General features: G+C 39.8%; 3 protein-coding genes and 1 long non-coding RNA gene across 7 annotated transcripts in view; 3 read left to right on the top strand and 1 right to left on the bottom strand.

The window, feature by feature from the left end:
• The window catches only part of ZFR (zinc finger RNA binding protein), a 42,197-nt gene extending 6,945 nt beyond the window's left edge, over positions 1–35,252 (top strand). Inside the window, exons 3-20 of one of the 3 annotated variants that reach the window (XM_021380387.1) lie at positions 8,530–8,812; positions 11,156–11,300; positions 11,918–12,136; positions 13,434–13,681; positions 14,686–14,877; positions 16,647–16,935; positions 17,899–18,092; positions 18,591–18,710; positions 19,634–19,779; positions 20,152–20,314; positions 21,185–21,390; positions 21,640–21,790; positions 23,204–23,345; positions 28,284–28,381; positions 29,200–29,295; positions 32,204–32,315; positions 32,419–32,516; positions 32,869–35,252. In XM_021380387.1, the coding sequence (XP_021236062.1) occupies positions 8,530–8,812; positions 11,156–11,300; positions 11,918–12,136; positions 13,434–13,681; positions 14,686–14,877; positions 16,647–16,935; positions 17,899–18,092; positions 18,591–18,710; positions 19,634–19,779; positions 20,152–20,314; positions 21,185–21,390; positions 21,640–21,790; positions 23,204–23,345; positions 28,284–28,381; positions 29,200–29,295; positions 32,204–32,315; positions 32,419–32,516; positions 32,869–33,048 (3,082 nt within the window). In that variant the 3' untranslated portion in view covers positions 33,049–35,252. Of the gene's footprint in view, positions 1–8,529; positions 8,813–11,155; positions 11,301–11,917; positions 12,137–13,433; positions 13,682–14,685; positions 14,878–16,646; positions 16,948–17,898; positions 18,093–18,590; positions 18,711–19,633; positions 19,780–20,151; positions 20,315–21,184; positions 21,391–21,639; positions 21,791–23,203; positions 23,346–28,283; positions 28,382–29,199; positions 29,296–32,203; positions 32,316–32,418; positions 32,517–32,868 lie in introns of those variants that run through there. The other 2 variants (XM_021380386.1, XR_002433324.1) reach the window with 2 other exon arrangements.
• Positions 45,391–78,673, top strand: MTMR12 (myotubularin related protein 12). Of its 2 annotated transcripts, XM_021380525.1 has the most exons (16): positions 45,396–45,872; positions 52,581–52,635; positions 53,788–53,927; positions 55,663–55,735; positions 56,933–57,063; positions 57,675–57,768; positions 59,659–59,782; positions 60,895–60,970; positions 62,908–63,014; positions 65,109–65,233; positions 69,791–69,869; positions 71,503–71,573; positions 72,733–72,905; positions 73,590–73,757; positions 74,424–74,585; positions 75,596–78,673. In XM_021380525.1, exons 1-16 carry the CDS (start codon positions 45,813–45,815, stop codon positions 76,169–76,171), a joined length of 2,214 nt encoding a protein of 737 aa, XP_021236200.1. In that variant the 5' UTR covers positions 45,396–45,812; the 3' UTR covers positions 76,172–78,673. The 2 variants fall into 2 exon arrangements, with proteins under 2 accessions (XP_021236201.1, XP_021236200.1); XM_021380526.1 differs by lacking the exon at positions 74,424–74,585 and having other exon boundaries at positions 45,391–45,872.
• Positions 78,835–83,965, bottom strand: LOC110389684. The gene is made up of 2 exons (XR_002433336.1): positions 83,902–83,965; positions 78,835–80,492 (listed from the first exon to the last, which is right to left on the bottom strand). It is a non-coding gene; the product is annotated as an uncharacterized LOC110389684 (long non-coding RNA).
• Positions 92,918–127,094, top strand: GOLPH3 (golgi phosphoprotein 3). Its single transcript, XM_021380542.1, has 4 exons — positions 92,918–93,290; positions 114,458–114,589; positions 119,984–120,098; positions 123,186–127,094. Exons 1-4 carry the CDS (start codon positions 93,078–93,080, stop codon positions 123,608–123,610), a joined length of 885 nt encoding a protein of 294 aa, XP_021236217.1. The 5' UTR covers positions 92,918–93,077; the 3' UTR covers positions 123,611–127,094.

The following is a 144,179-nucleotide window of genomic DNA, read 5'->3' as shown; positions in this document are numbered from 1 at the left end:
ATGTGTGCCTGTGAAGGCACATGTTTTTTTCTACTAGGCAGACATTTAAGTTTTCTTATTTAATTATTAAACTTGGCCAGATTTAGCATTTTTAGTGGACATGGTTGCTTATTTGAATGAATCAAGACATGTCTTCAAGGTGAAAATCAACCTATTTGTGCTATGTTTCAAAACACAACTGTTGAAACTTAAATTATGACAAGATGAAGTTATGGATGCTAATTTATGCATTTTGATACCTTGGCTAAATACACTTCTGTAAACGCTAAAAATTATACAGCCTTGCTTTCTGTTTTGATAAAAGAGCAAGAGAATAGGTTTCAAGATGCCAAAAAAAAAACCCAACTTTTTTTGTATATTTGCAATTTCATTTTCAGTTGACATAAATACATTACCTGCAGATTTTCAATTGAAATGCATGGAGTTACAATCAGACATTCAAATCAAAGGAAAAAATTGATCATGCCTCTTAACCAGACTCTTTTAAGACCTCTCTTACCAGAGAAAAATACCCTTTGCTTCGCAATCACCCCTTGTTCATGTAATCACTTTTTGGCAGTACATACATTTGTGATGAATTATTTTCAAGGGTGAAGCACAGGAAGAGTAAAATTTCATCAGAAATCTCTGAAGAGCACCTTAAGAGCTCACTGAGAATTGCAGCCACTGCCATCAAACCAGACACTGATGCATTACTTTTGCAAAAAAGAAGGTGAAATATTCCACTTGTTTTCTGGCTTTGTTGCCTTCTTTTTTTTTTTTTTTAATGTTTTAATAAAAATTATTTTTAAAATAAAAGGTTTTTTTCCTACATACATGAACTTGTTACATATCTTGTTATGTGGCTCAAGGTAATTCCTCTGCATTGAGGTGGGGCCCAGCTAAGCCAAGAGTTTGGACACCCTTAATTCTGAACAAAGCTGAAATAGAGGCAGCATTACAATGTGTATGTTGGTTGTTAGTTTCATAATGGGTGGATTGATTCCACAAATATCCTCATGTGGAAAATAAAGTATCTTCACATTTAAATAACTTGAAGTTATTACTTGGCAAAATAGACAGTATTACATTGAAGTGTTGCCTTCTCTTGATATTGTTAATGTGCAATAAATAAAGCTTTCTACATTTTTTTTCTTTGTAACAAAGAAAGCCTCAAATCTTTGTTACTGAAAAAGGTTAGTATCTGGAAAAGGATAAAAGCAAAGTTTTCTCTAGAGAAGAACTCAGTTTTTGCAACTTAAATACTTACAATTCTGTGTCATTCTTGGGCTGATAAATCAGAGGAAATTCAGACTTCCTATCAGTATTAATCTTTAAAAGAAGCTAATAAGTGAGGGCTCTGCTATATAGATCCCAAGAGTTTTAATTCTCATCTAAGTTTATTTTTGTGGAGGCATGTTACTTGCTTGCAAACCTTTATTATGTAGCTATTTAAATTAGACAGACCTGTTGTTTTCGAACTGGACAGTAATGTTTTACTAAGTGAACACTAGTGCTTCATTAATTTTTATTGATCAGTGTATGCTTTCTAGCCAGCTTTTGACTTAAAATTTAAAGCATTCTACTAGCATATGAAAAAAGACTTTCAAAATGAAAAAAAAAAAAACACTTCAGAAGTCCATATTTATTTTTCTATTTCAAAAACACTACTATTTCCTTAGTGAAGATCTTCCCATATTCAGAAGAGGTTTTTTTAATTAATCTTAGCCAAATGTAAATGTTCAGGTAGGGATTTTGCAAGCTAAATATCTGCATAGAAACACACTTTTTTGGATATATAATAAAGCTTAATAGATTTTGCAAGGTAGAATTGGGCTGAGAAGTGTTCATAATTCTTTGCCTCTGTGTTTTGGAATTGCACCAGCCTTGTTTAACATAGAATTGTAGAATCACCAAAGTTGGAATAGACCTCCAGGATCATCCAGTCCCACCATCCACCTACGACCAATATTTCCCCACTAAACCCTGTTCCTTATTTCAACATCAAAATGTTTCTTGAACACATCTCTTGAACATTGTCATTAATGATCTGGACAGTGGGGTAAATCGGACCACTGCATAAGAAGAAACATGGCGTGAAAGAATGACTCACCAGAGAGCCATGCAGAGAGACCTGGACAGACTGGAGATGTGGGCTGACAAGAATCTCATAGAGTTCAGCGAGAAGCCCACAGTCCTGCACTTGACAGCAGCCAACTGTGTATGCTGGAGGATACCCAGATAGAGCTGCAGCGTAGAGCATGGATGTTCTGATGGACACAGAGTTGAACATGAGTCAGCAATATGTCTTTTCTGCTATGAAAGCTAATTGTATTCTTGGCTGCAGTACAGGAGAGACATGAATGTGCTGGAAAGAGTCCAAGGGAGGGCTACCAAGATGATCAAGTGAGTGGAGTGCTTCTCCCGTGAGAAGAGGCTAAGAGAGCTGGGATTGTCCAGCCTGGAGAAGAAGACAGTCGAGGGATTATAAATACCCAAGGGGAGGATGTGAAGATGATAAAGCCAAGCTCTTTTTGGTGCTCCCAGGTACTAGGTCAAGAGGCAGTGCGCACAAACTGGAACACAGGAGATTTCCTCTTAACATCAGGAAGCACTTCTGTAATGTGTGGATGGTGGAGCATTGGTACATGTGGCCCAGGAAGGTGTGGAGTCTCCTCCTTGGAGATCTTCAAAAGCTGCCTGGAGGTGGGCTTGAGACACCTGCTCTGGGTGGCCCTGCTTGAGTTGGGGTTGGCCAAGGTGGATCCAGAGGTCACTTTCAACCTTAACCATTCTGCGACTTTGAATTTGTAAATAGGAGAAACATTTTTACATGTTGAACTGTTTGAGATTACAGTTCTGAGCATATGCGATCTTACACGCTGATACCATGGAAGTAGCTGCAGCATTAGTCGTATGTCCTGCTGGTGAACTGTACAAGCAGAACACACACTTGTCTTGGGAACATTTTCTTTCCTTTGATCAAAGGAATTTAATACATCAGACAACAATGTGGGCAAGGCTAATTTCTGCAGTGGCCTCTACTCTGGGATGAATTCTGCAAGATGGCAAGCCAGTGCATCCCTTCACTGCCCAGAAAATCAGACTGACATGGTTTTGGAGATTAGTATGGAAAAAGACTCACAGTCACAGCTCACTGTGGTCATTCCTGTCTAGGCAATTTACTGTTATAATAGTATTTCATAATAGGTGGCACTTTAATATTAAAGCATTAGAAAGATCTGATTAGTATTTGCCATTGTTAACATAAATTAGTACAGATGTTCTTTGAAGTTTGAGCCAAGTATATTTGACAAAAAACGTTTTTCACATGCACTGTCATCCAATAATTGTGAGCAAAGAGCTCATTCTGTCAATCTCCAAATTCCTTTAGTAGGTTATTGAAGATGAGGGCAGGCTAGAAATATGCTGGGGTTTAAAACTTCTGAATAGAAGCAATTGTATTTGGGAGGAGGAAGCATAGAACATGGGGAAATAGTAATAGGTGTGGTAGCAGTTTAGGGCAGGTAGGGAAAGAGTAAGTTAGGTAAGATGCTGAAAATGAATTTTAATTGACTGAAATGTCTGCAGAACTTGGGGCAGAATAATTCACTGCAACATTAAAACTGTAAACTGGATATGACTGGTATAGTGAAAATACAGTGAAATAGAATCGTAGAGTCTTCTGAACTAGAAGATGAGTATTGAAGAATGTGTTCCTGGAAAAGATAAATGGAAATGAGCTTGGTGGTATAGCACTATCGGTATTATGATCATCTGAAAAATAGGTTAGCATGAATAAAATATATAACTTTTGAATTAAAATCTTTGGTAGAGGAGTTATTAGGGTAATACAGCAAGAGTACAATTTGAAGCTGCCAAGTCCTTCCCTACTAACTTAAGTCATACAGTGGTGTTTATTTTGATTTTGTTCTGATAGTAATATTATAAAGCTGCAAGAATTGTAGTATGAAGTTACCTTGAATTGAGTGATCAGAAGGTGGGTTTATTTTAAGTAGATGTTGGTCTAGAATTTCTTGGCTTTTTAAACTTAAACTTTCGGAAACTAATGAAAATAATCTTCACACTGAGGGTGCTCAGTCTCTGAAACAGATTGTTTAAAGTAGTCTTGCAATCTCCATTCTTGAAATAATGAGAATATGAGAGGACAAAGCCCTGAGAAACCTAACTTAACTTCAAAGTTAGCTGTGCTTTGGGCATAGGATTAGATCAGATCATCTCCAGAGGTTTGTCTCAACCTAAATTATTTTCTCATTTTAAGCTTTACCTAGTTAGTAAGGACAGATGGCCTGAGGAGCTTGTCATATGAGGACCTCTAAATTCAGAGATACTTATACGAACAAAAGAATTTATTTTGAGGAAAGGAAGACTTAACCTACAGAAAAACTTGGGTAATTTACCAGAACACTGAGTTTGTGTCGTCTGTGCTGCAATAATTGTTTGCGTGTTCTTAGCCCATAGAACATAGAGTAATTTTATGCCAACTGTGTTGAGTGATTTAGCTGAATTGAATTACTTTCTTTGTTGTGGTGAAGAACATGCACATGTTTTGTTACAGTAGCTCAGCTGACATATTCATCGTTACTTTAACAACTCGAACACCTGCCAAGTCTTTTGGAGTCTAATATATTGGGACTAAGTTGAAATACTCAGTGTGGCGCAGTATGGAAAATTATTATGTAAGGTAGAGATTAATAAAAGAATTACAGTAGTAAAGAAGTCAGTAGGAAAATGATTATCACATAGGAATAATTACACTGAAGTTATGCAAGGATCTTGATTGTTATTTAGTATTTATATTAGTATATTTATATTAGTATAGCATGCCATGATATATGATGCAAAGGAATTATTGTCCATTCTTAGGTGACTTCACAAGAAGCTGTTCTGAGGAAAGTAGAGTGGAACGAGAAGCACTGTCTGGAGCAGGGTGGATAGCAGTTAAAGCTTCATCTGAATTGATGAATATGGTTTTTGCCATCCATGGTCAAAAAAGATGAGTAGATAGCACTAGGATAGGTGCAAAGATGAGCTGCAGAAACTGGAGAAAGATCAGTGCAATACGGGATCTGGCAGAGAAGTGTGGGAGGATGTAGGTTGATCTCAGCAAGTGCAATGACACATTTATCACTGAACAGGGATATAAACCTTTGCTAAGTTAAAGGACAAACAGCACAAAAATCCTTTGGCAGAAATTAATTATGTAGAAGTGTCTGGTCATCTTAATGTTAAAAGGTTTTCAGTAAGAACTTCTAGAGAAGAGGAAACCTCATAGATTTGAAAAAGATTATGCCATGTACAGCAATGAGTACTTTTAAAAGGGAAGAAATAGTGAGTTCTAGAATATTTTTTCTTCTAGTCTTGCAAACTCGATCACTAGCTCTGCATGATGTTGCAGAAGCAAGGGGAACAGGTTTGCTAAAGTAAACATGGTAATAGAACTGTATTAGCCTTAGAAATCAAATGATTGGGGCTGTTAATTCTATACCATGATAAGGAATTTTGTTACAAAAATAGCAAAGAAGTACTGGGCAGAATGTTAACGCTGCTGATGGGAACAATCACCATCTCTTCACAATATTGAGTACTGAAAATTCAGGAAGTTTTAGTAATACGTATTCTGAGAATAAAAGCATTTTCTTGGATAAACTGGCTGGTAATGTTGCCTCTTGGTGTGCCGTGAGCACCTTAATGTATTTTGTAACGGTAAGTTGAGCGTGGTTTCGTGCAACTTGAAGAGTTAATGCTTTCAGTACAGGCTTCTTGCTTCTTTTCCCATTTTTTCCCTGCTTCCATATGTATACCTCATGTGTTCTGGCAGGAATACTGTTCTCTGAGCTCCAATGTTTCTGACAGTTCCAGTGTGCTAAAAAAATGAGTCCAGAAAAAAAAAAAAAATCTGATAGTTTTCTGCTGGATCAGTGCAGTAAATCTGTAGCTTCAAAAGTGGCAGAACTAACACAAAGGATGGAATATGATGTCAAGGCAGGGATTGAGGATAAAGTGGAGCAAGGCATTTCCTTGTTGACAGTGTTGGATTGTTGAGTTCAGGAGCATTACAAGTTAAAGTATAAGTGTGCCTGCTTTCTCGGTGTTGTATGTTTTTATTAGATTCGTGTGATACTGTGAATTACCTTAACTTGTTAACATTTCACACTTCTTTGCTGTTAAGTTAATAGATAACACTGCCTAATTTTATAGATTATCATTCACATTTACCATCATAAAATAGTCTTCTTGAGGTTTCTGGTGGAGTCTGATTTCTGAACCTGAACTGACAAAACAGACGCTACCTATGTATGTCAAATAAGGGGAATTGCTTCAGGCGGTGTTAGGAGCTACACCTAAGTGGGCGAGGGAGGTGATCGATCGTCCCTCTTTACTCTGCCCTCTTGAGGCCCCGGCTGGAGTACTGCGTCTCGGCCTGGCGTCCCAAACAAAGGAAATATGTTGAGCAGTTGGAGAGGGGCCAGAGGAGGGCCACGAAGGTGCTCAGAGGACTTGAACGCCTCTCCTGTGAAGAAAGGCTGAGGTAGCTGGGCTTGTTCAGTCTGGCGAAGGCTGCTGAGAGACCTCATTGCGGCTTTCCAATATTTACAGGGAGATTATAAACAAGAGGGAAAATAACTTTTTATGCAGGTAGATAGGGATAGGAGAAGGGGAAATTATTCTAAACTAGAAGAAGAGAGATTTAGGTCAGTTGTTGGGGAAGTTTTTCACTGAGAGGGCCTTGAGGCACTGGCACTGCTGGCCACAGAAGCTGTGGGTGCCCCATCCCTGGAGGTGTTCAAGGCCGGGTTGGATGGGGCCCTGGGCAGCCTGATCGGGTGCTTGATCTAGCACTTGGCAACCCTGCCTGCAGCAGGGGGGCTGGAACTTGATGATCTTTTAGGTTCCTTCCAACTCAGTCCGTTCTGTGATTCTGTTACTCAGATCTTTTCCTTTCCACTGCTAAGCTTAGAAGCTGAAAATAAAATGAAATATAATTGTGAGTACAGCTCACAACTGAGTTTAGTTTGGATGGAATGTAGTTGGTGTTTCAAGCAATGAAATGTCAAGGGCCTGTGGTGGAAAGAAGGTAAAGTCCGGAAAGGGAAATCCAGTAGTAATAAATTTTCTTCTGTGTGTTTCTGCTATAAGAATGGCTTTCTAATATGTTAATTTGTTCTGCTGTAATTAAATTACAGTTTTATTCCTTTTTAATTACTAAATGCAAGGGAGTTCTGAAAATGTCTTTAGCAAAAATTGTATCTACAGCAAAAAGGTGCTTTGTTTCTGGTAGTTATGTTTGAGAGAATATTGTAGGCTTGTGGAAAAAATATTGTGACTTCTTGTTCCTTTTCATTTTGAGAAGAACTGCGCTGCAGTTCCAATTTGCTGAGTACATTTCAAGTGAGATAGCATATTTCTGTTTTCTTTAAAGTAGGGAAAACTGTCTCTTGATAGATATGAAATAGGGTTCTCATTATCTGTTAATAGTGCTATGGAGATCTGAAATCCTGTAGTGATTCTTAAATGTAGTTGAACAACAGTGCAGGATATGTGAAAATAAAAATCAGAGTAACCACTGAATCTCCATTTTTATGTTCGAGGTAGTGTTATTTTGCGCAGTTCACTGTATTTGTTAAAAATCAAAGTAACTATTCTAAGGTTTAATTGTAATGCATAGTTACAGATTGAAATAGGACAATAGCATCATTTTCTCTTGAAATAATTAAACTTCAGAGGGCATAACTTTCTATTTGGACCAATAGTACTTACTCATTCTTTGTAAATAGCCACATATTAATGTCCTACCTGCAAATTTTAGAGAGGCAGATTAGGCTCAGCGTGTGCTTGGAAGATTGCCAGAGCTCTGGTGGCAGCCTTCTTGCTTGATCTGACTGTTCTTTGATGATAATTCATACTGTGAGGCTGCAGACTGCTATACAAGCAGGGCCAGTATTTTATAATTCTAAATTTTTGTAGGAAAATGGTATTAGAGGTATGTTTTTAAGTGTCTCTGCATTAACTTCTGGAGTTCATGGTAGTCATTAAAGCTCATAACTTTAATGTATTTTACTAGAAAAAGTCATGCAAGTGCAGGTCAATAATGAGCTGTCACAGAAAAGTAGTATTTATCTTAATTTGGCAAGTAGTTTTACTGAAGACCTAATGAAACACTTAAAATTTTGTCAGACATAGAAAGATAGCTGTTTAAGACTTACATATTATTTTGGATGAAAGACTTCTATTCTACTGATACAGAAAAGAATAACCACAGAACAAACCCATAGACCTTCTCTTAAAAAAAAGTTGTCAGCCACTCAATATTTCTCTATTCATAGAAACTTTGATATAGATTTTTTTCATGGAGGAGGAAGAGAGGTAATAGAAGCCTTTGAAATGCATTCGTAAGTAGATAGCTGTTCCTGGTTGATTTGTAGAACAGCCAAGAATTAATCAAATCCAAGATTTTGAAATGTGTAGGCATTAGCTTAGTCCGTTGAATTAATCTGATTGTTTACTTACTGTCTTTTTCCCATATAGCCAGCAGCCAGCTTCGGGTGTAGCATATTCCCATCCAACTACAGTGGCTAGCTACACTGTCCACCAGGCACCAGTTGCTGCGCACACAGTTACTGCAGCCTACGCTCCAGCAGCAGCTACAGTTGCAGTAGCCAGGCCTGCTCCAGTGGCTGTTGCAGCTGCTGCAACAGCTGCTGCGTATGGAGGCTATCCTACAGCGCACACAGCTACAGATTATGGTTATACACAGAGACAACAAGAAGCTCCACCGCCACCACCTCCTGTCACTACGCAGAATTACCAGGTGTGTTAAACAAAAAAGTAAACTTACTGCTGTTTTATGGATCTTTAAATTACATGTTAAAAGAAAGAGGCCAATTTGGATAAGAGAATTTGATGGTGTTTGTGTATTTTTTTTTCCATTAATCACAATGTGAGTACAATTCTACTTAACTCAGTAGCTAAAACTGATAGTGTGAAGTGAGTGCAGACTCTTGACTCACCTAGAGGATAATCAACAATGTTACTGCAGGACCGAAGGTTTGGACATTCACACAGTAACTAATGGACTGACGTTTACCTCCAAGAGATTTTGTGAACTGCTGCTAAGAATAATAGCCTGACTATCCTGACTAAATGTTCAAGGAGTGTGTGGTAAACTGAGACACGAGACTGACTTAGCTGAAAGAACTGTTCCAATAAAAATTTTCAGTGGCAGATAGAAATAGTGCCTTTATCAGATTCCTGGGTGCTATAGGACTTATGACACCAAACGAAAGAGGATAGAAGATTGCCCTAGGAGAGGAATCACTCTTTTTGGTGTCAGACTCACTAGCAAGATCACTTCTTACTTAACCTTGTGTGGCTAGAGGCTGTCACAAAAGGGAACTGTTTCTGTTTTCATCTTGCCATGTATTCAGTTGACATTTGTGTTGAATCCAGCACCTGTCAGCGCTTCAGTGGGTTAGTTCAGGGAAAGAATGCAACAGAAAACTAACAAGCCAAAAAGGAGTGGCCTTCTGTGAGACTGAAGGGTTAAGTTAATTTTCTTTGGATCCACACAGTTATGATGTCAGTACAAGAGGGATCACGCAAGGCTGAGAGAATAGATGTGTTAGTATATCAGACAATTTTCTGTTCTTGCACTGGCCTAAAGGTAGCATGAATTGTATTCCTCTCAGTTCAGGAATAAATAAACTTGCAGTATTAATCAGCATGCTGGAAGATTTCGGTCTGCATTCATCTATCTGGTGTCTTTCTAACATACTGACCAATTTAGAGTTTTTAGAAGGGGGTAAGAAGTTAGAGTCTTTTTTCCTATCTAGAATCACATGATGCAAGTGTATGTTACTAATATACATATACTAATATGGATATTAGTAACTCTAGCCCATTTGTTTCAGTCGAACAGTTTAGAAACAGTAAGAGGGGAGGTTGTACATGGCTACGTAGTTTCCCATAGGAAATGTGAGCTTTATTTTAATTTTTATCAGCTTTATTTCTCCATTAGTGTCTTTTAATCCATGTCTTCAGTGGATATATCTCAGCTAGTGTATTTATGCTCAAGAGTTACCTAAATCAAGGCATTGTATAGATTCTAAGTAGTATTTTGTTGTTGTTTAAAAGGTCTATGCTGTTGCTGCATGCTATCAGCTATTTTGTGCAACATTAGAACTTGTTATATATGGTAATGAATTTTAATGTACGAGTCCTTCCAGTTGCACGTACACTCGTAGTTACAAAGTCATTAAACCTGTCAGTTACTGGATGCATTCAGACAGAAAAGAGAGTTCCGTAAATTAAAGAAAAAGATTTCCTCTTTCAGCAGGTTGGATGGAAAACAAGTTTTATTTGCTATTTATCCTGGAAAAAAGAAGAAATTTTATATGTCAGTACACTTCATTTAATGTAGTTCATGCCTTACTACCTATCAGTTCTTCAGCTATTCACAATTCACTATAAATATGGTAAGGGTAGGAAGATACTTGCACATGCATGCTTACAGTGGTGTCTAGGCTCTCCTATTCTAAGTTGCTAGCCATCTTCTGAGTTCTAGATGTGTTAAATGATCTACTCACCTTGCCTTTATAGGCTAGTTGTGATTCCCTGATGGAACAGTTGATATTTCAAAAAAAATGAAGAAGGCTTTAAAATGATCACTTCAGTAGTCTAACAAACATGACCAAAGAAAGTATTCTTGATGATGGAATTTTTAAGGCCAGCATAGGATGATGTTTGTAAACTTGTGACTTCACATTATGTCAAGATACGCATTGTTTTTTCCTACATATTTTATAGGAATATGATACAGTCACTATGACAAACTAATGAAAGTAGTTGCTTTTTTAGTTACAAAAATAGTTTGTAAAGGAGAGTAATTTAAAAGCATGAGGTTAATTTTTTTATTAAATGTGGCGAGGTCTATCAGGTTTCTCTTCAGGTCTAAAGTACTTGTAAACAAATTTATTTTCTTTAATGTGTGTATCTATATACGATGCATCTGTAATTAATTTTTTTCAAAAAGATCTTCTTTAGTATAGGCTAGAAGGAAAAGTTATTGGATTTTTTTGCTCTGCTAATAACCTCTGTTTCTCCAGATGTATATTTTAAGTATAAATTCCGTGTTTTTTCCTTTTTAAATGTTTAGGATTCCTATTCTTACGTTCGATCTACTGCCCCAGCCGTAGCTTATGACAGCAAACAATATTATCAGCAGCCAACAGCAACTGCTGCAGCTGTGGCTGCTGCTGCCCAGCCTCAGCCTTCAGTAGCTGAGTCGTACTACCAGACAGGTAGGTTGCATGCTACAAACTTCTATCATTATACAGTGTAGGTACTGCACATAAATACCTTAAAAATATATATCCAAAACATACTTCTAGGCAAATTTTTTGCTGATTTGTCTTGCAAGTTTTCTGAACTAGGTCAGTATGTCAAGGGGAGGTTCAGGTGATAGTTTGGTTTGACTTCTTTGTAATTCTTCAGTTAGTTAATATATGTAGTTCTTTAATTATTAGTGTCATGACTGCTACAAAGTATAATTACTTTTTCTACATCACTAAGAAGTGATATGAAAATTTAGATGTACCTTCAGTTTAGCGTACTTCAGTAGAACTATTGAATGAGAAGGCTAGTTTGGCAGCACTGTTGTCTTTCTAATATAACCTGAGATATCATTATGCAATGGTGTGTTGCACAATTATACAGTGCATAACTATGAATGCAAAAAAAAAAAAAGAAATTTTTTTTTCAAATAGCGAGAGGTACCAACCAAAAAAGCCACCTCCACTTGTTATATTTATTCCCCAGAATATCATTAAGTATCAGTAAGTATTACTTAATATGGTTTGCACTTCATTAAACTAAAGCCTGTCTATGTTTGTACACTTATATTTTCTATCCTAATTAGCTCCGAAAGCAGGATATAGCCAAGGGGCAACTCAATATACTCAAGCCCAGCAAACACGACAAGTAACAGCTATAAAACCTGCAACCCCAAGTCCAGCAACAACTACGTTTTCTATATATCCAGTATCCTCTACTGTGCAGCCAGTAGCAGCTGCAGCTACTGTTGTTCCATCCTATACTCAAAGTGCAACGTACAGTACAACAGCGGTTACTTACTCTGGTAAGAATTTTACAAATTATGTTACTGAGATCTTTGCAGTTGTTACAGAAGGTTACAGGATTTAAATGCTCAGAATTTTAGCATTTTATGTTCAATTACGTAAGTCTACTGAGAAGAATCAACCACTTACATGAAAATATTCTGCTAATATGATCTGTCTTTAAAGAGATTTGATGCTTAAATATGCCTATTTTGTCACATGTGGAAATATACAAGATACTGACATTGCTATGTGCACAGTGTTTTGAGACTTACCATAAGATTTAGAGAAAAGATGAGGGGGAATAAGAATAAAGGAGACACATCCATGCAAATATTGACCCAGGGAAATTGGAAGGGAGCATGATGCCATGAAAAAACAGTTGCAGTGACAGGGAGGAATGATCCATTATAAATCTTGTAGATCTAGGTTGTATTGAACCGAAACAGAAGACTAATTGGTGCTTTTGAGGAAAAGCAAATGAACAGAAACAGAAAAGAAAACAAAACATCTTTCCTTCAATAAGTAGAAATCCAGAACCAGCTGGCAAACTGGTATATTATAGCTAGTTTGAACATTTTTATTTTGTTTCTTTCCTGTTTATAAAAGGGATTTTAAAAGGACTTCCTTGAAACAGAACCTGATCAGAGGATTAAAATAGTTGAACCAGTAGATGTAGAAAGTTTATGGGAAAACTGGCTCAAAGGTATGAAAGTCCAGTTTCCTTGACTTACTCAACTTCAATAGTAGCAGTCAAGGAGTGCATAAACAGTGTGTGCTGCAGAGGTTTTAGCAGGCAAGCAGCTTTGCACTAAAACAATTTAAATCTCTGAAATAGAATGTGATAACACTAGGTGTTACGTTTTTTGTATTCATTTTTTTTTCCCTTCCTCTACATCACGTCTGTCTTCCTTTTCATCTTGAATTTTGAGCTGTAAATCTGGTTCAGGAAAACTGTGTACTTCATCTGGCCTTTGATAAATATTTTATTCTTGTTACATCATAATAAGACCTGCAAGATGTACCAGGAGTTTTCACATATTCCTTAGGGATGCTGGTTGTATCCAGCAACATCACTGTGTGTTACAAAGGTGTGTGAAAAATCAAGTATGTTTCTGATGGAAGTGGTATGTTTTGTATTTGTGTATTGTGAAACATCAAGAAAAAACCCAGACTACCTAACAAGATCTCAGTATGTTGTTTATATTCTGCCCTGCTTCTTCAACGCTTATTACAAAGCATGCTTGTAATTAGTGTGTTATGTAATTGATACATGATGTACAGTGATGTAATATTTATTTTATTTTGATCTTTGAGGTACCTCTTATTCTGGGTATGAGGCTGCAGTGTATTCAGCTGCATCATCCTATTACCAGCAGCAGCAGCAGCAACAGAAACAGGCAGCGGCAGCAGCTGCTGCTGCTGCAGCAACAGCCGCTTGGACAGGGACCACCTTTACTAAAAAGGCACCATTCCAAAATAAGCAACTGAAACCAAAACAACCTCCCAAACCACCCCAGATCCACTACTGTGATGTTTGTAAGATCAGCTGTGCTGGACCACAGGTACTTGTATTATGTAATATTCTGCGATAGGTTTTAGTCAAAATTTCTTCAGCTAAAAAAACTGACTGCTTCAAAAATATTTGTTAACTTTTAAGGACCTGTTAAGGACTCTGTAATTTTACTAATGGAATAAAGAATTGAAGTGTGTGCTGTTACAGAATTACAATGAGAAGACAAAAAGGTGCATTTTCTTAGCTTGTACAAAGAAGCTTCAACTGTATTTTGGACTCAGAAGTATTGTGATCTATGAATTTGATTTGCTTTTTTAGCATAGAAAACTTCTTAGAAAATACTTTTGTCAAAACTCCTAAATCATATAAATTTTGTGAATGGTAAGCCTGAAAATTTATTCTTCATTTTATTCTATCATCCCAGTTTAGTTTCACAGTGGATACAAGTGTATAAAAAGTAGATAACAGTTAATGAAGTTTTTGTGTGTGATAGGCTGAACAGTTCTATAAGTGAATCTGCTGTTATTTCCCCTCTATCTGCTTGGTAGGTTACCAGTGTCAGTACAGGAGCTGATCTCAATTCTGCATTTCATTTTCAGCACAACTTTCTATGTTACCTTTATTTCAGTCCAGTTTTTTACTTCTTAGAATACACTGTCTTCATGCAAGTTGATGAAAAATTCAAAACTAAGATTAATTCTGTGCATGCTGGAAACTGCAACTGAGATAAATTTTTGTGATTGTATCAAGTTTTCAGTAGCAGTATCTTTTGAACAGTACTTCATTGAGGAAGTGACGAGGTGTAGGGGAGGAATTGTCAGACAGTATTACCTCTAGAAGTGGACTTCTATTGGAAGAGAAGAAATGTCTTAGTCTTACAAGTGGTCTACTTATGCCTTAGAGCTTGTCATATGAAAGAAATGCTCGGCATAACAACTATTTCTTATATAAAACATGTATTTTATGCTATGTTCTATACTATGTGTGTTCACATGAATGTTGGACAAGCAGTACAAAGGCAGCTTACCGTGTGTGTGTTATTTGTTTAAACAGACTTACAAAGAACACTTAGAAGGTCAGAAACACAAGAAGAAAGAAGCAGCATTGAAAGCATCCCAGAACACCAATAACAGTAGCACTTCTGCTCGTGGAACTCAGAATCAGTTGCGCTGTGAGCTTTGTGATGTGTCTTGTACAGGAGCAGATGCATATGCTGCCCATATCCGTGGAGCCAAGCATCAGAAAGTAAGAGTTCTGTCTTGTTCTTGTCACTTGTATATTTTCCCCCCTCGTCTTTGAGGGGAGAAAATGAGCAGAAACAATATAATTTGAATAATTTTGTTTAAAAATATTTCATTCTGCGTTCTGTTTCAAACATATCTTTAATCTCACTATTAGAAGAGCATTGTTTGGAAGAGGATGTTTTGGAAAGTGTGAAAATCATAGGATGAAGATGTTGACTAAGGTGGGGAAGACAGTGAGCGAGGACATGTCCCTCCTAACTCTTTCCAAGACTTTTTTCTGTAGTTGTCTTGGCTGTCATTCCTTGGCATTTCTTGCAAAGAAAACATACAGGAGCAAGCACAGTGCCCTGTAGTAGACTTTACAATGAGTATCTTAAAAACTTTTGATAAGTGTCTTTTCCCTACTATCCAGTTGCAGTTTGGTAGGCATTCTGGAATAAAGACTACAGGCTGCAGTGTGGACCCTTGTGACCTTTGTTTGAATTTGGCCGTACAGTAGTAGATGGAATGTTGGAGTGGGTCCAGAGGAGGCCACAGAGATTCTTGGAGAGCTGGAGCGCTTCTCCTGTGAGGAAAGGCTGATTGAGTTGGGCTTGTTCAGCCTAGAGAAAAGAGGCTCTGGGGACATCTCATTATGGCCTTTCAGTATTTAAAGGCAGCTTATAAACAGGAGGGCGACCTACTTTTTACACAGTCTGATAGTGGTAGGACAAGGAGGAATGGTTTAAAACTAAAAGAGAGGAGATTTAGATTAGATCTTAGGAGGAAATTTTTTATTCAGAGAGTGATGAGGCGCTGGGACAGGCTGTCCAGAGAATCTGTGGATGCCCCATCCCTGGAGATGTTCAAGGCTAGGATGGAGAGGGCCCTGGGCAGCCTGATCTGGTTGGTGATAACCCTGCTGTAGGAGGGGGTTTGGAGCTTTAAGGTCTGTTCCAACTAAGCTATTTTATGGTCCTATGTTTCTATTTAAAAGTTTTCTAAATACATTTTTTTTTGTTAGTACAGTTTAAATTGACTTGTCTAGTATTCTTTCTTTTATAAATACATTGAGATGTTAAATTTTTGGGTTGTCCTCAGTAATCGCCTAAGTACATGGGGCGTGGTGCATATTGTCTCCATGCATTTGGATGTAGCTTTCTCTTCCCTATAGGTAGTCACTAGCTACTACTTATTTAGGTTTTCATCTGTGTAAAACTAAAATCTCAATCTATACTTCGGTACACTGTGAAGAATCTTGTCTATTCTACTGCAAAATGTCATTTGAAGAGCTGCTTATACTTACACTATTAACTGACAATGTCTATATTCTGATAGGGAATATGATTTACTTAAAAAATAAGAACAAAAAGGAAAAGAAGTGTATGTATGCTATTGTATACATATTATCATTGTGTACATGCTATCATTGTCTGCACGTGTAGGTAAAAGCAGATTTTCTTGCTGTTTTCAAATCTTTCCTGATCTTTAGTTTTCATCTTGCGTGTTTGGTTTTTATGAACCCCTTATATTCCTTTCTCAGGTGGTGATCAGCTGTCTGTAATAGGAACAACTATTCTGTCCTTAAGCATTACTTTCAAGAATAAGGATTGTGCCTCTTTGCTTTCTATGAATTCTTAGGGGCTCTGAAATACTCTTCTCACATCCTCCTTAACTGTTTCTGCAGATCTGTATTTAAAAAAATAAATAGAAAAGAGAAAGAACATTTTCCTAATGACTCTCTTCAAATTTGCTAAGTAATTTGGCAATTCTTTCTTTTTATTCTTATAGGTAGTTAAATTGCACACGAAACTTGGCAAACCCATTCCTTCAACTGAACCAAATGTGGTTACCCAGGCTACTTCCTCAGCATCCACATCTGCTTCCAAACCAGCTGCCTCTGCTTCAAACATAGCAACTAGCAGCAGTACTGTGAACTCCTCTGTTGCGTCCTCTGCGGTGAAAATTCTTACTCCTACGGCAAACACACCACTTAACACAGCGTCCAACAACAAAACATCTTCAACTGCTGCTAATATAGCTGTAAAGAAAATATCTACACCGAAAATAAACTTTGTTGGCAAGTACAGAAGTCAGTCTTTATTTTGAAACCTAACCTATTCCATAATTTAAGATCTTACTGTAGCAACTACAAATGTACTTAGTTAACTATGCATGAATAACTCTGTTGTCTTTAAAAGAATTGCTGATAGGTGAAAATAAAAATGTGTATAAAAGTTTTGCTTCACAATTTATTATGTTTTCTGTCTTGTTGTCTCTGCCTGACCTTTCCTGGAAGCTTCTTTGTACTTCATAAGAGTGTTTTGGTTTCTTATGTAGTAGCTTCTGGAGTACTGCAGTTTATAGCCCAGCTGGTCCTAATTTCAGTTTATAGCCTGGGCTATTAAGGCACATTGGTAGTTGGTAACTGTGCAACTGGAACATCCTTGTAGTAGTGGAAATGTAGCATGGAAACTTTTGCAAAAAGCATGACAGACTTTCAGAGATGAGAAGCAGTTGTTCCAAAATAAGCCTGTCCTGCTCTTGAAGGAAAGATTCTATTCTATGCAGTTGCAACAGTGAGAGCATAGTACCTTTGCTAACACAAACACTATATGACTTTAATTACTTCTTTTTGCACCCATTTACAAAAATAATATCTGATGATGAAAAGAGGTCATTACAATATCTTTGCAAAGCTGTTCCCTTTAATTTCTGTCACTTTTTCAAATGCATGAAAATGATGACAATTGCAGTTACTTATGTACTTCTGTTACATAAGTTGCATTTATGCAATAAAGCTTTTCATGCTAAAATAAAAAGCTAGTATTAAGTGTTCAAGTAACTTAGATGTTTTAAAACATATTTATTCAGAACAAAACCCTGTTTAATTGTAATTTAAACATATTTAAGTTTTAATTAGTTTTAAAAGACTCCTAATGCTTTGCATTGATGCTTGCAAATGAAGTCTTCAGACTACATATCACTTGTAATCATATTCTCATTTGATGAAGCCTAAAAATTGAAATGTTTTGATTTCTAGGTGGCAATAAGCTTCAGACAACAGGAAGTAAACTGGAAGAAATGAAATCAGCTGAAAGTGTTAAAACAACTCCTACTGCCACGGTACAAACACAGGAAGTGAAACCAGACACAACAGCTGAACCAGTGACTCCTACAACTCTTGCTGCCTTGCAAAGTGATGTCCAGCCAGTGGGACATGACTATGTGGAGGAGGTATTAATATGACAGTTTGTGGTGGTTTTTTAGCTGTTTTGGTGAAAAATTGTTCAGCATGAAACAAAGCATTGAACTTGAAAAGGCTTGTTTATATGCTTACATTGTTGAATTGTGTGTTTTTGTTTTGAATTTAGTGAGACACTATTCATGTTGCTGGATGAGATATGGATGATGTGCATAGGATCAGAATCTGATGTCAGCTTTTCATATTTTGCAGATTTGCGGTTACTGACTTCAACTCATTTATGTTCATGCTCAGGTTTAAAGCTGTCTGTTCTTTTAAATGGAAGAACTCTTTTCATAACAAAGCATAATGATGTCTCTGACAGAACTGAAAGATCTAGTTTGTCTTATTTCAGTTATTGTTTGAGCAAACATTTTAATGTATGTTGAAATCAGACAGTATCCAATATCACTGAATTAAATTCATTTTTGCATGGGTTTTGGATTTAAAAAACAAAACCCACAAAAACACATTACAATTTTATTTTCCAGGTAAGAAATGATGAAGGAAAGGTGATCCGCTTTCACTGCAAACTTTGTGAATGTAGTTTTAATGACCCTAATGCTAAGGAGATGCATTTAAAAGGAAGGCGGCACAGACTCCAGTATAAGGTTAGTAGAAATGCTTACACTTCTATCTGAAAATCTACCAGATATCAGCTGACTAATTACATGGTCTTGCATTAAGGATTACCAAACTAAGTGTTCTGAGTAAACAGCACTTGAAAACATAGAGAAATACATTCACCTTCTAGTTGATTTTCTTGATTGTAAAGAAGTGGACTGAAAGCACATTTTGATTTTTTATTTTTTAATATTTTGAATGCTACATTTGGGAACATTTGCAACATTAAAATTTGGTACAACATATGCAAGCAACGTTAGGGTTCTTCTGTGTTGTTTACCATTAATGTCAAACTGTAAAAAAGTAGTGCTAAATAGTTTTGTTAGGGTAGACCACATAAACCTTTTCTAGAGACACATGAGAAACAAGCATAGGCCATTTTTTCAGTCATGAATGGAGAGACACTGCCATACAGTATGCATTTTGGTTATTATAAAATTACATAGGAAGAATCTGCTGTGGTTACTGGAGATGTGATGGGCCTGCACAATCTTGAAAAGAATGAAAGAGAATTACTGGAAAAATATTTTCAGTTCTTCATGAATATGTTCTTTCAGGAACAGGGTATCAGGAAGCACACAGTAGTAGGGAGGAAATGTTTTTTTTCTGGCTACATAATAGTCATCCAGCTACAGAATTAACAACAAATTATTAGGTATTATGTGAAGCATTTTTATCTTAAATTACGTGGTTCTTGATGCAAGTGAAGAAGGTATTCATGCTGTTTGTAGTATATTATTCAAAATAGTGGAAACACATTTTTCTTGAACTACTCAGTGTAGTACTAAAACTGCATTTTATTCCTCTTGATGTTACTGTACATGAGAAGTGTGTGTTTTAACAGTTTAACAGGTGATGAGAGGAAAACCAACATTTTCTTTTTTTTTTTTTTTTTTTTTTTTTTAACTAGAAAAAAGTAAACCCAGATCTACAAGTAGAAGTGAAGCCCAGTATTCGAGCAAGAAAAATTCAGGAAGAAAAGATGAGGAAACAGATGCAGAAAGAAGAATACTGGAGAAGGCGAGAAGAGGAAGAACGCTGGAGGATGGAAATGAGGTAGTGTATTTATACCAAAGAGACAAAACTGCAGTGAAATTAATTGAAAACTAGTTGGTGCCTCTAGAGTTGGTGCTTTTGAATGTTATGGGAGCTCTATACTATCTTGTTTTGAATTAAATAGTTGTTAACTCTTTAGGGTTTTTGTTTGTTAGTGTTCAGTCCTTCTGAGTAATGTAGACTTACAAGAATTACTTTGCTATAAAGAGACTGACTTTCAAACAGCCATTCATTTTTATTTACCTTCTGAAATTTCATGGCATTTGCAAATGACTGCCAGAGATGGGTTAGAGAGTACATCCAAGAATACATTACAATATTTGGAAGTACTAATAGCTATGTAAAGAGAGTGCTTTGTTTGATGCACTTCAGGCGATACGAAGAGGACATGTACTGGAGGAGAATGGAAGAAGAGCAGCATCACTGGGATGACCGACGTAGAATACCAGATGGAGGATATCCTCATGGTCCTCCAGGACCTCTTGGCCTGCTGGGAGTTAGACCAGGAATGCCTCCTCAGCCCCAAGGACCAGCTGTGAGTTTCTTAACCTGAGGGGGGAAAAAATGAAATCTTACTTACAAGGAGGCACAGTTAAGGCCTGTAAATTATGCAGTGCTGCATTGTCTCCAGTACTTCTTAGTAAAGTATTTGGATAGTGAATAAAAAATTATATGCTAATGGAACTGTGTATGTGAACCTGTCTTCCAATGTAAGTCCACTTATAGGAAGGAAGTATGCCTCAAATACAAATACTGATGCTTATGAAATACAAGTCTTTGTGGATTTGTGTATTACTTGCTATTTAAATGCATTGTAGAACATTTTTTTCTTGATCTCTAAAGATCGTTTCCAACCCAGAATATATTATGACTCTGTAATTGTGGACGAATGTATGAGTAAAAAGTGGCTGGATCATCAGCGCCAGAGGATGGTTAGAATCACCCTGGAATCATAGAATGGTTTGGGTTGGAATGGATTTTAAAGCCCATCCAGTTCCAATGCCAATTCTGTGGTCCAGGTTGCCATCCACCAGATCAGGCTGCCCAAGGCTCCATCCAGCCTGGCCTTGAATGCCTCCTGGGGAGCCTGTGCTAGTGCCTCACCTCTCTCTGAGTAAAAAAAATTCCTCCTAGTATGTAATCTAAATCTCCCCTCTTTCAGTTTAAAGCCATTCCCTCCTGTCCTATCACTATCAGACTGTGTAAAAAGTTGGTCTCCCTCCTGTTTGTCAGCTCCCTTAGTGGTGGGTCCTTCTCTGCCTTGAGAGTAGTAAACCCACTATATGTGTTAGTTGTTAAGGACATAGTTTGTGTTTTATTGCATTTAAGTGATTTGAGGTTTGAATATTCTGTGAACTTTGAAATATGCACCCATTTTGGAAATAACGCTTTTTCCTCTGTTTAGCCTCTGCGTCGCCCTGACTCCTCAGATGACCGCTATGTGATGACCAAACATGCAGCAATATATCCAACAGAGGAGGAACTTCAGGCAGTCCAAAAAATCGTTTCTATTACTGAGCGTGCTTTGAAACTTGTTTCTGACAACATGACTGACAATGAAAAAAACAAGAGCAAAGAGGGAGATGACAAAAAAGATGGCAGTAAAGACAGGTATTTCTAGTTTTTGAGAGACTCATCTTTTGTTTCTAAAAGTCATTTTATATTTTTCCTCAGGCTGTTCTCAGTGCTTCCAGGGATCCAGTTCTTGTAAGGTTTTGATATAGCAAATTTTGATAATGACTGTGGCCTCAAATGTATGTGGGTTATTCCTGTTTTATTTCATTTTTTCTATCTTCAGGGTTAGTTTTAAGTTTTTAATTTTACTTTGAATGCAGCTTTTAACTATAATTTACTTTGCAGAGCTTTGAAAGGAGTTTTACGGGTAGGCGTTTTGGCTAAAGGCTTGCTGCTCCGTGGAGACAGAAACGTCAATCTTGTTTTGTTATGTGCTGAGAAGCCTTCAAAGACATTACTCAGTCGTATTGCTGAAAGTCTTCCCAAACAACTTGCAGTAAGTAGAACTGGGATTTTTGTTTGATTTTTTTTGTAAAGATACTATTTTAAAAAAAAATCTGTTCATAGAATAAGTCATATTCTTCAAGCTGACTCCTGCATTTCATAGTTCAGGTTCAGTTTCTTTTGATTTTCTGAGTGTTCCCATCTGAATTCAGTGACCATGCTGCATGTTTTACTTTTTCTGTATTATGGGTTTATAAGTTTCTAGACGTTTACACTAGTGATGTAGTATCTATCATCATTTAATAGATTTTTTTTGATTGTCAAATAAAAATGAGCAGAGAAAGAGTTTCTGTGGCTGCAATGTTATAGGAAGCTTACTGCCTGAAGGTCAAAGTTCTGAATTAATGCCAATTTGTTCTCAGTGTGTATGCTTTGAGGTTCTACAAATAAGTTAACAAAATAAGTCTTCTAGCTTTTTAATTAGGCACCATTCTCATAAGTTATTAAAAATTACAAAGTCAGACATGCAGTTTTAGACTGTTCAATGGAATTCATATAAACCATTTGCTATATTTCCGTAATAAATGAATATAAAGTCTTTAGCTCTGTTGCTCCCTACTGAAATCAAGTCTACCCACCATCACTATAGAAGGCTTGCCATAGCATCACTGTTTCAGAACAATTCGGTAAATTGTGTGGCAGAATCAGTGGTGTGGTAGAAGCATTAGCAGGATCAGATTAATTAGGAAATGATATTGGGTCCTGCTCAAAGTAACAAAAGAAGAAGAATAAAAAATTGTACATCTTGGTCTGTCTACATGAAGAGGTCACCTCTAGTTTGTGGAAGGAGGTGACTGATGTGCCTGCAGCTTCTTGGAATAGAACTATTAAATCTAGCAGCAAGAAGCAATTTAGAATGACCATTTTGTTTCTGTAACATTTTCTCCGGGTGTTTATCTGGCCCTTTGTTCTTATCTGAGGATGCTGTGACAGCTAAGTAAAGAATCTCCCTCGCAGTACTCAGCCTGTAAGTGAGAGCTGGAAGGAGAGGAACCGCTGCAGCTTTGCGGCTGCTGTGTTTGAATGGGAGACATACCCGGTTCGCATTTCAAGTGGCTGTGAGGATTTATTTTAAATGCTGTTAAGATTCATGTTATGTAACTTACTTTGCATGTGAATTCCCTTTATGAGTAGTGCTTTTTCTTTTGCGTGTTTGTTGAGTGCTGTGTATTTTCATTAATGATTTGGCAACAGTGTGTTTGTCCATATCTATATATTTCTCTATGCTTATAGATTTTTTTTAATTGGATATACTGTGACTCCTTTGAAAACACATGTATCTGCTTTGTATAATTATTACTGCATTTCTGTCTTTCTCTTAAAAAGACGTATATTGAAGTCCATTTCCTTCTCCATATTTGCCTTAGTCGTGTGCTAACAGAAATCTCTGTTTCCCAATATTTAGGTAATAAGTCCTGAGAAATACGATATCAAGTGTGCAGTCCCAGAAGCAGCAATAATTTTAAATTCATGTGTGGAACCCAAAATGCAAGTTACTATCACACTGACATCTCCAGTCATTCGGGAGGAGAACATGAGGGAAGGAGGTTGGGAAGTTGTTAAAGATATTACATCTCTTCTACGTATTTTGATATGTTTATCTATTCTGCTTAAGATGGCATTAAGGTCCTGGAAGGTAACATGCTGGCACAACACTGATTGAAACCTTGTTTTTCGACAACCAGTCTTGGTAGACAGCAGTTGGTTAAAATAAATATTTACGTGATGCATTTATTTAATTTTTTTAAATTCTAACTTTACGTCCAACCTCAGCTTTCTGGAAAAGGTACAAACTTGACTATTTTTCCCCCTCTTGATTTTAATTATGTGAAAAATTAAGTGTTATATAGCAAGTGGCTATGAACTGGCGTTCTAGATCAGTCTTGCCTTAAGAGAAAGATTGTATCCTTTTAGAAAACCAAATCACATGCTTTTGGATTTAAACTGCATCAGTATTGCCATCACTTACACGTTCCAATTAGCATTGGCACTTAAAATGCACTTGTGTAACACTTTTGATGGTAATAGTGCTTCTGACTTTAAAAGACAGTGCAATTTTTTCCAGCTCCCTGAGGTTGCTTTTTTGGTCTGTAGTGCTTTTTGAGTACATTTTAGGCTTCTGGTATTACTATAAGTCTCATACCCAACTGGCAAACCCAGACTAGTACAGTAAGAAACAGCTTGTCATTGAGCTGAAGCGGAAGGTGGTGTTCGTAAATCAATTTATGTTTCTGAAGTCCACAGTTTCTCTGGTGCCAGCAGTGTTGCTTTAGGGTCTGTTCTGTAACACTTTCAAAGCTCCAAAAGCTTTTAAGCCAACAAGCATGATTAATGTCTGCAGTACATTGGTTCTTTTTGTCTACGGGTCAGATAAAATTGAAGTTTGTTTCCTTTTAGTCCTGTATTTTCGTAGCTGAAAGACATCATGGCAAACAGGGTTCTGGTGTTTGACCGTGAACCTGCAGATAGGAACTCTGAGGTTATTTTAATGCTTCTCATGCAGGTTGAAAAAATTGTATGTGTTTATGTATATATATGTGCTTGTGTATATACATATTTATATAAGCTACAGTTGTTTTTTTTTTATTTTATCTCATCATTACATGTCCTCTAAAATATTTGAGGTTTTTATACTGCATTAGTTATGTTCTGTAGCTGTGACTAGTGCATCATAAGCAAACTGAGTTAACAACATTATCCTGTGTAATCAGAGAAAACTCAAGATGTCTCCTCTAGTTCGGATGACTTCTAAAGAGTAGTTAAGAGTGCTTTGTACATGATTTTTAAGCTGCTCATATCGTACCTACCTATAAATGCTTTATACGTAGACTGTCACATCCAGTCAATACTACTTGGGATTTGGCACTTTTAAGTGTAACATGACTCTTGGTTTGTCTGCGTTGAATCTGACTTTGATATTGCTTAAGTTTATAAAGAATATTTTCACTTAATGGCTTTGATTATTAAGTCAGATAATCATTAAAATAAGTTAACCTTAAACACCATGTTAATGTACTATGCAAAAAGTGCAGTACTGATTTTGCCACAATACTCAATTGCAATTAAACTGCTTGTGGTCTAAAATTACATGATACAAGCTAAAAATAAATATAAAATCCCTACAATTAATCCCTCAATTTATGCCTCCAAAAGGAAACAAATTTGTATTTTTGTCTGACCCACTCTTGAGGTAAATGATCATTGTGAGTTTATTCACTGCTGAATGCAGTACTGCCTCTGGGCAAGCAAAATCGAGTTAGATTTCTCTCCAAGACACTGAGCAGTACGAAATAGATGTTCAGTAAAGTTCACTCTTCAAACAAGAGAAAATAGAAGACTGAATTGCAAATTGTTGCAGCAAGGAGGGCCTGATTATGAAGACTGCTGCTTATTTGCTGCAGAGTTATAACAGTGCGTGTTTTGTGTCCTTTTTCTTACTGCAGCTTCTCATGCTCTGTGTCTTAACAATGGTTACAAGTTTTCTTTTTTTTTAGCTCGCTTGGGGAGCTAGTTCAGGTGATAAGGAAGGCTTTACCGGAAGAACCAGTATGAGTAAAGATGAGACTGAGACTTACACATGGAGAAGAATTATGTTTGATGTGTAATAATCCTATCACATGATAAAAAAAAATATGGTGTGAAATAAAATTGTTAACCGCATAGCTACTGTTCTTTACAGTGTTCTGCGTTTGACAGTTTCCCAAATCTGACATAATCAAAGTGTTCTAACCCCTGCTGTGGAGTTTTTCCTTCAGCAAACAAAGTGTACATATTTATAAAGCATACATGTGTGCGCGTGGTTTTTTTTATCCTTAGCTAACAGCCCCGGTCCAAAGCCTTCTAGCAGAGAGACTTGATTCCTGTCAGGGGTTGCTGCCAAGACATCGGAAGGATTTTTGACCAAGGTTTTCAAAAGCTCAGTGTCACACCTGCCATACTTTACAAAGAAAGGGGGTTTGGATGCATCGTCCTAGCATCTACTGTTACTTTGTGTTTATTTTTTGTTTGTTTGTTTTGTTTTTCTTTTTGTCCTTGTCTCTCTCCTAGAATTAAGCAGTGTTCACACTAGTTTTGAAATAGTTGACTGGGTAATATGTATTTCGCATAATAATGCTACGAAATTGATATACCTGTTAACTTTTAATGAAGAAGTAGTGTGGACACAGCATGTCTAACTGAAGATTAACCCCTTATACTTAGACTAGTTATAAATATGTTACATAGGGTGAGAATTTGTGATTGAGTTTTGTAAATTAACTCAACTCTGTGCCTTAGCGTAACAGGGTGGTAGGTTGGGAGTCTGAATTTAGTTAAATAGTCGTTAAGGGGTTAATCCTATAACGTGAAACAGATGCAAAAATCCACAGATTAAACATTACAAGAGTTTCCTTATTTTTTTTCACTCAATATTCTCTCAGTGCAAGAGGCGCCTTGGCATCTTCTGACTTTCACAGTCTTTTTAAGTTTCAAGGGTATTCATATGTTTTTTACATATTGGTGGCACATTTTACATTTACATTTCCAGCACTGAGTAGGATTCTCATTTATGCACTTGCTGTGTAATACTTTTTTGTAAAATTATTTTCCAATCTGAGAGTTTTTGAGAGCTAGAAGTCAAGTAAGTGGAGTTTAAAATAATGCAGAAATTGTGCTGAATATTTGCAATGTCACCTCATGGCATATTAGTTTTAGGGGAATGTGAATAATTGAATAACTAGGCCCACCAAAACCATACTTTTGCTTTAAATTTCTCAACTTTGTTTTCCCACTCTTCTCTTCTGTAGGTTTTCTCTTAGTGTATCTCTTGTCTCTAATATCCAAGTTGTGCTCATTTCATTAGTTATCTCACCTGGCACCTCTCTTGCATAGGTTTGGGGTTTAGTTGCATTTTGTTTTGTGTTTGGTTATTTTTTGTTTTATTTTAAATACCACTTCAAATGTCTTCATTTGCTCTGTAAATGCTTTTTTAGTTCCTTCTTTCCACTTTAACATATTGTCCCTAAGTTTGAGTATTTTTGTGAGAAGATAACAATATTCTTCTCGACCTGGTTCTTATTTTGAAATCTTTTCAATTCTGTTCAGAGCACTAAGAATATCATATAAAAATGTCTAAATCTGAATGCAGTACTTCAGCTCAAACTTAACTGTAATATTGGAAATTTGTAGCACCATGCTTATTTACAGCTTCTTGCTCTCAGGAAAGTATCCTACTATTTATTCTACTTTTCTAGTAAACTAAGTGGCAGCTTCAGAGCTGTCTTTCTGCAGCATCACTAGAGGTTTCTTTGTGTTGAGTTGTTTTATTAAAATCCCTCTCTGCTTTTTTAATTTGATTCTCTGACTTTCCAAAATTTATGTCATAAACTGCCATAAACTATCTTGTTTCATATAGCCACCTCCTGTGAAATGCATGCCACTGAGAGAGGGCTTTTTGTTTCTTACTATGTTACGTTACCAGTTATGCTACCAATATTCCTTATTACTGGTCACAATAGCTAATTTTATAAATAATAATTGAATTTTTAAAGCTGATTGCTACAGCATAGCCTTACAACTGTAAGTAATCTGAAGATGCAGTTTCTCATTGTTCAGTGGTTCCTGTTTCATTGATTAAACCACTTCCAAAAATGGCATCGTGATCTGTTCCATTTAGGTAACAATGCAGTCAGCTTGTCAATTAATTATTTCCTGAATATTTAATATATGGGATCTTCTGTATTGTCTTTATCTCTCAGACATTCTGCTTTGTTTTTTAAACTGTTCCTTGCTTTGCTTTTTCCTGCTAAGTCTTAAGGAGTCCCCTTTCTTTGCATCCTAAGTTCTTTTGGAGCACGTATGTCATGGATTGAAGTATTAATTTGTCTGAATAAAAGAGGGTATTTAAAAAGCATGGAACTCTGTAATATTGAAGTGCATTTCTGGTTCCTTTAGTCAGCTTTTAAAGCAAAATCATTACGTTCTCATCTTGAGGTATAATAACAATAGTATTGCTACAAAACATCTCGGTTTTTTGAGATTTTTTTATACTTTTCTTTTGAGGTCTAGATCCCAAATAACTGGAGACAGTTAAAATATACAAGAAACTTAAGTTTGAATGTTTCTACTTGGTTAAAGTGGATTTTTGTGTTCCTTCTGTCTTGTGTTCTCTGTGCTGGTGCACTGTGTCCAACCATCCTTCCTTCCGTATTTAATTTTAGGGGATATGTATTTTTCTGGTGGCACCTTAAACAAAGAAGCACTAGGCACTGCATAATCTGCAATGCATTTGAAAGTAACCAAAAAGATGAAGTATACTATGCTCTTGATCTTCACATTGGGTTGATGTCCTAATCCTAATTGAATACCTTTTATGGAACATTTACACTTCTTCAAGGGTTTAAACTTCAAATGGCATGTGTGACATTGAAGCTACTTTAAGGAAGTGTCTTGCTCACCTGGTCAAACACCCATTCCTCACTGCATTTTGCCAATTCAATCCATTTTAGATGTAACCTCGGGTATGGTGAAAGACCCACCGGACGTCTTGGACAGGCAAAAATGCCTTGACGCTCTGGCTGCTCTACGCCACGCTAAGTGGTTCCAGGTTCGGAACATCATTTTACTTTCTTCTTGTAGCCTTATGAGAGATTAAGTTCAGTTGCAATATAAATGTTTAATTGTCTGAAAACACTCGGCGTTGTTCATGCTAATAATACGTAATATTTTTCTGGTCCCTAAATTTAAATGTAGAAGGTTGAGGATGGAGGAACTGCTTTGTGCAGTTATAGCTCATTTGACATGATTTTTTTTTTCTGGTCTTTGAGAAGGCGATGTTGAAAGTTTGACTCGCTTGGGGTGATCATATATTGTATATTTGTTAAATATTCCATAAGGCTGCAGAGTAACTTTGCTTTAAATAATGGAATATGTGTTTAAAGCTTTGTGTTTAGACTTAAGACTTTTTTTCCTATTTCTTTAAGTGCATTGAGTGTAGGGAATGAAAGGTGAGAAGCAACTGTTTGGTTTAGTGACTTTGCATTCTGGCAAAGGCACAATAAAGAAACCAAACAGGTTCCCTTGACCTTTCAGTCTCTATACCTACTTCTTAGACCTTTACTTTATCCTTTTTATTTCTAATATAGAAAGATACTGTATTGTTACAAGTGAACTTGGGTCAAAGTGTACAGGGGATCAAGAAATGTTATTCTTGTATAACCTGGGCACTCTGACTTCTACCACCTTAAATTACTAACCCTTTATAAAATACTGCTGTAAATGGCGGCTCATGGAATAAACTTGTAAAATGATTTATTTCAGTCTTGGATCTGAGCTTCCATTGAACAGTGGTGTTTTAGTCTTTCAACGAGTCCTATTTGCTGTTGGTGCTGGGATTGATTAATTTGATTTTGTATTGCTCTCAAGGCTAGAGCTAATGGTCTGCAGTCCTGTGTGATTATCATTCGTATTCTTCGTGACCTCTGTCAGCGTGTTCCTACTTGGTCTGATTTTCCAAGCTGGGTGAGTAATGTTCTTTTGAATGAGTCTTTTTAAAATATATATACAGGCACTGGAAAGGGTTACTGCTGTTAAATCTAGACCTTTGCAACCAGTAGTATTTTTTGTTGTTGTTTTTATATTTAGAGGGAATGTACATAGTCCCTCTAGAAACCTAGTTTTCTGAGGTTTAGTTATTTGAAGCTGGAATATTTTTTTCCAAAGGAATTTTCATGTTCACTTGAATTCTTTGTGGGTAGAATCCTTATAATAGATGTTAGGTGCTTCTTGTTTGTTCGTTTTAACTGTATATAAGGAAATAAACCTTTTCCGGCCACCTACTGGTGGTTGGTTAGAAATTGTCAGAACTTTATTAAAACAGATCTAGCAGTTACCTGTACCCAGGTAACTCTGCGATAACAGAAAGGCTACTTTAAAGAACAAATGAAGAGATCACAGTAGTTCCTGTGATTGTTAATACTACCCTTCTGAAAGATGAAATACAACAGTACTAGTCAGTGGATGTGTCAAAATTAGCATCTTGATCAGTGTCACTTAAAAACAGATTTCTAGGTTGAACTTGTTTACCTCTCATAGTTTCTTCAGCTGAATATTCTTGGAGAATTCCTTTTGCATTGACTATTTTGAAAGATGCTCTCCAGGAATGTAATCTGTTCTCCGATTTGTGGACCAGAAAAGTTTAGTCTGAAATAAAAACTCTGAAACATATGTATAGTATGCTGGTAAATTGATTGGTTTGTTTCACAGGCTAAATTCTGTTGCAGTGTGCTGCTTCCCAATGTAAACTCTTTGATTTTGGTAGAAAGAGAGCTAACATGATCAAGGCAGTTTCAATGGTTGGCATTATTTTAATGAAAAATGTTTTACACCTGGATTAGGCTTGCAGACAATTTTATTAAAATACTTCTGATAATAATATCGATTGCTTCTGGAAAAAATATGTAAAAGGTTATGTTTAAGTTTTTATAGTAGTATACATATATCCTGCTAGTTTCTGTGCTACATTTCTGAAAGATACGCTGTACGAATATAGCTTAAAAGAAGCTAGAAAAGTATTTAACTGGCCTCTTTATTATCACCGTGATACTGAACTGCCAAAAAATAACCCCTGGCGTACTTGTAGAAAAGCATTTTTGTAAGTATCACAACACACAGAAGGCATATGCATAAAGAACAAGGGATGTTGTTTCCTCGTTGCCACATTGTCTGTTCTGAGGCACACCCTGGAGGGAACAGAGATATGTGTCAGGTGTAGCTGTGTTCTCTTCAAGAAGGCTCCCCAGTTTGCTTCTGGCAGAGGGTGCATTGTTGGTGACATGGACCAACACTGACATGTGTAGTCAGTTATTCTTCTGGACTGTTCTCAAAGCCTTACTGACAAAAGAAACAACAGAGTGAAAAATGATGATTTTTAGACTTTTGCAATTTCTGCAAGTCACAGCTGGAATTTTATAGTTCTGGATACAGAACTTCTCCTTACATGTATGCTAGAAGCCTGTAACAAGTAAAGGACCTTTTCAAAAAGAGCTCAACTGTTTTTAATAATAGGAAATCCTCAGAAGATTAAACACAGAAATTATTAGTAGCCTCCTTATATAGCTAAAAATAAAAACGAAACTTGAAGAGTTTTGTCAGTTTCCTACAAATTATTCAAGATTATTCAAGATTAATTTCTCAGACATGCAATCTAGCCTTTCATGCACTCAGACACCAGGGCGTTGTAATTCACATTGTCCTATGATTAAGATCTGGGATTCTGAATCTGGAAGAGCTAGATTTGAATAAATGCAAAAACATTATTCTTTTTTTTTCTTTTCTGCTGTGTTTTGCTTCATGCTTGGAAACAACTGTTACTGTTGATAGAACAGTAGCTTGGTCCAGAGTAATATGGTGGGACCGTGGTAATGCCATGCTCAAGAAGTGAAAATTAATAGTTAAATCGAGCCAAAAATAGAAGGAGTGAGCATCCTTCATGAAGAATTGTAATCAACGTCGCCTATAATTACTTGCATGAATTTATTCCTAGAAAGTGAAAATAAAAGGTAACATTTGAAAAGCTGTAAACTAAGAGGAGAAAAAAAATATGTTTCTAAATGAAATTTGCAGATAAAGTGGTATTGAAACATCAATTTAATGCTGAAAAAGCTAAGGAAAGCTATTCCTTACTACTGCAAATATCTTCTACAGTTGTTTTTTTTAAAATAGTATCTAAGAAAAGCAAAAAATGGAAATAGTCTCAGAGGGAAAAGAAGTAGTATTACTACTTCTTTTTACTTAGTATTGCTAGTCTTTTAAAAGTCTGTTAATCATTAAAGATTTTTTTTTACACTTGTTGAACACCTCAGTTGTTGTTAGCTTATATCCAGGAAAAAATCTACTGTGAACTTCAGTTTTGTTAAACTGAGGAACTGGTAACCATTTAGATTAAACTTCAAAAGACCATTATGTTTTTGATTACTTGAGTTTGTGTTCTTATAGCAAAAAATCTTGTCATGTTCTGTTAATCTCATTATGTATACTGTGCATTGTTCATTCATATCATTGTCGGATTCAGATAACCCATCTTTTTTCATACATACTCAAAAAAATGTTGGACAAGCTGGCTATCTTAATATGTAGCCTGCTACTATACAAACTTATAAAAAGCTTTCAGGCTACCTGTGAAAAGAGGGATATCAAGATGGTGATGCTTGCACCAGCTTTCTTTCTTTTTTTTTTTTTTTTTTTTTCTTTTTTTTTTTTTTTTTTTTTTTTTTTTGCCTTTATAAAATAGTCTTTTTTGTTTGTTTAACCGAAATGGTTCTGTGTTCTTCAAAATTCCTATATCAAAAGCTCTGAACTGGACAGCAGTAGCATCATTCTTCTGTTTCAGTCAGTCTTCTAAATTAACGAGGTTTTATCATTATTACAGGCTATGGAGCTGCTTGTGGAAAAAGCAATCAGCAGTGCTACTGGACCACAAAGCCCTGGGGATGCACTTAGAAGAGTTTTTGAGTGCATATCTTCAGGAATCATCCTTAAAGGCAAGTTGAATTTGATATATACTTATGCTGAAGTAATATAAAAATCTCTGATCTTAGTCAAAATAAGGTAAAGATGTGCTACTAATTAGCCTAACCATTCTAGGTGGTCCTGGCCTTCTGGACCCTTGTGAAAAAGATCCTTTTGATACACTTGCTGTAATGACAGATCAGCAACGTGAGGATATTACTTCAAGTGCACAGGTAAGGTGAAGTTTGGTTAAAGTAACTAAATTTTGATGGCATTGATAGCTGTCACTATCCTCCCACTTCCTTTCAGAAATAAAGTCAACACAGTCATATGTGCATGTCACATTTGCTATACAAAGTTCACATTCCCGGCTTCAACATAACGTGTTTTAGCTGCTGGACTTGCACTGACGCCGCAAGTGTGATGTGCACATATTATTATGTTTACTTTGTTGTGGGAAGGAAGAAGGTGGATGGCAGGAGTTGCGTGTGATATTATCTTACACCGCTTCTTCATTGTTTGACAAAGTCTTCAACATTGATGTTTGTTTCTAACTGAAATATCTTCTTTCTACCCTTTTTGTAGTTTGCACTGAGACTCCTTGCATTCCGTCAAATTCACAAAGTTTTAGGAATGGATCCGCTACCACAGATGAATCAACGCTTCAACATCCATAACAATCGTAAAAGGAGAAGGGACAGTGATGGGGTTGATGGATTTGAAGCAGAAGGAAAAAAAGACAAAAAAGATTATGATAACTTTTAAAAAACTTGGTCTTTTATGCTAGGATTGAAGGTGATAAAATGTCCATTTGTTGCCTTGTTTTTACTCCATTCATAATAGTGTCTGTTTAAAACATCCAAAAACAACTCAGAAATTAGATTTGGAAGAGGACAACCTAGCTCTTCTGGGAGATTCTGAACATTTTAATGGATGTGCTGTATCAGACAAATTATGGATGGAAAGACTACAAATGGAAACTATCATAGGAAAAAAATAGTTCTGAGTTTTTTTCCCTCATAGCGTTTTCTTTAAAAGTATTGCTAACTTTAGTAACTCTTGTTATTTTTTGCCCTTTTTTTTTTATGAACAAGTGCATTGTCTTATCTTGACTGTATTTAATGCAGCATTTGTCCTTTTGTTGCTATGTGTATTTTGACATTTTATTTAGAAGGTTTTTTTTGTTTGCTCTTGACACTAGTTGTATAAGTTACCTTGTGTTTGATAGTATAAACTGTTCCCTCCCAATTAATATTTTACAAACTTTTCTTTTTTGTAAAGTGAGACTGCAGGATTATGGTTTTTTTCTAAATGTGAAGGGGTTACAACACAATTAGCCTGCCGTTTGAGTGCTCAAAGTTAAATGTTTTTGCCAATCTTGTGGCATTTGTCTTCTTAGTGTGATATAACGTTGTAATTAAGACAAATTTGTGTTAATCTAAGTAAATTTCCTGTTAGTTGTGCATTAGCAGTATAAAAGCTAATATATACAGTATGATCTTGCAACAGTTTTAAAGCAGCCGCATAACTGATTAAAGTTTTGCATGATGTTTGTTTTTAATAGAAGGGCTTTAAAAACTATTATTTTAGGTTAAATGCATAGTTCTTTGTATGATTGACTTTGTGACATAGCAAGGCCAAAAAAATAACTTTCTGACTTTCTGTTCTGAACATATAAGCAGAAGCAGGCATTTCCCATTTGGACAACATTAATCATTCTTTTCCATCAACTTTTGGCAACATGACATTAATGCCTCTCAGTCCTTAAAAAATAAATGTTTGTCATATTGGTGCCTGTGAGGTTATTCCTTATAGCTGCTCCTGTATAAAATTTCTGTGATTTTTTTTCAATAATTCAAATTTTAGAAGTGAAGTATTACTAAGTGAAGGTTATCAAAGAAAAAACCCAGAAAATTATTTGGTGTGGCCATATTGTATGCTTATGTCTCTTTCAAAAAGCTAAAATATAGCAGTGGTGTTAAGTTACATCATACCATTGGTGTATGCTCTGGTACACAGGTGTGATTTGTTGTCACAGCACTACAGTGGAAATACGCAAATAAAAACTAAGATTTATTAAATGACTAAAATTCATTACACGCTGGAAACTGAAGTTTCACTTACTCTATTCAATGTTTATTACACTTTGTTTGCAAACCCATAAAACACACAGATTAACACAGACTAACATTCCAGTAACTACTTTATCAATGGCTGATGAGTGTATCAGATGTCACAAAGATAATTTGTCATTTCTGATACTATTCATTAAGAAAGTCTTCTGTTGCAGTTTGTGGTTGAATTTATCTTTGACCTTTTTAATTAAATAAATTGTAGAGTTGGACGGTACTTCTCTTCTGCAACACTCACTGCTGACAGGATGAGTCTGTGGAATACAAATAAAATAACTTAGAAAATAGAGAGAATCTTAAAGAAAAAATGTAATACAGTGTTCTTAAAGCATCAGAGTGTGATTTTAAGCGGACTATATATGAGTGTTAGTAAATAAGGAAAGCTTTCTTATGGTAGGAAATGTTTCTTAAATAATTTCAGTATCAGATAAACAATAACTAGCATGTGCTTTAAAAAAAGATTAGGCTTGTTTCTGTAGTCCAGCGTTGAGGTGTAGCTTCCAAGCATGTGCTTGTTCTTGATCCTTTTTTTATTTTTTGAATGGGGATATCTTGCTGCTATGGTGTCTAGGTAGCCATCACTATTTATTTTGAAAGCTACAGGTGCTATTCATGTGGCAAGTTCAACTAAATACCAAAGTTTGTTTCCACATAAAGCTAAAAACTTGTCTCCTCAGACATGTGACCCTAAACATCAAGATTAATAAGGTCAAAGATGTATTTTGGATTTCCTGTGTTTTTGTTCTGCTGGCTTTTCTTTTTTGACTAGTTTCTGAGTCTTCTGAAATATTGTATACTTAAAGTGATTCCACATTAAATATGAAGCTGTGACGATGATTTTTATGTTGTGTGGTGAAGAGTCAATTGCAGTTCGTTGCTGTTTTTCCTGCCCTTTTTACTAGGCTTGTTTTAACTAGTTCACCCCTGACTCTGGCAAAGCTAAGAAGAATGGAAAAGCAAGGTTTTAGAAAGTACGGAGTTTTTACTTTAAATACTAAATTGTTTGCTTGGGAAGACAAATCTAAGACCAAGTGATCATGTTACAAACAAATGATTATTTTAAAGTGTTTTGATAGTGCTACCTGTTTACAAAGAAGCAGAATTTGCTTTTTTATTCATCAGTAATGTGTTAAATCTCAAAATGCTCTACACCATGATCATAATATACAAATGAGAAATGAACACAAGAAAAATCCCCCTCCTTAGTGCTTACCTTTGAGGAACAGTTTGTGAGAATGAAAGCTCTGGTTTTGAAACTTCATATTCAGACATTGACTTGTCTGCCTAGTTTTCATGTATGTCCTGTCCACATATAAGCACACCAGCATTAGGATCCTACTGAGCAGCATGGTTTCACATAGTTTGTTTATGGAGGCGTTGCTAGAAATGAAAGTCTGTTGGATGCAGTCCATCAGCTTCTCGCCCTCTTGTGAAATTCTGTATGAGCTGCTAGTCTTAGAAAACTATTAACGTGGTGTGTTGATTTGCTTCTATTTTGAGACTTCTTCCACTACTCACAAGTGGTTTACTAGTACTTAAAATTATTGTACCTAGCAACATTGAGATTTGAATCAACTTTAAATATTCCTACTACGATGTTATGCATATTTGATGTTCTTGTAGTCTGTTGGATATCAGCTGATGATTAGTCTATTAAGTATTCACATAATGCCAAATTCATTTCCTTAATAAACAGTGAGGACTTATTTGGACTGCACAAATGCATTTTACTAGCATGGCACCAATAAGGGCATAGGGTAGGGGAAATTCAGATGATAATTTTCTTTAACCACTTGCATTATAGCTTATTGTCAGTGGTTTAACGGGCGTTCGGCCCGGTTCCGTGACGAAGGGGATGGGGGACCCACGAGCCCACGCCCCAGGAAAGGGGAAAAGGGGAAAAGGGTAAGGAGATGGCCCTGAGAGCAAAGAACAGAGGCAACAATCTGAGGAGAAACAAACTAATTTACTAAATAAGATATCGGAATGCAAAACAACACACTATAATACAATATAATTACAATTTAAGCTGATAAATCCAATACAGAGAGAGAATGTCCCAAAATCAAGGTAGGCCTTACTCTACTACCGACGATAAGACGGCTGGAGAGCGAGGTGCTGCCAAGACGAGAGACGGCGGGAAAAGGGGCAAGGTCTCGTGATCTGCAAGTTTTTATACTGTGAGCTTTCGTCTTTTCCCTCTGGCTGGAAAATGGTAACAGAGGAGCAAAGTACCCTGGGGAATGTAGTAGTCCTTCTCTTCTGAGAACCAGGTACATTCACTACATGATGTTATGATGTGGAATACCAATAACCGAAAATCATAAAACCATGACACTTATCAAGGACAATGACTGACTTATTTCAGGGTAGTTTAAAGCCTGACAACTTTCATAGGCACAGCCTAGCTTAAATACTTTCAAATATATTCTGTATCAATCCAATTTCAAGTTCATATTCTAAATCCAGAGATACATGGAAGGTATCGAGAAACGTTCCCTACATTTGAACATCTAAGTTTCAGAATGGAATAGCTGACCAAGAGAAAGTACCTCGTTTGTACTGCAGTAAAAGATTACTTGATCATCAAAAAGGAGACAAAAAGTCTCATTCTTACATGAGTCACAAACCTTTCTCTTCATATAAACCTTTTTTTCTCTCCTCTTCTGCATTCTGCATCATGTTTACATCAATCGGATGCATGTACAAGCATAAGAATAGGACATTCCATCCAGAATATGTGAGATACATTTATCACAGACTTAACTTCAGGCGTATATTTAGATTTATCAGCAACTTGCTGGTTATACAAGTGAACAGTTTGCTACTAAAACAGTAAGATGAGCTGTATTGCTACCAGTGCAAGTTAGAACAATATAGGAGTGATTAGGGTGCCTGAACACATGGGTTTAATGCCATTTTATTTGCTTCTAGAGTATGTGGTGCTCCAAAAGGGGACGGATTCCACAGAGCTGTGGGACCATATCTGCCAGCCCTACAAGGATACCGCAGTATGCCCGATGACATCTAAAATGGCATTGCTAAGGAACTACCATCTATTTATATACAGGAGAGAAAGCTGTTGGTATTTTATCTCTTTGGAATTTGTGCCAGTGGGGTCTGCTAATTTAGTCACATGAAACTATAGCTACCAAGAAGAAAGCACTGCAATGTTAGCAATCTGTGCTTGTTGTAGCAGGAGGGGAAGCTCAAATACCTGTGATAATTAAATGGCATTCCAGTTCCTCCTGGTAATGTTGATAAGTTTATTTAGTGCCTGTTTTGTGATTTACACCTGTCCAAGGTGTTGAGAATTAGTAGGAATTGTGGTCCACAGCTCCTCACAGGGAGCGGAGGGCAGCGCTGGGCTCTGCTCTCTGTGACAGTGACAGGGCCGGAGGGAATGGCATGGAGCTGTGCCGGGGGAGGGCCGGGGGTTAGGGAAAGGCTCTGCCCCAGAGGGCGGTGGGCATGGAACAGGCTGCCCAGGGCAGCGGGCATGGCCCTGAGCTGAATTCGAGGAGCATTTTGAGGCTGCTTTCAGACCTAGGGTTTGGATTTTGGGTGGTCTTGCGTGAAGTCAGGGGTTGGACTCAATGGTCTTTGTTGATCTCTTCCAACTTGGGATATTCTGTGGTTCTGTGAATAATCAGCATAACATTTTTCTCTTCCAAACAATATTAGTAACTGTTTTAATCTACAGTGGCTAACTTAGTTGGTTTATGTCCTTACTGCTGTGTAAGAAATCTGCTCTGCCTGCACACAAAGGACTAATCATTTCTGGTAATTTCCTAAATACATTTATCAATGCTATAAATATTTAACTCATTCAGTTGTACACATGAATTTCTCCATTTCTCATATTGAGGAGTGAGCTTTCTCTTGCCGTACATATCACACCCAGCAATTTTCTTCCATGCCCAAATGTGTTGTTTCTGATAATGTGTTCTGTTTCAAGTTCATTATGATTTTGGTGCCATTTTGCAGAACTGAGGACATAAACAAGTTGGCAGAAAAACATTTTAGCAGGATAACCTCAGTAGTTGCATTTTCCCCATGAAAATAAGTAGACTTTGATTGAATTTTATGAACTTGAGAAGAAAGAAGAAAGGAAAGATAAACTGAGAAAAACAGTATCAGAAAGAATAGAACTGGTTGAATGAGTCTAACTGGAGAAATAAAGTGAGGAAGGCTCTTTGATAGAGATCTACAAATCAAAGTTAAATTAAAAAAACAGAAGAAAATATATGTCAAGTAGTAAAACAGCCAACTGGGAAAAACAAACAGTGCTGGAGCAATAAGAGAAGAGCTCTGTTTCATGCAGAGAGCAGAGCCATTGTAGTGTGTGATTTGCCATCCATGCAACAGTTGCAGGGCTCCACTGAAACAGAAGAAAACGGAAGCACTAGCTGGTTTAGCAGGTCAAGTCTGAAATGGGTTAGGCTAGCCAAGCTGAGGTGCCAACAGGGAAGTGTTAAGAGAAATGTCATTGTGCATGTGCTGGAGGGATGGGGAAGATGGAGAGAAGGAACTGACCTTTAGTGCCTCTGTCTCACTTGCCAAGTAAATCTGTGTATCTGGCATTTGTGCCTTGCTGTTACCTTTGAATGAATAGTGACTCTGTGTGCAACATGTAGCATAATTGGAGATCAAAATGCTGCACAAAGAGAATAATGTGTCGTTTTATGCAGGAGATCACCTAGATTAGCTGGGATGGTACTGGAAAGGTGTGCATGTGCTCTGAGCAGCAGAGAGCGCTCCGTCATCACCATCAGCTGCTGTTAGGAAAGGCTGAGGTAATTCTCACATCACTGTGATGAGTACAAAGCAAGAACTGTGGTGTTCCAGCTGTTGCTGTCTATTGCCAAAGGCACACTTAAGAATAAATAAATAGAACACAACTCTACTTATGCAGCAAAGTTGCCACTGCAGCAAAACCCAGTATAAAATCAGTGCTGGCACATATCTTGAGAGCAGTGGTTAGAAGCACAAGCATGATAATCTTACGAGTAAATCAGAAGTAAATACCTTCTGGAGTGAAAAAGTGAAACATTCTGGGGAGCAGGAATAGGGAAAGGTAGAAGAGAGATTCAGTGTGTTCAGAGATGCTGGGGGCTGCAGAGAAGAAATGAGCTAAAGAATTTTTCTCAGGTAAAAATTGGTGCTGACGAATGCAGACTAGGAAAGAGGCTATAGAGGAAGACTTGAGAAAATGTGCGTCGGAAGAGTCTGTCTTGCAAATCATTGGGAACAGAAGGAGAGACATTTCAGATGTAATTCCTGAATGAGGAGACAGCCTATTTTGGCATTCTTGCATCCATTTCTTAAGAAATGTCTTGCAGCTGTTCTGTCTGCCTCTCGTGCTGTCAGGGGTGATTTCAGGGTAATGGATTCAGGATAAGTGTTCCTCACATGGCAGTGGTAACTCATACACAGGGATTCTGGATGCTTTAACTAATGTCCCCAGCATGTTCTTCAGTGTATCTAAAGGCATAAGACATGCCAGTTTACAAGATGCACAACCAATTCAGAGCTCGCATTACAGGACATGCCAGTGCAAAAGTGTTTTCCAAGGAGCAGTGAAGCAAAGTGAAAGAAAACCAACATAGATGCCAAGGGCTTGGAACAACATCCCAGGAAATTTCCACCAACCCTCTGCTGTTTTATACATTCTTGAGGAACAGTCCCTCCACAAATGTCATGCACACATCAGGAAGGAACAGAAGATTTAAAATAACTGATTTCCCTGGAAAAATGTTCTGGAATTCTGGAAGCACAGGTGAGTGCTGGAGTTCCCAGGACAGACAGACTGATTTTCAAACACCCAACTGACATTCAGGTGAACCCAGTGCAGGCATCACCATGAATACGTTTTAAGTCTACAAAGTGTGGTCAAAAAACTTTTTCCACATGCTTAGAAAACCACAGCAATTCTAGTGAACATTGTTTTAGCAAATGGCAGACAATTACTAATACAGAATACATGGAATACAGATCTCTTTTACAAGATCTGCTGCTTTTACAAGCAGCAAATATTCGTTTGCCTTATTAAAATAAAAGTTTGCCTTGTTCAGACAAAAGTCTTTTTGGATTCAGGGACAAAAATGGGAAGCTAGAGCCAGCCTCTAGACTCCCATTTGTGTTTTACCACTAGCCTCTACTGAAGACCACATAGCTTTTCTTAATGGGTGAGTGTATGCCTATTTCTTAAGTTATCCAGGCCAGCAACTGAATGGAAACTGAGGATGGCAAAAGAAGTAATGAGCTGGATGGCTTCTGTCAATACCTAAGGTACATGATTAGTGTGAGTCATATGTGCATTTTGCATAAGCAGACAGTACGACAAGGGCTTGGTATGCAAATTGAAACAAATGTTTAAGTCATGTGCTAGATACATTTTTCACTGCTAAAGGAGATAACAGACGACATGGGATATTGCTAGCAAAAGCTTGGTCTGCTCATGCTTCACAAAGAGAAGAGGCTGCTGCCTAGAGCCAACACAAGTTGCCCCACTGGTACACTGCCTGCCCTGCCCCGTCTGACTCACATGCTGGGTGGTTCTCTCTGGCTCCTTCCAGAGCAGGACCACTCATTCAGCAGGAAGAGTCCAACAAGGAACAGCTATTACCTAGATGGACCACATTCTCAGCTAGTGATGGATAGCTAGAAATCTTCCCCAGGGACTTTTTGTCCATTCTGGAAAAGGAATCTGGGCTGCCTGGTAATTCCAGCAAGGACTCCTTGGCAGCTTTCTCTACCACCTAGCTCAGGGACAGATATCCTAACTGGAAGATGAATGTGTCCTTACATGAGATTCTTTCCAAAGCAGAAGAATCAGTTCAAGCAATATGTACATTTATCTTTCTTGTTTTCTGAGAGCTCATGCTGCATTTGACTGCAGGTTGAGAAGAACTGAGGCTGGGAGGCAAGCCCTGATATCACTCTGCCTCACTCTGAGCTCTGGCAGGGGCTGATGAGGACAGGCTTTGGCTCAGCCTTCAGGTACGAGCGAGGAGAAGTCCTCAGCCTGAGGTAACTTGGACTCAGAGCCTTTGGAGAATCGACAAAGAGGTATACAACACAACAAAGACTGTGCGCCCGTGCATAAATAACTGTCTGCTGTCGAAAGGGCTGAAAAAAGGTGGGGAACTTCCCTAGCTCCTGTGTTCTTTTTTATTTCTGATGTTTGTGCTTCCTCGGGTGATTAGAGTTACTTCCTCTTCTTCCACTTAAAGCAGAGAAAAGAAGAATGGTGGTTTTGCTATTAGTTGTGACGTGCTTACTTCCCTCAATTTTCACAGCTTTCATTGCTATACTACATTTTCCATTCCCAGCTTTAAAATATGTATTTCCCTAGTACCTCTCTATCACTGAACTAAATGCCCTTCTCCACTGTGTGTTCTTAGCAGCTAATGCCTCCATCCTGCTCTTCTTCATCTTGTCTCTAACAAAGTCTTGCAGTCATGTTTCGGCAGGTAATTGGTGGGATGCCCTCATGGCATCTCTCTCCTGCTCTTCGATATCTGGGTTACCTCTTGACCAGGTCTTAAAAACCCGAGTTTCCTCACTAGCTCTGGGAGATTTTTGTAAAACAAAGACATTCAGTAATTAGAGGATGGGTACAAAATTGCCACTGAATGCATCACTAGGACTGGAGGAACTACTGTTTGCTGTCTGAGCCATGATGATGGACAGCCACCTGGGACCTCCTGGGCAGTATCATTCAAGAAGTAAAATGTGTCTCTTCAACCACCTTCAGAGAGGCACTGGGCATGTCCTTTTACAGGAGGGGGCCGGATGTGTAGCAGGAGAGCTCTGCCGAGCAAAGCTGGTACAGGGCTGTGCTGCCTTTATCAGGGAAGACTGTTTTCCTTGTCTGCATAACGTTGCCCCTTGGACATGTGCACACAACCCTCCCCAAAGAAACTGGGTTCTCCCAACAAAATGTTACTTAAAAATTAAGGTACACAATGCGGCCAGTGAGGAAAGTGCAACAAAGGTAAAACACAAAGAACTTATGTAAGACAGCTTTACACAATCTCTGCCTATATACTTAGCACATTAGAGTAAAAACAAATGTTTATGCTCTGAGCTCTAAATGTTGCCTTGAAGTTCACTGTGAAGGTGCCAGCTTGTGAAGGAAGAAATTTGAACCAAGTTTGGAAACAAAGGACAGCTGAGGGCACCGGTGGATGAAGGCATCAGTGTGAATCCAGCACCAAAAGCACTGTCTTTTTCTTCTGCTTCTTGTTTTTATAGGATTGTCTCAACGTTGATAAAGCTAAGACTTTTAATAGGAAGTTTTCTTAACCTGTTTACAGCAGAGATAGTTTACTGGTTGTTTATGGGCAGACTGATTTGCTGACCCTTACCTATAAGACATCAGTACACTTCTCGTTTCCAATTTTTAGTTCTGATTGTTTCCAGTAATCTGACATCAAATATAGTCTCAAGTCCTCCACATTTCTTGCACACTCAGAAATGTGGTCTTATACTGTTTGATATAGCGATCCCTGAGTTATTTATTTGAGCAATACAAATAGGAAGTGTCAGATCCACCAAGCCTGGCTGATCTCTGGGCACACAAAGTAAATCCAGCACTTCTGGGACACCTACCTCCAATGCACGCATGGCCAACTGCAATGCTCTGGGGAGTGTCAGCCTAATTATTCTGCAGAAATCTCCAGATTTCTACACCTATGGACTGTTCTTCTGGTAATGCTCAGACGAGAGTAAAGCAAGAAAAATCTTCCAGTTGTCTCAGGGTAGCTTTCAAGAAGAAAAGCTGAAATGCAGCAAAAAGCCATAGTTGATGATCTTTGCCAACTGTGCTCCAGCTACAGCCTACAATAATGCCTTATCTGGGGAATGGCACAGGACCCATAGTATCAAGGGATCTCTGAGGAGGAGGAACGACTGCCCCAAAGAAAAATAGGAGAGAACATTTCTTGTTGTTCAGAAGATCCCTGAAAGAGAACAGAATTAAGCCTGCAAATGGCTCCTTAGTGGTTTCCCTCCATCAGCTGCTCCACCGAGCCCTGGGCACAGCTGAGAATTTGGCCAAAGGAATTACTCAAATTCATGGCATGTAAGTTTTTTAAACAAAGCAGTCTCTGTTCAAAGGAAGAGCAGAGCTGGTCTGTGCGTTTCCCTCCTGCAGATTGTTTTAGAGGTAGATACCATGATTATATTTTTAGAAGGAATGCAAAATATCAGGAGCAGGTTTTTAAAAAGCCCATGATAAAATAGGGGCAGTTGAATGTTCTTCATCCACCACAAACATGCTAGAATATGACTCTATTTACAAAGTTTTGCTCTCCTGCATTTGCATAACTGTCACTGATACGCATCTAAAAGTGAATGAATGATAGGATTTGATATGCTCACATTCATTTTCAAATGGACAGAGAGTCATCTGAAGCACAGAGCGAGACTTGCTGAAGTGACATGGGGAGAGAGGCAGCATTAATACCCCACCCAGGAACTGCTTTTGACTTCTGTGAATGCTCCTCATAGACACTCCAGACTGGAAGAGAGAAAGGGGGAAGATATAGCACAGGGAGCTTTTTGGGGAAGTGAAAGAGAGCAGAGCCCCGGTGCCCTGCAGTTTGTTGGGGCACAGTGACTTCGGTTGCAGCTGTCCTTTTCAGATGCAAATATGCTTTCCCGAGGTAAGTTACTTTGCATATGTAATGGCTTCATTTCTTCCATTCTAAAAACATGAAGACACTGACCGATGACACAGGGATCCAAATTCAGCTGTGCCCTGGAACCAAGCCCTCAGCCTTGGAAAAAGGCTTCACATCTCCTCTGCAGTGGGCTAAGCCGCACACACCGGGTGCTAGGGGAGCTCCCCACTTCCCTGTCTGCCCTCTGCTCAGCAGCTGGGAGCAGTGTGGGGCTGTGGGGATGTTTTGCTGCTGCAGAACAGTGGTTACATTTGGCTTTTTGGATGTGGGGCTCTTTTGATGGATGTTAAAGAATGAATTCCCATGTGCTCTGTGGGAATTAAAGGTCCTTTTGCATTTTCCATTGGAGTTAAGATTCTCTGGCACAGTATAAAAACATCCCTTTCCTTTCTATTTGCACCATGCCATTAAACAGCTGCTTTTTGACTTGGTCAGCGGTAAACATCAGGGTGAACTTGGGGATAATTCTGCTAGTGTTCCATCTTGGGACTGGTGGTCTTTAACATCTTTATCAATAACATAGACAGCGGTATTGGGTGCACCCTCAGCAAGTTTGCAGATGACACCAAGCTTCGGGGTGTGGTTGACACAATAGAAGGAAGTGATGACATCCAAAGTGATCTGGACAGGCTCGAAAATTGGGCCCAGGAGGACTGAATGAGGTTGAACAAGGCCAAATGCAAGGTGTTGCTCTTGGGCTGGGGCAATCACAGCTATGTGCACAGACTGGGAGAAGACCTTCTTGAGAGCAGCCCCGCAGAGAAGGACTCGGGGGTCCTGATGGACAAGAAGCTGTAGATGAGGCAGCACTGCGCACATACAGCCTGGAAGGCCAACAGCATTCTGGGCTGCATCAACAGAGGGGTGGCAGCAGGGACAGGGAGGGGACTGACCCCTTCTGCTCTGCCCTTGTGAGGCCCCATCTGCAGTACTGCGTCCAGGCCTGGGCCTCCAAGAAGGGCACTGGAGCTTTTGGGCTGGGTCCAGAGGAGGGCCACGAAGACACCCAGAGGATGCAGCACCTCTCCTATGAAGACAAGTTAAAGGAGTTGGACTTGTTCAGCCTGAGAAGAGATAGCTCTGAGGATACTTCACTGCGGCCTTCCGGTACTTGAAGGGAACTTACAGGCAGGCAGGGAACAGACTTTTTACAGAGTCTGATAGCGATAGGGAAAGGGGGAACGGCTTTAAACTAAAAGAGGAGAGATTTAGGTTAGGTGTTAGGAGGAAATTCTTTACTCAGAGGTCAGGGAGGCCCCAGCACTGCTACCCAGAGAGCTGTGGTGTCCTATCCCTGGAGCTGCTCAAGGCTGGCTTGGATGGACCCTGGGCATCCTGAGCTGGTGGGGGCAACCAGCCCACAGCAGGGACTGGCACTGTAAGAACTTTAAACCCCCCTCCAGTTCAGCCATTCTATGAGTCCGTCTGATAAGCATTGCCGTTGTCACCGCCCTGCCTACCCGCTCAGCCACCGCCACTCAGTATTAACGAACAGCGCTAATTGCCGCCCTGACACGGCGCTTCCTCAGCACCCCGCCCCACGAGGAGGAGGCGCCCTCATGACGGACGGCCGCGCTGCCCAGTGAGGGGGGCGGGACGGTTGCGTTCCCTGCGCCGGATGCCGCGGCCGGGGCCTCGCTGAGGAGGAGTCCTTCGAAGCGGCGCCGGTGCCGCTGACTGCTGGGGCGGACGGGAGGCGGCCGGAGCCATGTTGGGCAGCGGGGCCAAGGCGGCCAAGCCGTCCTTCGTGTCCTACATCAGCCCGGAGGTGCGGGGCCTGGCGGGTGGGCGCGGCCGGGCGGGAGGGGGCGGCGGGGGCTCCCGCTTCCTGCTCCCCGCTCCCCCTCTCCCGCCGGGTTTCTGTGCGGTACGGGGGGCGGAGGCTTTGGCCGCCCTCACCTGGGCCGGGAGGGCAGCGCCCGGTGCCCCAGCGGAGGACAGTGCCTGGGGCTGCGGGCTGCCCGCGCGTTCCTCGGGGCTGTGCCCTGGGACCTGCCCGGCTCGCTGCTTCTCTCGGGCGCCCTGGCATCGCTTCGCCTTTATTGCTCGTCGTCGTGCTGCGGGAAAGTCCGGGTCTCTTTCCTTAGCAGCGCCGTGCTGAGCTCAGTCCGCGTGTCTTCGGTGCCGCTCTCCTGCTGTCCTTTCGCTTGTTTGCTGAGTGTAGCGCTGGGGGCTTGGCCGGAGCGGCTGCGGGTCGGCCGCTGGGCGCATGCTGCTGCTGGACGGCGTTCGTTCCGTGCCCTTCCGCGGGAGCCCGCTCGTACTGCCGGCCGCGCCGTTCTGGGAAGGCTCATCTTCTTGAAAACTCGTCCTTCGCACTTGCTGTCTTCCTCCGTGATTCCATGTAATCTATGTCAAAATAATGCTTTATCTTCGGTCCTCGTGATAGCTTCTGCGGGAAAATATTTTCCTTATCTTGTTAATTAGTACTGAGCGTACTGCTGATAGAACCTTGGAGAACCCGCTGTTTTGCTTTTCACTGTCTCTGAAATACCAGAGCTGAGTTACTGTGGCCTCTTTAAGTCAACTGCACTGTTCAAAGCTTATTTCCTTATTTGTGGCGGCAGCTCTGTTTTTGTAGGTTTTTCAGCCTTGGTGACGTGTAGTTTTGGCACTTCACTTCAAAAGCTTCCTTGTGCTCCTCAATGAAATGATATAAACAGTCGGTACAAAGACTTCTTGGGTCTGCACATATACCCACGTGAAGTCAGTCTTTCACCTTAGGAAAGTGTTTCCGTTCTGCAAATAAACCTCCTGGAACTGAGTTAGGAGCTTCACTTTTTGGGCTTGGTGAAAGACAGTTCACCGTTTAAACAAGCATGCTGGGTGACAATACTTCACAGGGGGAAAAAAGGCCGGTGGGAAAAGGTGTAAGTCAAATACATGCGGTGCACTAAGCCACCAAACAATAAGGTGTATTTAACCGGGTTAGAACTACTGCTGTAATGCCACAGCTCTTGATGGCTGCAAGAAGAACAATGAGAGCACTTAATGTTGAAAGGTGACGTTCTTAATTAAATATCCTAATATACCAGAGCTTGGTCATTTGGTTTTTATTTGTTCATGCTGCTTTTAACTGTCTCCCTGATGTACTTAAATTTCATGGGCTCTTGCAGCCGAAGCTTTCAAATACATAGAGGCTGACTTCTGTCACAGAGCTGCCTTTCTGACAACCTGTAATTGCCCCATGGTGTGGCCGCACAGGAAGCTGAAAGACTTGAATGGTTTTTAGTAGTATTAAAAATATAACCCTGGATATCTAATGAAACCTATGAAATCTGTGAGACTGTTGGGGATCTAGAAAACCATGTTGGATAGACTGAAAAGAAGCAGAAGTGAGTATCTGGCAAGGAGCTGTACTGTATGTGCATGTGGAAATAACAACCTTCAGGACACAAATTTTCTGTATATGTTAACTTCCATGTAGCTGAGTTTTGAAACTGGGGCTACACTGTTAAAACAGTGGAAACATTCCAGTCCCTCTTCTGTGGAACGTAATTTGGTGAACTGGAAGCTCTCATTTCATCGAGATAATGCAATTGCCATGCTAGGGCAGGCTGTAGGCTCTTGCTTTCATTAGCAGTTGCCTGGGAAAGCGCATGGGTGACAGTCATGTTTAGTGTCCACCTCTGGTAAACCCTGCCACAAAGTGGAAAGCAGCAGCGCAGGGGATTTGTGAGCTTAAGGTTACATCTAGATGGCATCTGATCTGGTGATGGACTCTCCTCTGAATCTATGGAGCCTTGCCTCCTTCCTGTTTATACTTCTGACTTGCAAAAAGATTATCTGGCAGTACAGAGCAATATACTAGTGTTACGCTGTAGCCCTTCATACTTGCGAAATTCACGTTCATTGGGCTTTTCTGTCTTGGTCTGGAAAGTTGTTTGAGACTTGATTCTAGGTTATGGGAGCCCTGCAATAAAAAAGTGCAGTGGGCAGATTTGAGCTTGGTTCTAGCCCCAGCTTGCTTAGCCTCCATTTGTTGCACCTGAGGGACGCTGTAGGTAATGCTCAGTGAGATCAAGCTAGCTTTAAGCTGCTTTTGTTTTGTCACTGACTGCTAAAAGAAGTGAGAATTCTATTCATGGTAATGCTATACAGCACGATAGAAGTAAGGTGTGAACAGAAGATGCTATTTATTAAGGAATGGAAGTGGCTTCCGTTGCATTTCACAGAACGTCTGGAAAAGTGGAGTTTCTGACATCTGACTAAATATAACCTAGTTATGCTCTGCTGTATGGAACCACAGATCAATCAGTGGTCTGTTAAGAGTGAGCCCATAGGATGTTGGTATTAATGACACATTTCCCCTCAGGACAGACTTGGCTCCCCTGCAGGAAACGGGGTGAACACCAGGGTGTAAAAGTCAATGTTTTGACATGCCTGGTCACAGGCTAGGAATATTTGTCTGTGGGGACACAGCGAACAGAAGTGGTGAAGTACTTCATGTTTCCTAACTTTAAAACTTAAAAACTGTAAACTTGTTATTCAGCATGCTAATCTTGTACATTTTCCATAAAACCTCAGTTTGAATAAAAATTGCGGTGTCAAACTTAATTAGAAGCTTACTGTTTATTTTGGTGTATATGCTTTGAAGTTAAAATTTTCATGTTAATTCTTCGAAGAGATTAGTTCTTGTATTAGCCCTTGTTTTTTTTTTTTTTTTTTTCCTAACATAACGTAAATCTTGACTGTAAATTCTATAATTCGGTTCCCTACAATTTCAGAGCAGCAGTAGTGGTGCCTGGTTGTTGTTTTGCCCGATCAGAGCTCTGAGTGAGCGTGGAGTCAAAACAAGATCTGAAGGGAGGGGGTGACTGCTGATTATTGAGTAGATGCAGAGTGTGCCCTGTGGAATGTGGGTGGAAGTTAAGTAGCCCACAACTACTGCAAACCATTTTTCCTGGTAAATCTTGGTATCTTACTGTGTGTTCTGTACTGATTGCTGTCCAGATTAGAGTGGTGGGGGTGAAAGGTGGCATAAGGATTAAAAGTCCCCCAAGTGGGCGGCAGGGCTGCAAGCTGACGTGGGGGAAGCCAGGCGCTGAAGTCAGAGGAGATGAACAGAACAATGTAAGGAAAGAGGAGAGGACAAAAGATGAAACAAATGTGGAAAACATGTGCAGTGATCTAATGGGCTCTTTGATGATGGAGCTGTTAAAGGAAGGAAAATGGGCATTTAGAGATTATTTTCAGTACTGTTATTTTAATTAAAATGTGGTAAGTATCTCTTCTGTTTTATTTGGAATACAGCATGGAATAAGGCTTGTTTGATCAGAAAATAGTCTTTAAGAGAAGACTGAGTATAGTGAAGTACAGTTAAATTTTACAAAAGGAAGTTCACGGCATGCTTCAGTACAATGTGGAGCTTTCCTGCATGTTACTTGAGAAAGTCATTTAGCAACATTAGGCAACAGCTAGCTATTGAAGTGAAGAATCCATGAGGAACATGGTATCTTCCATGGGTGGTCACAGTGCTGTCAGCCAAGATTGGCTTGGACCAGTGAGAAGGATGATGCAGAACAAATTGTTATATGGCATGCCATGTCAGCCTGCAGTTCTGGCATGACTCTGGGTACTCTGTAGTTACCAATCATAACAACATAAAGTGTTGGTGTGTTGCCTCTCACTGTTTACTCAGATAACCTGCAAAAAGGCATGCAGTGTGTGATATATGCACAGGTCAGGAAAGTTTGTGCAATGTTCAGTAAAGTGGCGGTCTTTGTTTCCCTCCTTTCAAAGGTAATCCAAACTTCCTGCATGGTGTCCTCTAGATATCTTTTATATATCATTGCTAGTAGGATTTTCTGTGTTATATCTTGAGTAAGAAGTGTGAAGATGCTGCTTCAGGTGCTCAGAATGAGGACACTGCAGGTGAAGAAACATCAATGCAGAGGTGTGGGTAGCTTTCTGTGGTCATAGACATGAAGTGCTTGCATGCTTAACTTCAACAAATGGTCAAAGGGTGAAGCTTCCTAAGGTCTGAACAGATTTTATAGCTTGTTGAAAGGGATAGACCTGCTTCTGCTACTTCCCTTGCTTTTTGTTCTGTGCTCATCTGACCTGTTCATGAGCTAGTTCTGTTATCTTTAGGCAGTAACAATAAAACCAGGCACAACAAATGTAAAGGCTTCCTATCTGATCTTAGGAACTGTGAATTACCTCACCAGGTAGTCACAGACACAGAGGAGTGTGCCTCATAGTAGCTATAGGTGCTAAAGTCAGTCCTAAGATCTGATTGTCCCAAACTGGAACCCACTAGAGACTTCAAGTTGATCAAGAAGAAAGAGTAGCAATAACTCTGTTCGAGACAGCTTGTACTAACTCACGGTGAGTTAACAACTTTTCCTCAGATGTTTGCCTTATCTCTTAAAAAGAACACATGAAATGACATCAGTAGAACTCAACATTTTGGTGTCCTTCCTTGGGAAATGAGTGCAGCAGAATGGGTTCTTTGACAGTGTTCAGCTGTTCATTGCTTGCATTCTAACCATCCCTAGTGCATATGAATAAACACCATCTTTGAAGGATTTATGCTTTTATTAGGGAATGTAAGTGTTGACTCTCAAATAGATCCCTTATTTGTGGAGTTTCAGCAGTTGTAAGCTGTTGTATAGGAATTCTGCTTGTAGTTAGTACATCACTTTGTTTTCTGTTAACCAGTGGTGGAGTTGCGTTTTTAAAAGCTCATCTCTAGTACATGCTTGACAGAAGTCCCCAGTTTGCTGTGGTGCTACCTAGGGAAAATTCCTACTGCTTACAGAAGTCAACTAATTTACCCTTTAACCACTTGTGTCATGGAGACAAATCATTATGAACCTGCTATAAAAAGCTTTGTTGCACTTTAACAGATAGATGTTAGCTCAAAGGAATTCTTTGGTGTCTGATACTTTTTTTTTTTGCTGTAATTTTCTGGCAGCACTGATAAAATGGTAGATATAGTGTGAAACTTACATGATTTATGTATATACTCAGTAGTTATTATGTGCCTTGTTATCTCTTCAAGGCTAATAGGAGAGCGCCTAGTTAATATACTACTTTATTGTTCTATAGCAGTGATTGTTGGTGTATCGTTTGTAAGTGAACTGTGCTGTATTTAGGTGTACCTATTGATAGTAGAAGGCATAACTAAAGGCGCTGGAAAACATAATGTTTAGCGTAGAGCTGCCAATGGTGAAGACCCAACATTAGGAAACCTCATTTCTTCTCTGGATGCAGCAGTGTTTGGCCTGAGCCGTATTTGTATAGTAACTTGTTTAACTGAAAAACATCCACTTTGATTAAAATTACTTGTAGAGGAGTCAGTCTTGGAAGACAAAGGCAACAAACTGTGTTCTGTTCTCTGTGCCAGCTGCCAACAGATTTTACTTCAGTTACAGATTTTTCTTCAGAACGCCACTGCTTTTTTAGAGCCTCTACCTCTGTCAGCCTGCTTTGAAAGTCTGCTGCTCTCCTGATAGTTTCCTGGTATTTTTAGTTTTACTGTGCAGCTATAAAGCTCTTCTGAGCTTTCAGAGCAAGTGTTTATGTGAATGGTAAAGGGAGATTCTCGGAGCCTTTTTTTCCTGTATTCAATCCAGCAAAAGTGCTGTTGCTTATGTCTCCTTTTGATTGCTTCTCTTGATTTGAAAAATCTGACTTTGGATGCTGTCACAAGCTAAAATTAGTTTGCTTACTGCTGTGGCCCTGGGGGTGGTTTCCAGTTAACTAATAGTTTTCCACAAAAACTTGAGTGCATGCAAAGTGACTCTGACTGCAGGAGGAAGTCTGATCTGGCTGAGCAGGAAGGGTGTAGCGTGTTATCCTGTTTAATACTCTTTCAGCTAGAGATTTTTAGCACAACTATCAGCGCCTCAAGGCTAGAATAAGTGATACTGAGAGTTGGATAGGTTTGTTTTATGCAGTTTGAGTCCAAACTGAAGTCCAGACATCCTCTGACTTGTGTTAACTCTTTGCTCTGAGATTCTGAAGTCTCTTTCGCTATAATCTTAGTGCTGTTGAAGTGACTTACATGCTTTGTTTGCAAAAATACACATAAGAAAAGCAGAAACAGGTAATGAAGGATGAGGAACTAAAAACTACCAAAGGTGCACTAGAAACAAATACTAGTTATGTGGAAAAGCTTCCAATGAACTCTGGGAGGTAATGTAACACTAGATATACACTTACCCGTTTATATTTACTGAAAAAAACTTAAATACTATTAATAATGCTTAATTTTTTTGTCTGTTCCTTATGAAAATAATGCATTTCCTTTTTCAGGTTTTCAACAGTGTGAAACTAACTTAATGATCTATCTAGTAGACAGCTGGCCTTAAGTAGAAGGAGTGTACTGCAAACTTTCTCTTTACCTTAGGAGAGGAAGTACTCTCCATAACATTAATTTTCCTGTTGGCTAGAATGTGGGTGCAGTCATTTACAGTATATATTAAAGATATGATTTCTGCAAAGAAGTAATTACTCTTCTGCTCTCTAGGAAATACATGTAAAGGAACCCATAGAAAAGGAAGTAAATCCTCGTTTACTACCAGGTAACTGTGCTCAGAATTAAATAATAAAATAATTATGTAAATTATATATACTCTTATTTGTGTACCATAAACACCCAAGTTACATCCACGATGGTAAAATACTTGTTTGTGGAGTACCACCCTTACAGGTTGAATATTTTAAGTATCTATCTGCATGGATTATAGAGAATTTATAAAAAGTTAATGTATATTTTGTAGAGAATAGTATCTTCGGGTAAGATGCATGTGGAAAATGGTCCAAACTATGTCCTGTTTCTTTAAGGTTGTTTAGACTTTTTTTTTGGCCTTGGTTTGAAGGCCAAAAAACTGAACTAGTAGATACTTAACCTCCATGTGCTTTGTTTCTACTTTGAGCAGTTTTGGCCTTTCCATATCTCATTCACTGTTAAGAGTCTTTTAAAATTTACAGTTGTTTGAAAATACGATCAGTGTTTTCCAAGGTTAGGGAAGATGAGGTTGCTAAGACAGAATACAAGTGAAAGCTTAATATAGTGTTGTTCAGTCAAGTTTTCTTTCTAGAAAAGAGTAGTTTGAGTGTCTATACTTATTAAAATCTGTTTTTATTTTAAACTTTGAGTACATGCTAATTTGAAGATTAAAACTTCATTAAAGATTTATGTAACTTGTTCGAGAACTTTAAAATAATTCTGGGGTATGTAAAATAAAAAAGATCTACAGTTAAAGCAATGGAAAACTAACTGTGAGGACCTTGTAATAATTAACTCAAATATTTCAGCATTATTAACGGTTTAGTGGTGTAGAAAACTGGAACGGTTTTCAGTTTGTTCATTGACTGTATTAACTGCTTTTTACCGGGATTTGGGTTTTGTTTTTCAAGTATACATATGTGTGGTGGGTCTTTAATATTCTGTGTTATTCTCCTGTTACTGGGCCATGGTCAAGATGCTTCTGATTATGAAACTCATTGTGTTCAGCTGAACAGTATTTAGTCTATCTTTAGTTGTGTTAGTAACCTGAGAGGCTCTCTGGGTACTGATTTCAAGAGCTGCCTCTTATTCTTTGTGTAAGTACTTAAATATCTTCAGGTATACAGTTAAAAGAAGCTGTAAAGGAAATGAATACTGATTTTAAGGTGCATTGAAATAATGACACATATCAGTCATGTTACAAGTTAATGTTTGTTTTATACAGGTGAACAGCTGCTTTGTGAGGCAAGCACGGTCTACAAGTACATACAAGAAGATGGGTCAAATCGTGGCACTTATGGAAAACTTGTATGCACAAACTTCAAGATTGCTTTCCTTGATGATGATTCTACTTCGGATGATAATGTAGGAAGACAAGTCTTCTTATTATGACCAAACAGACTCTGAAGAAGTATAGTCTCTTTGACTAAATAATTTTACCTTTCCTTTATGTAAGAATGAATATATATTTATGGAAAGTTTTAATGGTGCTAGACTTCTGTTAATCAGTCTGCATCTGTTTGATCCATACATGTCCTCAAGCTGAGACTATTTCAGTGAAAGTATTTGAAGTTTGTATGTGGATATTTATAAATGATGTAGTTTAAAAATTTTTATTTACCTTGTGAATCAGTAATTATGTTAAGCTCAAGTGAAAAGAATGGAATGATTTGAAAGCTAAATCTACAATTAGTTTAAACTTTGCTGCTTATCTAGTAGCAGTTGCAAAAGTGTCAACATCAAACATACTTCTAATGTTGTATAACAATGGACTTGAATTTGGGTTACATCTACAGAACCATTTTACAGTTCCAGAAGACCGGGTAGGCTGAAATACAGTGGAAATCCTCAAAGTAACTGCTGTATGGCTCAGAAAAGCTCTGCGTTATTCCACTCAGACACAAGCGTCAACTACAAAGATTTCAAGCTTACAAATGTTTTTGAAGCTAAAACGTCCCCAGTTCTTAGAAATAAGTTGTCTTCTTTGGTATTCAAATTGAGTCCTCAAAGAGGAGTGTTAATGCCACAATTTTTTTGGGTGTGCTGGAGCATGTGAAGCTGTTCCTTTTATGTGTTGCAAATGGAGGAGAAGCTTGTATGTGGCTCTTAGGAGTGCAAGATCAACTTGGAAGTGAATGAGAAGATGTGTTGATTGCAGTCAGATATTTGAGAGATAAAATTTCAGGGAATTTAATATTGCAAACTAAGGCTTGTACAGCAAAATACGGGGTTTTTTGAACCTTGAGAAAGGAATTTGGACAAAGCTGTACAGCCCTTCCCACACATCCCATGAGATATGTTCTAAACGTGGTAGTGACCTTGCTAATTTCTGTTCCATCTTTAGCTTGTTAAATCCTAGGTTTATAGCATGCTGAGTCAGCAAATATTTATAAGTAGAAGTTCATTGTTAGTCACCTATTTCAGAGTAGTGCAGACTTGAAAATAGTTTAAATGAGGCTGACTTTGTTCCCAGCTGTATTCATGTAAAATGTTATTTGCTCATGTAGTGTACATAAGCCTTCTGGGAGTAGTATTTAGAATAAGTGTTTAATTGTGGCATCGCTCGAATCCTTTTTTAATCCTCTGAATTCATGGAAGGTGAAGGGAGTCTGACAGAATTGGCTTGTGTGACTTTATTTTGCCTAGTGATAAATCCAATTCTTATGTTGGAATAAGTGTCTTGAGAACACTTGGGATTTGCATTCTTTTAAGACACTTTGTTTCCTGCCAGTTTCCCACAGCAAGGAAACTTTTCATGAAAGGACTTGGATTACATCAAGTTACTGTATTTCCTGTTTACTGCAATGATTCTAGTTTAAAATGTGACCCTCAATAGAAATACATGCTTCAAAGTTACTTGAAAAGTAAGAATGATTGCAGACATAGTTGAAACTTGAACGCAATTTTCAATTTATATATTATGGCTGTGTAACCAGTGACTGTCTGTATTTTAAGAACTATTTCATGTTTTGCCTTACACAGATTATAAAAATGAGAGTAAAGCTGAGATTATAATATGTACCAAATACACACTTTACTTGTGAGAAGGTGCTAGTTCTTCATAGTGCAAGATTTCTGAAATTTTTTTCCTATGTTCTAGGAGCCACAATTTAAGAATAAGATCATAGGAGAAAATGACATAACCCTGCAATGTGTAGATCAAATCTATGGAGGTAGGTCAGCTCTTGGTTTAATGTATGTCACGCTTCTAAATGCCTTCTAATTCTTGTGTTCTTGTTCTGTACATATCCTTTTTAGAAAATGAATAGAGTTCCTGCTTTCAAGACTAGGTTGTGTAATCTGGGAAGAGCAACTGTGGTTATTTTAATGATGAAATGACAGATAAAAGATATGCAAGAATCCAGCTTTGTCCCTCATGCTTGTCTGCCCTAAACAAAATGTAGATTGATCAGTTTCTTCAAAATGTGTTTATTCGTGGCAAAAAATGTACTGTACAAAGTCTCTGGTTTAAGATTGTACAAATATCTTATTCTAATATGTGTCAGCTGTTTCCTGTAAATATGGAGTTACAAACTTCATTTAAGCAATTGCACTGTAGAGCAGTACAAGTGAGTAATTCCTGGATGCCTTTTGTGTCTAAGGGAACTTCATTTGATGAGACTCTTGATTTCTTCGTAATATGGAAGGTGGTAGAAAATGAGCTTTTACTTTACAAGCCAGACAAAATGGTGTTTTGCAGCTGAGCTTGTAGGTATGCCTATGTTGCTTAAAAAAAAAAAAAAGGTAAGCGCAGGATTAGTAATTTGTAAGTAGTAAGGAAGACTTTATTGAGCAGCCTAACTTTGGATTAGTGTTCAGAGTATTTATGAATGGTGGTGTGGATTGGTGAAGAAGTAGATGAGGGAGAATATTGGAGCATTGTTATGAGATAATTTGGTTTTGTTTCCAGTGGCCTAGCTGATAGTACTTGAAGATGCAAAATTATATATTCTCAAAAGGAAGTGAACAAAGGGCTGTCTTGAGGGATTTATAATGGTTTTAAATAATTTTTAAAGAAGGTTAATGAACATAGTTGCTTGACTCTCTCTTGGGCAAAACTACTGAATTGTTCTTCATGTATTTCAAAACTGAACTTATGCTGTCAGAATGAACAAAAGTAAACACTGAGCAGATGGTTTGGCTGTAAGTCCAGTTCCTACGTTGTAGCAAGTAACGTAAGTGGGTTTATGTTAAAGTTGGTGATAGCATCAACCCACAGCTTGCAATACTGTTGTAGCACGCTTATTTTGAGTTGCTAAAACTTGGGATTGAATTAGTTTCTCAAGTTTTGAAAGGGCAAATAGGGATAATTTTATGAATTGATGGTACTGTTCCTTTTGATAATTATTTAAATCTTGTTGATTTTGCAGTTTATGACGAGAAAAAGAAGCTTTTAACTGGACAACTGAGAAAATACCCAGAGAAGCTAATTATCTACTGCAAAGACCTTAGAGTATTTAACTTCTGCCTCAGATACACAAAAGAGGAGGAAGTAAAAAGAGTAAGTATAGGAACTTCATTTGTGTTTTTTCCTTTTTAAGCATGGTTGTAGGTATTAATTTCTTTGTCGGGGATGAGGGAAGGATGAAGTTTATTCTCAGAGATCCATTTAAGTTGAAGTGTTTTCTGAGCATTTCCAATTAAGAGAGAGAGGCTTCTTTGAGCCAACCTTATTCATTAAACATTTTTACATACAGCAGTTAAAAAGATAAAATGTAGTTGCTCTTGAAGATAAGAGGAGCTTGAGAGTAATATGTATAATTAGCTTCAGATCCAACAAACTTGTAATGCTGTTCTGTGCTGAAGTGATACTATTTTACAGCATTGTGGACATCAGTCTTGCTAATAGAAAAGCAGTTAGTTTCTTGGTAATTTTAGTCCTTTTAACGCAAGACCAGAAGCCTTACTAGCTTTATTTAAATGAGTCAATCTATAGGATGAACATCTATAATGCTTCTCACGGAGTCAAGTAAGTACATTGCCGTCAAGACAAGGGAAAAGGCCTTCCCATAGAGCAGTTTTGTTTTAAGCCTGGGAGAGGGGATTGAAAACTGATGTTGTTTACACTGACTGTTTTATTAGTCTGGGTGTTAATTTTTGGTCCTTTCCTAGATTGTCAGTGGCATAATTCATCATAGCCAGACTCCTAAGCTGCTTAAACGCTTGTTTTTGTTTTCTTATGCATCAGCTGCCCCAGACAACACAGGTAAATGTTCTTGTATTTTTAGATTGTATTTGTTGCATGCTGTTAGTTCCTAAAGCAGTCTGGGATGCTTGGTAGCTGAGTTTGTACTTGTTCTATGACACTACCTGATTAGCTGTCTGCCTCTGAAGATTCATTTGTCATGTGTTGTTGCACTTTTTCCTAAAAGTCTCTAAATCACCTCCAGTTGATCTGTGTGAGAATGTCAGTGAAGTTGTGCAGAATTTTTACAAGCAAGAGTAGCATCTTTGGATTGAAAACTGTTATCAGTATTTGCAAATGCTTTTCATATGTATCTGCCCAGAATGCTCTCATCTGGAAGATATTTTGCTTATTTTATTACTGTTTTGTGTAACGTTGCAGTGAACCAAACTTCCTGCCCTTAACTTTTGAATTATTACAGTTGCAATGGCCACTGGCATAGGATTTCCCTTTTCTCTCTTATTTGCAAGCAATCTGATTTTCCCAGGCAACTACAAAAAAACCCGTAGGTTCATATAGAGAAGTTCCAGTAATTATCCAACTTCCTTTTAGCTGATTTATTACATAACTTTCCCACTTGATCAAACTTAGCTGAATAATATAGTAATCTTCAAAACTTAACATAAAAAGTTATCAGTGCACTTTCTAGCATTTAATAGTTTTGTCTTCAGCTGAAGCAGTAGTGCTGTTTTAAGTTAAGAACCTGATTCTTGGTGCACCAAAAACACATGCTCCTGTTCCAGAAGAAAGTTTTCCTTGTACCTAAGATGTTAAATGGATGCTTATCAACGTATTTCATGCAATTACAAAATCACTGGGTTAGATTAAACTCTTGGATATCAACCAGTCATGTGCCTTTCCATCTCCTCCTGTCTGCCCTGCACCACTCAGTGTAGTCTCAACTACGGCAAGTTCCCCAGGGTTGCATACAGTTGAGTTTTGAGTATCTCTAAGGACAGACTCCACAATTCTGGGGCAGCCTATTTCATTATTTGACCGCCCTCATTGTGAAGTTTATTCTTATGTTTGAATGGAATTTGCTGCATTTCAACTTGTGCATGCTGCCATGTGTCATCTCACTGGATACCTCTGGGAGTCTAGCTACAAATTTTTTACTTCCTGCTTCCCCCATCTACCCCATCAGGAGTTTATATGTGTGGAGATCCCGTGGAGCTTTCTCTTCTCCAGGCTGAATAATCCCAGCATTCAGGCCCTTATCTGTTGTTTCAACAAGCCCTGAATGCATCTTCACTGGATTTGTACTGTGGCTGTCTTGTACTGAGGGCCCTAGTGCTGGATACGTTGTTCCAGTAATGGCCTCACCATTAGCTCAATTCTGGCCTCATCAGAATTGAGAGGAATAATCAGCTCATTCAATTTGGGGAAAGTAGTTTTCCCAGTGCAGACCAGAAATACTTTGGCTTTCTTTGCTGCAAGGGCGTATTGCTGGCTTAGGTAATTCAGCTGTAACTGGTATTCAGTTTCAACTACAAACATCAGAAATATGAGTTTTTTTCCAGGTAGATACTAAGCAAATGTAGAAGAAAGTAGTCTTTATTAGGCATTGCAGTTGTATCGTCCATGGAAGTTCTAGCTCTGCTTATCACTTCAGTTTTGCAGAATGTTTGATTATGACCAGTGTCCAAAACAATTAATGTTACTCCATAAATTATGTGTCTGTTGAATTAGAATTGTGGCTAAATCAGTTTGCTGTTGTAACTGTTGCTGAGGTGGCTAAGTGGAAGTATGGGAGGAATCTTAGTTGAAATGATCAAGACCAAGTGCTGTAATCTATTTTCCATTCTTACTAAATTCCTCAGATGCTATATTCAGTGTAAAACTCCTATCTGTGATAAAAGAATTAACATTATATGAAATGCGAAATCTGAATTAACATGATTTATCTGATAGATGGAAGAAACCAAACTGTGATGTTTGATACTCTCGAAGACTGGCGTGATGAGTTGGAGCGAACAAAGGGGAATGTGCAATACAAAGCAGTATCTACCAATGAAGGCTACAAAGTCTCTGAAAAGTAAGCTTGCCATGTCTAATAATGAGCTTTGGATATACATCTCATTAATTCTTGTAAAAATTAATGCTCAGCATCGTAAGGTAGCATTATGCCTGTTTTTTAGTATCCAGTTTCCATTTTGTGTTATAGGATACTTTGACTTGGGACCTTAGGAGGTCGTTTTATGCAATCCTGCAGTCAAGCAGAATTAACTTCAAAATTAGGTCGAGTTTAATCAGAATAGTTTTGATGATCTCCAAGGATGAAGAATACCATGTTAAAGTGGAACAGAAATAATGTGGGTCTAATATCTGTACTTTGTCACACTTAACGAATCAGAATGACACTTATCTTGGTAAAAACTCAAATTACATGCAGTTAAGATTTTTTTGTTTTTATTTGGGGAAAAAAAAAATTAACTGGTTTAAAATATGTCAGCAAATACACTGGTGGAAATTAAAATGTCTCTCCAGTAGTGGAAAGTTAGCTAAACTGGAAGGCATAGACATCTCTAAGGAGTATCTATTTGAGATCTGTACAATACGTAGTGTACTACTACTGTTCAATAGTCAAATCCTGTAAGGTTTCACAGGCCTTGGAAAGAAAGTCCAATTTTCAAAGTAGAGCTAAATCTTAGTTACTCATTCTGGGTCTGTCTTGAGACTCAAAATTTAAGATTAAATACTCATCACTGCTTGTGTGGGCCTTAAATGTCATATCTGATACTGTAAACTCATGATATATTAAATGACGTCCTTGAATTGTGACTTGCATGGCTTACGAGATGCAGAAATTGAATTAGTTATCTAATATTACAAGGATATTGTTGAAACAGCTAGTAGTGTGAGAACAAAGACAGTCCTGGATGTTACAATTGAATGTGGAATTTAATTGCAGCCTTGCTAAGGCAGGGTAGTGTTGCAGTGAAAATGAACAGCACAGGATTGAAAGAAAGTGTTACCAAGCTGAAAATTTTGTTGAGGACAAAATTATCTAGTTGGAAAGATTTTTGTAGCTCTAAGAGTGAACACATAATTAGCGTGTGGGCTAAAGCACTTGCCATCACTAAAGGAGCTTGGATATTGTTCTTTGTTCTGTTCCCAAGTGCATGAAACTTTTTTTGGTCATCTTAGGTTGCCTTTGTATTTTGTTGTTCCCATGTGCGTTTCTGAAGAGAGTATTTTGAAGTATGAAGGCAGAGGCATTCCTGTAAGTATATATGCATGTGTGGCTGAGGTCAGTAACCTTCTTGAGATGATAAAATTCAACTAGCATTGTAGATGTTACTACATTATCTTCAAAACATGTTTCTAACAGTTCACGTTTAGTTAACGTAGCCTACAGTAAAGGTAATAGATTTTGGAAAGAGGGGTGCACAGAGTGTTCTGTTTTCCCTTGAACAGTGTAAAGCAAAGTATGTAATCTGCTGATTCACAAGCCTGTTTACTTATATTAAGTATCTAACATCCTATACTCTGCACATACTATTCATCTGTATTTCCATCAGCCTGTGTTTCACGAGACTGAGCACTGACTGTTATCTAGCTGGGGCAGGATGTAGGGCTGGAAATGCATTTTGGGCACTGAGGTGAAGACCTGCGTTTGCAGGTATAGTTGAATAGCACTAGTTAGCTTGAGTACTGGTGAGTAGTATGTCTGTAACAATGCAGCATTTTTACAAAACCAATAGAGGAAAAGAAAAAACAAGTAATTCTACCAGTCTCAACAGAAAATGAAGTTAAATATATTCTACTACCTGTAGCTGGATTTGGTTTCCTGCCTCACGTCACGCTTGAAGAACTGGTAAGACAGAACACAAACAAGAAGCAAAGTAACCTCACTTAGGATATTTAATCGTAGTTGCTGAGTGTCTATCAAATTTGCCAATTAAAAACCTGTCAACTTCATACTCTTAGTCAGTTCATGAAGATAGTTCTATGCTGTCATGTCTAATCTTTACTTTCCAATAGTGAAGTTCAAAATAATCTGATTTACTTGTCTTCAGTTGACCAGACAATATATAGAAGCTTTTTTCATTGCATTTTGCATTGGTCAGAAGCCTTGCAGAATTCTTCTACTTACTTCCCAATCCTTTGTGAGAAGTTTGTGTTCAAAATATCTTTACCATATTAAATCTGTTTGGGATAGTAGTGAAAGGACAGATCATTTTCAGAGCTTTAAGATGTGACTCAAGCAGTTGCATAGGGGAAGTGAGAAGCTTTGAGGACTGATCTGTTTTAAAGAATACTTGTAACAGTGCAGTTTGATTTATGAGGTCTGCTCCAAAAGTAATGCCTCCAATTTGATTCAGTTGGCCTTCCCAACCAATATTCCTTTACATCTTGTTGTCATACCACAGATGGCAGCAAAGGTTGGATGCCATTTTGTCAGACTGCCCATGGAAGTGCGTATGAAGCAAAGCTGTGTCATTGAATTCCTCTGTGTGGGCAAAAATTGCTCCCATTGACATTCATTTACACTTGCTGAACATTTATGGATCCCAAACATGAGATGACAGCACAGTGAGGCAGCAGGTGGTGCGTTTCAGTAGTGGTGACAGCACAATGTGTCACCTCCCCTGGTGCAGATTTTTAAGCGTGGCACACATGCTTTTGTTCATCAGTTGTGAAATGCATAGCTAATGGTGGTGACTACGTAGAAAAATAGTGTTTTGTAGCTGAAAATTTGTTCTATTAATTAGTGGTACTGTGCTCTTTGTATCTGTTGCAGTTTCCGTGGAAATAAATAGGCATTACTTTTGTAGCGACTTACGTAGCTGTGGAGCTCATGTTTAGTGTTTCATATGCTTAGTGACATTAACATACAGCTCATGTGGAAAGGTATGAGAGCGTATCTATTGTGAGTTATTTTGCAGCTTAACTACTAGAAAAATACTACTATTTCTGTGGTGAGACTGATGACTATTGAGTTACTTACAAGAGCCATCTTTAGCAAATCTTCCAGTGTAAATACTGTACTGAGGCATGTAGCTGGGATGCGAATATAGAAGTTTGCTATTACCAAATCACTGAATACACTAAATATTCAACAAAGCACAGCATAAACAAATTTCTTGCAATGGCTCAGTCAACTACTTTGTATGAAATACTTTATCAGCTTTTATCACAGTGAATGTCTTTCTGCAGATTTGGTGTTGGTCTTGCCATAATGGTGCTGCTCTTCTCAAAATGTCCGCATTTCCCAAAGAACAGGATGACAGCACTTCACAAATGCAAAAAGCCTTCTTGGATGGGTCAGTAATAGCTATTCTGTCCACAACACTTTGCTTGGTATGGACCTTGCTTCTCTTTTTCCATATATGCTATATCTTTAAGCTTGCACGCATCAGGCTAGATCTGAAAATAGTCTACTGTATTGGAATGGGTTTAAGCCCCTGGCCTAATAGCATCTGCGGTCAGTTGTGCAGGACTGTAATGTCACTGAAGACCTACTTGCAGAAATATATATATATCAGACTAATCTCTGTATAAACTGTCCTTGTTAAGTAAAGCGGTGCCATCTCTGTAGTTCTTAAGTACAGTCGTAGTATCATTAACTGATGGGCTCAGTTATTTGCAAGTGAGTCCAAACTCTTCATCTCTAAACATGAATTTTTTTAGTTGAGGTAAATCTTTGTAAAATCAGCTGTCCTCTTAACAAGTTTTTCGTAGTTCACTACAGATGCGTTGGTAAGACAATTTATTTTTAAGCTGAATTAGTGAGTTGATACAGCTCAGCAATTAGAAAAATGTGAAAACTAAGATAAAGAGAAGAACACAGATGCTTGCTGATGACTTGTTGCTTCCCTGCCCCCAGCTTTTTTTAACCTGTTTGGTGTCCTGGAGAGAACTTACCTCATAATTTGCTCCTAAGAGGAGCAATCAAGTCAATATATACTGTTTGTACTGCTTCACCACTAGTTGCTTGTTTGCCATAGATGGGAGCCTGTTAATCAGAGAACTAACAGATAATAACTTGATTTGGCTCTTAATTTTTAAAAACAAGGTTCTTAATTATTATTCCATGAGAGAGGCTTTTGACCCTTCCTGCAGATTCTCAAGCATTTCCTTCTGAAATGGGGAAGTTCGTGTCTTGTGGCTCTTCTTAATGCTGTTTCATAATGTGGAAGTAAAACTAACAGTAAGCGGTAATAAAGTATCAACTGATATTCTGATCCTTATCTGTGGACTTCTAAACTTGTGGGTAGTATTGGTGTCTATGTATTTTTGTTATGGAATGGAGTACTGGAAGTTTTCCACTAATATTTCAAAATACTTGTAGAAGATGTCTATAAGGATGTGTCAGCATGCCATTGTAATGAGAATCATAACTCAGTCACACAGCAGATGTATACAGTTAACAACATTGAAAATGTTTTAGAGCCAAATATCCTGCCACAAATTGTTTATTTCATTTTGGAAGAAGTATCATAATTGATAAGTCACTGCTTTTGCTTGATGCTCTTCTGATCTGATGCATCCTCTAGTAGATCTGAAGACCTGCGTTTTGCATGTGTACTCCTGTAATTCTCACTTAAAGCAGATTTCTGTTCTGCAACAGCCAGGAGACAAAATACTGTCCTGTGCTGACCAAATGCCTACAAGGCTTTTCTTCTGAATTACAAGCTGGAGTAGTTTTTGCCAAAACTGTACAACAAGAAGTCAATGTAACAGTAGCTATTTTTGAAGCTGAGACTTAGTATCTTACTCATAGACAACCTCTGGAGCATGAGTGAGAGGGACCCTTCCTGGTCCAAACCAGAGCTTATCTGTCCTAATATTCTTCTCACCTCCTAGGGGAAAATGCATGTGCATAGAGAAGTGCGAGGCAGGTATACAGTCTTGTTTGAGTTGAGATAGTTTCTTCTTTTACTCTCATGTTTCATGAGCAGACGTGGTAGCTGAGTGCCAGAATATAACTTGAAAGAAGTCAGGAAAAACTGTAAGCGTCTGCTTGGAAATGTGGATGTTTCTGTCCATCCTATTTCTACATTTGCCTGTGAATAGCCTGCTATTAAAGTAATTTTGGTGTCTGTAGTGAAGACAATGCCTACTAAGGAAGCAGTAGTAAAAATCAAGCAGCCTATGTAATATTCATAAAGTGCACAAATATGCATGGGCATTACTTTTTTCAGTGTGAGAAGTAAGAGCAGCAAAACCTCTCATAAGCTTGTAGGCAAGCTTCCAACCAGTATGTAGACTTGCACGGAGGTTATTAGCTTCTGGGAATGTGTGTCTCTTAGTCTTACAGTGATTTCCCAAACTTATGCATATTAACTTTGTATTTAGTTGGTGCATTATTTGACTTGTGAAGCAGAAGGCTTTAATTTCTTGGTGATTTGGTGTAGAATCTATAGGACAATTAGAAAACCTCCCTATGAACTCCTGAAGACAGATGACTTGTCAAGCAGCCTTCCATCTCTGCAAGAAATCCAGACTGCGTACACAAGATTTAAGCAGCTGTTTTTGATAGGTAAGTTGAACTTCAAAGTAATGCTCAGTCTCTGAAATCTGTAAAGGAATGACAATGCTGTTCTGCCTCTAATAGAGGTAGTCCTTCTCTTTGTGTGTTATTTTCTGATACTGGTTAAATGCAGTCTTAGTATGTAGCTAAGGACTGTGCTTATGACTGACTTGCTAATGGAGATCTGTAGTCCTTAGACTTATCTATCTCTTACTAAGCAGTCACAGTATCTGAAAATCTATTTAAAAGAGCAACTATTAGTGAAGTTTAAATGTTCAGTACTATACATTAGCTGGATTGAAATTGTGAGAGACTTCAACTTTTTCTGATACGCTGAAATTGAATGTTTGATGCTAAGGTTTTTAATCCTTTGGGTTGTATCAAATACTAGACTAAATGCTAACTTTTCCTGAAGACTACTGTTGTTGGACATAAGAAACTGATAATCACTGAAGCACTGTATATTTGCAGCATAGCCTGCATACAGTATCTAATGCCTTTTGGTTTTATACATAGAATGTATTGGAGTTGAAATTGATTGCAAATTAGTATGGATAGTTTCTCATAAATTTTCTGGAAAGGCTTTTGATACTGAAGAGAAGTGTAGGATATGAGATACTCATCAGAGGTTCATAGTGAAGATTTCTTTTTTCTAGAATATGCTGTCAAAATTGCAATGAATCCTTCATACTACTTGAGAGCTAAAAACAGTGAGTTATAATTTCAGTGTAGTTTCTACTGACTTAGACTCCTGTAAGAAAAAGACCAGCTTGAGTTTAAGACACATATAAGGAAATACTGCATCTCTTTTAATCAGAAAAATATGGGCTTAAAAGAAGCTGAACAAAGCAATAGCTCCCCCACTTCTCTGCATTTAGTCTTAAGCTTTGGCACTCTCGATCCCAGACTTGACTGCACTGCAGCTTTGTTGCCTGCAGACCAAAATGAGCTGTTCATCTTATCATTCCTGTCTGATGAATACTCTGATCAGTGTGAATTGCTAATTATCAGAATCCAAGCAGCATCAAGCCACAAAACTGGGAAACCAAGAGCAGACCCAAAATAAATTACTTCTGTCAGCAGTACCACGCTGTATGTTTTGAAAGTACTGGATTTTTGGTTCTGAACCTCTTAACCTGAAAGAATTCCTAGCTCAACAGCCAACATATCATACTGAGTCTTCATGGAGGCCAGAGCAATGCTTTAAGTGTTTCCACGTTCTTACATTTTGTGTAATTTGTGAAAAACAGGAACTGAACTCAAACTCTAAATACATGATACTTCGGTGAATTACTCATGGGAATTAGAAAGATTTTTTTAATCAAGAAAAAAGCACGGATTGTTCTTACTGTTCATTCATAGCTAGCCTGTCATCTTTTAAATGAATCAGTATTCTTTTGAAATACATGTTTGTTATCTCAGACTTGAATGGGAAGCTCAGTAGTAATAAAATGCATAGTCAATTCTTGCTGAGAGAGCTAAGAAAACAGTGTTTGTTATATTCTTCATAGAAAAATGTTAATAAAATTAACATTCAAATCCATAACAATGTGTAAGTACAGTATTAAACAGTATTTAGCTACAGCTCCTGGTCTATCTGACTAGTTTTCAAATCTAAGTTAATCACTTGCAAGTAAATACATAACCTTCTATGTGTAGCGGCTGCACAGGAAAAAAAAAACATTCAACAACTGACGTGTTTAATAAATATTATTGGGCAACACCGTTTAGACTGCTTGTTGTTCTTCTGAATCCAGTTTCACTCTTCTGGAGTGTTCTCACTGCCTTCTGCACCTGCAAACCAGTACTTAACTGCAAGGCCACCACACCAGGCTGTGAAGGGTGGTGATAATGGCTGAGTGAACTTGATTCTGGAAGGATATAATGGTGCCTTTGAGTTCGCATTATAAAATGTGCGCTAACTTCCATCTGTGCTCTCACCTCAAAGTAATGCTGCCTGGTTTCAGTACCGTTGTCTCCTGGCAATGTGTACGGTTCACCAGCAAAATAATCTCTGCTGCCCTTTGTTGAGGACTTTGCACTAACAGATGTCCTCTTTGGAGATGATGCACCACTGTCCCACTTCTTTTTTTGCCTTTGCCTTCAGTAGTTGGAGTCTTCAGCTTTCAAGTTCACATGAGTTAAAGTACTGTCCAAATTGAACATAAATGCTTAGTTTCCAGAGTCACAGGATCTGAGTATTCTCCTGCCACAACTTTGCAAACTCATGCTTAACTTTTCATGTACTTTGCATCAGACTTTCGATCTGATAATGTATGTTCTGAAGCTTTAGTATAGTCTGTCAGTTCCCAAGACTGTTGATTTCCAGAGCATTACTACTCTTTAGCAAGCCAAATAACATTGGCTTTTCTTTATTCTAGTACAAAGTGATCAACTTTGCTGTTCTCTTTGGATGTTCTCCATAATAGTGTTATGCAGTGTCAAAGATTCTGGCCTGGTTCCAGACTGATGGGACAGAGGGACCCACAGACCCATGCTCCAAGAGAGGGGGAAGAGGGATAGGGAAAAGGTAGAGAGATGGGCCTAAAAACAAAACAGTGGCAGTGAGCGAAGGGAGAAAACTAATTTACTAAATGTGATAGCAGAATGCGAGATAACACAATATAATACAATATAATTGGAATTGAAGCTAATAAATCAAATAAAATGATAGAGTGTCCAGAACTGAAGGCCTTACTCTAATGTTGAAGGCAAGGTGGTGAGGGAGCACGCAGCGCCCAGATGAGAAGTAACAGAAGTGGCAGTCTCGTGACTCCTGAGCAGTTCTATCTTTCCCCCTGAATGGAAAATGGAAGTGGAACAGTTAAGTCTTCTGGGATTTGTAGTTCTTCTTCTCTTCTGAGAAAGTATACCAGGAACTATAGACAATCCATGGACCTGGAGCATTAACTCTTTAACTGCCAGTACACTACATGATGTTATGATGTGAAATACCAATCATAAAAATCATAAAACTGTGACATGTAGTAATCAACAACTGGACACATTGCCAAATCTACCTCTGAAGTTTTTAGACACTGGCAAAAGCTTCACAGCTTGGAATGCATGCCTTATCTGGCAGAAGCCCACTATTAAATGAATCATACTATCACTGACTCCTGGTTTCAGAGCTGTGAGATGCTGAAAGCATTGTGAATTTTTGATTTGTCTAACCGCCTACGAGAATTTGACAGGTCCCTTTAGTTCCTCTGACTGTGCATCAAGTCCCAGGAGCTCCTCAGAACACTCCAGGGCGTTGCTACATTGGCTAAGCTGATTCTGCAGAACTTAAAGCTTATGAGCCTCTTCCTGCTAAACTGGCCATATTCCCCTTCATCTCATCCATTAAAGGCTGGAGTCTGTCGTATTCTTCATCCAACTAGCAGTGCTTGGTTAATGGTTGCACCCAGTGATCTTGGAGGTCTTTTCCAGCCTAAGGGATTCACAAGTGTAATGGGGAGTGGCTGAGGGAACTGGGATTGTTCAGTCTGGAGAAGGGGAGGCTCAGGGGAGAGCTTATCGCTCTCTGCAACTGGAAGGAGGTTGTGGTAAGGTGGGAGTCAGCCTCTTCTCCTGCGTAACTACTGACAGGATTAGAGAGAACGGTCTCAAGTTGCACCAGGGAGATTCAGGTTGGATGTTTGGAAAAAACTGTTCTCTGAAAGAGTTGACACCTGTTGGAATGGGCTGTCCAGGGAGGTGGTGGAGTCAGAGTCCCTAGAGGCGTTCACGAAACTTTTAGATGTTGTACTGAGGGACAACATCTGGTTTAAACATGGTTTAGTGCGGAAATATTGGGGGTAGGCGAATGGTTGGACTGGATGATCTTGGAGGTCTTTTCCAACTTTGGTGATTGTATGATTCTATTTGACCATATAGGCCTAGTGAGAGCCTTTCATTTTCTGAGTACTGATTAAGCTAGGAATAAAAGCAATAGAAATTAAGGTTGTGTTTAACCAACTACAAACGTTCTAGAGAAGTTCATAGGAATGTTATGATTTTGTGATATGACACTGGCCTCCTGGTTTATCCTAGCTATTATCTTTTTTTGGTGTGTTTTAATACTTTTTTTTTTTTTTTTTTTTTTTTTTACAGTTCCAGTGAACTGCTTAAAACTTTTCCTCGTATTTGTAAATCTCATAAATTTGTCTTTTACAACTCATTTGTATTTCTGGCTTCACTGTTAGTGACTTTCAAAGCCCTACCTCCTTATGTTAAGATTTATGTAGATTGTACTTTAAAGTCAAGACAACTGAAATTCAACTCAGAAGTAAGAATTTGTCTCATCCGATTAAACTTTTCCTTTCCCGTATTGTCAACAAGTTTATTTACTTGGTTTGGTTACTGTGAACTTCTTCTAAAACTCTTTTTGCTACAAAGCTTTACTGGTATTTGCAAGACTACTTTACTTCCTCTTTTAGTTACAAATCAAGTGTCAGCTTTAACAGTAACTACAATTTACTGACTCAGCATTAGTTGTTGTATAACCCTTTGTAACTGAGTAGTAATATAATGGATGGCTATTAGTGTTATGTATGAGTAAACTGCTTTTTTTGTTTTGTTCAGATAACAGTACAGACTTCTGGGCAACAGATGTGAAATGGTTTTCATTGTTGGAGAGCACAAACTGGCTAGAGATCATCAGGTTTGCTATACCTATAACTTTCTTGGTTTCAAATTGTTGCTAGTTGAATTTTTAGTGGGTTTTCAAGAATTTTCTTTCCTACTGGAAAGGTGAAGGACATCTTCGTATTTCAAGAAACTAAGGCAATCTTATGGTCCTATTTATCTTATTTCTACAACGTAGCACACCATTTTTACAGTGCAGAATTGTATTAAGCCCCCCACATCATTCCAATTACAATTCTTTCAGGAAACCTCATAAAACTATAGATCTATAAATTTCCTTCCTGTATGTAGTCAGCTTCTTTCCAAACTGAAGTATTTCTTTCTTGCATGAAACCTGTTCCATGTCTCTGACTAGCCTTGCCGTTCTCTGTACTCTCTACTTCTGTAATATCCTTTAGGATGGGATGAACTGCAGTATTCAAGATGTTAGCCTACCACAGATTAATAAAATGACAGTTGTTCTCAGTTTTGTCCCCTTCCTCTCCTGATTGTTCCTCAAGTTCTTTTTCTTCTCTCAGCAATCCACAGTGAGTAAGTCTTGGAATGGTGTTGGCTGGCATAAGGCTTGTTGTAGTGGAATGTTGAGGTTCTTTTATTTGTTTTCAGTGTTATTTTGTGCTATCTGAATTATCTGTTGGCTTATTCCGTGATCAGCTTGTTACTATAAAGTACTTCATTTTTTTTGCCCTCATCTTAAGTTTATTCTGTGCTGAATAATAATCAACAAATATTGACATTGTTATTAATTCCTTCTTTCAAAGCTGAAAGTTATGTTGAATGAGAGGTTCTATTGAAGGATTTACGTTGGGAAATCCATTGACGTAACTCATAACTAATTAAAAGTACATACCAGTCCAGGATCCCATCCTTAGGTTGCTTTGAGACTGGTCAGTTCCATACTTGGATGCAGTTACTTCCTGAATCAGCCTATTCTTGGCTCCTGAAGTCAGTAGGAACGCCTTCTCAACTACACTAAAGAATCTGACAGCTCTGCAACTAATTGGAGACTAAACTATTAGCTTCTGTTAGTGACCTAATCAGTTGCAAGAATCCTCATTTGTGTGCAAACATCTTCTGAAGAACTCCAACTTCATGAAGAGTTAGGACTAGAAACCAGCAATGTAAGATCTGTTCTTACATGATCTTTAACTCCACTCAGTCGTCCTTGATAATGATATTCTCTGAATAAACACTTTCTGCATGCTTACAAGATCTGATTGCTGGTCTTCCCCTTTATTGCTCAAAAACAGATTCTGGGGGAGATACACCATGTAGTAGGTTGGAAAATAAGTGAGGCAGTGTACCAGGATAAAGATCTTGATCTTAGCAGTAGTAATGCTTCAATGTGTGTGATGATTTGTACTGATTCATAGTCAAGTGTGATGAATGTACAGAGCTAACAACTGGAAATGTATGATTGATTGCCAAATAAGGATACCTCCTGGAAGCTTGATGTTGAAACTAAGTGCTTCTTCATCTACTGAAGTTGAGTGCAGTTTTATATTAAAAGAATAAACAAGTTTCAATAGTATCTTTTAACCCCTTTTTAGGGGAGGTCTTTTTTCATTAAAAAAAAAAAAAAAAAGATCTTAATAGATAACTAGCTAACATCTTAATAGCTAAACTAAATTTTTCCTGTACCACAATAGGCGAGTCTTGAAGAAAGCTATAGAAGTTGTTGAGTGTCTGGAAAGGCAGCATACCAATGTTCTCCTTATCGGTAAGAAATTCATGAGATTATCCTATTTTATATTATTTTAAATTTTAATATATTATCCTATTAATAGAAGTAATTCTGATTTTCTTTTTAAGTTCTTTAAATGTAGCTTGAGCTGTCAGTTCACAATTATGGTAGAAGCTGGTTCAATTGAAAAGTGTCTGCTGCTTTAAGTATGCTGAAGATCACACATTCCTGGAAATGCTTCCTGTAGCTTAAAAACAAAACAACCAACTGGACAAACAGAAAAAAACACAAGGGAACACTTAAGAGCATAGTTCAAGGCTAAGAGGAATATGTTATAAATGAGAAAGCTGCCTATAAACTTTCATGCAAGTCATACTCTCTCTTATTTATGCGTTCTTGTTTCCTAACTTATTCTTAAGGTCTTTTGCTGTATTTTGAGATTGAGGAGAGAGGATGAGCTTCATGCAGAACATAGAGAATAAGAACTTTCTAAAGGGATATTTTTGCTCTAGATGCACACTAATATATATAATCACTTTAATAAAGTGTATGCTTATTTTATACATCTTGAGCAGTTTGCTTGGCCAGATTGATGAAAGTAATCACATCGAAAACCAAACTTAATGTTAACCATCATCCTATTTTTCTATTAACAATTGAGGAATCTTTCACCACATTGCCATTTGAGAAACCTAGCACAGGAAGGTGTTTCTCAAAGGCATGTGAATGGCAGAGGATGGATCTTGCACCAGGAGGCAATTTCAGTGCTGCTGTACACAGCTTATGTCTCTTGCGTGCGTTTAGGGATACTTTAAGACACAGCCACACCTTGTGAAAAGATGCATGCAGAACAAAAGAGTGGGGACTGAGTAGCTGGCCTAATAGCTTCAGGCAGGAGGTGGCAGTATGTGCCCTGTGGCTGACTGAAAGGAGCAGGGATCAAAATTAGAGTATTGAAAGTTTGCTTTATATTTTGTCTTGTATATGTGTCCAAAAACCTTTATGTTTTCAGAAAAGAAACCAGTCTCAGAAATACAGATTTAATGTTTCTCTGGTATATAACTTGTGAGGAATTGTGTGCTTCTGTGTTTTGAAATACAATTTTGTTTAGTAATGTGCAGCTAGCAATTCTTTGCTTTGTTACCCAAAGCTTAAGGAATGGTTTAGACAATCAGCTTTTTCTTCTCTTCTGTAGAAGAGAGTGCTACTGATCTGTGCTGTGTAATCTCCAGTCTGGTTCAAGTGATGATGGATTCATACAGCAGAACAAAGTCAGGATTTCAGAGCCTTATTCAGAAGGAGTGGGTAATTGGAGGACATGGCTTTTTGGATCGTTGTAACCACTTACATAAAAGTGACAAAGAGGAGGTATGATGTTTTTCTTTTATTTTCCTTACCTGATATTTAAAATTTTTGTCAGCGTAAGGAGGGGCTTAGCTATCCATCCAGAAGTTCCTTGGCTGGATATTTTGTATAGTATTAGTGTTTCTGCTATCTAAAGTTCAGCAATGTCTTTACAACTAAAGAATAAACATGAAATTTCACTTTCAGTCTTTGACCCTTGCAAAAAAGACTTGCATCTTGTGTCCTTTTAAGCTGTTAAACGGTAACATCCATAGAAATAACTCAAGTGAATTATGCATTTTTGTCACAACTGGAGTTTCGTTTTATAGTGGATTGCTGGATGTTGCAGTCTAATTTCTCCATGTGTTTGTATTTTGGGAATAATTCAGATTGCTGCTGTAAACTGTTCAATTCTGATTAATAGTTGTTATGAACTAGTTTTGCAACTTTGAAAGTGGCTTCTCTACAGCCTTTTATAGTGAAATAACGTGCAAATTCAGCTTAGAAAGTGTTGCTCTCTTCTGTTAACAACTGGCTTGGGATTGCTCAGATGATACTACAGAGTTCAGCCAAAGATGTGTACAGCAATTCTATAATTCATCAGGTTGTGGTCTTTGATTTGTGTTTGTAGATGCTAAATGCTGTAAAATAAATGGTTTGCATGATAGAATATACTTTTTGTGAAACTGATGCAATATTTTCTTTTAGGCTCCTCTGTTTCTGCTCTTGCTAAATTGTGTTTGGCAGTTGGTACAACAGTATCCTCCAGCATTTGAGTTCACAGAAACTTACTTAACTGTATTGTCAGATAGCCTCTATGTGCCTATATTCAGCACTTTCTTCTTCAACTCACAACATCAAAAAGACACTACTACGGTAAGGGTTTGTTTTGTGTATTCAATGTGTCGGATAACAAGTTTGACCAATAGGCAAGGAATACTAAAAAAAAAAAAAAAAATCAGTAGTAGTGTGTTCTTCCTTATTTAATTGAAGAACGATGCCTTGGAGGTGAATCAATGCAACTTTGGGTCTAGAGAATCAAGTTCAGTACTTCTGAGTCAATGATGACTAGATGAAAATAACTCAGAAATCTGTTACTTCTAGTGTGGGGCTATAGTTCCGTGTTCATTACTCTCCAATGAGAATTGAGCTCCTTAACCTAAGCTGTCCTGCATAAGTTATCTGCAAAATCCTGCTGTTACATACTCTGTTTTGCTCTAAAATCAATGTTTTTGAATGTTGATTTACATCTGGTTAATGCTTTTCTTTAGCCTAAGGAGGTGGAAGTAGTGAGATTAGCCTAAGCAAGGCTGTAAAGAGCCTAAGAAATTGAAGATCACAGTTTAGTATATAAAGTGCTGAGCATAAAATTTAAATTGGCAGCACTGCGTGAGAGGTTTATTCCGTAATCCTGACATGCCCTCTGTGTTTGAGTTCAAGTGTTCATCTCCTGCCCGGCTTTCAGAATGTTTCTTAATTTCACCTTGACTTGGTCAGAAATCCTTTCTAACAGTCTTAATTGTGACGTGTTTGTTTTGGCAGACTGGTGAAAGCCTGAAGACACAAAGCAGTCCTTTCAGATTTCTTACTGTCTGGGACTGGTCTGTGCAGTTTGATCCCAAGGCCCAGGCTTTTCTGAACAACCCTCTTTATGCAGAGAAACCAAAGCCAGATAAAAGCCAACGGAAAACTGCACGATTCAAAGTAAGATTTTTTTTTTGCTTAACCTGTTATTTCTATCGTATAAAAATAAAAAAGTACAACTCGGTCATACTTCTAACATGCTTACAGTAATGGTATTAGTGTCAACTTTTAATTGACAAAATATGTGTACAGTTCAGACTCATCTGGGCCTTGGGTGCTGCTTGCATCTCCCTCAGCTTTTCAATCAGTCTTCCATGCTTTCTGTGCACAGCACAGTTTTTCTTACTACTGCGCTTGCTTACAACTACTAACTTCTTCCTGGGACGTAATGTCCAAGTGAGTTGTAATGATTTGAAGTGATATTATTGTGTTGTTCCACTAAGTACTTAATTGAAATGCATAGCAGGCTTGTAATTGGCTCCTTGATTTTTGTCTTGTGTAATGGGAAAAAACAAAACAATGAAACCCAGAAACAAACAAAATCTGTCAAGGGTATGGAGTATTGAGTAGATCACCTCATTACTGGAAAGCAGCGTTACGACAGTAGAATAAACTTGTTTGTGGTAGCTGTTCTTTAGTTTCCCTGTTACGTTGTCTAAAGTCTGTTCTGTACTAAAGCGTTCTCAGGTGAGAAACTGTTATGATATACAGCGGAATATGCTTCTGTAAGGTGGCAAGTAATGAGGAAATGTAGAATTAAAAACTTCTAAATCAAATGGCCTTTGGCCAGCTTGAATTCAACTTGGAAATCTGTAATGCTTGTATGAAGATTCTATGATTCTATAAGAGCATTTTCCTGTTTCAGAGAATGCTTTATTCAGTGTTACTTCACTGCTATAGTTGCAGGGGAAAGTATATGCAAATACAAAATACTGTGCAAGTTATTTGATATATTAGCCATCAAGAGTAACAGTTATAGACACTATAGCAGAGGCAAGACTGTATTTAAGTCACTTCATTGCTTTTAAGTGTTTTCTGAATACAATTTCAATGTTTTTCTTCCACTGAGAATTTTTAAAGTCTTATCAATATTAATCTTTGTATATTTTTCTTTTCTTTTCCCCTTAAAGCATCAACGGCAGCTTTCTTTGCCATTGACACAAACAAAATCTTCCCCAAAGAGAGGATTTTTCAGGGAGGAAACAGATCATCTAATTAAAAACATTCTGGGTAAAAGAATTGGCAAGTTTATTAATTCTTCAGATGAACCTCCTAATAGCTTCAGGGAGTTTTATGATAGCTGGCATAGTAAACCTATTGATTATCATGGTCTTCTGTTGCCTCGCATCGATGGACCTGAAATCAAAGTCTGGGCTCAACGCTATTTACGATGGATTCCTGAAGCCCAGCTTCATGGCGGTGGTACAATAGCCACAGCTGCTAAGATTTTGGACCTGATGGAGGAAGTGCAAAACTTGCAAGTTAAAATGGATGAAGAACATAGTCAGGCTATTTCTGGAGACGTACATGCTGTTCCAATGCTGAGAAATTCTGCCCGTTTGTCATCTTTGTTTCCTTTTGCTTTACTTCAGAGACAGTCTGTCAAACCAGCTTTACCCACTAGCACCTGGAAAGACTTGGAAGATGAGGATGACTTGGTCAAGAGAGATGATGAATTTGTTGATCTAAGTAGTGATATGTTATAAAGTATATATAAATTTAAGTATGAATGGTATGTGGCTAAGCTCTGAGTTTAAGGTGTTTTACTGTATCCTAATCTAAAGAACTCAAGTATCTACAGCCTGCTGAGTGGGTCTGTAGGGTAAAGAAAACTTGGCTGATTATATTTTGAACTTCCGTTTCACTCTAACAGTATTTATTGCAGAAACACGTTTTTAGTATAGGTGTAATAAAAATAAGTCTAGGCTGCCATGAAAAGCAGCCATGTGGTTACTTTATACAAAAAAAAATTATTTTTTGATGCAAAGGTAGAATACTAAATGTGTACAGCAATGGTCATGGGGAATCTGCAAACTTGCTTAACGTTAAACCCTCTTCCTTTTGTGCTTAAATATAATAGGACCTGTTAATACATCTGCAGTTCTCCACCATGTGAAATGAAGAGGGGAAGGTGAAACTAAATGTGCTTTCAAGCGTAAGCTTTTACAGCTGAGAACTAAACTTGGGGATTTCTGTCTACTGTGGCATCAAATGAAGTCATGTGCTTGTCAGCCTCATCCTTTCTGACAGTGTTCATCATTGGCTTGCAGAACTTTACCTTGTGTAGTGGTATAATTGGAGCTTGGCTTTTCTAAGGCTCTGCTTGCGCTTAGCTGGAAGATCAGATGTGAGAGCTAAACTGAACATTTCAAGACCGGTTGTAGCTGCTGTCATACTCCCTTGCTGCCTTGGAAAATTAAGTCCCAAATTTTTGCTGTTGATTGTAGGAAATGCCTGACAGAGATTCTAGTTTGTTATGGATACCTTTTTCTTCTCCTTTTGATGAGGAGATTTTTAATTTCCCTGCATATGCCAGTTGCCTTTGAGGCTTTCTGAAGCTTGCACTGAGACCCTCCACGCAGAAGGGAAGACAGTCTTGAATTTGCAGTCTGTTGCCACTTGACATGAGTTAGTGGTACAGCTTATGAATGTGGCTTTCATACCCTACAAACATTTGCATCCTGTTACTGGATGTTCTAGCAGTACCTCAGTGAAAAAAGCCATAAAGAAATGCCTGTTGACTTTTTGATCTACTGCATGTATGTTTGTATAGAAAGTATTTTTGCTGCAAATAACTTTCCTTTGTAAAGTTGAGTGTTATTTGACCGTCAAATCTATTTTGAACCCTTAAATGCTAGAGTACCCCAAGAATGGATGCAAGTCATAATATCAGTTACTTTGAGATGGTGGACATTGAATGTTCTCTGTATTCTTGTATGATTTAAAATCCATGCTGGAAAATTTAAATAGTGAAACTAACACTTTAAAATTTGATCCACTCAGTGTAATCAGGGTTATTAAACTAGGTTACAGATCAGTCACTTCACAGTGATTTGTACTTAATATGTATAACAAAAGATCATCTGCAGTTCTTTAAAAATATTAATGTTAAAATAATGTATAAGTGGGGAAGGGAGAGATCTTGCTGCAATTCTATGCCAAACTGAAGCTTCTCAACTCCTGATTGCCTTAAATCTTAGTAGCCTGAGGACAATACTTGAGTTTGTAGCAATTTGTTTAAAAATATGCTAGTACTTACACTTTCTGCTTTGATACATATCTCGTTGTTGTTGCTGTTTTTACAGCTAGCGTTTACTGGAATGGGCTGTCCAGCACATGTCCTTCAGACTTCATTGTAGCTCAAGTAATTCATTTATCCAATGATTTCTTTATATTTTTGAGCAATGCATTTGTGTAGAGCAGAAATATCCATCATTCTAAGGTCATTTGGGTTCAGGGGGGTTTTAAACACTGTCGTTAGAAAAAGACTATTACATGAATCTTTCTGTACTTCGGTCAAACTATTATAATGGTTCAGTCATGAAGATTACATATTTATATTAGAGAACAGGTGTAGGACATCTGAGTTGTACATAAGTTATCAAAAGTTTATATAGAGGAGAAACATATATGTGGAATTGAACATAGGAACACTTCTAATGTAGAGTAAATATCATTGTTGTTTGTTTTCTGCACTGCAGGATTGGAAATGTAGTTAATATTTTCACTCAACTTCTGTTTATACCTCCAAGTTTTTACACTGAATGCAAACTAGAAATTGTATAGTCGGCTTTAAAAAAAAATAAACATGACTCTTGTTCCTCTTTAGTGGGCAGTGTGGAGAGTGTCAATAAAATATACTTTGTCATATTTATCTTGAAATGACATTGTATGTTTAAGCTCTGTTTTGCAAAATGACACTTTAAATTGTAATGAACATGACAATCTGCAGTGACTAGGCTTTCTGAGTTGTACACAGGGTATTTGCAGACTTATGGAGAGGATGCTGTACAGTTTTAACCTGGATGTGCTGTTGGACAAGTGTGTCAGTTCAGGACAGATCAAAATTCAGTGCAATGCTGTGGGATGACTATGGGAAGCTACTGAAGTGATCTAGAACGTGTCTGCCGAATGGCATTTTTTGGGGATCTATTAAAATATTGCAATCTTAACTGTTTTGGGGATCTATTAAAATTTTTCATTCACAAGGGTGTGCCTGTCTTTTATTAAGTGGTTTCCCCATTTCAAGGAGGAGCATCGTTCATACAGTGTTAGTGCAGCAACTTCTGGAAGTTTCAGTGACAGAGTATTCCTCAAAGTGAACATGTTCTGAGTCCAGGTTGGGTGCCAGTCACAGTAAACTATAGAGTACAAATAAAAAACATGTAATTTATTTTTCCAGAGATGACATATTACTAGTTTCTGCCCCAAAATCCAGCACGAGCACGAATCACTCAAAAATAATTTCCTAACGAGATCATATGAAGTGGCAGTAAGGTTGAAGGAAGGTTTGCTGCTGGAACAGGAACGGCGCGGGGCTCTGGGCTGCTGGGTCACATTGTAGCACAAGGTGCGCCGCGGCCTCACCCACACCTCGGGTCCCTGCGTGTACTTTGACCGCTTGGCTTTGAGACAGCATTCGCTGAAGTGAGGGTGCCAGCTATTGGTGTATGCCATGCTGGAATGCGAGTGCTTCATAGAGGTGCTTACAGCCAGCTCGGCCTCCTGATCTCTTCCTGCAACTGAAGCTTTTTCCATTCATGTTCAAAGCATATAAGCATAACTGTTTTAGGAGGTGGTATGATACCTTCTGTGGTGTGTGTCTTACCAGTGGGTTATTTCTGTCACACAGAGGTTTCCTTCCTTCCAGTCTTGAGCTGGAAACTTCATATGCGGTACCTACCGCCTGTTTTTTTGTTTTTAAATAGCTTTTGCATGAAACTTGGTTTAGAAATTACCTGAGGAGTGTTTCTTTTTCTGTGACAGAGAACAGGTGGAGTAATAAAAAGCATTCCATACGCAGAACTGCTTGGGCTCTTCCATGATGCATTTAGTGGTTGAAAGGGGTGTGTGGTAAGATCTTTCTGATGGGGCCAGGTGCTTTTCTTTTGTTTATTGTAAAGTTACCCTGTGATAAATGCTTTCTGCCAGCCTTGGCAGAACACTGAACCTGGCGAGTTAGCAGAGTTACCACACAAAAGGTGAACACAGCTGCTGTTTGAGTTGGAGAAACAGCTGTTTCAAAACAAGCAGTGTTTTCCCTGCTGCTTTGCCTGGCTGCTTGAAGCAGGTGCATTATGTTTACCTAGGAATGCATTTGATAAATAACTTTGTGAAAAGCAGAACCATGGAAACTGCTTTCCCTAGCGTTGTCGTGTCCAGCCACGCTGCGGTTCCTTGAACTTCCTCCTCTCTTCTGGCATGTCGCAGCCTTGCTCACACCATGACACCGTCGATCTTCCCTCTCTCCATCTCCTCTGTTCTGAAGTGAGATGCGGTGTTAGCACTTATTCTATCATTGCTAAGGACTTGCTGAAAAGCCAAATGTAGTAGCTCTGTTCTGGGGGACGAAATAAATGGGCTTGTGGTGGCTTGGCTGGGCCAGGTGGTCTGCGGCCTGCTTCCTAGAATCTGGTGACTTTTGAAACCTATTTCTGTCAAGCATGATCAAAATTACCTGCTGATTTCCAAAGCTCTGGTACAAGTGGGTGGAGAGGAAATGTTAACTGTCCTCTGTGGTCACTGGGAAAAAGGGTGAGAAAAGGAAGCTAAAGCCTTGTGCCTGTGGCGTTCATGCAAAAATGAATGCAACTCCCTGACAGGAAAGTCTGCTCATTTACAGTCAGATCAAGTATCACAGGTTTCTTTTAACGCAACAAAATTTTGTTTTCTTTATCTTGGTTAATATCCGTTTCTGTGTTCTGAAATATTTCAGGCTTGGGAACCTTTTGATTTTCGTGAAAATCAGCTGGCATTGGTATGACTTCAGGGAGGTCACTTAAAATGCTTATTAATAGTGTTCCCATTCTGGAAAAAAAAACAACCAAACAAAAAAAACAAGAAAAATCATTAACAGTTAACCCGGCTAGAATTAGTGTACAGTTTTGCTAATTAAGTGTAAATCTTCAAATATTTTGTAAACAGTGCCAAGCCTGTGCAGTGGTAGCTGGCTCGCTTTGCCGTGAATAGGATTCACTTCCTCTTTCTGTTTCTACAAGCATTGTTTTGAAGTAAGTTTATGGACAAATGTGATGACAGATAAACAAATTTTATGTGGAGGACTCATTGCTTCATATTTTGGTGACGATGCAAGAAAATACTTTAGCTTTCACTGTGACCTCGATGCAGAAATCAAAACAGAATCCCTCGTACTAAGTTCCTCTTACACAGATTAGTACTGTTTGTTTCCTACAAAGCCACTTCCTCCGTTTTCTATTTTCCCAGCCCAGACTTTCCACTGTGAGTTCACTCTTAAACACCTCTTTCTTGACATGTCTCCTTGAAAGCTCTTCAGTGAATTTTGAAAAAGATTGAGTTTACACCTGCCGTAGTTTTTCCTTCTGCGTTCTTCTGAGATGGTGAGAATATGTGAAAGCCAGGTAAGGGAGTGCTGCAGATGACCTAACTCAGAACAGTTAACATGCAGGTTTTTGGAGTGCAAGATCCCTCACTTCCACGTCAACATGGAGCATGGGTTGTCCTGAAATCAGGAGTAAATATTTAGAATAAACAAAACCCTATTGCATGGTATTTTTCCTAAATGGAAACTGCATCAAAGAAAATGCAGGCTGATAATCCCAAACTGTGTTCTCTAATACAGTATATCTCCTGGAAGCTTTCAGTACTTTGCTGGGCTGATGCCTGCCCAGGGGAGTCCTGATTGCCTGAGTTTGGGTTACATCTGATGTGGGGCATCTGCAGGCTGCTGCCCAAGAACTCCTGCTGAGCGCTGCCCTAGCAGTGTGCTCCTGATGCCCTGCTACTCGTTTGGCTGCCAGATGATTCTATAGAAGTGCATCTTTTGCAGTTGTGGATTAGTTTTCTATTACATCAGCTTGTTGATGCAAATCACCCCGTGGTTGTGCAAGGGAAATGTCTGCAGCAGGTTGCTTGAGGATGCCTTTTTCAATAGGGAACTGCCAGTTACAGGAAAGGAAGAAGGTGGAAGCACTCTGCAATTAAGACGGCTCAGGAGCTGCCGTGTTGTTGAAAAAGAGAAATTGTGGGAACCAGACCTAACGTGCATTTAGTTGAAAGGATGTAAATGACATGCACAGCTAATCCCAGCTGTTCAACGCTTCTGAGAAGAAAACACAGGACACACAAAACCACCACCAAAAACAGACAAAATAAGCCACCAGCTTATTTTGCTGGTGAAGCTTTGAAGAAGCTTTGGTTTGAGGTTGCCTGAAAAAGCCTTACAGGGTGATGAGAGAATAATTGCATTGGATCTGAACTGGTTGTTACAGGAAGAAGGTAAGGTAGGCAGAATAAGCCAGCCTGATTCACAATCATCAGACACGTTCCTTAGACTGTGCTTTGGTTTGGACTGGGGCATGTTTTAAATATCATCATTCTGCCTGAGCTGTGATTTAGCAGTGATTGATTGTGGCTGCTGAAAAGCAAAAATCATGTTTTGACTTGTAATATGAAAACAATCATCTCTCTGAAAGTGATTTTGGATTCCTAATGCATTCCTGCTTTCCTCATTTAAGCTTCTGTTATACACAACTGAGTGAGGGGTTGCTCTTTTTTTCAGCATATTTTACTCATTTACTTCTCATTTCTAGTTGGTTTTAATGTGTTTGATGTGCTTTGTTGATGTGCAGCCCACTGTCCATTGCAGGAGCAGCATGGAAGTCTCTCCTTTCTGATCAAGACCCTAATTTTCCAGGGCTATTCATCCACCCAGTGCTTTTCCAAAGGCAACGGCCCGTTCTTACGATTCAAATTGCAGCTGAATAGCTGTCTGGCAGAGATGATGATAAAAAGGGCTAGTTACTGAAATGAAGTACATTAATAGTAAAATCATTATTTAATGTATCAGTATAAAGTAGAAGCTCCATGAATACACAAAGCCTCTGCAGGTAACAGTGGATGCTAGAAAGGGCTGAAATATAATTACCAGGGACCAGAACTCAGACAACAGGAAATGATTGAACATAAATGTTTCTTCATAATCTTTGTATCCTATTAAAGCATTAGTAGCCCTATTCTGTTGGTGCTGGCTGCTAACATTATTATTCTGTCTAGACTGGCAGACATCCTTCCTCTTTCGGAGCCAGGATTTCCCTCGCAAAGCAAACGATTCTCCAGCTGAAACACGTGCTGACTGATGTCTTTGCATTTGTCAGAATAACATGTACAGCTGCTCCTGCCACCAATAAATTTACTTTGAATGTTTATATTCCTAGAATCAAAGAGTGATTTTGGTTGGAAGTAGCCTCAAAGGTCACTCAGCTCCATCCCCCTGCTGTGGGCTGGTTGCTCCCCACAAACTCAGGCTGCCCAGGGCCCCATTCAACCCGGCCTTGACTCCAGGGATGGGGCACCACAGCTGCTCTGGGCAGCAGTGCCAGCGCCTCACCGCCCTCTCAGTGGAAAATTTTCCCCGACATCTAATCTAAATCTTCCCTCTTTTAGTTTAAAACGGTTCCCCTTTGTTCTATCACTATCGGACCATGTAAAAAGTTGTTTCCCTCCTATTTATACACTCCCTTTAAGTACTGGATGGCTGCAGTGAGGTCTCCCCAGAGCCTTCTCCTCTCCAGGCTGAACAAGCCCAGCTCTCTTGACCTGTCTTTGTAGGAGAGGTGCTCCAGTGCTGTGAGCATCTTTTGTGACCCCCCAAGTCCTTCTCCACAGGACTGCTCTCAAGTTCTTCTCCTGGTCTGTAAACATAGCTGGGATTTCCCTACCCAAGCGCAACACTTTGCACTTGGCCTTGTTCAACCTCATTAGGCCCCAAGACACCTCTGAGGGACACCACTCGTGACCGGCCTCCACCTGGACATATTGCTGCTGAACACATCCCTCTGCCCGCAGCCATCCAACCAATTCTTTATCCCCCAGATAGTCCACCCTTCAAATCCGTATCTCTCCAATTTAGAGACAAGGACGTGGTGCAGAAACATGTCAAAGGCCTTGCTTGAGTCCACGTAGAAGACATCAGTTGCCCTTCCTTCATTCAATCCATCATAGAACTCCATCAGATGGGTCAGGCACAATCTACCCTTGGTGAAGCTGTGTTGGCTGTCTCAGATCACCTATTTGTCCCTGATGTCCTATCATTTTCTGTGTGAGAACTGGAATTTAAAGAGTAGATTTAATCACAGGGCTGAGCAGGAATTCTGTAATAGAGCTGAATGTAGCGATAAGCAGGACTAATGCAATGGAAACAGCGTTACAAAAGGTGGAAGGAAAATACAGCGCTCACCCGGATCGGAAGATTTGGGGCTCGCAGGAAAAGGCTCCCACCAAGGAAGGATCTCCAGGCAGAGATCCTTCCTCAGGGGCAGTCAGCCCTTAAATGAGGCCTAAGAGGGGTGGAGCCAGGCTCCACCCCTTCTGTTTGCACAGGTGAATTGCCTTCACCTGTGCTCCCAGGGCTGACTGGGTCTTTCCTCCAGGTGCTCAATCAGTGGTTCAGGCCATGACTCAGCAGTTCCCATACAGCTGAACTTTCTTAACTAAGGAAGTAATATTAGCTCTTCTTTCAGTGTGGAGGATAAGAGACTCTGGAGGAATTACAACCTTCTAACAGCATTTGGCCAGCTAGGAGACTGTGGAAAGGTTTTATGGGCAGATTCATTCCTTAGTGAAATTTTCTTTAGATGTGGCTGAGTGCTAAAGTACAGAAAATGTATGCAAAGCATCTATCTTAGCTTTTGTTCAATTTGTGGAGCTGCTGGCTTGCCAGTAGGTGCCACACAAACAACTACACTGGCAGCAGGATCTTTTCCAAGTAAAAACATAGAATCACAGAATCATTAAGGCTGGAAAAGACCTCAAAGATCATCTAGTCCAACCACTGACTCATCCCCACCGTGCCCACTGACCACGTCCCTCAGTGCCCCATCTCCACGGTTCTTGAACACCTCTGGGGATGGTGACTCCACCACCTCCCTGGGCAGCCTGTGCCAGTGCCTCACCACTTCTTTGGAGAAGAAAGTTTTCCTAATATCCAACCTGAACCTCCTTTGTGCAGGTTAAGACTGTTACCCCTAATCCTAAATCACATGCTGATGCTGATTTTCCTTCTCTCCTGGATGTCTGCTTGGGTCTGCTGTAGGGAGGTTTGCTTTGCATTAATAAGCAACTCATCTCTGCCCAGTCATCACCAGATCCTCAGTGCTGAGTTATAGGTATGTGTTGGGAAACAGGTTGCCTGAGGGAAACTTGGGGGTTTCCCCTCGGTATGCATCTGTGTTGAGGTAGGCAATTGCAGTGTAAGTGCACACAGGCAGCTTTGGTGTGTCAGGTCAGATTTTGATGTGTATATGACGATGGTGAAGAGCATGAGATGTATGGCTCCCTGCAGAACTGGTGAGAGAAACCTTGCAGAAGGACTTTGAGGTCAAGGCTCTGGCTGAAGGAGCTGTGTTTAAAGAAGCTCTCTCCAGCTGTCTGACTTAAGCCGTGCTCGAAGAAGCAGGGCTGTGTATTTTTGTAAATAAACCAAACGGCATGAAAGGTGCTTTATTCCTAACTGGAGTAACCTCTAGGACTCTGAGCTGGCCAGCTGCCCAGATCAAGAAAGTTCTCTTCCTGCTAAAGGAAGGTTGGCTGATGGAGCATAATCAGGAATTCTGATATTTTTTTAATTTTTGTCAGATGTGCTGAAGAGAAGTAGTAAAAAAGCCTGCTTTGAAGTAGTTTTATTGATGTATTTTCAAATCTGAACATTTTTTGTGTGTGACAGTATCTTTTCAGAATGCACTTGGAAATTCACAGTGGTAAACATGGCATCTTCTTAATCCAACATTTGTGGTCCTCCTTACATACCATGCCATATTTCTTGATGTTAGTGTCAGCACTCCAGTCCCTGCTACTGTCAGCACTCCAGAGAAGGGAGAAGAGCTGTGAGTACACCCTCATAAAAGGCATTTGCTGAGGTGTGTGGTTCAACTGCAACATGTACTCAAGAGCAATGTGTCCATGTCACACTTCAGATTTAGCTCCTGTCAGAAAACAGGATGCTAGAGTCACTTTAGCACTTTGAATTAATCTTGTATTTACACATACTGTTGAACACGTGGTCAAAGATGATGTCCATATCTGAGGGCAAGTCATGTTCTAGGGTCGTGTAGATGCAAGCTGTACTTTGATTTTGGCAACAGGACGTTTATGACCAATGGTGAAGTGCCTGCTTGGTTCTCCAGTTCCATGTTGAGGTTGCAGTTAGGAAAATAGAGCCCATTTGAGACAAAAACGTTGGAAACTCCTGAAGTTCTCTTTCAGAGCTGGTCTTCAGAGTGGGACCATGCTTCCAGGATTGGGAGTGCTTTCTGCACCTTGGCATACACCTGGTCCTGCTTGCCCGCTGCAAGCTGAGAGCTATTGCCTTGCTGGATGGTGGCCACAGGTGCATTCAGCAGAGGCTTAAGTGTTTTCTTCTTGTGTGTTTGTTCTGCAGAAACAGAAGGGTTGCATTTGCTGCTCTGTAATGTAGAATATGAACAGTGAGAGTAACCGAGAGGACTTACTGTGTAGTAAATAGCTATTAAATCATTGCTTTATCCTTTGGCAGAGAGAATTAAGCATCTGCCTAAAAAAACATCAGTGAAAACATTTAGTAAGAAAAGATCATACATGCCAAAGTAGGACATCTTGATCGGATGGTTGACTCATCAGTTTGACATGTTCTGCGTTAAATATGGAAAGCTCATCTCTCAGAATGTCATCTCTCAGCAAGAGCAAAAAGAGATTTATTTTTCAAAGATGACTTACAAACCAGATAGGATCTTGACTAAGTCTCTATGCAGGTGAAAGGACCGATGTGCTGTGCAGCATGTCTCATTCCCTGTTACAGTCACACATAGGCATTGATGCTGTTGAGAGGATCCTGGCCACTTTCTCACACTGCTGGATGTATTTCCTTTTCCAGTCATCAGCTGTTTCTCCACTGAATTTGTGTTTCTATCTTTCACTGAAAATTGTGAATGGTGATAATTCAGATGCTAATTTCTCTCTCCTCCCCACGGAAGTCACTGGAGTTTTGAAGGTCTGATCCTGTCTTCAGTGACCCTGGGAACATCAGAACGCCTCCAGCAACCATGGGACAGATGCAGGGGGATTATGTTGTGCAGCTGGAGGACCACTTGCTGCATGCTGCTCTCATTGTGCTAGCCTAAGTCTTGGCAGCCAACAGACCCAAATGGGAGTATTCACTAAACAAATGAAAGAAGCATGTTTTACACAGGACTTCTAAGTGTCCCTGAAAACTGGATGGGATCCTTAGGAATAAAGCAAACATCACTCTCATCTCATCTTTCCAGCTATATTATTTATTTCTGGTGCTACTTTAGCTCTGTTTGCCTTCAAGAATGAAGCTGCAAATCCTTTCTCTTCTTTCCCCATCTAGTTCTCAGTGAGAAAAAAAAATATAAAAATCCACTAGAAGGCAGAAGCATGAGCAGGAAGAACAAGGCTGATTGTAAAGTAATTGCTCTGTCATTGGAGCTCCTGATTACTTAGTCAAGTTTCTGCTCTTTGAATCCATGGTGATTGCTAGAAATGCTCGTATTAAAAAATGGAGACACTGTAATCACACTCTTTCATGCCTCATGCTTCAATGTTATACATCATCTTATTTAGTCATGTGCAGGTTGTCTTGTGCCTAGTGCTGCACAAGTGCACAGCAGAAGTTCTTATGCATCAACTGGTCATTAGTGGACCCATAGCAACACAGTTAGGAGTTATGGAATTGCATTTATTCAACTGGAGAGCAGCACACTCTCCAATGGCCTAGCTTAAATAAAGCTAGCCCCAGAGATCGTGTTGTGTTTTGCATTCAAATGCTCTTCAATCAATATTGTGCAAGCAGTGGCCTGAGTTGTCTCTGTCCCACCAATTCGAATGATTACTTTAGTTCAAGCTAAGGATGTCATCTGTAGAGTCGATTCCATTCAAAAATTTCTTGCAAGTCCACTCTGAAGAGATTTGTTTGAACAGCAGCTCTTTAGCATCAAATATATCAATCAGTGTTTGCACTGATGGTAAAGTGTTAGCTGGTGAGGAGCTCTTTTTAAAAGCTATTGCACTGAAATGATCCAGTAATAATGTTATTTTATGACATTGAAGATAGATGGTGTTGCAGAGACATAACCCAGTGCAGGATGTACCCAAAGAAAATCAGTCCACGTTTGGCTCGTGCTAACCCTGTGGGAAGACATTTGCTGGTGATCCTCTCAGCCTTCCCCTGCAGAGTCGATGGAGGTACTTGAAATTTGGGTCAAAATGGAAAAAGCTGTCAGTGCCCGGTGGGAGGCTCTGCTGCTGCACTCCACCCCAGTGGAGATCAAGGGCGTCCACAGCAAGAAGGTACGATACAGTGCTCTGTAACACCTGACTAGCATGAGACTTTGGGTTTTCAGAGCCAACTTTCAGTGTAACAAACCTAGCTAATTAGATGTGCTTCCATGCTGTTTCAAGTCCTGAATGAGTCAGGGAGAAGCACAACCCAGAGATGTCTGCATGTTCCACCAATGAACACTTATAGTGTGCTTTGGGTAGATGGTATTACGGGAAATGCCATCACCTGAGCCAAACTTAAAAACCCTCTGCTTGCTGTGATCACAACCTAGCTGCTGTCAGGAGTGAAACCAGCCTGCACAAGGCAGGCGTGCAGCCTCAGCCAGGTGTAGAACAGACCTTGTGAGGTGCTTGGCTGAGTCTTAAGAAATGAGGTAACTTGGGAGCACAGTTTCCTTTCCTTCACCTCTTTGCACAGAGGCTTGTAAATTACAACTCCATGGAAACGTTTCCTTTGCACCATCTGTCTTCATGCATTTTTCAATGAGTTGATGAGTATTTATATACTTTACAGAGAACAGATAGTTACCGATTTGTTACATGGGAAGGGAAATAAAGGTTTTTCAAAACTTCTTGTATAAAAACCATTGGATTAAGTGTTTTAAATTTTGCCAGAATCCCAATGACTGTTTTGGTGTTCGTTTTGCAGCACTTCCACACCATTTTTCTCATTGAACTTGCTAAGTAAGACAGCTACACATTTTTCCTAGTGATAACGGTTGGATTGAATCACTGCGTAGAAATGAAACACATCTTCCTTGCAAACTGCGCTTTAACTGATACTTTTGTCCTTATTATTTCAGTGCTATAATTGCAGTATTAAAATAACAAGTATAGATTCTTGCTACTGAACAATATCACTCACACACAGGAAGAAGATGCTATTAAAATACAAAGACTTCAGGAACTAGCAATCATCTGAACTCCACAGGTGAGGAGAAAATGAGAGGACCTGTAAATACATGAAATGAAAGAAATCTTTTTGAAAAGAGAAAATGTGATTAACACTTTTCTGTGTCTGCCTTTGGTCGTCCTAAAACACCTGTCAGTCAGCCTACAAAACAACAACTATTAGTTCTGTTTTTAAATATATTAAAGGCGGCACTAAACTTTTAATTCAAAGCCTTGGGAAGCTAAGAGAAATCACTCTACTGACTTAGTGGCTACATCGGATTTTATATGAGCTAGGTATTAATGCCTGGCACTATGCCACTGGAAGTAATTTGCAAGTTCATCATAACCTGGTCCAATCTATGTCAAATATGGAATAATTCTTCATAATTTTGAGACAATATCATTCTTAAATCTGCCAAGGGAGAGAATTAAAGAGAGGCTTATTGGAAAAGATATATTGCCAAATTTCAGCTTTGTGAAGTGGTAGTTTAAATGCTATCTGACTACTGAGGGCCAATTGCTGTCAAAGCATGGGTCTGTTGTACGGACAGAAAGACCCGTAACAGTTGGAGCTTTTTACTTAGCAAAATTTGCTGCTATGCTACTAGTATTGGGAAGTTCATTGACAAGACCAACAAGAAAATGCCAGCTGCTCTGCTGCGGTTAGTGATGGTTTTATCTGGTACCAGGACAACAGTATGAGTAAAACAGGTACAGCTGAAACTGCAAGAGAGAAAACACTAGAGAATAGTGTGCAGCCACTGTGTTCTAAACATGGCTTTTACAGTCATTTGGCCATTGACTCTAGTGTCTTCCCACCTAAAATAGCACATTAGTCTGCTCACTTCTCTTGCCCAATGGCAAGTCAAAATCCTTGGCTCCTTTTCCTCTTGTCATTCTGCACCTTTGCTCCTACTACAGGTCAAAATCCTGTTATTGGAGATCACCGATAGTGTTGCATAGAACAAACCTCAAGACATTTTGTTCCTTCGAACTGCTTTTTATTATTATTGCTTACAGAATGCAGAATTTACTTAAGCACATATTTTTAATCAGTATGGTTTTAAGGATGGTTTGGCCTTAGGAAATCCCCGTGTCCCTTTGCCCCTGGCCACTGGTTTCCACGTTGTAATAGAGTGCAGAGCTCCTTCAGTCATTATACGGTGCCTGTCTGTGAGGCTGCCTCATCAATAGATTTCTGAAATGATATAGGTTAAAACCAACTTGTTCTTCTTTTTGTTGTAGCAGATCCTTTCAGGGATCCCAGCAGCATCTCCACCTGACACCAGTTTGCAGAGGCATAGCTGGCAGGGGCAAACTTTCACTTTAAGAGAATGGAAGACACAGATAGGAATGTGAACAAGCTTGACTGGCCAAACCATGGATGGGGAAGCAGTACAAGAGTGGGCAGCCTTCTAGCTGTTGTTTTTGTTAGGAAACAACTTGTGTATTCTTGATATTAGTCTCAAAATGTGCACATGCAGATCTGATTGTCCTGCAAAAGAAAAATCAGCCCAGCAATATTTTGTATGAAGCTATAACAGTGGAACTGACAGTTTCCCACAAAGCCTTAAGTTTTGGAGCATGTCATGGTTTAGAATTCTATAACTTCCAGTATTGACCAGCTATATGTCAAGCTTGGGACATTTAAGCTACAATACATTTGTCAAGAATGAATAGCAGCTGACTTCCTCCTTGTTAAATAAAGTTACTCTTTGTTTTACCTGCTATCACAAGACATTTGCATTAGGTTTGTTAATTGCTTTTTCTGCTGATATCAGAGATAAGCCCTGCATGCACTGCAAAGTGAATCACAGGAACTGCAACCAGTGCAACACAAAGCAAGTCTAAGATTCATGCCTTTACTATTTTCCCTTTTATTTCTGCTTCCCAAGGGGCTGGCAGCAGTTCAGAAAATCCAAGTGCTTTTGAAGTCTCCTACACCTAGGAAGGATAACTTAGGCTCACCAGCAGCTGTTAACAGAAATTCTGCCAGATATTGGCTTAAGAATAAACACAGATGTGTTATGAGCTTACTGCAAGCCAAACAGAAACTATTTATAGATGACAGTCCCTGATTTTGCATTATTTCTTCTTAACAGAACATTTCAAAGATTTATCCCTTCAGCTCCCTGGCTAGCTGCCAAAGGAGTTTGGGCAGCGACATGCCCAGTGACAACCCATGTGATGGGAAGCACACATTGCACCAGGCAGCGTCAAAACACAGGGCTAGGGATACAGCCTCCTGAACTCCTGATACAACCACACAGGACCCATAAATATTCTTGAAATATGTTCTGGTACTGAAAAATAAATTGCAGAGAAGGTTGTTACGTGGCACATTGCGATCTCCCAGGTGAAGATCCAACAAGCTGTGTGGTCCCCCTCCAAAACAACAGCTCTTAGTACTGCACAGGGCTTCAGCACCAGTGGAATCTGATGCTGAAATGAGTGTTGTTTGCTCTCCTTTGGTTTTGCCTATTGGCAGTGCTCTGGTGTAAAAAAAAAAAAAAAGTAATTGGCTCAAAATTCAATTAGAAGCAGTTTTAATTTGATTCATACTGAGCTTATTAGTTCAATGATAGAGAATTGGAATTGAAACTAATAATATTGATCAATGAGCTTTAAAATTCTTACTAACCTACAAGTTACACTAATTCTGCCACTTTTGTAACACAAAATGGAAAAGTGGGCAATCAGCAACTTAGTCAGCTACTGCTTTTAAAAAGCAATTTTCATAAAACTGAAAAATACGAGTCTCTTGTGGCTGCTTAGAACAGGACTCAAAAAGTAATAATAAAACAAATAACATGAATAACTAGGAGCTGTTAATGAACATTCCATCAGTTAACATTTAAAATGCAATTAGGGGGAAGAAAAAAAGAACATTGTTAAAAGGCGGTTGCAGTGTAGTAGCAAAATGGAAATATTGTAACAGCCCAAACAGCACACTGTATTGATAAGGAAGGAGAGGACGGCATTGCTTTGTTAATTAAAGCTGGGAATTAAAGGGAAAGTATGTGACAATGAGAAATTTTGGCCAACAGAAGTAAGTATGGAGTTGAATGTAGGTGCAGGGAGAACCTAACGATGGAATTACTTGAGGGAAATGCAAGAATTGTGGAAGTGTCCAGGAAACGCATTATTCTGGGGAAATAGGAAAGCTTTATTGTACAGTAGGAAGACAAAATACTTTCAGTGAATACTATAGCTCACTCCTGCAGTTTGATCTTTTCCTTGAGCGAGGTGATTTGTAATTAGTACCCCAGGGTAAGTGGTATCTGGGCTTTTAGAACAGCTTTTTTGCAACCTCTTTCTGATTCGTTGCCAGTGAAGCTTGGGAGTGCAAAGAACCGCAAGAAAGCTAATGCAGGGCCTGCGTACGTGCAAGGTAAACGGGACGAACCAAACGGACTGCATGCCTGTCATCTTGATTGTAATCCTCCACAAAATATCAGTGGCTTATATAGGACTAAACTAATACAGATTTTACTATTCAGAGAAGACAATTCCACAAAACAGATCTTGTAACGCTATGGGGGTATCTTTCATTTATGCAAATGCTTATTTGATGCGATGTTAAACCCTTAAGCTCTGTTTTGGCGTTTGACCTGGTAGAGCGAAACCTTCTAATTAAAACAGAAACAACACCAGAAAGACCTTAAGAACTGCGCTGGGGATACAATGCAGCCGCGCCCTCACGACGCGGGCCGCGCGCAGCGCTGAAGGCCGCCGCGCTCCGCTGCCTGCGCCGCGCACCACTCCCCGCCCCCGGGCACGGCGTCGCTCCCTCATGGCGGAGCGCATCGCCCCGCCCGTGCCCGTCCCTGCCGCCGTCCCCTCCTGTCGCCGTCGCCGTCCCCGTCGCTGTGCCGCCCCGTCCCCGCGGGGCTCCTCCCGCCCGCGGCCCTTTCCGGCGCCCGCCCCCTCCCGCCGCTGCCACATCCTCCGCTGACATCAGCCCGGGCCGCCATATTGCACCCGAAGCCGCCTCCGCCAGCTCGGCCCCCGCTGCCTCCGCCTCCGCGGCCCAGCCCCGCTCCCATGACCGCCCCCGGCCGGCCGCAGCCGCGGTGCGGGTAGGGCCGAGCGGGAGCGGCTCCCGCGCCTTCGACTTCGCGCTCCCGCGCTGTCTCCGAGCTTCCCCCCCCGGACCCGGCCTCTGCCCTCCCGCCGCCCGCAGCCATGACGTCCCTCACGCAGCGCAGCTCGGGCCTGGTGCAGCGCCGCACCGAGGCGTCCCGCAGCGCCGCCGCCGACAAGGAGCGGGGGGCCGGGGGCGGCCCGGAGGATGAAGGCCGCCGGGAAGAGCCGGGGGACGACGAGAAGGGGGACTCCAAGGAAACGCGGCTCACCCTGATGGAGGAGGTGCTGCTCCTGGGCCTCAAGGACCGCGAGGTGCGGACCGGGAGAGGGGACGGCGGTTACCGGGAGCGTGGGGGAGGGGTGCGGAGTGGGAGGTGAATCTGCCGTGTGTTGGGTGGGCAGAGGTAGAGGTGGTGCAGGGGAGGGGGGTTGGGGCGGGGGAGCCCACCGCGTTCTGGAGACAATGTGGGGAGCGCTGGCCTGTCACTGAAGGAGTCTGGGTCACCCCTGGGCCCGGGTCTCGCAGCGGGTCGTGAAGTCCGTAGCGTCTGAAGGGAGGCAGCGCGGAGCTCGGGCGCCGGGAGGTAGGGCCACGGCTGGCTCGAGGCCTGGGTGGGCTTGTGGTGACTGTGCTCTTGCAGCCTACCCGCGGCTGGTACGGGGGAGGCTTGTCTCTGTGCTGCCTTGCACTCACGGGGCTGCGCGACGCTCAGCAGCCCTTCCTAAAAACACTGCTCAGACTAATGCATGTGAAAAAGGTCCTAAAGTTCAGGGTGATAAATGTGATAAAAATGGGCCTTGAATCTTAAGTGGGTCAAAATGAGGAAATAGTGTTATTATGTAACTCTTTCACTGACTTTATAACATAGTTGTTTGTGGTGGTACCCTGAACAGCAAAGCGTATTTCTACAGATGCAGTGGTCAGTTTTGTATTGACTGATCGTTCTGAAGGGGTAATCAATACAAAAGACGTGCATGCTACATAAAGCCCTATCGGGGAACATAGTTAAATATGGTGTGTGGTGAAGCATAATATGCCTTTATTTTAGATATTAGCTGTTATGTGAACTTAATTAAGTGACCTGCTTAATTCTTTGTTGTTGTTGCAAGTAAACTAAAGAAGACAGTTTGCTGATTTGGGTGGAAGTATCTTGAAGCTGTTCACAAGCAGAGAATAACAGGAGGAAACTGCCAAGCTGTGTGCTCACTGACAGTGCATTGCATCTAGAATAACTTTACTCGTTGATGATGTATAGGTTAGAAAGTAGTTTTTCTACTTAATGGTAATTTTGTTGTTGGGGTTCTGTCTATATATATATCTGCTGCAGTAACACACTTTATTTCTCTCTCAGTCCATGTGCTTCCGGCCATGTTCTTCTAATCCCATTTTTCCCAGGAGGACCTTGCTGTGGCATCCTGATAAAGTCAGCAGATACAGTGATGTGTGCTTCCGCCTGCTGACCCCGAAGATGTGCCTGTGTGTGCTGCTCTTCTAACTCACCTGAATAGTTGCAGAGGAGAGTTAGGCATGCCAAGACAAGTCAGGATAGGAGGTCTTACTCTGAGAAGGATGGGATAGACTTGATGAATTTTCAGCCCCGTTTTTCCTCAGATGTGTGGTAAATCTGCTGAATCTGTGGGCGTTGGGCTGTAAAGATTTCAAACTAGGGAGCATTCTGTCTCCTTAGAAAGAATATACAGCATGAGTGTTCCTAGTATATCAGAAGTTAGTAATTCATACTGGGCCTGAAAATGCAGCTTTGCACTGCTAAATTGTCTAACTGTTACTAGGAACAGCAATGGAGTGTGCTACAGAAAACGTAATATTTCTTTGTATGAAAAAGGGAAGTGATTACAGTGGCATGGGTGTTCATGACTCCCTTGAGATTTTGCAGTTGAAACATCGGACGAGAAGAATGATCAGAATGATAACGTCATCTGTAGGGTGGGGGGCTTTGTGCATCAACTAGCACACAGTTTCTGAGGCTTGTTAGGCATGAATCACTTGAGCCTGTGTTTTACTTCTATGTCTGTTTGTACCCCTATCTTTTATACAAAGCAAAGCTCTTTAGAGTTTTCTAAATTAAAAATAGAACTGTAGATTAATTTTTGAAGATTTGGGTTTTTTTTCTATTGTTCTAGTGAACAAAACAAATTTACTTTGTGCAAGTGGGAATGCTTTCTGTGAAGTTTTTACTTCAAATAGAATTGATTCCCGGTGACAGCTGTGTGGTTCTTTCTCATGACAGCAAGTAGAGAAAAGTAATAAAAGGTCTATAAAGAGCAACTGTGAAACTGCACAGACTATAAGGGATGGGCAAGAGCAGGTATGTGAGCTTTAATCTCAACTAAAAGCCAGTAAATCTACAGCTGACAATGTCCTTCTCATTTAACTGAATGCTAAATTACTTCATTCTGTTGGAATAGAATAAAAGCTACAAGTCTGTACTTGCATAAGAGCACATTTCCCAAAGAAGCAGTTATTTCAGAAGTCACCAGTAACTGCATTGATAACTTAGCTTTGAAGGATTTGGCGTTAATTCTTTTTTAACATTAAATAATAGTGAATATGGCGTAACACCATGTAAATTTTATCAGAAAGGCCTCACGTGCCAGCAGACACTGTTTATAATTTCTGTGTGCAGGTGGAAGAGCCTTTGCTCTTTACAGGAAGATTCAGACAGTGATGGGTAGCTGAGTTCAATGTTTTTAGGAGATTGCTAGCTATTTATGAGAATCCTGCTTTCATGACAGCACAAGGCCCTGAACAGCCATAGCAGAACTTGAGTTGTTGCCTAGTTGCTGCTGCAGTGTTGGTTCAGCGATGTGCACATCCTGCTGCCCTAACACAAACGCAGAACACCTCGTTCCCATTCTTAATGCATGAACACAATTAACTGCCTTTGTGCATGCTTCCTGGGCATGGTCTTTTCTCTTTTTTTCCTTCTTTTTTTGTTAGTTTGATCTTACATAAATTACATTTTAATATGTGGGCTGATTTTTCTTTTTTTTTTTTTTTCCACTGATGGTTCCTTTTCTGCTTGTCTTCTATGTATGCATACAACTATTTCTGTATTCCAAGGTCAAAACAGGTTGAAAGGGGTTATGTGCTGATATACACACATGCTTGCATAAGGTGACAAATGCGGTGTCCTCAGAGGAACAGATAATTCACTGGAGCAGAATGCATTACTGCAATTCCAGAGGGAGCATCCTTGAAGAAATCTTTGGAATCCCTTTGGAAGTGAGACTGGGAAAGGGAGTTGTGTTCATCCATCCAGAGCAGAGCAGTAGCCTGTTGCTGTAGGAATAAAAAATACTGAAATAAAATACTTTGCTGTATTAAGTTAAAAATAGGATTGTGGTAGGATAGGTCAAACCTGTGGTGAAAGGGGTGTTTTTACATGGAACTTCCGAAGCATCTGAGGTCATCACTGCCAAAAGAATGGAGTGATAAACACTAACAGCTTATTTGCAAATGACAGCTAAAGGACTAATGTAGGCTCTTCCAGATGCTGTCCCAGTATGTCCCATAGAAAGCTGAAAGGCTGTGAAGAGCTCTGTAACCATCTCTCCATTTTAAGTTTTTTTCCTATGTTTAGGTTTCTCTTTTTCCTTTTTTCCTTTTTGGAGTTCTCTCTTGGTAGTAGTTGGGAATCTATTGAAATGCAGCAATGCTTACAGCTGTTCCTATCTACCCTATGCCACAGCTAAATGAATTGAAGCAGCTATAGAGGTCTGTAGTTCAGATAATTATGGTTAATAAGGTAAAACTCTTATTTGATCTGTAACTAATTTGTTGCTTACTGAAAGAAAGATCCAGCAAAATATGCTGGAGTAAGTCATGAACAGCTGCCTGCTGCAACAGGGAATATTTCTGGTTCTATTTTTTGTTCCTTTGGTGAAGAATGTTATTTGTGAGAGTGAAGCAATATTCAGTCACTTAATTAGGTGCAGAAATTTGCTTGGATCTTTGCTCATGCTGGGCCTTTGGAAGCTTCATTTATTGATGAAGTTTTAGTGTTGCGGTGGAGTTACAGTATAGCTTTTTGTCTAAATAATGTGTAGGCTCCTGTATTGTATTTTTGTTTTGTTGAAATAAATTATTAGGGAGCTGGTTTGCCTGCTTCAAATGCGTTGTTAGGAGATGATCAGGTTAGTGCTAAAATGTAGTTTATCCATAAAAAAAACCTTAGCAGTTAGATTTATCAGTGAAATTTTTGCTAATCCTGAAGAGATTCTCATGAAAAGTGGGGAAAAAAAAAAAAAGCTTTTGAAATTGAGTGGTGTTTTATCCAGTCTTAAACTTGGGCTTTGAGATGCAGAAGGTTGTGGGGCGTTGTATTTTTTTAATTTGCCTATGTAGCAAATTATCAAGTTTTAAAAAGTTTTCTTGTTATCTTTTTAGTTCTGCAAAAAAGAAAGCCATAAGTATATTATAACAACAGAGCATGTAACGTCTGTGATGAAGTTATTTCTTTCATAGTTACCTGCCTTTCTGTCCTTCTTTTTCACTGCCCTACACAAGGTCTGAGCTGGCAGAAGATGGGTGGTGCAAGAGGAGGAGCACACAATTGCTGAGCTGCAGTGAAGTGCCCCTTTACTCTGCTTATCAGTAAATCCTGCATGGGTTCTTTGCAGGACGTGCTGATCTGGAAGCAACATTATGTCTATAAGTTGACTTTGTGTTGAAAAGGTGTTTATTTTTCGTAGTTTGGATGCAGCCAGTGTGTTATCTCTGCTCCTCTAGCATGGCTAATTTGTGATCTGTATTATTTATTCATGAATAATTTCAAGTGTAACGTAATTCTTCCTTTCATCTCAAGCTGTCTAGTGTAGGAAAACCAGACAAAAACTTATTCAGAGCCTTTTTAGTAATACATCACAATTTTTTTAGTGCTCTTAAAAAGCAAAGCTGTAACTCTTCTTCCTCTCCTGCGGAAACCTGTTTTTCTTGCAAAATCTTTCATGACAAATTCCTGAAAAAGTACCACTGGTTAATCATGGAGTAAGTAATTGTGGAACTGAAAATCAGCATTTTTTATTTAAAAAAAAAAGTTCTACCTAGCTATTTTTTTGACAGTGAATCAGATGAGGCACTGCTGCATTTATCTCAGTTAAGCTGTGTAATGGGCCTTCTTTGCAAGGCTAAATTGACAGCCTAAGAGTTGCGGACAGTATATTAGCTATGAATTTTCTTCTCAGAGCTAGTGACTGTGGCATGTGTTCACTTGTGTTGTGTTAGCTGGGGAAGGGGAAGCTGGTGCCCAGTAACAGTGTGGGTCAGTTTCTTTTGCATGGGCATATTTGCACGGACCTTTCAGTAAGGAAGGTGAAAATATCAGTTGTCTTACTATGTACTACTGCTGAGTACTTGTTATTCCATACCTAACCTGCATGTAAAATGTCAATTTCAGTAATTTATTTTCTTTAGTTTCAGAATGAAGTATTCATAAAATATTACTGCAGAAAGATTTAACATGCGTATTTCTGGTGTAATAATAAGAATTACATAGAAATTACGAATGAAATGGTACACAACTGTTCTCTTCCTCTAAATTATACTGCCTGTAAACCTGGGTGTGTGGGAGCACGTAGGTGTGTGGTGGTATGACGAAGACTGTTAGTCTGAGTCCAGACATAGGTCAGCTCCACCTCTTAACTTACGTTGAACTACAGTATTTCAGCCCTTTTGTTTTGTTCTGTTTGTGGTGAACCATTAAGATGATAAATGGTATGTCTTGCAAGCTAGGTCTTTGTAATTGGGAAGGCATTAAACATTTACAGGTCCTTTGCTATTTGTGGATGTTGCGGGCTGTTGCTCATCACACCAGGAAGTTAGTCTGTTGGGCTTTTTGGATATCTTTCTGTTGTTAATTTTCTTTCCATGTGTAAGCCACTTATTGCTATACATTTTCTAATAATCTCCTTTTATGGTCTTTCTGGATAGCATTGTGTGTTTATAGCCAGTCTTTAGCTGACAGGCTTGCAGTCTTTTGTATGCAGACAAGTGTTGTACCATGGATTTTCTGTTTAGCAAATGATCCTTCCAGTTTTTACTTCTGTAGATGTTCGATTCTTCCCCATCCGACAGTCTCTGCTAGGGGAGAATCATTCCTTATGTATTGAGTTTCAGCACATTTTTTGCATTTCTTAGTGGAGGAGTCAAGTACAATACTTTCTGGTTGGATTGAGGTAAATGCCAGGAGGAATCCCAGGGCACTCTCTGAAGCACTGACTACAACTGCTTTGCCTGTGTGGGATATTTAAACGTGGTTTCTGCTTTAGCAGCATCTGCAGACTTCATGAGATTTTACAGTTGGCACATCTTAAGCACTAAATGGAATAACTTGTTCCTTTCAGTGCAAGTGCAGTGCAGTGGGGAATTTTTTCTTATGGTGAGAATATTGTGACGTGTCATTTTTGAGTTGGTCTGTTTTGCAAATTTTTTGCACCTGGGTAAGTGAAACAAAGGCTGTTCTGAAAACAACAAGCTGAAAGGATCTAGGGATGTTCAGACAGTCTCATTATGTAACTTTTTTTTTTAAACATGAGACATTACTCTGGAAATTCATCTTCATTAATGACTGATAAATAAGGGTGATTCACCTCCTTCAAGATGAAATACTCTACTGCTCCTCAGTTTTAACCTAGTGCTTTACTTCGTATTTAAGCTATGACAACAGTGTGGGGGGGAAAGGTAGAAGAGAAGAATAGCTATTGTATTTAGGGGCTGATACCAATATATTGGTAAGTCAAGAGGAGAGAGTTCTACTTGTAGTGTTACTAGTCAATCCAAGTCAGTTAAGCCTCCACCTGTTACTTACCAGCATTAGACCCACTTTCTCTGCATTAGAAGGACTTAGTGGATTTGAGCTTTTCTCTTTTTGTGAGAAGAGCATGCCGTGTCTGTGTCTGCCTGAGGTGGAGTTAATTTTCTCTGCAGCAACTGGTTTGGTATGCTTTTCTCCATTTGTGACCTAAGCAGCACTGATAAAGGATCCTGTTAGAGCTGTTGCTGAAGGCTGCCCGGCAGCATCAAGGCCTTGCCTGTTTGCCCCTTGGGCATAGCTGGGAGGCCTCACTCGCAGCTGTGGGGGACTCTGCCAGGCCCCGCGAGTATTGTGTGCTGTATGGCCTCATGCTCAGCAAAAAAAGGAGGGGATGGGGGTTGCTGCTCAGGGACTAGGTGGTCATTAGTCTTATGTGTGGGAGGTGGTGAGCCATTAGCTTTGCATCACTTCTTTTTCCTTTCTTCTTTCCTTTTAAATTAAACTACTTTCATATTTCAACCCACAAATGTTTGACTTCAATGTGTTGGGTTTTTTTTTCTTTCTTCTCCTATCCTGCTGAAGAGGAGAGAGCAGTCGGTTGTGGGGCTCAGCTGCCAGCAAGGCACAACCCAGCCCTGGAGGCCCTCAGTGTGTGTGACTGCTGTGCCGTGAGCTTCTGCTTGTTAAACTTGCATCTAGGCAGGATGTGATCTTTTTCTGTTCCTGCCATGTTTGCTTACTGCTGTGGGAAGATTTCTTATGAGTGAAATATCTGATCTGGAGGATCTGAGCACCAGTTGTAATTAAACATTTCTTTCAAATTTGGGCCAGATTTTATGCTCAGTGACAATAGCTGGTAGTGTAGAAATTAATTTGCAGGTTATGGAACATACTTTTTGCAAATTTTGCGCCAAGTTTGGAGAGTAGAAGTTGAAGGCAGCTTTGCATGAACTGCACATTAATTGAAGTAGCTATCTGCACGTGCATGCACCTAATCATGCCAAAATTGAGGATTCTGTGTCTTTTAATTCCTAAAGGAACAGTCAAGCTTGTAAGTGTTGCTTTGTTTAAGGGTTCAGTGCTGTGCGTGGGTAAGTTGCTTTCTCTTCAGCAAAGCTGTGTCTTTAAAATCTTCCCTTTGGTGAAGAGAGATCTGTAAGTATGTCTGTGCATGTGCTTAAGAAGCTGGGCAGTAGCATTTGGCTTTAATGCTTTCAGTAGTTGACAGCAATTGCAGTTTGTTATTCCTAAATGCAGTCTCAAGTTATCAGATACCTGACAAGTTTCTTGTCAACAAAATTGCACTTTCCAGAATATGCTTGCGTGCTTTCTTAAAGTATTTCTAGTGTTTGGCTGTCAGAACACTTCAGAGACTTTCTTCACAACCTTACCTTGTGTTTATAACTGGACTACAATTTATATTCCAGTAAAATGGCTAGTGATTTAAATGTCCTTGAAGTTGAAACAGGGACTGCAATCTGGCACTAAGTTCTTCAAATTGTAGTATTTTAATAGTCTACATTTCTACATTCAAGTTTGCTTTTCTGTCTTAAACCTCTGCAGTGCTGAGAAAGCAATGGCTTGCCTGAAAGATAAGAATTGCAGTGAAGAGTTGGTTAGGTATAGATTGGCACAGTTTCCTAGAGACAGTAAAGAGGAATCATTTTTGTAATTGCAAATTAAATATCCAGATGTGGAGCAGGAATATTTTTCCTTTGACACATCAGAAAATACAGAGTATTCTTCTAGAGAAGTTTGTCTTGAATATTTTGAATATTCAGATTCTTTTTTCTTTGTTACTGTTTCTGAGGTATGACTGATGAGGGATGAATGTCTCTCATTTTCATTTTTTCCAATTATGTAGACAGAACTGTTTCTTTTCCTGAATCTGAAATTATTTTATACCCATTTAAGAGCTACTTGAAAAATTGAGTCTCCCAGTTTTTTTCACGAGATATATAATGTACTCAAAATAATCCTCTCTGAATGCATTCCTATTAGGTGAAGCTGGGTTGTGCCTTTCTGTAAAACACGTTGGATAGAGAAGAAGTTAAAATTGAAATCTGCCAGATGTTACTGCTCTTGAAACTAAAAATCAGTTTTTGCATTTCAGGGAAACTTCTTATCTTAGAACCTAAACATGATAAAACAATTTTGAGCGTGTTCTCCAAAAGAGGTTTTTGTTGATTGCTAGTATTTTAGGTCCATAATACAGGGAACAGAAGGATAAGCAATGAGTGGAAACGAAGGAGATGATTATTGAATAATTCCTTAAGCGAGACTCTAACCCTGAATATTTTGTTTCCAGCTAAGCATGAATAGGTTGGGCTGATACCATGCAGTTCCCTGACAAAGGAAATTGATTTGGATCTTGGCAGAGAATGCTGCTACAGAAGCCGAACTTGGTTTTATGTTTTAACCCATCTGGAATCATGCACTACTGTAGTGTTATGGAATGTAAGATTTTCATAGAGGTAAAATAAAACTAAAAATAAAAAAATCTATAGCTATTATACATAGAGATTAATATATAAGCTTTGAATGTTATTGCAAAGCGAAAGAGAATCCCTGGGTCCTTAAAAGACATGCAGAATTTGACCATGTCTGCTTTTCTTGTATGAGACTTTCACTGTCAGCTGCAGCTTCTGTGCTGTTAAGCTCATCTACAGGTAAATTAAACTACAATAACCTGCCTTGGAAAGGAAATAATGTATTGTTTTGATTATCTGAAGGTGAAAATGGATTAGTATGTGTAATAAAACATACCTGTATTGAGGTCAGCCTAATCTTACTGTGACGATTCAAACAATTTTACACATTGCAGCCTGTCTTCAAGTCCTGTTACAATGAAGCTTTTCCTTTCTGTTTTTCCATCATTGCTTTCTATTGTTTGTGTTTTCCCCCAGCTCCTTATGAATATGGTTAGATATGCTGGTAAAAGACTTTTAATTGGTTCTTTCTGGAATTAGGGTGCTTTGCACATTTACAGTCTCTCTAAGGTTACTTGAAGAGCTGGCTGAGGGCTTTACAGGAGTTCACATAAGGACCTAGCTGAGGAGGAACTCATGCTGGCTGTGCAGGAGAGGAGTTGAGCAGAACTAGCATAGAATTGCCCACTATATTCCTGCTAAGTCTCCTTACAGTGAGCTATCAGCACTTGGAGGTTTATTAACTGATAAAACTAAATTTCCAGTTTTCCTGGTTGTGAGGAATTAAATTATTTTATTATAGTGACCTATAATAAATACACAGAAGTGATATTTGAAATGATTTTTTGGAGATTTAAATGGAATTAGCAGATTTGTTGTGTGTAGTTTTACACGGTAATTAATGTTGGGGAAAAAAAACCCAACTATTTAGTAGCCAACAAATCAAACCAGGATTACATCATTTCACTATTTGTACAGGTCAGAGCCATAAGTAGCATTTTTGCAGGGCTTTTGATAATTTAACGGTTTTGATAACTTCTGTAGCTGCTTTTCTGCTATTTCTATATTTAGATGTCTGATTCTCAACCATTCCTACTAGTGTGGCATTATGTCTTACCTGAAGGTATGCCACCTATTTGTGTTACACAGGCCACGGTTTTGGAAATGTTGATCTGAGGGATTCAAATTGACGGAATGAATATGCAGATATTTCTTGAAGTTGTGACCAACTTTTCCTATTTGGGCCATTGAGAACTTACAAAATTTTGAGCTTTTTGTACTTTGTGTATAAATAAGAATAAACTTAGGTAATTTTTTTTAAAGAGTTTTTATTCTAGTATAAGCATTTCCTGCTCTGAAAAAAATGTGGTTGAAGTTTTTAGGATTGACTGGAAAAGTCAGGTACCTGTTTTGTTGGACAAATACTTTTATGAGTATGCTCAGTGTTGAATTAAGCTTACATTGCATCAATCTTCCTGACTTGCAGCCAAAGAAACTTCAGAAACTGTATTTGTTCTCCTTTGTAGAATGATAGTATTCCTAAATGAATCACTGGCTTCCAAGGGGTTTTCTTATCTAAGGGCTCTGTATTACAGCAGCTCTGTTATCGGCTTTGATCTGCATGAGATTTTTTGAAGTTGCGCTGTCACAGAGAATAGGTTTACTTACCAGCAATAATACCAGGCAATATTCCTTAAGCAGCAATTTTACTTTCAGCAGCATTATGTAAAGGTTCTGAATTTGAGGTTCTTATTCTGTTTGTCCTCTTCTGCCCTTCTCTGCTGGGATCTCCATTTAGTTGCAAGACATGATGGGAGTACCCGAGGAGATGCATTGTGTCTGTAGAAGAATACTGATGATAGATGCATTAGGAATACATAAAACGAATGTTTTAGGTCAACATAAAGGAGTGAAATTTTATGTTAAACACAATTTATAATAAACCAGATGCTTGCATTATCTTTTTTGCTTCCATACTGCTTGTAGTTTGTATTTCAGCTATTAGAATATGAGAACAGTTTTAAGGAAACGTTGCGGTTTTTGAGGTGATTCTAGCTGCTTTTGAAAATTCAAACTATTAGTAATAATTGCAGAGAGACTATAGAAAAAAGACAGTATGTTAAGGTGGTTCTCCTCTTTGTGAGAGTTATGATAGCCCCGTGCTCCTCAATCTGCTAGTACTCTGCATTAAAATCAAAATATTAAAAAAAAAAAAAGTATTCTCTGTTAAACATCATAGTTGTAAAACAGAAAATAAAATCTGTTGTAGCAACTTTAGAATTTATGTTTGCAGAGGGTGCAAGGGAAAAGCAGCAGCCATCCTTGACATGGAAACAGTGGCAGAAAAAATGGTTTTAACCCATTGCAGCATGCCTGGACAGTGTATGCAGTTACCCCTCACCCTCTGTCCTCCCCAGCTCTCTTTCTGTAGATCCAAAAATAAGATGTTGCTTCAATCAGGAACACCTGGACTGAAAAAGTGAGAGTTCTGTCACGATTGCAGTCGGCTCCATTATGAAATACATCTCGCACTAGCCTGCATTGCAAGAGAAATCATCTCTGCCTGTCTTTTGCAGTAGGTTTCAAATGGGTGATGGGTAATGATTTTGGATTATTTTGTTTTGTCTGTGCTTTGTGTTAGCTAATAATAGGATAGCAGACACCTCTGAAAGAACTTGATATTGCTTCAGAGGATCATAAAAGGATTGCTGTCCTGTCAGATTTAAATAGTGTAACTTCAAATTTATGATGATCAGGGTAATCTAAAGCAGGGAGCTCATGTTAAGTGCTGAATGTAGTGTGTGATTCCTTAAGCATTGTCTTTTATGCCTTCTGAGCTGACTGTGCTCATTAATGTATATATAGGTGTATTTTTAATTTTTTTGATTGAGCTCTTAATCCAAAAGACTAACTGTAGTTATAACCTTACTATTTAGGCTGCAATTTTGAAGTCAGTTTGTCAACTAAAGTATGGGGTTGTCACTGAAGGGGATGCTCTTGCCCTTTGCTGCCACTGAAATTCATTCACCTGCTCAGTGAATCAGATAAAAGAACTACCACTGGCTTTCAGAGGGACTGCTTTCTCATATAGCTCCCTATGCAAATACTAGTGTGGACTCAAGAGGGGGAATGACGGTGAGTTGTCATGAAGTGCAAAAGCAGATACTGTTTCTCAGCAGCAGTTCAGGCTCTGCTGGACTGCCTTTTTTGGTGTGGCCCTCCAATGACCAAGAATCAAGACATAGGGCAGGACTTACCTTCTCAAGTTCAAGGAATTTTGTGTAAGATTGAGTTGAAATGCTGTGCTTTAATTTAAAAGTCACTATAACTGAAATGAGAATCCTGAAGGAAGAGTAATTGAAATGATGTATGGAAAGTAGTGGTTTGAAAGAGATTCTTATGCTGGCAAAGTAGTTATGCACTGGGGTATCATTTTGTCCTCTGTTTCTTTTCCTGCCTTTTTCTTTTCTCCCTGGTGTTTCTTGCTGCCATGTTAAGTACTTCTAAGTACGTAAAAAATGTGAGTCTTTCTCTCATTACTGGGATGGCTACTCAAGTGATCATTTGAGTATTCTTGCTTCATTGTGCATCATGCTGTGTAAATGCCAGCAGTAGACTCTCATAATTGTGCAGTGCAATGTGTAATTTATGTTACGTTGCTTCGCCTAAGCCTACAAATTACTCAAACTTACCGAGTTCTTCCAAGTCCTACATTTGATTTATCTGGTCTATCTCAGATTATACATCTGCCCACTATTTTTCCTTCTCCTTATCTTTGAAGGAGAAATGAGCCACCTTGTATTTCTTGTGCTTCCAGAACTGTGGTTCACCAGCATTGTACCTTTATTATGCTGGCATGTAAATTTGGTGAAATTGATTAATGAGACCTGGTATAATTGATCTCAGTAATGCCCCACAATGCCATCAGGCTCGGAATGTTTTCCGATATGTTTGTCATCTATGATTTCTGAGAACATGCCATAAAAATAGTCTGCCACATATCGGGAAGAATATAAGGCAATGAAGAAACTACTGCTTGGGAAAACTAGATACCTGTTCATATATAAAACATAACAATAGTTTTATGTTTGAGAGGCTTTATATGGCTACTACTGTATTTGAATGCCATACCATACAATATTTGAATGCCAGCCATGCAGAAGTAATAAAAGTAAGGGCAAACTCCAGAAGAGTTCAAGACTAGTAGCTATCTTTAAACAGCCAAGCAGAGTTGGTTGAAAATATTCCTCTGAAATCCTCTTTTAATGAAAAAAAGACTACATGTAAATTGAGAATATACTGTGCACTAATGAAAACTTTGGTTGTGCCTTCTATTTGAGAAACCCTGATTTTTTGGGTTTCATATCGTCATGGTAGATAATCCAGTTTATTGTCTTGTAACTAGGACTTGGAAGCCCCTTGGGAGCTGCAACTGTAAGATATCTTGACTTTCTGTTACTTACCAGCTTGGCCAGCTCCTCTTTTGGTGGGACTGTTATGGATGAAAAGGGTTACAGCGTCGTATTTCAGGTGTCTCTACATGAAGTTTCAGAAATTGCATTCCTTACTAAATTTTTGAAGTCTTGTTTGTGTGTTTTGTAAAAGAAGAATTTGGAATTTCCTGAGTACAGGAATATAGGATTTTAGGTAGCTCCACTGATGTTTCTTGTTTAGAATGCTCCCCTTAAATTGTTTCATTTCAGTCTTTTGTTCCTGTTTTAAGCAGAGGGTGTTAGGTGAGGGTTTAAGGGGTGAAGTTCGAAGTTTGAATATTCTGCAGTTTGAATATAATATGAAAAAACTTTTAAGGATAGACATTTAGACTGGGCAGTGTTACTACATGTGTTATCCTGGAGAAGCTCTGCTGTTGTGATTCTTCATAAATGTAAACTGAGTCTGAGTCAGAGCTGAGTCTTCAGCCTAGCACTGACCTCTAATACTGAATATTATTGAGTCTGCAGAGTTGAAGATGAGCCTGAACGGCCTGTTCTCTGAATAAATGAATTTTATTTTTTTGGCAAGCGGGTCATTGTAACCCTCAGTAACCTTCATGGACTACTGCATAGCTTTATAAGTCTTTTAATTAAAAAAAACATCGTAAAGCTCACATTCATTTGCTATGGCTCTGTGGTTTGTAAAGTAATCTGTAATAGCTTGAGACTTGCTGCATTAGATCAGGAAATACATTGAAAGCTGCAGTTTACCATGTGTTGAGGAAGGTTCTATAAACGGATGGCCTTAACCAACTAGGTTAAGCATGGTTTGTGTTACCAGGTATGTATCTTGAAGTCTCAGGGTTGGAGCTCTGCAACCACTTCTCTTTTCTTATGAATCTGAGATGTTTTTCAAAGTTCTCCACCATTTTCTGATCTATGCAGATGTAGCGATAAGCAGGACTAACGCAATGGAAACAGCGTTACAAAAGGTGGAAGGAAAATACAGCGCTCACCCGGATTGGAAGATTTGGGGCTCGCAGGAAAAGACTCCCACCAAGGAGGGATCTCCAGGCAGAGATCCTTCCTCAGGGGCAGTCAGCCCTTAAATGAGGCCTAAGAGGGGTGGAGCCAGGCTCCACCCCTTCTGGTTGCACAGGTGAATTGCCTTCACCTGTGCTCCCAGGGCTGACTGGGTCTTTCCTCCAGGTGCTCAATCAGTGGTTCAGGCCATGACTCAGCAGTTCCCATACAGCAGAGTATAGCAGAACTGCTGGTTTCCTATTATGGGATAATTGAAGAATTCAAAAAAGAATGTCTTGTTCTGTAATGGGAAAAGGTTTTTAGTTGCTGTGATGGGTAATGCGGAGTGTTCTGAAGTAGAATGTTACATGGTCCCACACGAGTCTTTTGTCCTCGTTTTTAAAAGGAAGTATTTTTAAACTTTCACTCTGTAACGTTATAAACTTTCTCAGTCAATATTTTGAGATAATGCCTGTAAATGTAAAACAACATATGCAATTCTGTTTGTCATGGTTTTATGACTTTTGGTTATCGGTATTCCACATCATGACATCGTGTAGTGCACTGGGAGTTAGAGAGTTAATGTAACAAGTGTTACCTTGCATTCCAATATCTATATTTAGTGAATTGACTTTCCTTCTCAGACTGTTGCTGCTGTTTTAGGCCCATCTCCCTATCCTTTCCCCTTTTTTCCCTTTCCCTTTTCCTGGGGTGTGGGTCTGTGGGACCCACATTCCGCCCCATTAGTCACCGGGCTGAACTGGCCTGTAAACTGTTGACACTGTTCTATTTCTTTGCATTCTACTAGCTGGCTTTAATTGTCCTTGAGACAGAGAAAATACTGACCTTCTTTTTTAACAGAACAAGCTTCACAATTTCCTGGAAGCTGAATAGAGCAATGATATGAGTGGATGAATACCGCTCCATGAACATTGACTGTTTTAATACTAAAGTGAAATAGTTTTGAATTTTTGTTCAGATTTTTAAAGTAACATCAATCATGTATAAGTCACTAGAGCATCTGACATTAATTGTTGCCATATACCATCAGTTGTTCTGGTCATGTTAGTCTCCACATTCTGATTGTTTATGTACTTACTCAATTATAATGGAAATTATTGCAACAGCTTTGGGGATCTGAGATGGAGAAAGTGTTATCAGTTGATTGAAGTTTTTTTTAATAAATTCAAATTATGGAATTTGAGTAACTTATTGATTTAAAACATGCAGAAATCTATATTGAATGTCTTTGAAAATTGGAAATCAGTGTTTTCCATAACAGTGTATTCTAATACTTACGCAATAGCTCTCTTTCTGTAATTGTTCTGAGTGATTCAACAAAATATTTAAATAGATTCCATACATAGACTCCTATGGTGTTGTCAGTGCAATGTGTGTATTCTCTCTACAGTTTGCTTTTCCTGCTGTGGCTTTTTTTACAGCATAAACAGATGCCACAAGGCTTTTCATAACCAGAGTGATGTTGGAGCTGCTGAAAGACATTTGTATTTTGTTTGTGCAGGATTTCTCATGATTTCTAGCAATCTTCAGATCTTTCTTCACAAGTCCTATGGCCCTATTTTAAGTATAGTCAAATAATAACTTTATATATAGTATATGAAGTATTATATGAAGTTTATATATATATATTATAAACTGGGTTATATATATATTTATATATATATAAAAACTTCAAATATAAGTCAGATTTGTGAAATTTGAGAGTCAAAGGTCTTGGAGGAAAGCTGGGTAAAGACGTTAGGAAACAAGGTGTCAGGGGACACTGGTAGGATCTTTCCAGTCAGGGTCACTTCCTTCTCTGTGGGGTATGTGCATCAACACTGACTCCTGTAACACTCTGCATACCAGCATTTGTAGGACGTGGCTTCTTGGCATATGTTTACGCTTTTTTGTATACAGACCCCAGGTTTTGAATTCCTGCTGCAAGAAGGAGGAAGCTGCAGGAGCTTGTGCTTAGTTCAGCATTACTCAGCCCAGTGTATTGGTAAGGCTTGCTTGAATGGGAGCCTTTACAATCATGTGGCTTTTTCCCCCTCTTAGAGTGGAGACAAGAATAAGATGGCTGCTCACCATAAATGGTTTAAATATATTGTCTGCTATCTTGTCTGCCCTGTATGCCTGTACAGGTATATAGTGAAATCCATGAGGATCATAGAAACTCAGTCTCTGATAAATGCAGATGTGAGAATTTAGTATCTTAATGCCACAGGAGCATGCAGTGGGGAAATAAGCTGCTTTAGGAGAAAGGGTGTCATGGGTGAATGGTGGAGACTGGCAGCTGAAGAGGCAAAGTAAAGTCAGGGTGTGGAAGATAAGGCGGTAGGGTGCGTAACACCCTGGTCTTAGAGCCGTGGTCAGGATATGGATGATGTTCAGTAAGTAGAAGCTGTAGTGATTAATGGCTTACTGAACAGAAGACCTCTGAGAGCTGGGAAATGGGTAAGAGAACAAAGCAAACGGGTACTTCAACAGGTGATGGGAGAGAAATGGTTTAATGAACGTGGATTTTGGATAGCCTATTTTTTAAATAGAAAGAGGAGTTCGTCTTAGCTCTGTGCTTTGCCATGCTTCAGTGGAAAGTTTGAGCTTTCGAAGTTAAGACAGCAGCAAGTTTCCATTATAAACTTGATTTCTCTTTATGCTTGTCTAGCAAAACTATTTTTTATATTGGAATTTCTAGGTCAGCTAAAAGAAAACCACTTTTCTGCTGTGTTTCTGTAAACAAACATGACAGTTGTAAACATTCTTAGGATTGTTGAATCAATGTAGATTTAAAACTGTCTTGTGAGCTATTCATAGCTTTGTGGTATTCTGTTGTAATTGCTGTCAGGTAAAAACAATTCACTACCTTCTAAGTCTTCCCCCACCACCGCTTACCAACTTTAATGAAATAAGTATTTCACTTGGTTAGGATGTTTATAAAATTAGTGAAGGCTTGTAGGAAGAGAGATAAAAGTATTTGCTGTTGTATTGCTGGGAATATTGGTGCTGCTTAAGAGCGTTAAACAGTGAAATGACTTGTGCCTGTCAATAGTGATCTTTGTTCTTTAGTGTAAGTATTTTGAGACTGCTAGGTATTTGGAACATAACATAAAAGCAGTGTTAAAATGTCAAACAAAAAATTCTTCCTGTCTTCAGTACTCTTTAACCAGCAGTGGCCAGGCAATGTTCGGGGACTGATATACATAGAAAGACTCCTCTTCCAGTACATACTCTGTACTTCTGAGGTGATTTCCCAGATTGTGTACTGCTTACAGAGTCAGTATAGAAGTTTTCTTGTAAAAACTTTCATCTATTTGTAAAAACAATCAAATTCTTATGTAGAAAAGGAATTGGCCTTTGACAGGTTTTAAAAAAAAGTCAGTTTCAGTTGCCACCCTCTAGTTCTTGTCTGGAAAAAGAAGGAATAATTGCTTCCTGTGCAAATAGTATGCTATTCTACAAAGCTGTTCTACCTCTCTGTATGTTCTCTCCACCCTTTTCATTGCTCTTTTCTTTACTCTTCACCTATGACCTCTTTAATGGGTACTACTGTAATGCTGAGCATTATTGTTTGTCTTTTCTGTTTCTTTGTCTTCATATGTCATTTGAGGTAGGTGTCAAGGATCTCTTGCAGAGTGGAAGATAAACGTCTGCTTCTATTTTGTTTCAGCTACACCAGAAGGCTTGAGTTAATTTAAGGGATGATTTAGTTAGGCTGTTGTGTGCTAACCTTACCTTCTCTGAAGGTTCCTTCAATTGACTGACATCTTTGCAGTAAGTACTGAACACGGTCAGTCAATCCATCTGCTTGAACTATCTAGAAAGACCAGTTTAATGGACTGTAAAATGTTTAGGATGTCACTGGCTGTTATAAAATACCTCGTTCTTTACTGTGCTAATATAATCTCTGTCTAATGAGATGTTCCTTGTCCTGTGGATCCCCTGCAAACTCCCCACAAAAACCTGAAAAAGAAGTTGAGGTGGTGTACCTTCTCATGACTTTAATGTCATTGCACTCACTAAACCAAGCAGTTCCTTTTCTGAAGTTCATAGTCCCTTTGAGCTGCCTTTCAGGATCGCTTCGTTAAATCATCAGATGGTTGAGCAGTCTCCATCCTCACAAGTTTTCAAGGTCTGCTTGGATAAAGCCCTGCATAATTTGGACTGACTTCATAGCTGAACCTGCTTTGAGCTGAGAGTTGGAACAGAGATTTCCTGAGGTCCCTTCCAACCTGAATTATCCTAGGATTGTTCATTTATCTACAACCCACAGCCTGTGGTCACACAAGTTGAATAATTGTTGGAACAAAGGATTTAATACTGAGTAATTGCTGTCACCTCCGTGACAAATACTTTAAAAATAAATTTGTCTTTTCTTACTAAACATGGGAATTATTTCTAGAATTTAAACTGTTCTCATAATAGTATAACATTTTGAGAGTAAAAAGAAATTCATTTATCAAGCCCCAGCTGTTTGTCCAGTAGATTTTTAGTTTGTATATATCTTGTCTGATTTCAGAAATTATTTTTTACTTAAAGGGTGCAATTGATATGAAATAGGATGTAGGAGCCATCATTTTATTTCATAAAGCAAGTACTGCAGCTTATTTTACATGTTTGTTTTTCTTCTGGGACAGAAATGGTCTGATGCCAAACAAAAAATTTATGGAATGGCTGACTTTTGGTAATAGCTGATACTCACTAAGATCAGTTTTGAGTAAAAAGACTGGCTAGATAACTTCCAAAATGCCTTTGCAACCTTATGCTTATGACCTTTTAAATAAACATCTGATATTTCATTAACAACTTACTAGAAATTCAGAGTTTCTGTTGAATTTTTGCAAGTGTTGTTCATTTATATAATACAGCTCTTGAAAACATATAATGCTAAATGGAAACAAGCATTATGTTCCTAGAAATCTGTATTTAATGGCATGCGTTAGTTGGGGGCTAGTTTGTGTGTGCTGTAGTGGAGTTCTGGTAGGTCTGTCTGGTGTCTCTGTACTCTGACAGCTTTCATTTGCAAATAGGGTAAAATGTTGCTCATGGTTTGAGCTAGTCTTCATTACTGGTTAGGGTAAATTTTACAAGAGTGCTCTCCTTTTTTCTGTTATTTCCTGTATTCCAAAGTGACTGTTTTCATGGACAGGATGCATAGCTACAGGATTTTTGGTCTTTCTGGATCATACCAATGTTCCTGCCATTGTGTATCAAAAGACAAATCATTTCTCGAAATGATTTTGTTATGTCTTAACATTACAAAACTTAAAAGGACAGTGTTGGGTATTTTGTAAATAAAATACAATACTTTTCATAAATCTTTGTCACAATTTTCAAGCAGTGGAGTACAAAAATCAATAAATGGTGTTTCTAACTATTAAGTAAATTTACTGGCTCAAATATTCTATTTTGCAGACAGCTATCAATGCAGAAATGTAAACGATGCATGAAAGGTGTGATGTGGTTCATAAAATAAATGTGGTTTGCAGTCCATTTTAGAAAAATGTGCCTCATGTTTCAGAAATATTAATGTTTTCGGGGGGCTTAGATGACAAAATAGTAACTGTTCCAAATATTTGTTTGAAAACTTTTTGTTGTCTTTTGGTTTATTGTTGTAGAATCACCAAGGTCAGAAAAGACCCTCCAGTCCAGCTGTCCAGCAGTCACCAATATTTCTTATTTTCCAGTGAACCGTGTTCCCTCAGTACAATGTATACTCTTTTCTTGAACACCTCCAGGGATGGTGACTCCGCTATCTCCCTGGGCAGCCTGTTCTAGTGTCTGACCATTCTTTTGGAGAAGTTCTTCCTAACATGCAACCTGAATCTCCCCTGGTGCAACTGGAGGCCACTCCCTCTAGTCCTACTGCTAGTAGTGTGGGAGAAGAGGCTGACGCCCATCTCTCCACAAGCTCTTTTCAGGGAGCAATAAAGTCTCCCTGGAACCAACTCTAATCCAGACTGAACAGTCCTGGTTCCCTCAGCTACTCCTTGTAAGATTTGTGCTCCAGACCCCTCACATCTTTGTTGCCCTTCTCTGGACACGCTCCAGGTCCTTGATGTCTTGTAGTGAGGGGCCCAAAACTGAACAGAGTACTCGAGGTGCAGCCTAACCAGAGCTGAGTACGGAGGGATGGTCACCTCCTGCTTCTGCTGGCTGTGCAATTTCTAATGCAAGCCAGGATGCCATTGGCCTTCTTGGCCACCTGGGCACACTGCTGGCTCATGTTCAAGTGAGCATTGACCAACACCCACAGGTCCTTTCCCTCTGCGCAGTCTTTCAGCCACTCTGCCCCAAGCCTGTGGTGTTGCCTAGTGTTGCTGTACTGTGTTCAGCCTGGGAAGTGTGGTCTTTAGTTGGTGCTGATTGCAGTATTTGTTCTTTTATTTACAAGATGTTCTCTATCTTGCTTAATTTTTTTTTCAGATTAGCATTATTTCAGTGCCTTATTGTTTATGGCATGTTCATCATGAAACTTAGATAAGCTTGTGAGATACTAGTAATGCCAAGTGCTTGATGTCTTAAAAATGTATCAAGTTTATTTTGGCTATATGTAAGCTCTGTGGCCTATCTTGCTGTTTTGTTTTCTTTCCCTTTCCTGAAGTTTCCTTGTTCTTCAAAGAATGGACAAAGCCTCAAAAGTAACAAGATTCATCTGTTTCTCTTTCACATTTACAGTATAGAAGTGACGGTTTTCTATCAGTGCTACTTTTAAAAGTGTACGAAGGCAAGATAACTGCTTAGAGAACGCAGCTCGTCTCGTTCTATTTGTTTTCAGGAGCAGGTGGAAGTATCTGACTATCTTTCATTCTTCACAGGGTTACACATCGTTCTGGAATGATTGCATCTCATCAGGATTGCGTGGCTGCATGTTAATTGAACTGGCATTGCGTGGGCGTCTTCAGCTGGAGGCTTGTGGAATGAGGCGCAAAAGTCTCTTGACAAGAAAAGTAAGTGGAGTTAAGTGGTCACTCTTGCTTTTGTGTTGTGTTTCAGACAATGCAGTAGCTATAAATTACAATCAGTTGTAACAAAACACATTTTTTTTTAATATGGGGTTAGAAATTGAGTGGTGACTTAACCTGCATGCACGGAGTTTAAACAGTGAGCTGAAGTGCCTTGGAAAATCTCCTGTACTTGTTTGCAGCTCCTGTTTGTTCTTGTTGATGTCTTCCTGCTGCGCTTGGGAACCTTTCACAACCAGTTGGCAGTGGTGGTGGCCAGGGTGCCGTGGCAGCAGTTGCTAGTAGAAGCCAGCAAGCACCAGCTGTAATCTGCTGATGAAACTGGCTCTTGCAGCATGGGTGAGATGTGGGCTGAGGCTGATAAGGACAGTGTGCTGGATGCATCCTGCAAGCCTCAAGTTTCACTCAGGTGTGCACAGTGCTGCTGTCCCTGCATTGCAATGCAAGGAGACATCCCTGTGCTTTGGGCCCCTGAGAACACATAAATCTGTCTAGCAAAAATGTTTGTAGTCACTGATGTTGAAGATGGGCAAGTTTTTACTCACTGCATTAAGCTGAAGATTAGAAGCTTTAATTTATTGCTTTTGCTGCTGGATTTTTCCTTTACAAAATGTGTAAAGCCATGCTCTTTGAAGAATTTTTACTTCATCAGCTTTAGTGGATGTTTATAAAATAACTTTTTGAATGCATGGTCAAATATTTCTATTCACCACAAGTAAATTCTCTTTAGTGGGCTATTTCCCTATCAATATTATGCTTTGCTGATTTTTTTTAAAGGAGAGCTTCCAAATTCCCCAAACATCTCGCAGCTTCCTTCTCTTCTGAAGAATTGAACCTCTGTTGAGGCAAACAGCTCCTACTTCTTTTAGCTTTATGTAAGCATATTCAGCAGTGATTAGTTTGCACAATCTTTTTTTCCCCCACAAAGCTTTTGGCTCCTTAGGCATTCAGGAATGTTCTTTAGCAGTTATTTTCTTTCCGTGCAAACCTTGTCAGGTCTGTTTAACTGAATTTTTAACTGTGCTTTTTAGGAAAATTGAAAAATAACCTGTGCCATACCTTTACTACAGTAGACAGACCAAATTTGTGTCTTCCTCCTTTTTTTAAGCATGTGATTTTAAGGGTTGGTCTGTCTGTTTTTTGATTTCGATTTTTGTATTTTTCTTAAGGAGAGCTGAAAGCTACTTAGTGTTTTAGTGCTTTGTTCTTGTTGATGAAATAAAATCTAGAGATTGTTTTGCAGGCAGGAGAGTTCTTTGAAAAAGATTTAATATGAAATTCAAATGCAGTTGATTTCTGCCTAAGGAACTTCATGCAACTAAAATTACTAACTACTGATACATAGCCTGGTGTTTCTTCTCTCCTACTTCACCTCTCAGTATAGAATTTATTCTTGTATTGTTTCCTATCTTATTTCAAGTCTTGCAGTGTTTAATACTGTATTGCTGTCTTGAAAACTCAAAGCTCTGATTTGTGACTCGAACCCATATATCTTTCCAGCCATGTTCTGAAGGGAAGAGTTTAACTTTCAGTTACTTAAGTTGGTGCTGCAGCTAAGAAGGGCAGTCCTGTCTTTGCCAGGAGGCTTTTTTTTTTTTTTTTTGGAGTTTCCCTTTGGTTGTTAATAGTGTTTGTGCAGCTTTGTCAGGTAATCACTCTGGCTGAAAACTCATTCACTTCTCTGCTCAGTTAAATTTTTACTTGAATCATTTCTTGATCTTGTCATCAGAGGTGGGGCACAAGCAATAAGTTGAGAAGAAGAGGAAGGATAGAACTAGGTTTTGGGGCGGTAGTGCAGACGCTTAACTGTGCTTGAATGCCAGATACTGAGGAAACCAAGAAACTGGCAAACAGGTGATGAGCTTCAGAGAAACTTACCATAGCCAGTATGACTGGTCTTTGTGTTGATACATCCTTGCAAATTCGGCTAGAGAGTATATAATCACTGCATTGTTTCAGAGTTCTATTTACTGTTACCACTGCTGGAAACATGCAAATGAAAGTTGAGGTTTGTTTGTAAATAAAGTAATTTCTAAGACTAGTGGTTATTAAAGATGGAAAATGGAATTCTGTGCTGCCTTTTACTGTCTCAGAAAGCAAAACCAATAATTACAGTTTTTTCTGAAATAAAAGAAATCTCAGCAAATCCTTGGATTAACCTCAGTATTTTATAACTGGCAATTCTGAGCAATTCATGCATGAATGATTTCTTTTATTATTATTAAAACTTAATAATGAAGAGTTCACTCAAAAAAATCAGCGCATGAGGTGCTTAATCTTCAGCGCTGCTTAATTACAGAGCAGCGTTGTGGAAAATGCAAATTAAGTACTCTGCTCAATTGATATAGTCTTAGTAACTGGATATGAGGCAAATCTAGTACATGATAAATTCCTGATGAACTGGGGTAAATAAAGATTTCTGCAGTAGGGCTAAAGATCATAATCTCTGAAGAATCATGTTTGTAGCTTCTTCACCCTAGTTCATCTATTAAAAAGAGGAAAAAATACTTCTCCATGTGGGTACTTTGCCTTCTGTGATGGTTCAGTTCACAACATGCCCAACTCACTCAATTTCCCCTCTTCTTGTGCTTCAGTGACTCTGGAAAGAATTAACCAAGAGATATTAGTCAATAAATCCTTGTCCAAGAAAGCAGATCTGTGAACAGAGGAGAAAGATGTCTGAGCCTTATTGCATGTCTCCATGTGCTGGGAGAGAGAGAGGAAGAAAAAATACTGTGGAATTGTAAAGTGAAATACTTTTTTTGAGGAGAAGGATAATTGAAAGAATCTGTTGAGTGATTAATCAGTTTAGCAAGAATTGAGAAGAAACAGTGCTCCTAATCTGAGTGCCTAGCTGCAGAGAGGTAAACTTGGAGACAAAATCACCATGTTTTGTGGCTTCACAAGAGCTCAGAGGGACCTGATTGAGTTGGATGGAAGACTCTATGCTCCTCATAGCTTTTCTCTAAGTGCCTTTATGTTTAGGCTCATACTGTCATCGTGGGTTATATGCCGACTACCTTCTTAAACTTCCTTGCAGTGGTAATAAAAAGTATCTTAACTGCATATAATCCAGGGAAGCTGTTTTCTAAACTTCTTAAGAGATCTTCTTCAGTGAGTGTGTGTGTGTGTGTTTGTGGGGGTGGTGGTGAGGATGTTGTGTTTGGGATTTGTTTTCTATAAAGCAGGTCAATAACTTCACATCTTATCTGTTGAAGTGACGTGGTTAGTAGTAGTAGGTTACTAGATGCAGGAGGTGGGAGCTACCTGCTGTAACTAAAGTTGCTGTGAAATTAATCGCATGGGAGACTTCAAAGAAACTAACTTCTGCCAAAACTTTTAAAGAAGATAAATATGTTGTGGGTTTTTTTGCTGATCTTTAAAGAAAGGCGTGAAAGGTCGCTATTAATTGAACGCAGTCTAGCAACTAAAAACACTTGAAACTTGCTCTGGTGTATTTAAGGAATAGAAACTTCCAAAAGTTCAGAAAAACATGGTATAAAACCGGAAGATATGTAATATCTTGGTATGTGGTTATTGAGGTTTTTGAGTTAAGCTGCACTACAAGCTTGTAAATCAGAAAGATAAATGTGTTGTGTTTTGTTTCAAGTAGGGGCTGTCTGGACTAAAATTAAACTCTGAACTCCTGACTGATACCCGCTTCGCAAGAATGTTTTGCATGCTTTATTTTTATATCTAAGCAGATCTAATTCTTTTTAGCCTGTCATTGTTGACTGTTTCATTCTTGCTGATTTTATTCAAATTTTAAATTGAGTGCTTTATGTACGCTGTCTAAAATGGAAATAATATTCCAGCAATGACCTGCTAGTTATTTAGAGATCACTCCTACAGTTTTCCTGTTAACACAGCTTAGAATGAAGTTTTCACTTTGCTAAAAGTCTTTGCTTTTGTTGATTCATTTGATTTGCAGTCTGCTGTTGGAGGTTTTTTGGTTTTTTTTTTTTTTTTGCCATTCTGAATTATGTAGTAAGGCATTGAATCTTTTATATGTGCTATCTGTTTCTCATCCTGACTAAAATACTTCGCGTTTCTTTCTAATTTCATGTTGTCGTCTTTGGACTCATCTCTGGTTAAGGATAATCTTGCCATTACAAAGCTGTCTCACTGTTGCAACTCATTTCTGTTCTGTTCGTCTGTAGACCCTATGAAAATACATTCTAACTCTTCTGTTGTTTATAATGTGGATTATCTGAGTGGCAGAGCTAATCTTGGGCTGTATTTCAGAGGAATACTTTAAGGTTTTACTGTCTGACAGTAGGCACCTTCTGACTGTTGGGAAGCTTTGCTGCAAGTCAGATCTCTTCCCTGCTGCTTCTCCTTTGGATGTGGAATTGTTTTGATGTGGTTGAGTTTTTCTTTGTTTCCTGTTATTTCTTTACCTGCTTATAAAGTGCCAACCTGTAAAACAGTTGCCAGATTTAGTCATTTTCATAAGCAGCTTTGTAACTGGCAGTTCATCTTTTCCTAAAGAAATAGTATTGTGGGAAAGAGGAATGTCTTTTTCTGTTAAATACATTGACTTGGGCTACTTAAATCTGTATCTTTTTAGTTTCATGCTGTTGTCTTTTTAACCAGAAAAGCTGATATTTGCATGTGGTTGATATAACTGCTTGTACTTTTAAATTATCAGTTACTCAAATTCTTATGGTCTAGTATGTTACTGTGAATGATTTTTTCCCCAGTGCTCTCTAGGGGAAGGAGTTCAATTAAATCATTACAGAATTAAGTGACAGGCATTAATTCCTGTAATCTGCAATATCACTTTCTGTATGCATATATTTTGCTTAACTGTTAGTGAATGGAAAGTAAGGTTTCTCATCAGTGCGTTCTGCAGAGATATAAAAATTACAGATGTTGTCTTGAGCTCACTGTTATCCGTTGATCTTTGGGAGAAGAAAACCTACTTTTTATTTTCTAATTGATTTCTCAGTTTCATATTGCCCAATTGTTTAACTGCAATACTTTGAATAAATTGGTTTGAAACAGTAAGGTAGACTGCCATCAGACAGCAGTTTAAATCTGTTGTATACATTCCTTCAAGGAGGAAGGGAAGGATCACCTTAGTGGATTATCTTCCTTAAATAAAAATTAGTGTTAATACATGCTTAATAGCTATAGTTTTAGTTAATTAACTTTTAATAGACAACTGACTTAACACAGATTTTTTTGTAATTAAAATATTGAACAGTTTTTTAATAACAAGATTTTTTAAAACTTGCATATTACAAAAAAAGATTCTTCACTTTATTTCCCCTTTTTCTCACTACAAGTAGATTTTCCTAGTTTTTTGTTGTTGTTGTTGTTGGATGTTTGTGGTGTATGAATTAAGTGAAAATTCTGTGTTTTATTCTTTTCTAGGTGATTTGCAAGTCAGATGCTCCTACAGGAGATGTTCTGCTTGATGAAGCTCTGAAACACATAAAAGAGACCCAGCCTCCTGAAACAGTACAAAATTGGATTGAACTGCTTAGTGGTAAGCCTTGGACATAAAGTATTTGCTTTTTTTCTCCCCTCAATAAAGCTGGTTACTTGGAATCACTGGAGATTATACTGTGAGATTTTGGAGAAGAAATTATGCAAAAATTTAATTAGTCTGCCTTCTAGAGTAGTCTCTTGTTGATTGTAGCCTTTAATCAAATGTAAGTAGCTGTTGCTTTTAACTTAAGTTGGTACAGAAAGGATCTAGATGGAAGTGTCAGAGAACATCTCAGCTCTGTGGCAGAATCTATCTTCTGGTAATCTGAAGTGAGGAAGGACCATGCCCTGGAGCTATAACTGTCTTTACTGTCTTTATTCATAACTGGAAATGAGAGCTAGAGGAAGTCTGGAGTATAGCCATATGGATTCAACGCTCTGAACTTTTGATAAGAAGTTAAGAAGCTTCATGTACAGATGTAAAAATTGGGGGTGAAAATTCAGTGATCGGTTGTGAAGAAACAATAAAGATGAGTTCTTTTTTTAATTATTATTATCTGGAGAAATGTGGCAAATATTTTCAAATACTACATACCACTTCCAGTTGATGAAAATGAAGGCTTTGTGCACATATCTTCCTACAAAGCTAACAACTTTTTGCAAAATAAAAAAAAAAGAGGAAATAAACATCAGTTTGATTTCATCTTCACAATTGCAGTTGAAACTCTTCATATACCTCTCCAAAGGTTATAGTCTTGGGCTGTATAAATTAAATTGAAGTGATCAACAGCCATCTTTTATAGCATGTATTGATTTTCTTGTTTTTTTTCTGTAGCCAGAATTCTTTTCTAAGACTCATCTGTTTTTACAAAACGCACAAAATGCAGCTTCTCTGCAGAAGATCAGAGCTGTACTTCAATTGTGTGAACAGTGGGGGGAAGGATAAAACCTGTTTTGTCAAGAGCATGGCTTTGGGTAGAAGGGGCTTATGAGGCTTGAGGTTGTTCATCTGAACCTGCTCGTTGCTTGTGAAAACAGATGAGTTTCAAAACTCAGCAAAATTTTTCCAGTTCTCTGCTTCTTTGTATATTCTTCCTGTACTACCTCAAAAAGCCTTCCTTGCTCTTTTGTGTTTTCCTACACAGTTCATGCTCTCTATCCTTTCCATTCCTTCCTTCTAGTTCTGTGAGCATTAGTCAGTGGGTAGAGAGAATGACAGAGTTGTTGTCAGTAGGGGGCAGGGATGCAGCACATCCCCGCAGTTCGGTCTGTTCTTGCTCTGCTATCCTTCACTTCTATAGCTCATAAAAGCAGATCTTCTCCTCTTCCCTAACACTGACATTTCACCTTACCAACATCGAGTTAGTACAGATTCAAAAAAGATCACTTAATGAATGAACTGTATTGTAGGTTTTCCTTGAGACACAAGCCTGATAAGCTTTGGGTCTAGGAAAATTATTATCATTAGTGCTGTGGCTGAGACTTAGATCAGTCCTTTTTACTTGCACGTGAGTATTTAATTACTAGTTCTTCACTGGCATTAGAGTACTTTGCTTTTCTCATATTTGAGAACTGCCCCTTTAAGAATGTTTTTTATAAATTCCTGGGAAAATAGCTATTCCAGCCATTGCTATTAGAAATGCAAGAATACTGCTTCTGTTCCAGTGCATGTGAGTTCAAGGCCATCATGGAAATCTTTGTATGGATGTTTGAAGCTACATTTGCTAGGCCAGTGTTGCTTATAAGATAACCTCAAAGAGAAGCAAGTATAGGAAATACAGAAGTTTGGATCAAAAAGTCAAGTCTCCCTGCAGATAAAACAAACATCTGTCTGCATTTGAACAAATGTCTCTGTAGTGGTGGAGACTGGTCACAAGGTGTCACCACAGTACTGATTTTTATTATGACAGGACATCCACCTACCAGATTTATAAGCATCTAAGAAGTAACGTTTGCTCTGTGAAACTCTAAAAGGACGCTGCCTTTTTGGGGAGTATATGATAGTTTCATTCATTGTCAAGCTGGAAAATCCCACAGCAGTGAGCAGTGGGACCTACAGGACTTATCTTTTGCTATGCAGTTGGTGTCACCCCATTTGTTTACTTGACCTGGCTGTTACTTGCATATAGTTTGTCACCTTGCACCAAGTGGGAAAGACTTAAATTCTTCTGTGTTTGTATTTGTTACTGAAAATTGACAAAAAATAGAAACAAATCGCTATGGAAATTGTTATATTATTTATGGAAAAACTATTTCTACATAAGAAATATTCAATGCTGTTTCTTTCCTCACCTGTAAAAGTGCAATGGCTCTTTAATACCAGGAGGGGGATCTTAATGCTGAAATGCTGAGGTAAGCTGGACCTAAAAATTGTGGCTGAAGCAAACTTCTGAACAAAGATGGTTTTCTCAGTGCTTAACAACTTCAGCTTTATATGTAGCTGTTGACGTATTTTGTGCTTTTAAAAATTTTGTTCCCTTAAGTGCATACATGTGCTCTGAAGTGCCCTTGAGAGGACCGGAAATGGAGGGAAGAGCATAAACTTGAGGAAATTATAAAAACAGAGTTATGTAGGATACTTATAAATTAGCTTGTCTTTGTGGCAGAAAGAATGGCGGTGACAGTTCTTCCAGTCTCTGAATTGATAAATACTGGAAGCAGACAAATGTGTGTTAACTTTTGGTTAGCCCTGAAGAAGTCAGGCAGCTGGTCTAGATAGACTTTGAAGGTTCCTTCCAACCCAACTATTCTGTTCTAAATGGACAATGATGGAGGAAGTGCTTTTTAAATTTTAAACAATAAATGTTTTTGTTACTACTACTACTAAAACTCTTTGAGACTATTCTTCTTTAGTACAGGAGTGCTTATTTGTCATATTCTTGATCAAGACATGACTTAGCTAGCATTTAATCCCAGCTTCAAAAGTACCCTGAAACTCTTCGAATTTGTTCTCATGGTTTCTGTCCTTATGCATATATGATAGGTCAGAGAGCAGAGAAATGCTGACATGAGCACACTGTCTTACTGTAATAGTCAGCTATATGAATTTGACAGCTCATTCTGCACCACAGGGGGAAAAAAATCACTGTAGTAGTTCAGCTTAGCTTTTGCCTGAATAGCCTTTTGTCTGTTTTTTTCTTTTTAGGTGAAACATGGAACCCGTTAAAGTTGCACTACCAGTTACGAAATGTCCGTGAACGGTTAGCTAAAAATCTAGTGGAAAAAGGTGTACTGACGACAGAGAAACAGAACTTCCTTCTTTTTGACATGACTACGCATCCTCTCACCAACAACAACATCAAACAGCGCCTCATCAAGAAGGTTCAAGAGGCAGTTCTTGACAAATGGGTGAATGACCCCCACCGCATGGACAAGCGCTTGCTGGCACTTGTTTATTTAGCCCATGCTTCAGATGTTCTGGAGAACGCTTTTGCCCCCCTTTTGGATGAGCAGTATGATTTAGCCACAAAGAGAGTGCGACAGCTTCTGGATTTAGACCCTGAGGTTGAATGTATGAAAGCCAACACAAATGAGGTTCTGTGGGCTGTTGTAGCAGCTTTCACAAAATAACTGCAATCAGACTGAAGTGTTCTCTTTTCTTTCATGTAAACCAGTTGTTTCTCTTCTATTGACTATTCATATTTTCTGTAATTTGTACCTTCTCACATGATGAATCAGCTCTTGTTTAATGGGGATTATAAGTGGTGTATTCCTTCCTTCTCTGTGCGTCTGTATACAGGATTCTGCTGGTACAAGAGACCTTCCTGTTTAAAACAACAACAGAAAAAGGTTTTACTGCCATATTGGCATTCCATTTCCTGTTAAATATGAGTTATCTGAAGTACTTCAGTTACTCTATTTTTCATTTTATTGTTACTGAAGCGGTTTAACATGGAAAGCACCTCAAGGAAATGTGCATGCAATTGGATCACTAGTCTCAGATGACACAGATGCGTGCATGCATCAGTACTTCTACAGTACGATTCATAACAGATCAAAAAGGGCCTTTTTAAATCACCAAAGCTCTATGTTGAAGTGTCTGTCAGGGCATTTTATACACAGACCTTTTTTCAATTATGTCTAACAAAATTAGTTTAAAAGCAGAAGTTACGTTAAGCAGCTTCGTCAGTAGTTCCTGTGAAGATGCCCCATAAGTTTTATTTTTTGTGTAAGTAACTCGTGTACTTATACTTTCATTAGAATGATAGGTGAGTCAGAAGGCTAGTGTAGAAAGGTCCAGTTGTTTCATAAACCAGTTTGGGGATGGAATACATTCCATTATATTGTATATATAGTTCAAGTTGTATATTAACAACTACCCCATCTTAGTATTTTGCAAGACCTATTTAGTTGTACGCCTGGTGCCCCTTACTTGCTGTCAGTCATTGCCATTTGTTGGAAAGAAGGGCCTCTTATAAAGAGCATGTGTGTGAAAGCTTTTTGTTTCCAGTGTCTACAGAGTTTGCCATCCAGATATTCTGTCTATGCATTGCCTTTGATAATTAGTGTACAGAAAGAGACCACTTTCTGTCATTGCTAAGTGTTTGTTTTTCTTTCCCCTCCTGTATGGAAGAGGCTTGTGACCAGTACACTTCTTGAGTGCAGTTTTTAATTTTGTTTGTATGCAAGTTAATGTTTGTCTAAATGTCATGATCTGTTTTACACTTTAAAACAAAGTCAGCCCTAGCAGGTGTTGCATGTAAGTGGTTAGCAAGTAATGACTGCAGTTCAGATGATTAAGATTTCTGTAATGGGACACTCATTTTCATTTTTGTATGCAATTATGCTGATTAGCACACTGTTGTGGGGGAAAAAAAAACAACAACAACAAATATATCCAACTTTGGCTTTTTAAAATTTATTGCCTCGTTACCACTGCTTGTTACATCTCCCACTGGTTTCACAATGTAAATAGTATGCATTGAACAAATAAGCATTGATTTATATATTTTTTTCCTCATAACGCAGATTTATAGTGGGGCTTACAGGTGTTTAGAGACGTTATTGGTTAATATTCAGAGCAAGAATACTAGATGGTGTATAACTGTAGAGTTGAAATTTAAGGGATCTCTTAATCTGTATACTAGCTTTTTACCTACAGTAAATAAACTATGATCTTGAAAGTGCCTGAAACAGAGCAAGCATGTCATTTTTATTTTGTTGCTAATTAGAAAGGTTTTATTGCTTAACTGAAAGCTTTAGTTAATATCCTTCTTATTAGAAAGGGTGAGTTTCTATTACGTAGATCAAACTGACCTGATCAGCGGTGTTGCTCGGAGCTGCAGCGCTCATGACTGAGGCAGGCAGAGTCGGCTTGTGAGTGTGTGGCTGTGCCCGCCATGGTAGGCCTCTTCCATCCTGAGCACAGCTCTACAGCCTCATCTGTGACTGGACTTCCAATTTTGCACTTCATTTTAAATCATTTAGATGCTTATGTAGCTTAGTTTAAAGCACACATTAAATTCATCGTTACTACATAGCTTTTTTTTTAATAAAGATTTTAAAAACATGGTCCTTAACATTTAACACCACTCCTTTCAGTGCTTAAATGCTGTTTCTTTGGGGGTGGGGGGGGGGGAGATGAAATTATAAGTATATTGTAAAGTACTTCAAACTCTGGTTTACAAATAAAAAGATAAACAGTGTTTTCTCAGTTGTAAGATGCTGTTTAAAACTTTGAGGAGCTTGGGCATGAACCTGCAGCTTAGACAATTATTTTAAACATTTTCAAGCCATGATCGTTATAAGTGGAGGAAAAATGGAGATTGCTGGGTTGCTCTTATGTTTGACAGCTTACGGAATACTTTACGTGCTCGATAGTATTTGCTAATTCACTGCTTTCATTGTCTCGCTGGTGATGTTTTCTTATATTTTGGCGCTCTTTGAGAGGAGAGAATAAATTAGTTGGAAAGGTCAGAAAAACAGTCAAGCGCTCAGAATCGAGTTGAGTGCACAGAACTTTTAAAACAGCTTTGAAAAGTGAAACGACTTGAAATGTTTCAGACCGACAACGTCTCTCATAGTTCCCTTTCTGCCCTCTCACCATTCATCTTCGTTCTCTGCTTCTTGTGTTCCTGCTGGGTTTCACGTTCGGTTGCCAAACATTCAGGGCTTTTGTCCGCCTTTGAGCCAACGTGTCTAAAAACGTCACTCTTTGTTAACCACCTCTGGAGAGAGGTAGTGTCCCCTCCCCATACACACACGCAGATGGTAACTCCCTCCAGCACTTGGTACCTTGGTTTCTCTTTAGGGTAGAACCTGTGTGGTAGGGGAGCTTGTATGAGGTGTATCAGGGAGCCCTTGGGTAGTTCTGGTATCAGTACTGAGTGGTTTGTGAAGAACAACAGTATCTTCTGCTAAGTAGCCTGATATGAAGCTGGGTATGTGAGGGAAATAGAAGAGCTTTTGGAGTCTTCAAGTAATACCAAACCTTATGGCTAACAATGAAGGTAAGTTTGGTAGGTTAATAGAGACTGATCTGGCAAACAGCCTTACCTTTGTTACTATTTCAGGTTCTAATAAAATTGGCTGAACATGGAGACTGCTTTGTTCTGGTGAGATCCCAATACCCTTCTTCCTTTGGCTGCCACTGCAGCTCACAAATTTGGTTTTAAGGGATTTTTGGCTGCTTGGAGTCCAGCTCTCACTGGCTGCTTAAAGTGAAGGCTGCTAGCTGAACTTGAGCTTCAAGGGGAAAGATGTTTTTCAGGACTTGTCCTCTTAAAACGTGTTTCCACATTAAAGTCAAAACCAGGATTTTGAAGGATAAATTCACAAGTGCATACATACGGTTAATTTCACAGTCCTTGAGATTCACCTCCTCCTCTCCTATATTTCTAGAGATGACTACAGTGCTCCTATATGGGGTTTTAGTGAAAACCCTCATGCATGATGCATTCAAGGTGCAAGTTGCATAATTTGGCTACAAAAGACTGGTGGCTGAGTGCTTGTGTTCATGCCCATTTCTCCTACAAAGTGAAGATATGTATTAACTAATGTGTTCTCTGTGAACTGAATCTGTACTAAATCAAAATAAAAGCACCCTTTCAAGCTATCAACTGCAAATGGTTAATGTGTATCACGTGCACACCATACCCAGAGGATTTTTTTATTCATTTGTTCGGTAGTTTGCAAGCGTTAAGGTTTTCGTCTTCACTGGTTTGGAAATAGAACTTTTCAGATTTCCATTAAAGCATCAATTCTGCATAAACTGGGCTTTGAGCGCTTGGGATCCTTGGAGCCTGCTTTGTCTGTCTTTACAGAGAAGTACACATTTCTTTATTCTGTAGCAATGCTTGATGGATACAATGATGTAATTACTCAGGAAAAGAGTTGCAGCCAAGGGCTTTGTAAGTGTTAAACGTAAAAGTGAGATTTCGGGGGGCCTTGTGTAGGAAGGGAGGCTCTTTGGATGGGAAAGAAGCAAGGACAGAACCACTGCCTGTGCTCATCTCTGAATGACATCTGGAGTTTCCTCCCATCAGTTCTTGTTTTCTGTTTTCAAGAGAGCAGCAACATGAGCCCTGTGAAGAGCTGAAGATACGAAATGCCTTTGGACTCAGAAGTAGGAGACACCCGTGCACAGACAGTTATAAGCTGGCTTATACAGTAGTAGAAAAAGTAGGGAAAGAAACACTGATGAGACGTAGCTTTTTTTTCTTCTTCTTTCTCCCCCACAGCCCATCTGGACTTTCAAACAGTTCACTGTTCCTAGTTTTTTTCTCTCTTGACTTTGGCACCTGGTCTTCTGTTTCTTCTCAGTGTATCTTGGTGACTTCCTCTTTTGTGCTCACTAGCAATCTGTACTGACTTCCACCCTCAGATGCTGCCCATCTTGCTTTTTCATTTTAACCTTTTATTATTGCTTTCAGATTTAGAGCCACCTTGAGCCCAGCTTTCCATCGCCTTGTCCTCAGAGCTGCTTTCACCTCTTTTCTGGTTGATGGTTTGAGCTACCTCCCCTCCAACCAATACCTTTGGCTGTGCTAGCTGCCTCTGTGGCTGAACTGAAGCAGCTGGCTTTCTGGTATAGCTTATAAGATACGATTTCATAAGATGAACAAAAAAATGGTACTAATTTCCACTGAAACTGCTCATTGCTTGCTTCAACAGCAAGCTATGGTCCATGCAGCAGAGGGAGGACTTGCAGCTGATTAACGTGACTTCTGCCACTTCTGTAATGTAAGTAGTTCTTGCTTCTGAGTCAGTGTTCTAAGGGCATGCTGTCTCCTTATTAAACTTCTCTTGTAGTGAGGATGTGTACAAGATTAATTTTCCCTCTGAGGCTATCTACTTGTTAAAAAAAAAAAAAAAAAAAAGGTAAGAAGGTATTTGCTTTTTTTTTTAAGTGAGTTTGTGTGTTGCAGCTCCAAAAAATGTCTTCTCTGGTTGATCATTTCTTTTATGGAAGATGTAGGCAAATTATTTCAAAGGTTGCTTCACTTTTATAGGAGGACAAATAAGAAAAAGGCAGAGAAATCCTTGCACTGTGATCATGTAAGTCCTATTTTCATGGTAAAACAGGTCAGAATATTTTACGCTCCTGTTTTTGCTCTCTTGACTCCCAGTATATCACTCAGTTCCTTCCCTTCTGGTGCATTTGTGTGCTCAGAAGGGATTTGCCATTGCCTAAAGCACTGGTCTGGCAGGATTTAGAACATAATCTACTCCTTCCTTTTGTACATTTCTCCTTTTTCGTTTTTCCCTTGATAGATGTTAGGAGAAGACTTCTGTGGCTTATTGTAAAGTCAAATGGCAGAGTGTTTGTAACCTTGCTTTGCCACCATCAGAGTGTCTGTATGGGTCCTTCTTTGTTTTCTGCATTTTCAAGTGGAATCATGTTACAGCCAGCTTTTAAAATTTTGTTCCGACTCCTTAATTTCCTGAGGACCTCAGTCACTTCTGAACGATTTACCTAAGCCGTGCATACGTTTTGCAATGCTAAGCAGAACAACGCCTACACACCATTAAAAATCTCAGATCCTATGTTGAGAGGACTTGAAGAAGAAATTTAGCAAACCCAGGTCATTTCTCCAGGCAGCAATTCACAGTAACCCACCTCAACCATGGAGAAGTCGACTCGATGGAGAAGTCACATTGGTGCCTGAACAAAAATGGGACAAAGAGGGTTTCCTGTCCTGCAAAGGCCCGAGGTTCCCGAGGCAGTTTATGCAATGTTCCCAGTGGCGTTTCAGAAAGATCTTGTATGGCTGCATGCGTTATTGCTCTTTGCCCACACCCGTGTGAAAGTGGAGTTGGCCACGGGCCATGGTCTTGCTGCCTCTGTTGGTGCAGTGCTGCTGCCGGTCCAGGCAGAGTGTGAGCCGTGCCAGCCCTGCGATGGAGCCGGGCATCTTCCATTGGAGCTGACTCTTGCCGGGGTCCTGTCCCCTGTGCACGAGGGAGATGTTCAGGGCCGAAGCGTTTCTCTGAGCGCAGTGGAGGAAGGTGGAGGGCCGTGTATAAAGGGGTCTGGCTGAAGCTCCGCCGGTCAACACACTGCAGATGTCTGGGGCGGAGAGGAACAGCGGCTGTTCACAGGAGTTCCAGTCATCCAGGAAAGCACCGCGTCTGGGGAGTGAGCGGTCATGCTTGACATGGGGGAGTGCGTGTGACCTTCCATGAGCTGGAATACACACAAATAAAACAGGCTGGAATAAAATGGAATTATAAACACATTGGGAATAACAACTGAGGGCTGACTGTTGGATGTGTTGCAAACAGGAAATGGAACTAAAATTGCTGTGCTAATAAATTGCTTGCTGCAAATATGTTGCCTGATGTTAGGCACCAGCACTGAGAGCAGACCAGCTGAAGATGTATTTTAGTATACCCAGCTCTGACACACACTGCCAGAGACTGCAGATCCCCTTCTCATGAGCTGATGTGCAGGAGAATTTGTACACAGTGTTTACAGGCAGGCATTTAAGCTAACTTCTTACATTTGTTTGTGAGAGAATGCAGTTTTCTTTTGATTTTGCTAAAGTAACCTCTTTTTTCCCCCTTCTTTTGTAGAGAATATGCTTCCAGGTTCATGTATGGCTGATGATCAGCACAAGGGTTAAGCTGCAAGCTGCAGAAATATCTGGTGCATTTTGGTTCACCCTTCACAACAATGGAAAGAAGCACCCATTGCTCCATCTTTAATTGAGGTGTATCTTCAGAAGGCAATCGCTTAGAAGATAACTAAAGGTATGAGCAGGCTGGTGACTATCCTGCTCTTAGCATGTCTTGCAGGCAATTTTCATCAGCTGCATAGAAAAGAGTTCAGAAATCCAAGCGTTCACCCTGAGGGGTTATGGTAATGGTGGGATTCGAGACTGCTCAGCCCTCAGCCCCTCGGCTGTACAGTCAGAGAATCCCAGCTCTTCCACCAGTCTCTGGGCCCCCGGGCTTGCAGATTTCCCACTGGTGGGTCTCAGAGGAGCAGCCAATTGCCCAGGCTGCCCCTCAGGCTGCTCTCCTCCAGGCTCGTCTCCTCTCCCAGCGCTGGCAACCCCAACCTGCAGGTCTGGATGCAGGTTGCCTGGGTGAATGCTGTGGGTCCATCAGCAAATGAGGGAGACAATAAACATCAAACATGGAAAATGCTGATGTGAATTGACAGAAAACCCTAATTTAGAGCCCTGACAGCTTGAGATGGAGAGAGCAGCTAGAGGAAGAGACAATTTGGATGTGTGGAGATCCTTGAGGATCTACCTATGGATTTTACTCCAGAGGGCTGAGAGGGATGGTGAGCTCCAGCCAGGAGAAATCACGGAAGCTCAGGGAATCCCTTGGGTCAGAGAAAACACAAATGTTATGCCTGTCTGTGGGGCAGGGAGCATAGCACGGACAGACTTGTCTAAAGTGCAGGGCAACCACAGGAAGTATGTCCTCTTGAGTCCATTTCAAAATGCATAACACAGAGGAAGGCGCCTGGGAGTGGTCAAAGATTTACTAAGTGCAAATTGTGCCTGACCACCTCAGCTGCCTCCTGTGATGAAATGCCTGGCTGAGGGGGCAGTGAATATCAGACCACCCGCTTTCAGTGTGGCTTTCAGCTCCATCTCCACAGCACAAGGACGCTATGAAAGCATGAGCTGGAAGGTCAGGCTGTGAGGTGAGGTGAGAACTGGCTTGACCACTGGGTTCCTGTAGTGGGCAGGGGCTAGTATTTTTCTGTAGTTTCATCAGCCACATGATGGGATAACATGCATCTCTGGAAAACTTGAGGATGATACTAGGTTAGGGAAGAGTTGCTGATGCACCAAATGGAAGGGCTTCCATTTAGAGGGACAAAGAGAAACTTAAAACTGGGACAACAAGCAGCTGCATTAGGTTTTTTCCATTGCCCATACGGGACTCCACTTCTCCTTGCTGAACTTCACTGAGTGTCTACTGGGGAGAAGGGTTCTGCACCTCCAGCCATGGCTGTAGGAACAGCTTAGGCCAAGACTTTACTGAGCTTCTGCTCTGGGCGTTATTTATAAAGTTGTTTATCTCCTTCAGGCATTTGTCTCCTGTGTGGAAAGGATTCCTATTGTAGATACTGCTGCTAAACAAAAGAAAGTGAGAAACTACTTTGCAAAAGCGTGAATTTCTAGGATATTTTCAGCAGATATATGCATCTGTCACTTCCTTCAAATACATAATTATGCATCTACACCAGTGAAATACTTGCCTTCCCTATTAAATACCCATCCATACTTATGAACGGACATCATGGAACTTAGTGCTGTGGCATGAAATTTTTCTCCATGTGGGGGTCTCTCTTTGTGTACCGGTCTGTACCACAAGACTCTCCTTCACACCATGCTTTTCAGTGTAGGCTCCTGGCATCTCCTAATTTTCAAATTGACTTTACTAAGGCCAATAAATAAATGGCCACCTCCATCCAACCTCCCTCAGGAAGAGGAAAAGGCTCATGTAACTTCAGAGAAAACAGCCGGAGCATTCATGGAATAGCTGCCTTTTGGTGTTCTGCTGTAATGAGAAACATCAGCTAGGACCATTTACCAGCCAGGAGAATCAAGAAAGAAGGGGTCAAAAAGCAAACTCAGGTGTAATCACAGTTGGCTGAAGTGTTGATTCATATCGTAAATTGTGGTAATTGTTTTTTAATTTAATTAAATGCACACGTAGCTGTGTAATTAAAAAGTATGTAGGTGTTCTATGTTTCTTTGGAACTACCAAGCACTTTCATTGTTGCTTTCTGTCTGCTTTGAGTCATAGCTAATGTGAAGCAACCATAGTCATTCTTTTAATGGCTTTTTCTATGCTGACATGAGGTCATTTATAATCAGCAGTCTTTCAGAAAAGGCCTCATATTTAGATTGCTCAGTTTTCTAATAAGTGACATGGACTTTTAAAGTTTCACTTAAAATACAGTATAGTAGTGCATAATATGATAATAGTGCTTATTACTTCTAGGATGGAAGAGGCAAATTTTGTCCTCTTTCCAGTGTTTTCTCTGAATAAGTGACTTGTTAGCTTTCCTTTGTGACCAGTTACATTGCAGCACTCAGCACTGAAACGCATAGCAAAACACACAAGCCCACATCCTTGGTCATGGAGAATCACTGGGATATTTCTGCACTGCCACATCTTCTCTTGCCTTGCTACCTGGAAAAGCTAGGTTCCTTCCTGATGCCACAGCTGCTTGTGCAGTGGCTGCTAATGACAGGCACCTTGAAGGAGGGAGGGGGACTGCATCTCATGCAGTCTTCTAACCAAAACCTCTATGTGTTTCCCACTCTGTGTCCTGCATTTTGGCTAAATCAGATTTTCTGGTGAGACATCCTGCCTTGATATGAGGATACCAAGAGACTGGGAGCCTTGCATGTGTTCTGTTTCATGCCTGGGTAGTTTTGTTTGTACAGAGTTAAATCAGTGCCGATATCGTGCAATTGTCCTACATTTCTAAGGCTGGTCTTCCGAGTGTAACTCCCAGCTGTTACATTGTGCTATTTTCCCTATGAAGATGCATTTATATTGTAATTAAGTCACTTCACAATGTTTTCAAAACCAGACTGAACAGCTTCAATTCCTTAAGGGCATATCAGTACAGAAGAGTAGACAAGTCACACTGACACGATTATACCAGGAAAATAAAACTGCCAGGCTCCAGCAAAGCTCCCCACAACAACATTTGTTTTGGAGTAGAAGTTCTTTTCTTTTAAACTTCTTCCAAAGGCATGCTGGTGGGAGGTGGTCACCCATTGCTCTCTCCTGCCTGGGGCAGGATTTTGGGGTGGGCAAGTAGCACCTGGGCTTCGGAGACCGGGAGAATCCCCGAGAGGCCCCGTGCTGCTTCCATCATCCCCTGGATGTAGAACATGAGGTTTCATGAGGCTAACAATGCTCAAGACAGTCCCTGGTGCTTCCCATCCCTCCTGGTAAGCCTAGCACCGTAAACATTGCTGAGATCCCACTTGGCCCTCATGGCCCATGCGAATCGTGGATTGAGCTTCTATAGTATATTTTCAGTCATTTGGTGAGAAGAGCCATTTCAGATTTAAAACTCAAGGACGGGGTTGCCTCAGAGGTTTTTCTGTAAGTTCAGAGCAACCTGAATATAAAGACATGAAAGTTCACGGAAGCCTGTTTCAGCCTGTAAGTGGGTCACAAGACGCCAAAGTGCTGAGTGAAATAACACCCACACAAATCAAATAAAAGAGTAGCTAACCTGTATTTAAAAAAGAATAATCTTTCTGGGTGCCTTAGTCATAGATGTCTTTGGCATGAAAAATTCAAGGGAGCGAGCACTTAGTGGAGAAACGGCCGCAGAGGATGCCTCAAACCTAAGCACAAAATTATCAGGCTGACATTAGCAGGTAAATCACCTTCCCTTGATGCTCCAGGGAAATGGGGTGTGTACAATTTCACTGGGAAACAATGAAATCCGTAAGTGTGAACCTTGGAAGTGGTGTCTAGTGAAGGCTTTAGAAGGGAAATCTTGACAAAATTGTCTAGTACAGGAGCCTGCAGATATAAAATAAAAAAGAAAAAGGAAAAAAAGAAATAAGAGGGAAGAAATGGAGAGCAGGTGAGGTGGGATAAACCCTACACGGTGCCCCGCTGACGTTGCTTACAGAGGGATGCAGCTGTGTGAAGTGATGCTGAGCAGAGCGGAGCCTTGGTCTCAATAGCTTGAGAGTCTGCTCGTGGGTTTTATCTTTGTTCATGGTAATTACAGCACAGCCCCAACCAGCACTGCAGTGTGTCTGTAATTACTGTGGCCCAACAGGGTTCCTAGGGGAAGTTTTGGATGTTTTGGTGGCTGAGCCCAACTGCTAAGAGGCAGTGGGGTGCGCATGGATGGAGCTGCCCCCAGGGCCATGCCCCAGGGCAGGCTGCCTTGCCCCGTGGGCTTCTTGTGCCAGATGCACTCAGCCCCCTGCATCAGGGGCTGTGGGGTGGAGGAGGGCAGCATCGGGATGTGAGTCCCTGGAGTCTGACTAAACCTCTGCTGGGAAATGGGGGTAAACACAGTTATCCCCACATAGTTACAGGGGAGGGAACACAGCTATTCTGCTCTGGGCTCATCCTGCCCTTGTGCTATGGTTTCCTGGTAAGAATGGAGGAAAGAGGGATATTTTTCTCCTGTACAAATGCTTTTGACCTGGGCTTCTGGATGTTTGACAGAGAGCAAAGCTGTCCTCCTGTCAAGCACTACCTGTGATTTTTTTTATTTTATTGTTTTAACTGACCACAAAACCAGAATGGAAAAAAAATCACGCAAAATGGCAACAATGCATACATAAGACAGCAGGGATGAAAGATTATTTCCATTCAGTGTAATGCTCTGCATGCGTTGTTCTGGCGGCAGAAATGGGCCTTCCTCAGAGAGGTGTTTCCCACCATCTGCCTGAGGTTGGGCTTCAGCGCAGCGATGCATGAGCAAACGTGGGGCCCCCGCCCACACCACCAAGGACTGGCTGGAGAGGAAGATGCGTTGTGTCAAAAATTCGGGATGCCAAAAGAAAAAACAACAGCATGTTATTGAAACACTTTCTATATTTGTCAAAATTGCCTCCTGTTTGGCATCAGCTTACGGTCAGTGCTTTCACAGTCCTACAGCGCTCAAAGGATATGTGGCTGTGGAGGTGCAATTAGTGGGGTTTTCTCAACAAGCTGCAGTTGGGCTCTGTTTTTGGATGCTGATGAGAGCACAGAATACTTTTACTGTCTATAAATACAGACACTGAAATCTGTAGGAAGCCCACTTTGTCAGCTGAAAACCTACTTTAGGAAGAAAACGAAACCTCTCGACCTTGAAATAGCTTCCAAATTCTAAAAACAGCACATCCAGCTCACTCACTGCCTTCGTAACAGACATTAATCACTGCCGAATTTTACACAGCATGTAAAATTTAAGTAATAGAATCACAGTCCCCATCACCATACTTGCAACTAAGAGCTGATAAGTAGAAGTGCTGACCTCAGCTGGTCGATTCAACCCGATGAGTCATGGTCTTAGGGCCACATATGCTTCCTCTTCTAATATTCTTGTTCCTATTTATTTTTTTAAAAGTGCACTGGCATGCTGTGTACCACAGAAGAGCTTCTCTAATGGGCAGATCCAGAAATAGCAATATTCCATTAGTTCCCTCTCTTTCATAAGGGTTTCACAGTCACCACTCGTCCTGCAGCATCTCCAAGAGACAGGATGGGGACAGGGACATGAGCAGAGCCAAACTACTGAGCAGCGAATTCATCTTTAAATTCTTCATTGAGGAGCTCCCTGGTGTCTTCTTGCTTCTTGCACTGCAGGGAGCTGAGCCATAGAGAAAGGTGCAGCAGATGTGGGATGCTCCACTGAGGGAGATTTGGCATTGCTCTCAATGAGATTTTCTCTGCAAAATGCTGGCTTTCTCAACACAGCTGAACCAGAGAGAGAGAAACAAGTCTCCATTAGTACCTTGTTTTGGTCTGGTGGTCCAGAGCAGGCTGCCTGCCTTTAATGAGATCCCCCAGGGCTGGGCATTCAGCTGATGCAATGCAGAAGAGTCTTCTTACCCCAGCTGCTCCATGTGACATTGCTTAACAACCATGCAATATTGCAACAAATGCCTGCTGCCCTCCCACCACATCTGTGGTGGTCCAGGCTGGTGAACCACGCTCCTGGGGACGTGGGTGCTCATCCTGTTGCTGTCTGTATGGGTGCTCACAGGATGGAGGGTATGGGGAAAGAATGGGATGGAGATGGGCGCCCAGTGCCACTGCCCTGCAGCAGAGGGGCTGCACATGAGGTACCAGGGTGCAGCCCTGGTGCAGTGCTGCCTTTGCCTCTCCTGCAGGCAGGTGCCTAATGGAGCAGAGCAGAAGCAGCCACTTTGCAGCCCTGCAGCCCTTTGGTTTGGGAACCTTATCGTGTTGCAAACCAGCAATGAAGTACTTAAAGAAAATTTAAAAATAGCTGTATATGCTAAGGCAGAAGCCTTTGTCTGCCTGTGTAACAGTCCTTTGTATCACACTAGCATCAGTTAGTTTCCTTTGATGTTCATGATATTTATGGTGCTTAGGCTTCTTTGCTCCAAGCAAACTGGCTCTAAATCAGGCTTGGCCTTCCTTTAGACTTGACAGATTCACAGTGCAGAGAGGGCTTTTTCATTTACTGCTCTTGGAAAGAAGCAGGAGCACAAACAGCTGTTGTGCCGACTCGCTTTCATGTGCAAGCTCGTCAGGCTGGGGACTGAGCGGGTCACTCATCCCAGCCAGGAGTGGGGTCCTGGGCCCTTCCTCCTCTCTCCCCTGGCAGCAATTTGCTGCATTCTGACTGGGATTCATGTGGGATAATTTAGTCAAATTGCATTAATATTTGACATTTCAGCTCTTGGAAGTTTTCAGTGACGTTATTTGCAAGGGCGGTTTTTAATTGCTGCAGATTGCAGTTCTTCAAGAGCGGTGTAGCGGTTTGGTTTTTGTCCCTTTGTCTCTCCCTGTCTGTCAGGAATTCTGGTGATTTATTTGATTCACTGCTCCTTTGGATTTCCTGTGCTTCTTACAATGCACCCATGTCTCAATGACACAGAAAAATGTTCATTTGAAGGAACAGCTCTGGCTTGCAGTGATATGGGTACAATACAAAAATAGAACTGGAGAAAAAAAATTTTATTAGCTTCTTCAGAATTCCAGACCCCAGGTAGTTCAAGCTAAACAACAGCATGTTTAACTTAAAGTAGGAAACCAGATATTGGTTGCTGAAACCGTCCACTGAGGCAAGATCTGGGAGCACTCAGGAGAGACTTCTGCTCCTTCACAAGATTTCCATCACATGCTATGAGCACTACAAAAATTTAGGTGTGCAGTTTTTTCCACTGGCCACTTCATATTTTCTAAGCCTTGTATTTCCCTCCCTCTCTTTTTTTTTTTTTTCAGAAATGGGTAAGCACAAGAAATACAAAGGAAGTATTAAGAAAGCATAAATGAAAAGGCATTCAGAACAGGATGCTGTGGATAGAATCATAGAATCACAGAATCACCAAGGTTGGTAAAGATCTCAAAGATCATCCAGTCCAACCGTGCACCTACCACCAGTATTTCCCACTAAACAATGCCCCTTAGTACAACACCTAAATGTTTCTTGAACGCCTCCATGGTCGGTGACTCCACCACCTCCCTGGGCAGCCCATTCCAGTGCCTGACCACTCTTTCAGAAAAGATTTTTCTAACAACCAACCTGAATCTCCCCTGGTGCAACTGGAGGCCACTCCCTCTAGCCCTATCACTAGTAATGCAGGACAAGAGGCTGACTCCTAACTCGCCACAACCTCCCTTCAGGTAGTTACAGAGAGTGATAAGGTCTCCCCTGAGCCTCCTCTTCTCCAGACTGAACAATCCCAGCTCCCTCAGCCGCTCCTCATGAGGCCTGTGCTCCAGACCCCTCACCAGCTTCGTCGCCCTCCTCTGAACACGCTCCAGGGCCTCAGTGTCTTTCTTGCAGTGAGGGTCCCAAAACTGAGCACAGTTCTTGAGGTGCAGCCTCACTGGTGCTGAGTACAGAGGGACAATTTCTTCCCTGCTCCTACTGGCAACACTGTTTCTGATACAAGCCAGGATGCCATTGGCCCTCTTGGCCACCTGGGCACACTGCTGGCTCATGTTCAGCTGAGTGCCATCCAGCACACACCCCCAGTGCTGGATGTTCTTCCACACAGTCTTCCAGCCACTCTGCCCCAAGCCTGTAGCGTTGCCTGGGGTTGTTGTGGCCAAAGTGCAGGACCCGGCTCTTGGTCTTGTTGAACCTCATCCCACTGGCCTCAGCCCAGAGATCCAGCCTGTCCAGATCCAGCCTGTCTAGAAATATAGTATCCAGAGACATTGTGTGATGACAAAGAAATACCAACTGCAAACCAATTGGTGATAGGTTTGTGGGTTTTTTTTTTTTTCTTTTCAGAAAACTCTTCTGATGAAGTGATTCCATCAAACAGGATTTGAGGAGAAACTCAAGCATGTCTAGGAAGAAAAAAAGGATTTGAGGATACTGCACATATCATACTGGTAAAAAAAAATGAGCAGATTAAACTAAGTCCCTCCTGAATATCAAATCTGTGTATACAATGTTACGAAGAACTTCACAATCCCCACAGACACTCTGACTCTACACTTCATTTTTGCCTTGCCAGCATTTAGTGGTATTACGGAATCACAGAATTATAGGGGCTGGAAGGGACCTCTAGAGTCCAACCCCCCTGCCAAAGCAGCCTACCTAGACCAGGTTGCACAGGCAGGTGTCCAGGCAGGTCTTGAACGTCTCCAGAGAAGGAGACTCCACAACCGCCCTGGGCAGCCTGTTCCTGTGCTACGTCACCCTCACCGTGAAGAAGTTCTTATGCACATTTGTGCAGAACTTCCTACACTTCAGTTTGTGGCCATTTCCCCTTGTCCTATCACCATGCACCACTGAAAAGATTCTGGCCTCATCTTGGATACCTGCACCTTAGATATTTATAGACATTGATCAGATCCCCTCTGAGTCTTCTTTTCTCAAGGCTGAACACACCCAGTTCACTCAGTCTTTCCTCACATGGGAGATGCTCCAGGCCCTTTATCTTCTTTGTGGCTTGTCTGCTGGACTCTCTCCAGGAGATCCCTGTGTTTTTTGTACCAAGGAGCACAGAAATGGATGCAGTGCTCCAGGTGAGGTCTCACCACGGTAGAGTAAAGGGGGAGGATCACCTCCCTAGACCTGCTGACCACGCTCCTTTTAATGTACCCCAGGATCCCATTGGCCTTCTTGGCCAACAGTGCACACTGCTGGCTCATGGCCAACCTATTGTCCACCAAGACCCCCAGGTCCTTCTCTGCAGAGCTCCTCTCCAGCAGGTCATCCTCCAACCTGTACTGGTGCATGCAGTTATTCCTCCCTAGGTGCAAGACTCTACACTTGCTTTTGTTGAACCTCATCTGATTCCTCTCCTCCTAACTCTCCAGCATGTCCAGGACTTGCTGAACTGTAGCACAGCCTTCTGGTGTGTCAGCCACTCCTCCCAGCTTCATATCATCAGCATACTTGCTGAGAGTGGACACTACCCCTTCATCAACATCACTGATGAAGATGTTGAGCAAGACCAGACCCAGCACCAACCCCTGAGGAACACCGCTAAATACAAGCTTCCAGCTGGACTCTGCACTGCCGATCACAACCCCTGAGCTCGGCCAGAGTATTATTTTGCCTTTCTTTAGCACTTTACACCCAAGATTCCTGAACTCTTGGAAAGCACCTGGCTGGGTGTAAACGCACTACTGTCCTTATCTGGCACAGCAGAACAGTCAGTCACAGAGTAGTGAAGGGCTCAGAGGCCTGCTGAGCACAACCTGCCTTCAGAAGATGCACATCTCCTTCTGAGCTGCACAAATTGCCAGAGAAATTGCTGGTTGTGAGCAAAAGGATTAAAATATCTCTTCCCTTTTCTTCCTTGGTTTAGAAGTAGTTACTGACAGATGGCCTACGATGCTCAGTACTCATTCAAACAGCACTGAAATACCAGGAATTTATTTCCATGTGTACAGATGCACGCGGACACACACATGCATGCAGGGAAACAAATCCAGGCAGCGTTTTAACATAATTGTCAAATCAAAGCATACCACAGGGCAGTCGCCAGGCCAGATCCAAGCTAAATTTGTCAGCTGAGCTCATCAGATGAGCACTGCTCTCTGACTGCAAGAGCTTCTAATAATTAACACGTGTGATGAGTTTTGGATGGAAGGATGCAGATGGCTTGTGGGCTCTGTCTGCACTAAATGCCTGCTGCTCTGGGCAGAAGACATTGGAGCAATGCTCTGTGCTTCCTGGCTGCAGAGTTGTGGTGAGAGCACGGAGGGTCTCTGCTCTCACCCAACAGCCATGAGACTGTGGCACCCAACCTGCACCTGGAGGCGAAGCCACACAGCGCAGAGCAGAGGGGACAATCCCTCCCCACACCTGGTGGCAGTGCTGGGCCTAAGGCACCCAGGGTACAGTTGGCCATTTTGGATCCAGGGCTCACTGCTGGCTCATGTTCAACTTGCTGGCAGCCAGAACCCCTAGATCCCCTTCAGCGTGGCTGCTCTTCAGCCTCTTGTCCCCCAGTCTGTATGGATAGCCAGGGCTGTCTCACCCCAGGTGCAGAATTGGAACTTGTTCAACTTGATGTGGTTGGTGACTGCCCTGCTCTCTTATTTGTCCAGATATTTCTCCGAGGCTTCTTCACCCTCAATAGTCAACAGGTCCACCCAATTTAGTATCGCCAGCAAACTTGTTCAGAACACCTTCTAGTCCTACATTCAAGTAATTTATGAAAATATTAAGGAGAGCTGACCCTAAAATGAAGCCCTAAAATGGATGGGGAAAACTGGAGAACTGGAGCACTGCTGGTGCTGCTGCTGGCCATGGGCAGCATTTTTCAAAACCTGGCTAATCACTCAAAACAATTCTCTTTGCACAGCCCTCAGTTAATATAGTGATAAGACATCAGCTTGCCTACCTACTGTGTTGAAGACATGGACATTTCCTTGCAGACAGTTTGCTTCAGCAATGGTGTATCTACTGCACAGCATTGCTTTATACATTCTTGGTGCCAATTCTGTGCAATGAAAGCCTCCATCAGCGTGTTGTTTGCTGTTGTGTCCAGACAGCAAACAGAAGGTAACAATCCTTGTCAACAAAAGGGCAACAAAGCTGTGAGGTGTCTGGAGTGCAAGTCTTATGGGAAGCAGCTGAGGGAACCGGGATTGTTCAGCCTGGAGGAGGCTCTCTACAACTCCCTGAAAGGAGGTTGTGGTGAGGTGGGGTTGGCCTCTTCTCCCATGTAACTAGTGATGGCCTCAAGTTGCACCAGGGAAGATTCAGGCTGGATATTAGGACAAATGTCTTATCTGAAAGAGTGATGAAGTATTAGTGCAGGCCGCCCAGGGAGGTGGTGGCAACACAGTCCCTGGAGGTGTTCAAGTGCTGTGGAGATGTAGCACTGAGGGAAACAGTGGTGGTAGGCTGACAGTTGGACTAGACAGTCTTAGTGGTCTTTTCCAACCTTGATGTTTCCATGATTCTATGATTCCATGAACTGTGACAAATAAAATATTCTGGTTCCTCCAATAGGCATGTTCAGATCCAGGTTTTTGTATATGGTCAAGTTTAAGAAGGTCTTTTGAAACAGTAAACGACTCCATATGTGTCCCCTTGTACCGAGCAATGACGTCTAATAAATTCTAAAACACACAGGAAGAGGGTTGCAGACAAAGGGAGGAATTATGAGTTTATCATCTAATAATAGAAATCAACTAAGTCCAAACTTTGCTCCTTCAAAGAAAAATAAACACAGCATCAGAGCAGGTCTGATAACCACTGCACAGTAACAAGAGGATGACTAATTTGCTAAGGAAGTTAATAAAAAATCTTGATGAGAAGCTCTAGGAGGAACTTCAGTGCTTGATCTTTTTCAGCCTTAGATGTTTTGTGCCTACTTCTTGCAACATTATCTGGTCCCTGCAGTTATTAGATCTACGCTCACGTTCACTCATGGATTTGACCCGTGATATCTCAGACTGCTGTAATCAAAATAAGTGATGATCTTGGAACTATATGAAAGAGAGTCTTCAGAGAACTGTATCTTATGCATATTGCAAAATAATATTAGAGAGAGGTTTTTACCCTCGGGAGCTTGGAAAATGAAAGCTTCTATGGAGATTTGCAGCTGAATGTTTGAATCTGAGAAACTTTGACCCTTAATATTGACTTATTTTGGTCTGTTAAGGGTAGTGTTTATGTACTGCACATATCTTAGACTTTAGCAGCAAATGAATAATTTAATATGCAACATCCATGAACAGCTTCCAGTAAATACATCCAAGTGTACATTTTCTTACTTAAAGTTTAACTCTTGTTGGTGGCAGCATGTTTGCCCACCACCTTTATCCCCCTGGTACGTTTGAGGCAGATGATAAAGTTATCTATCTATCTCCTATCTTTCATGCTAATTCAAAATAAGTAATTCTTAAGCTTTGCACACTGCTGTGCTCTGGGGGAAGGCTACTGCATCTGGGAATCTTCCATCCTAGGAAGGCTTGTAGTTCGTCTATGAAAATACAGGAGGAAAGGCATAAAGAGAGAACTCCCCAGTGACAGATTCACAGCTATTAGCTGATTTTTTCCCCCTTGCTGCAAAAGTAGTAGGATTTCAAAAGGCAGTGAAAAAGAAAGTACTGGATCAGCATAGTGATTTTTTTGCTGTTGTTCCCGCTTGCAGCAGGCGATAGAAATTAAAGCTGGGACAAAGTGGAGTGCCCTTATGACAGATGACAACACAAAGTTGTGATTGTGGCTTTGAGCCCGTCGTGATTTTTTATGTTCTGTGCAAAGCTCCATCCAATGTCCCATATTTCTCTCATTCAGCTCTTTCAGCCTCATATTTACCGCAGTGTGTTGTGGATGAGATACACGCAATGTGTGCTCTCTCCTGGGCTTTGCTTATGCAAAGCAAATCGCTGTCAGTGCTGCCGCAGGGGAAGGGTTGTGAGGACATGCACTCAGAGCCAGGCACCATCCTGGAGAAATTACTCTGCTTTCGGGGTAATTATTTCCAAACAAAATTGGAACAGAGCATCCACCTGAGGACCAAGATAACTCTAGGTTATTACCGTCATCCTGCTGGTTAATTTTTCCACATAGATAAGGAAATCAACGGGATAGTTCATTTTAGCCTCCTTGTAAATGGAAATTACAATAGCACAGCTATTTTATACACAAGTGAGCATGTGTGTCTGCAAAAAGGGCAGAGAGGAGCAATGCAAACGGCAAAGATTTTGCTCCATTCAAGCAGGAGAGCAGCAGCGTTAGTAGCAGAGCTCACAGTGTGTCAGGAGCCATGCAGTGGCTTTAGGATCACAGCCTGAGTTTTGGAAACTGCTGTGGAGAAGTCAGAATTGTAGACACTCGGCTCCAGAAGCTCTCAGCCCCTCTTTGCAGTGTGCTGGCGGCAGCATCATGCACACCCCGCTTACTTTTTCCTTTGTGCTTTCTGCTCTGCCTCTTGCCAGCCTGTCCTCAGGTCATCAGACCACACCAAAGCAGCATCCAGCTATCTGCAGGACAGTGTCAGCGCCGCATGGCCCCCTCCGCTGGGGGCTGGGGGTCGCCAAGGGCAGGGATAGCTCAGCACATCTGCCTGGTGCCTGGACACCGCCACAGGTCAGGGCAGAGTGCTGCTTGCGCGGGGAAGTGTGACAAAATTACAGATTGCTGAAGCTGGCATTGGGATGAGATGTTGTTAGCATGACCAAAATCTGCTGTACTGTGACTCTGAAAGTGCTCCAGCTTTCTGGAAAGAGGCCACTGAAATGCAGGCCTGCTGATACAGCCACATTAGATTATATGATCTGAGCAGCACTTGAATCCTGAAAGCTGAATATTGCTCCATGTGCTTACACCGATTTTCCCCCTGCTTTGCCAGTGTCTCCCCTTTTTTCTGGTCTCCAGCTCCTCTTCAAGGTTCCTCTGGCATCCAGAGAGGTGTTTTACTTTCACTATCCTTACCTCATCTAAAGCAAAATAAAATGAGATGTGGGGCACTCACTGTGTGGCGAAGCATGGAAAACACCAAGGGATGGATTTAATCTCTGCCCAGCTGGTGTCCGAGAAAAACACAGGATGCTGCTAATGCTATTGACATCCAAC

The sequence above is a fragment of the Numida meleagris genome, chromosome Z (assembly GCF_002078875.1).
Source record: "Numida meleagris isolate 19003 breed g44 Domestic line chromosome Z, NumMel1.0, whole genome shotgun sequence".
In the NCBI taxonomy this organism is placed as follows: domain Eukaryota; kingdom Metazoa; phylum Chordata; class Aves; order Galliformes; family Numididae; genus Numida; species Numida meleagris.
This window is presented reverse-complemented; position numbering and strand designations above follow the sequence as displayed.

Excerpts from the sequence above, each read along its gene's own strand:
- GOLPH3 (XM_021380542.1), top strand. The coding sequence starts at position 93,078 with ATGACGTCCCTCACGCAGCGCAGCTCGGGCCTGGTGCAGCGCCGCACC. Across the intron at positions 114,590-119,983 it reads AAAGTCTCTTGACAAGAAAA|GTGATTTGCAAGTCAGATGC; the intron begins GTAAGTGGAGTT and ends ATTCTTTTCTAG. Across the intron at positions 120,099-123,185 it reads TTGGATTGAACTGCTTAGTG|GTGAAACATGGAACCCGTTA; the intron begins GTAAGCCTTGGA and ends TTTTCTTTTTAG.
- MTMR12 (XM_021380525.1), top strand. The coding sequence starts at position 45,813 with ATGTTGGGCAGCGGGGCCAAGGCGGCCAAGCCGTCCTTCGTGTCCTAC. Across the intron at positions 45,873-52,580 it reads TGTCCTACATCAGCCCGGAG|GAAATACATGTAAAGGAACC; the intron begins GTGCGGGGCCTG and ends TCTGCTCTCTAG. Across the intron at positions 72,906-73,589 it reads ATAAAAGTGACAAAGAGGAG|GCTCCTCTGTTTCTGCTCTT; the intron begins GTATGATGTTTT and ends ATTTTCTTTTAG.